Source organism: Netta rufina, assembly GCF_964035555.1.
Source record: "Netta rufina genome assembly, chromosome: 7".
NCBI classification, from domain to species: Eukaryota; Metazoa; Chordata; class Aves; order Anseriformes; family Anatidae; genus Netta; species Netta rufina.
This window is the reverse complement of record NC_140130.1, coordinates 1,207,693-1,329,588: the sequence shown is the minus strand read 5'-3', so window position 1 is coordinate 1,329,588 and position 121,896 is coordinate 1,207,693. Positions and strand designations below refer to the sequence as shown.

Here is a 121,896-nt window from a genome sequence, read left to right as displayed (position 1 = left end):
GGGGCGGGGCGGGGCGGGCGGTACCTGAGGGCGCCGCGCTGAGGCGCTGAGGGGCGGGGGGGGCGGCTCGGGCCCGGCGCGGTGCGGTGCGGTGCGGTGCGGCGGGGCGGTGAGTGCGGCCCGGCCGGGGCCGGGGGAGGGTGCGGGGAGCCCCGAGCGAGGCAGGGCAGGGCAGGCAGGGGGCTGAGGGCGTGAGGCTGGGGGCTGGGGAGCGCTCCCCCCGCAGCTCCGGGCCATGAGGCGGCGGCGGCCCGGCCCCGCGGGCACGGGGGCAGGAGGTAAGGGGCGGCGGCCGCGGGGGGCTGCTGCGGCCGGGAGCCGCTGGGAATTGCGTTTTTGGGGGTAAAATGCTTTGTCACGGCCGGCAGCTGCGTGTGGGGATGCGGAGCCCCGGGGCTGGGCTGCACTCGCGGGCTGAGGAGGCCAGCGCCAAGCGCTGCCCCTGGAGCTGCGTGAGCATCCCGCTCCTGGAGACAGGGCGCCTCTAAAGCAGAGCTGCGATCCAGGGCTGAGAGCAGAGCTGCGATCCAGGGCTGAGAGCAGAGCTGCGATCCAGGGCTGAGAGCAGAGCTGCGATCCAGGGCTGAGAGCAGAGCTGCGATCCAGGGCTGAGAGCAGAGCTGCGATCCAGGGCTGAGAGCAGAGCTGCAATCCGTGCCTGCAGCTGGCACCTCGCTGCTTGGGCACCAAGAGGTGCCGAGTGCGGTCTGCTCATCGCAAGGCTGCAGGAATGCTGCACGGTTAGACCTCTACCTTGCGCCTTATTGCTCGTGGCACCTCGTGTTTCTGCGTTTAGGCAATTAATAATGCATACGAATGTGTGGGAATATGAATAGTGATGATCTCCGTGCGCATAATGTGCTCGTTTAGCATAGTGTTGTACTAATGGGTAATCCCATTTAATGGAACTGCTGGTGTAAAAGCTTGCGAGAGTAAAACCTATTACTTTTGGACCTGATCATCCCTTAAGATGGATTGGTCACTTGCAATAAACCCGTTACGTAGAAGAGTTGGCACAGGCTCTCTATCTGGAGAGCCGTCAGGCCTTCCGTCCTCAAATGAGCGTCGCTTGCCTGAAGTTGTTGGCAGGATGCAGCTCTGTGAAAATGGAGACAGGGCAAAAGGTACCAGTTATGGCAGCGATCGTGGTATTGTCTTTTTGCCACTGTTTGGAAACGTAAGCAGCAGTGCCCTCTTCCTAGTTAGAAGCTTTCAAGCCCGGTTAAATTCCTTGCCAATAGGGATGCTAAGAAGATCAAAATACTAATGGTGCTTGTGATAATTAGGTTTAAAATCCTGTATTGTGTTTCAGTTGAAGCAATAAAAAACCTTATGTAAATCTCTGTATACCTGAACACATGGATGTTTGAGTAAAGTCAAGACAGTGTTATAATAACTATTCCAAAGATGCTTAGCTAGGCAGCGTGGGTCTTTGTATTTCTTCCTATCTCTGGGACACAGACTGAAACTCACTTCTAAACTTCAGTCAAATTAGATGCATTTTTGAAGGCGTTCTGAGAATATTGTATCCTCCTTAATCCAAAGTTACTCCGTTTCCAGAGCTGCAGAGATCTGGGCTTCGCTTGCTAGGTATCCTCTATCCTAGAGGGAAGGATTCAGCTGGAACGGTTCTGTGGATTGTCTCCTCTAGTAAGTGAAGCAAGAAAGTCTCCTTGAGTTGGGGGATGCTTATCTCTGGTCACATGGGGAATTGGTGTCACGAGTTGTCAGTGAAATGCCTTTCCCACTGGAAAGATTGCTGGGATTTTCGTGAGCACTTAGCCCGTGATGACTCGAGGTAGTGTTCTGTGGAGTGCGTTGTAATGGCTCTGATTGAAGCAGAAGTATGGCTAATGTTGGCAAGGTTCAGCCTGCACAAAATGTCCTAGTCTCTTAGCCAGAGGAAAATAGCTGATAAAGGTTTACTTTTATGTGGTGGATGAGCAAGTTTTCGGTCTCGAATAACCCTTAAATTGCAAATGACTTCTGAAATGCATAAGAACTCCTGTGTTTTTAGCCTAGGTGGCTTGTGACACACACAGCACAAGTTCAGTGTCATGGGAGGATGTCCTGAACACCCTGTGTTCTCTTGACTCAAATACTGTGTATGCTTTGAGCTGGAGACTCAGGCTCTACATCGATGCAGAGATTCTCCCTAGAGTCTGAATCAGTGTGATACACAGTTTATTTTTGTGAATCATATTAAAGATAGAAAATCAGGTCTAAGTAAATCCTCATCTTCTATCATATTATTACATAGGCATGTGAATCTGTATCTTTGATGATTTGGAGGAAGCTATGACTTTCAACTGACCTGCATCCCAGCAAGGCAAGCTTGCATAGGTTTAAGCTTTGCAAGGCCTGAGCTACCGCTGTTAGTAGCAGGAGGCCTGAGGAAAGCAGCAGAAGCTTGCATCCTGCACAGCTTGTCCATCAGACATATAAAAAGCAAACCCAAACCAAACGACGACAAAACAGAATGCCCCAATCTGTGTAAATCTGTTCGTTGTGGAAGTGCTCTGAAATGGTGATGTATAAAAATAGTGCTTTACCATGAATAAATTTGAGATACTGAGTAAACAAAACAAATTGTACGCATCACCTTCCTTTAATTTTAAACAATGCATGAGCACAGATGACCACGGCTGCATAATTTATTAAGATAATGTGGGAGAAACAGGTACTGTGGGGAAACTGTCACGAGTCATTAATGTTCTACAGGTCAGTTTCTTTCAATTTCTTAGAGAAACTGTTTCACTTGCAAATTATTATATAATCAGTATCTGTGGCTCCAGCATTTTAAAAGGCTGGCCTTGATGGGTACATACAAATCTAACTGTTAATCAGAAAGTCAGTCAGAAGATACAAAATACTCAAGGAAGTTTTGTCAGTCTGTAGTTATAAATATGTTTATTTGTTATGCTGTGGCGGACTTGCCAAGTTACTTGGTACTACAATATTCTTCCAGAGTTTGGTGTTCTGATAGGAAATTGATCTGTAGGAATCGAATCACAGACAGAAGCTGTAAGTGTCCAGCACTAACGAAATGGAATTCCATAGCAAGAGAGTGGTACACTGAAGCTGTGGTTCAAAAATAAGCAAGCTTCAGCTGAAAGCTATTATATGCTTTTATGTGGCTGCAGTGGTTTTGGTTAAGGCTGGATGTTGAAGAAAAGTCGAATTTAACTTCAGAGAATACAAGCAACCTAGTATCTTCTTGAAAGCACAGATATGGAACAGATTGATCCATGTAACTGGTTTGTTTGGTAGTTAGGAAGGCAGAAATCAGTAGCCAGTTCTTGTAAGGTGGGGCATTTACAAGTAGTGTTCCACAGGAGCGTGTGCGAGGACTCCTGTATCCCAAATGACCTGGCAAACGAGGTGAATGATGAGCTGACATGAGCAGTGTTCTTCAAAGTGTTGAAAAGATTATGTGGTATAAAGACCTGCAGCAAAACCTTATTGCTTCTGCTGGTTGTTTGCATATAAAGTGGCATGTAAAACCAATCATAAACATTGAGATACGTCTGTGGGAGAGAAGAACAATCCTAGCTTTGTGCATAAACAAATAGGGTATGGGTTGGGTTTGTCACTCTGGGATGAGATTTGTGGGATTAAAATACATAGCTAAAAAAATAAACTAATTGGTCCGTGTCAGTTAGGAAAAAAACCAAAACACTCAAGTATCATTATGTGTCGTTATGCCATTCCATAAATTCGTTTGTGTCCATGCTTGGAGGTGGGAACTGTAGGCATTCATGGTTCCTGTTCCAAAATCTGTGTGCTAATTAATATATGTAAGAGAGGGTGTTTTGAACCCAGAAGAGTAAAAAGATGGTTTGAGGAGGTATGATGTCCTCCTAGGACTTGCAACCTTGGAAAAAAGTGATGATCCAAAACCCGAGAAATATGATTTGTTTAATACTTCAAGCTTATGCAGGGTTTGCTTTGTTTCATGGGAGAAGTTTAAGATTTGCTCTGTCACTCCATTTTCAAGTCTCTCTTTAATCCAGCAGTAGCCGATTTAAGAATATATTTTTCTTTGTCTGTAGCTGAGGTTTGACATTCTTTTCTTACTATCATGGTCTTCTGACAAGAAATGAGCCGAGTTAAAATAGCACCGGCAGCATATAGAAAGGGAATTCCTACAGTTTTCTTCCCTCTACCTACCTATCATCTTGTCTGGTCTCGGTCAGTTGTTACCTGTGAACCTCTGAGGCTTATCTCAGTAGCAGTGTCTAGGAATTGTGTGCTGTCTCCTTGAGTTATCTGTACATGTCCTCCAGCTTAACCTGGAACTAAACTGCTTACCTATTCACCAGGAAGAATGGGTGTGTGTGAGCTGGGGGGAGGAAAAATCTGACACGTGGCTGGTAAGCACAGCCAAGCTGCGGATAGAAACTGATGGGAAATCTTGATTTTAAGATACCTACGTGGATAAAGTGCTCAAATGTGGTTTGTGCAGGTAGCACTGCTTCCATCATTAGTTGTTGCACAGTCAGTAAAACAATGTATTAAACAATATCTGTTCGTGCAATCGGAAGGGGTTTTAGCTCAAGGCAATTTGGTGTCCCTGTTTGGAGACCTTGCCTCAGATGAATAAATGAACTGGAGGGGAAGGATGGACAAGGTGAGAGGACAAGAAGGGCTGTTTCCATTTGTAATCAGTTACATTCCATGCTTCATTTGGCTTCCAGCCCGCCTGGTCTTATCAGCAAGAAAATCCTGCTCCAGGTAGCATCACTAAATAGTGAACAGAAAACAGTAGCCAGCAGCTGGCTCTTCGGGCTGTTACTGAAGCAGTGGTGAAGTAAATCTCTCGGGGTAGAGCTACAGACCAGAGTGGGTGTGTTTGAATCCTTGGGTGGCAGTGGGTAGGTTTGAGGGAAACGGCACGCTCATCTTCACGAGTGTTCAACTGCGCAATGGGGAATGGTTCTTCTGTAAATGCATGTGTTTTGGACTTAAACCTTTGGTTTTAAGGTATCAGATTCCAGTGTGTTCATGGTGTATCTGTGAGTGAAGCATTTGCTAGACAACAGCGACTAAATCGCACTTGTTTGCAGAATGGCATCGCTCTGCCTCTTGAGTTCTGACATAGAAGCGATTTGTCTCAAGAATAAATTCAGGAAGATTGAAGTGACCAACATGAAACGTTGCTGGGGGAGTAACACCATCTGTGAGCAGAGCAGAACACAGCCTGTTCCTGGTATCGGTTGCTTTGATGCTGACATGATCGCCACAGTCTTCGAGAGGAGGGGCCGAGACCTGCTGTTTCACTTCTACTCTTGTGTTCTGGCCTGTAGTCCCTGGGATTATTCAGTCAATCTTAGCTATAGAATAAAACTTAATTAGCCTTCATGACATAGATGGTGATATCAGCTTTAAAACTTCTCTGAAAGGCTTTTGCCGACATCTAATGAGGAAGATAAATGTGTCACTCCTTCCCCTCCCTCCCCCGATTATTTACTTTCCAGGATAGAAGTCTTGCCAAACAGCGACCTGTGATGAGACTGCACAGAAGAGTAACTTAGATACAGATGTGCCTCATAGCTACGGTACCTGGGGGGTGTGCTTGCAGAGCAGGACAGCTCGGTTCTTCCCCTCTGTGTAGCAACAGGGCTGTGTCTGTAGGTCGCAGGGCACTGGAGCTGTGTGGCAGGCAGATGGGGTATGTCTCTCCCCAATTTGGATTTCCCCTTTTCTTTTTACCGTCCTTGTGAATTTGGTAACAATCTAAACTGAATAACGTCATCAAAGAATTGAAGCAAATAAAGACTCTTTGTATCTCCTCACCAAGGATTTTGAAAACAATACGTATTTCGCAAGCTAAGTGTTTAAGCCACCCTGCTGAAGCTGGTCGGTGTGACTCACTTTCTAAGGCTGAATCTGTTGTGCCCTGGGAGGCTGTTCTTTGTTGTGTAACAAATGAAGCAGTCTACCTAATCTAACTGTTTGTAGCATGTGTGTTTCCACTGGAGCCAGGTGTATCAGTCACGATTATGTCAATTGCTTCTGATTTATTACAGTGCATCTCATCCTCCTCTTGTAATGCTTTGAAACGTGTTCTTGCAGTCAGCACGCTTACTGTAGCATGCTTATCAGCTCTGCCTTGTTCTCTGGGTTTCTAGAGAAAGCTGTGCTGGTTTGGATCTGCTGTTTTGAGGAGCTGGTTATGCAGGAAGCACGTGGTGTTTCCAGCTGCAGGTACAGAGTTGACACTGCTAGTTCAAACTGAACAGGACGTGGCTCTGCTACGTTCTGGTGAAGGATCAGAGGAATGCAGGAAAGTGAATTTAAGGAAAGCCTTATGTCCATCGGTGTCTCAGTCACCTTCAGTTCTTACTAAAGGAGTTTTCCAGAGATTTGCCAGAAGCCTGATCACACCTATGTTTCACCTCAGCTGTGGCCAGAAGAGTCAGCCTCTTGGAGAAGGGTGGAATTGGTGGCTCCGTGAAGATGCCTCAGAGAGCTGGCAGCTTCAGAGGCACGGTGTGTGCCTCTGCAACACTTCACTCGCTGCCAGCTGACCCCTGCCCCTGAGAACAGGCTGCCAGCCAGGAATGCAGGAAATAGCAAATACCATTGGATTTCACTTCTCGTTTATGAATGAACTGTAATGTTTGTACTATTTAAGAGGAATGTGACGGGAATTTAAGCAAAATGCAAGAATTTCAGGTTTATTCTTTCTGCAGGCTCTGAAATTTTCTTTTCGTTGGTGTAAAATATCGACAGCTCTTTGCAGTATCATCTTCCTTCTGTCCTTTCTTTGTCCTGAAGCTGCTCCCTTGTTGCAGCTGGCTCAGCCTCTAGGTGTTGACTGCCACGTGCCTCAACAGTCTGTTGTAAGAACAGTGAAAATCAGTGCAGGTTTACTTCTATGAGAAACCTTAGCAGAGGTTTCGCTTTTCATGGAAATTCATATGATTTTCAATAAAATTTTAAAGTATTTATGATAACTCTAATTCTGTTTGTTGTTCTTGTTTTCTTTTTTTCCTATTTTTCAGGTTCCTTTCTATGCCCTTGTGTAGTGCTGTGACTGAGTTTTCACTAGAGGAGATAGTTCAGGTTTCCGCGGGAGGAATGTTTTCACCCTCCTATCCATGTTGTTTACATGCATACAAAAGTGCTTTTGCTTTCCAGTGAAAAACCTTTTCGTAAGGTTCGTAGGAAATTTTGGCTTTGAAAAAGTATAGTCTCCATTTGACCGTTGTGTAAAGCTCAGGAGGGCAAACTATTACAGAGCAGAAATGCCTAGCAGATAGCAAGTAGCTCCCCCCTTCCCTTGAGGTGCCTGATACTCAATGTAAGTAGCATTAATGGTGGAGTGAACTGTGAGTGTGGCCCTAAGGGACATGAATTAAGTTTTTGACTCTGAAAGTATTCTAGTAGCTTTCCTCTACAAAAATAGAGCTGCATTTTCCTGTTACTTCATCTTCAGTAAGCACTTATGTCCTCCAGCCATACAAAACATTAAGAATCCATATTCTGGTGAGTAACAACAATGCTTATTTTTAAACTGCAAGGAAAGCCACATCTTTCTGTTGTGTTGACCGAATATGTTGCTCAGGCATACGAGAATCCCGGTCTCTTTGTGATGTCTGTATTCTTTCCTCTTTCCATCTCCATTCATTATCATCCTCTGCTTTTGTTCCCTGACCTAGTGTGTGCTGATGGTATCGTAGTTCAGCACGAGAGCAGCTTGGGTGGCTGCTGTGCGTGGTGTCGGATACAACAAACTTCACATGTGAGTAGAACATCTCCACGCCTACAGGTGAGGGAGGATGAACAGAAAAGGACTTTCCTCTAGGCTCTTGAGTCTGGGAAAGGAATCCTACAGCTTCGAACACAGAAGTTAAATAAAACAGCATTATTAAGTGCCTTGTGATTTCATGCCGTACTTTGACCATTGTACTCTCAAAGGATGAGCTGTCAGGGATGCTGGGGTGAGTCACTGTGCAGCTTGCGCATAATAAAGAGGTGCACTGAGGAATTCGTAGGTGCCTTCATGAAGCATCAGTAATAGATTCAAGAACAGAGGTGTTTCAGAGACACTGAGGACAGGGGAAGGAAGGCAAGCTTGGAGGGTGTCACTGCAAAGCAGGTAAATCTTACCGGACCTTGAATTTTATAGAAGTTTATTTTGTCTATGCTGGAGCCAGTCTGCAGGGTAAATAATACAAAAGAACAAGCGACACCCATAAATACTCAGTTCAATCTTTCAACCATCAAAACTTTTAATTGTGTTCTAATTCATGCAATTGCACAGTTTCCTCAGGATGTCTCTCTTTTGATTCCTCATTCAGATCAGGACTTGTCCTGCTCAGAGCTTGTTTGCTGAGCAGATCTTTTGGTAGTTTCTTTCATTCTGTTAGGCTCTCAAGGTCCCCTCGCAGCTGCAGACTGACTGGTAGCCCCGCTACCCATCCTGTGGTGTTCCAAAGCTAAAGAAGCTTTTTGCTTTATCTGCTCCAGAAGCCTCCCTGATTTATTTATTTTTTTCCCAGACATCATTCAACACCTCTACACTGGCAGAAGTAATGGATATGTAGCGCACTTGTATTTTTTGTTTTTTAAAAGTAAAACAGTTCTGAAGTTACTTTCTTTTAACCCAGAAACTAGATCATTGCTAAGCATGTTGAAAAGATCCTCCTTCTTTGTGTGCCCTGAATATAAAAGTGCGTATGTAAAAGTTGCCAAGTGTTTTAAAACCCAGGGGTGTCCAGAGGTTGCTTTTGTAAGCCATGCACAGTGGGCATGGCTGAAACATACTTACGCTAAACTCACAAAGGCCAGGTGATATATCTTTGTCCAGCAAATTGCAAGTAAAATACAATCTTTTTTCACATTGATCATTGTGTATTTGTGTGTGTGTGTAAGGCATCATGGAGTGAAAACCACTGGGATGTTAGGAGCAGTTGTCCTGAAGGCTTTTTGCAGCCTCTTGAATACCTGGTCTTGTGTCTGTGTTTGCAGCAGGGCAAACATCCTGCTGTAAGCGTGGTGCAGGAAGCAGGATGTAGCGGTGGCTGAAGGGGGTGGATTCTGCCTGCCTGCAGACATCCATTCACTGCCTGCCAGTCTCCTTTCGGTTCTGAAGGCTGTGCATCACTTGTTTTTCATGCTTCTTGGATGTTCCTTACCAGTTCTTTTCTATGCCCTAGTGCAATGCTGTGGCTGAGTAGGTTTTGAGCTAGAGGAGATGGTTTAGGTTTCCATGGGAGGAATGTTTTTGCCTTCCTATCCATGTTGTGTGCATGGATAGAAATGTGCTTTCGTTTTCTAGGGAAAAGAATGAAGGTCCCTGGAAACTACCTTGTCAAGTTTGTGTTGCTAAAAATGCGTGTAAAATGGGTAAACTGCTGCTTCAGATCACCTGCCACCGAGCCAAACAAGTAGAATTAGACAGTCTCTTACTACTTGGTCTTTCTGGGGAAGGCAAATAATAAGACTATGAGGTTTGGCTTGGCAAGTGTGGTTACTGAACTTGGTCTTAAGTAACATCCAAGGTATGATAGCAGAAATGTGCGTAACGGGGCTGAGCTCTGTGCTCGTTGCTCTGTCAGTCTGACACCACACCAAATACCGAACCGCCTTGACGGATTAATAATGGGTGCTTGCTGCTAAATGGATGCTGGTGGACCTGATATTTCTGGATGGATAAGCAAACTCGTGTCCTGTGGCAGCTGCCAGCTTCCTGTACACCTTCAGGAAGGCACTGTTCCTGTTTCCCAGAAGTAATGAGGAGGTGGTGACTACCTTGGGTTTTCAGCACAGCTGTGAAACTTCTGTTTCTGGACAAACTTTCGTGAACTTCTGTTTGTCTCTAGCGTCAAGAAGATATCCTTCGTGTGGGGAACAAATTTGCTCAAAGAAAAGCATCTAAAGATTGCTGCTTGGTAATTCTCATTATTGAAGTCTGCTTAAAATTGAGAAGATGAACGAAGGATGCATTACAAAACTGTTGGCATAGCAATAGTTCTGCAGAGCTGCTCATCTGTCACCTGTCTACTGGGTGTGTTCCATCTGGCAGCTGTTTGCTCCACGCTGCCGTGAGAGTAAGAGGGGGTTTGGTCCCTCAAATAGCAACTTGTTTGGAGCTTCAGGCTGCTGTTAGCTCTCTGACCTGGGCCATAGGGATAGTGATATTTTAAGGGTGCCCAAACGTGAAATGTGTGAACTTTCAGCTGTCTCGTGCTATAAGAATCCTTCCACAACATGTAGGGCAGTTTCAGGTGCAAAACTACGCTGAGATGATGATACAGGAAACTGCTTTCCTGATGGTGTTGAAACAGACTGTGAATGGTGTGTTTGCTACTTGGAACTAGTGTTGGAAGACTTGTCTGCGTGTGCATAAGCCTATATGGAAAGTACAAGGGAGAGTGAAAATGAATATCCTTCTTATCACCAGCATCTCAAATGTCCTTGAAGGGATGTAGCACCTTTTCTGTTCAGGTTGCACTTCAGAGGGTTTCTAAGTCTTAATTCCTTTTCCTTGGATTATTATGTGTAAAGTCGAGGCCCTTTAGTTTAATTCCCATTTAGACTTGTGTGCACTTGATAACGCATTTCCTGGGGCAGAATGTGTAAAGCTTGTTCTCCCAAATGTCTGTTTAAAAAAATCCATGGATTGCTCAGGTTTAAAAGTACTTTGAATTTTTTATAATACAGAAAAATACAATTCAAATTATACTGAACCTGAGTTTTGTGGAATGCATAACTTGCAGGTACTGTGTTTCTTGGTAATGAAATTTCACTGTTAAAACGTCATTTTTAATAGAAAGTGTTTGCTGAAATTCAGGAAGTTTGAGAGAACTTCATGAGAAAGTTTCTGGATTTGGGGGGAAAGTATTATCTGCCAAACATGGTAGTGTGAAGTTTTTTGACAGCATTTGTACTTCAACCAAATGAATGCAACTTAGAATTGAAGATGCGACACAGTAGCTACAGCTCATAAAACATAGTCAAGTTTTTGTTGTAAGCAGTTTTTTAATTTAATTATCTGAAGCGTTTTAAGCAATCAGTGCAGTTTTCTTGAAGATAACATTTTGTCTTTCCCTAATTAAGGATAAATGAGCAAGCACCCTTCCTAGAGGACTGAATGGTCGTCCTTTCGAGTTTAATTTGCAGTGCTTGTTGGAGGATTAAAGTAATCTCATTAAATGGCCTCATTTAATTTTGCGGTCACCTAAGAGATGGTAGACAGATATGAAAAGGGATTTATCCATAAAGCATGAAAGCTAAATTAGCAGCTTTCTAATTTAACTTTTTTCTTAGTTTTGAAGACTTCACAAGAGTTGAGCATTTTTTGCTAGCTTTGGGATATCTTTGGCTCTATAGTATGGTGCTTGCCATGACTGAATTCATCATAGTGTTCAAGCCATTTTTATGCATTGAGTATATAAAAAAAATAAATTAATACAACGTACCTAAATATATTTGACATAAGGTAATGTCGAATGTCAACCTCAAAGACATTATAAATGAAAAAATCTCTTATGCAGGTACACTGTGGGCAAGTTTCTTTTTTATAGGTACAGACACACAAATATGTTGCTTTACATTTTCTTAGCAGAAAGCATTGGTCGTAGTCTTTTTTGAGATGATTAGGCACCTAAACTCACATATAGGCACTTACGTAAGGTCAAAGCAAACTGCGGAGTGCTCAGCATTTCTGTGCAGCTGGCAGGTAGGGGTCTGAACTGGGGGTTTAGGCGCTTCACTGCAGCAGTCTCCAGTCGGAGATGCAGCAGGGACAGTGGGCTCCCGACTGAATTTAGGAATCTCTTTGTGGTTTAGAGACAGTAGAGGTGCCAAGTTACTCAGCTCTGTGGGGACTGAGATCTTTTTTCAGCTCAGAAACAGTTTATGCTTGAAAATATTAATTCCAAAATTACAATTCTAATTTTTTTGATCTGATTGTAAATCATCATGTAGTTCGTGTGAAATTGTTTTAAATCTAGCTGGGATGATTTCTGCAGAGATCTAAGTGGAAGAGAACGTGTACGTTATGTCCCTGTCTTTGCTGTAGTATAAGGGGATATTAATGCATTCCAGCCAATAAAAATACTTGCAACTGCACAGCAGAAACTCTATAAAGAAGCATGGGCTGCTACTTGTTTGCCAGCTGTATTGCAAAGTCAGCAAGCTGAGTAGTGCGATGTTTGTAAGCTCATTGCATCTTTTCCAAAAAAAAAAAAAAAAAAAAGCATATGATAATCATTGTGACTTTAGGTAATTATTGCTAAATTTGATAGATTTTTCTTCTCTTTTTTGTTTAAAGCTTTATTTTAAGTATAGCTAACCAACAAACTTTGCATAGTGCATGCCTCTTCTCTGTTTTAAGTTTGCATAAGGAAGTATTTCAAGCACTTCTCAGCTGTAGCAAGCTAGGAACATCTGCATCATTAGTTACTAAGGCGCAGTTAATGAGTGGTGATGTACTTGTGAGTGGCTCTCCATATGTTTTCCTTGACTATATAGAAAACAATTTTATGTCGATTAATGGATGTCTAAGGTACAAACTGGTGAGTCTCATACCATCTACTACGGTTCCGTAGTATGGCAGCCTTTTATCATGTGCGACAGTCTGTATTGAGCACATCCAGCAATACATGCTGTTCTTACTAGCTGATCATCTTGTTATGACTCTAACTTACGTTCCTCAGTATAAAAATAAGAAACCACTGCTGAGAATGAAATGCGTACAGCTCTGGGGGCTACGTCTCCAACGTGCAAGCATTCACTTACACTCAGTATTTTGGAACTGTGGATTTGTGTTTCTAAATGGAATTGTGCTCTACCAGTTGCAGAATGTGGATCCTGATATTTTCACTACATTAGGAGCCCCTAAAAAGCCGTCTTTCTGAGTGATTCTCTTCTTAATGTAGACCTATTTTCAGAAGTACAGCTCTGGGGCATCCTATTCATTTACGAAATCCTAAGGGTGCTTCAGTTTGCATGAGTTTTATGCCACTTTGATTTTATCTTAAATGTTTCTTAGTGAGGTCTTGCAGCTTGGGGAGTGACTCACTTTGGGTAGTGTTTGCTTTGGTTACACAGGGTGTTTCCTGTACCTCGAATGAGGATAATGATACTTGCTGTATCTTACCTCTCATCATCCTGCTTCTCGTGGTCCATGATTGCCATGGTTTAAAAGCTTTCAGGGTGCTTTTCAGTCCTGCTAGCTGTGTGTAGTAGGTCTGCGATGAAGGAAATACAGATATTAGTATCAGGGAATAACATACGAACTAGTGAATTTAATTGTCTTGGCACCATTGCAAGACCAGTGTGTGAAACTGACTGATGAATAAAATCTAGCATAACAAAGGTATCCTTTCACATCTGTATTGGTAAAAAGAGAAACCTCATCTTGCAAATAAAGGAATTAGTGTTGGAGTAAACCTTTTCTTTATATACAGTGTTGAATATACAACTTAGGAACTTGAAAGCCCTTATTATCTGAATTATTAGTCTTTGCTAATAGCATTTAGATAAATTCTTTGTAGTGTATTGCCAGAAAAACAACAGATGAAGTGCTGTGCAAAAGGATGATGCAGACATCTGTAAAAAAAAATAAAAATAAAATAATAGGATGAATATGTGGATAAGTGTGGAAGAAACAAGGAGATGGGGATTCTTAAGGCAGGAATTGAGGCAGAGATACGCCTGTAAAGCAGATGTGGCTTTATAAAATAAAAGCATGACACCAAAATGACATAAGTTCAGATGGAACAGATCTTTAGTGAAGGTGACAGTGTAATGTTCCCAACTGGGGGTGGGGAATGAAAATTCACAGATGTAAGGAAATGAATAAGTACTGTAATTATCTTTTTAACTCAGAATCTGGGTCTAGGGCTGTGTTCACATACTACAGCACAAAAGTAAAGCTTTTAAATTCACCTTTGCTAAGAGTTTTATTAACTTGAATGCTGTAGGCAGCTGCTGCCATGTTCTTCAGATCTTGTACACAAATAAAAAGATAACCAAAATTGACCATAGTTTCCATGGAAAGAGGAAGAATGGCCAGGATTTTTCATCCTGAATGGGGATATCCTTTAGATGTGGAAAAACAAGATGCTGAGGTGAAGGTCAATGATGAGTGATTATTTTGTATCTCATAACATGTAAATTGGGGACACCAAATTAAATGATCAGCTATTGAGTTTTAAACAAATCAAAGCAAACAGTTGTACCACAAAGTATGGAGTTCTGGAGCTCTAAGACTATTTGAAAAATAGAATAGGTGATTCAAAGAATTAGTGAAGAAAAGCCTGTACTGAAGCACAGTTAAACAGGAGGCTATGAACTCAGCTCCTTGCTTGGGAAGTTCTGAGATGAGTGGAGTCTGGGAGGATGTAGTGGGCAAGTATCCCTGTTGGAATGAGGAGAAGATGCTTGCTGTGGGCATCTGCTAGGATGCATCTCTTGCCTTCGCAGTATGACCAGCTGACAAAAATAGTGAATTTTTGGATTCTGAATTCTATTGATGCTTATTATAAGTAGCTCTCTTCAGTAATAGGTTTCTTTCAGAAGTTGGTTATCATACTCATATGGTCTGTGCATTTGCTACTTTTACACTTGCTGGATTTCCTATACACTGTGCTGGTTCTGCTAGCAGAAACCTGATCCGCTAGTGTTAAAAACAAAACACCCCTGAATGTCTCAGTTTCCTCAAATCTTGTGCATGAAGATGCACAAGAAATTGCTTGAGAAATGCCCAAGGCAGTGAATAATTTGGAAACTTATTTTCAGTTGTTTTTCAAAAATGTTTCTTCTACTGCTATTTTGTATTTGTTCATACTTAAGGGTTATGTGTCGTGGTGTCTGTCACAATCTCCTTTCATGCAGGGGCTGTGGCAGGTCAGTGTGAACGTTTTGGCAAGGAAAAGTAATTTTGGAAAAAAAAAAAAGCTTTTGGTCAGGTTTTATATTAAAGATGTGCAAGTCCTATGCTGCTGACAGCAGACTTGTGCTATGTTCCTTTTTAAATATGAAGTCTTAAGTATATAGTTGAATAATTGTAGTACAATTGAAAAATTCAGTTTGCTGCTCAAAATAGGTAAAGGAAAAATATGCACCCTTTTTAAAGCTTATTTTAATGCTGTAAAGAAGGCAAAAAGTGCAGTTTATCTAGACAATGAAAATGTTGGGGGTGGAGAGTGACACTTGAATAATATTACTGCCAAATTGCTGCTGTTGATTAATATTTCTCAGGAGTTCACAGAATGCGTGAGTTACTTTATATAATTGTGGTATAGTCATCTACACAGATGCAAATGTGCATTAAAGAATATTGTTTAATGTGTGGTTATTTAAGGTCTAATATGTTCTTTCTTTTCCTTAGATTCAAGCACTCTTTAAGGACTAATGTACCCTGTAGCTCATGGAAGAAAAAAATCAAACCAGGACATCCTTGGTTTCCAGGCTACCGAAATATGGAACGAAAACTTTAGGAAGCGTCTTGCAACCTATGCCAAATGGCTCGGCTGTTAATTTAGCAGGCAATAACGGTGGCAAAAATTTCAGCAAGCACAATGGCACTGTGCGTATGTCTTCCTTTTCTTTCAACTGGAGAAAATCAAATAAACATCAACTTCATGATCAAAATGGGAGAGACATTGATTCCAAACATAATTGTAATGAAAAACTAATCGATTCTGAGAAGTATTCTTCATCTCAAGGAGCACTGAGTAACGATGTGCTCAGGGCGGGTTTGAACAACACTGCTTCAGTTGCATCAAAAACAGTAAAGCAAAACAATATGTTTGTATCTTCTACAGAGGAATTAAATCCAAAGTCTTTGCCTGGACTTTCTAGTTCAGCAAAATTCGCCAAAGGTACCCTGTCAGGAAGGACCTCATATTCTGGACTCAATGCTCCAAAATCACACTTAAATGGATTTTATGGAAATAGGCCAATGGTAGGTTTGCAAAGACCTAGAGCTAATTCCAGTGCCACAAGGACAAGTTCAGGAGAAAGCCTTGCACAATCTACAGACAATAACAAGCCTTTTTCCTGTGAAAAAATGGTAAGATCACAAAGTTTTTCACATTCCATTCAGAATTCCTTCCTCCCCACTGCATCTTTAACCAGGTCACATTCCTTTAATAAAGCTGTGGATCTTACAAGGCCTTATAGTCAAAATCTATCTGTTAGGACATCTCAGAGGTCATCTCTGCTGTCAAGAAATGCACGACAGTTGGATGTACCCAACGGAAATGAACCTATGAAGTACGGATTTACCAGGCCGTACTCCGGTATATCAGCTCCTGCTTCAAAGAAGCCCCCACTGTCAAATGGGTCTGGGCCCGCACCTTCTTTTGGATACAGATTAAGTCGACCTTCTTTGCTGAAGCCTACTAGGCAGCGATTTGCTGGAAATATCATTGTGGATGATGGCAAAACTACAACTCCTGACATGTGTATAGTGGAGAACTCTGAACTTGCAACAAATATTAATCGAGCAATTGACAAAAACAGCATTCTAGAGTGTGATGCTCGAAGAGCAGAATCTGTCGATGGCCATGAAAGCATGGGAAAACATGGGTCAAATGTCATGTGTATGAGTGATGACGGAGATGAAATATCTATATCTTCTTTGTCATCCTCGGAGAAAAATGACTTGAGTGAAGACTTCAGTGATGACTTCATAGATATAGAGGATCCAAATAGAACTATGCAACTACAGCAAAAGGAGAGCCGTGTTCAAGAGTTAGAGCATGGGAGCATAACGTCGATGGAGCCGTTCACTTCTCTCAAGGAAGGTGGAGGATCTTGCTGTAATGCTGATGACTGGCTCGATATAAATATGTCGGGTAAATACTTTGCATTCTGTGTGATATTTTACCTACTCTGTCAAGATTCTGTAATTGCAGTTAAGTTACGTTTAACCATTCTGATTTTTTTCAGAGTGGAACTATGCTGGCCAATTTATTTTCTCACAGTGCTTTTTTTTTTTTTTTGCATGATAGTAAACATTTTCAAGCATGTTTTTTTTTGTAAGAGCTCTTATTTCATTGGAATAAGAAATAGTGGTATCTCCTTTAGCCAAACTTGTTATAGGATTGTAGAATTCCTCTTAGCCTTACTTGGCATTCATTTCTTTTGGACTAGTGATCTCTGCATATCCTCCTCTGTAGGCAGAGAACATCTGTAACCGCTTAAAGTAGCAGCAATAAATGTAGGGTGTCCTCTTTAATTACTTAATTTTATAAATTGTCATGTTACTGTTTTTTTTCCAAAAGCATGTTGTATTAATTCTTTAAAAAAAAATATCAGTGGAAGAGATGGAAGATGCTTTAAAAGCGAAGCTGCATTTTCAAGTCTGATGTATTTTTTTTCTTAGTATATATTTACTTTGAGAGATGTTGATTGGATCCAAAGGTGGAAACGTATTTTATTAAAAAGATACAGAATTCTAAAATGCGTCTTTCTTGACAGATGAATTGCTGTGTTGTATAAAGCTAGGAAAGATGTAGTTTAAAAGGATACTTAATTGTAATGGCCAGTCCAGCCTGAGCTTTTTACCTCCTAGGATGAGTGTTCTTACTATTGTAGAATGCTTTCAGATATTTCTGTTAGAACACAGTTTATTATTGAGACTTCAATGTTTTTACACACCTTAATTTGTATTTTTTTTTTTAAATATTGTGTTGTTTTTTAGAATCTTGACTGTTTCTGTTTTCTTTAAGCAGTGGATGACAACAGTGAAAGTACAAAGAATACTGCTGAGAGTGTGATTTCTCCAGAGATAAATTACAGAGCTGGGTCCTCTTTTGAGCTTTCTCCATCTGATAGCTCTGATGGCACATACATGTGGGATGAAGAAGGGCTGGAACCTATTGGAAGTGTCCATCCATGTGGAAGTTACGAGTCTTCAGAAATGAACAGCATAGTATGTATTTATATGCATCATCTGAATCTCTGTATTTCTTTTTCATTTTATTGCTGATGTATATTTTAAAAATAATTAATGTATTTTTTTCACTTGATAACTGTTTCTTCTTTCCTCTGTAGTTGACAGCTTTCTGAAACTTCTTGTTAAGGAGTTCCTCTTTCTGGACAGATGGCCTTGAATTAGGCTGCTTACATGCATTTTTTCCCCATTCTAAAGCTGGGACAGCACAGCTTCTTCCTTATGCAATCTCATGATGGCATTCAACAATAAAGAAATTACTTCAGCAAATAAGTAAAATATCTCCTACCAATCTTTAAACCTAGGAGTAACAACAAGAAAACAGTTGGTCCTTATCTGACTTCTATTGATTTGTTTCTATTCTATATCTGCACAGGACCTTTTTCAAAATGAATTTATTTTCATTTGTCTGTTTGTTCAAGCATAGCATCTTTAAAGTAGGTAGCTGACTAGCTCATCAGATGAACTGGACTCTTTATGTCTGGAAAACAGAAAGCAAGATAAGTAATAGCCATATTCTTACCACTAAACACAACTGATTTGCATCAAACATTCTGTCTGGAGCAGATGGAGAGTAGTTGCAGTGCTCTAACCCTTCAGCTGAGGTCAGTTAGCCAGCCTCTGGGTTCTGGTAGGCTTGATGTAAGTTGTCTGTCTGTCCTTCATTCTTTTCCACAGAAACACTGTTCTAACTTATTTGGGTTGCTTAATTAAAAGACGGCTCAGATTATATTAACACGATATTATTCATTCAGAACTTCCAAGAAAAATTAGGTATAATCAATCAGTGTCTCCAGCTTCTTAAATTTGAGAAGTGCTAAGTATTATGTCATCAGTGCCATTATCAGTAGTGTAGATGCTGTTTTCTGCCTTTGAAAGGGCCTTGTGGCTCTAAGTCAGATTTTAATTTTTAGTTTTGTTAGGGTTGTCTAGCCCAACAGCAGAACAGCATAGATGTTTTTCTGAAACTGGGGCATAGCTACATAATTATATTGTTATATGTAACTACATAAGAGGAATTCCTGATATATTTTCAGCTGCCTGTGGTGCTGTTCATTTTCTGTCTTAAATTACAATCTTGGGATGTGGTGCTTAAAAGTAAGCTTAGAAATAGTTATTAACTTCTCTTGGTAATTATGGCCAGCTTGGAAAAGCATTTTGAGATTTCTTTTTCCAGTACGGACTTTGTAGTTATATTGATGTTTACAGGAAAAAATTTAACATAGGGCACTGCAAAAATAAACACCCTTCTCCCTGTCACATGCATGCATATACCAGGAAAAGTTCTTAAACTTTCTCCTTGATAAACCTGAAATTGATATTTCTGATATATACAGTGCAGTTGATCAAAACAAAAGGCACTGCTTTCATGGGCTTTTGGGCTATGTACCTTGTATTTGATGTGCATATCCTCCATGCGTTAATTTACGCATTTATATGAATTGAAGGTGTTGATTTCAGAACATTGATGTTCTGATTGATAGAAGCTGTTGTAAGCATAAAAGAGCAGAGGTTTGTTAGAAGCTTATGATATTTTTGTTCAATGTTTTGGTTAATTTCTTTATTGAAAGTAAATAGCTGTTAGAGAGGTCTTAAAAGTGGAAGAATAAACTTATTTGGTTTAGAAGTAGTGGAGAAAGAAGGGGGGGTGTAAGACTTAATGCTGAAACTTAAAAAAATAAAATAAAAAAATCGTGCTTTCCACTCATTTTGATTTTTATTCCATTATTTCTTTTCCAGAGTTATAGTGCAGTAAGCACTATATTTTCATCTGAATTTTCATCCTAAGTAAGGGAAACATCAATAATACATCTTGTGTTCATACTTGTTTTTTAAGAGAGACTGCACTCTGAAATGTTTGTTGAATTGCATTTTAGTGGGAGTCCTGTTTTTTTTGTTTTTTTTTTTTTTTTTCCTGTGCTTGTTACTGTTGGCAGAAAGGATGAGATTTAGAGTGTTTTTTTTTTTTTTTTTTTTTTTGTTTAGCCTACAAATTAAACACTCATCACTTTTAGTCTTAAGATGTAGCAGAATTTCTCATAGAGTTCTTAGTTCTGAAGAATCGTGATGTTGGGTGGGTTAGTATAAGCTTTTGTTCTCTGTTGTTGCTGCTTCTGTCTGAAGGCACTGAGTATAAAGGCAGCTTAAAAAAACCCTGAAGGTCGTGAGAATAATTATTGTGATTAGGCAGCATATGTTGATGTTTTGATTGCTAGGAGGTGTATGATCAAATTGTGCTTTTTCTGTCCTCTAGTATTGTGAAGGTGAAAGCAGTAAATCTTTGTCAAAATCCAACTGATAAGAGTCTTTTAAGCTAATATCAGCCTGACTGCCCCTGGGAAGTATTGCTTCTGGGGAAGTCTGAAGCAGATAGGTGGTTCTGGAGTTTCCCTGGCTTTAGGCTGGTGTGAGTAGGAGCAGTGTGAGCCTTTGTGATGCTTGGGATTCCAGCAGTACATCTGAATTACTCATAATAAGATGGTAAATATTGGCAGTGTTTAGTCATCTGTTTGCCATCTATAGCATCAACAAATGTATAGATGGCAGTGTAGACCTTGTTGGGTAGTCAAATGAGAAGTGGTTTGGCCTATTTGCCTAGGGTGGTGTTAATTAGGTCTGTGGAATGATAATGAGAGTGGTAAGACTTCATTTCATATACAGTAGTCTACTTGACTACATGAACCTTGCTGAATTTTTTGCTTTCATTTATTTTTGTCTGGAAATAATATACATATAAACAGAACGGATGAAAACATGGGTCCTACCTGGAGTCTCATCGCCCCTTTCCTTAACAGAAAACAAAGTACTATTTTGCTGTAGCAAGGCTTGTTTGAGTTGTTCTGTGCTATCCATTGTATTAACTAGACACGTGAGAAACATAATCTTTAGTATGTGTTTGTTTGAGTAAAGCTTTGTTGTTTGTTTGTTTGTTTGTTTTTTGAAGTTTAAAGCTCTTATTTACATTGAGAATAGGATAGATAATCCAAGCAAGGGTCCCTGTATTATTATGAGGTATTACTACTTTTAAAAGACGCTACAATATTCTACCATACAGGGGTCTGCAAGAAGTAAAAATTCAAGATAAAATTTTTCGATTAGCATTTTTAATGCCTCTAGAGAGTAAGTTGTTTCTTTTTTTCCTCTTTCAAAGAAATTTCATTTGCACTAATAGGTTTAGAAAACTTGTGTTTTCTTTATTATCAGGTTGTACGAAGACCCTCTCTTAGACAGAGATCCAATCCTCTGGCCTTTTGTTATAAGAGGCTTTAGTAACTGTGTATGTCTCTGCTATCTGAATTTTTACTGAACTAAAGCTGGTATTTGGGGTATACACCAAGTGAGCATCAATTTAGTGACAAGGATATAGGATTATGGAACAATAATTGAAATCCGTCTTGAAGAGACAGATGGGTTTTAGCTGCTTTGCTTAGAATTTAATTGCTCTTGGGATGAAATCTAGATCTTAGTGGAATGAATCTGCTTTGTCATTTATCAGTGTGGCTAGAGTTTCAGCCACAGAGTCTGAAATGGTTACATTTTTCTCAGCTTCCTAGCATATTTTTGAAATCTCATGATACTTTTTTTTCCCCTCTGATTGCAGCTTGGGAAAGGGAGATTCTGAACTAGTTTCTGAGACTGGCATGGCTTATTGTTCTAGAGGCACAGATACTCACTGAAATATGCTGTTCAAATGTATGTACTTCTTAACTACAGAAAAGATGAGCTTGCTAAAATAACATTGTGTAATGTTCAGTCTGTGGTGCTTGCTATTTTCTTACAGTAGTTTTAGTTACTTAAAAGTAATTGAGTTTTTAAAATCATTTCCTTCTCTCAATGACTAAACTTTAAATGACAGTCTGATGTACCAGATGAGTACTTTGGTATATAGGAATTGAGACTTGTAGTATGCATACTTCCAACACGTTCACTATTAAAGAGCCAAGTGTTCGAAGTATTGTCTTCTACCCGTTTCTGCTTTTAGTTGTACATCCTTTCTAATGGGATAGTGCCAAATCCATAGTTGCTGTTCTGGACTTTGGATTTTGGATTACTTTGCTACAGCTGTAAGCTTACTTGTGCTTGTATTTTTATTAAGGTGGTGTACTAGTATGGAATAAAAAGGCTATTCAGATAGACGAGAGTTCTTTAAGTAGTATTTGGATGGCTTCAATGAGGTTTGAACCCCATAAACTTTACCATGTGTGAGAAGGTGTTTTTTTTCCTCAGTGTGTGGTGTTTGTTTTATTTTTTTTATTTGGATATATGTCATACTAATATAGAGTTACTGAATTATTCTAAACACTACAAATTTTTAATGCTTATTCCAAATAGGTGAATAATGAGTCTCCATACCGTGCTAGCAGCACTGTGTAAGATCCATTGGAAGAATTTTCAAGACAGAGACCTTCTGAACTAATAGTAATGTTTACAGACTTAAATGCAATTTAAATAGTATGCTGAGAGTGAGAAGTGGTTACATCGTGATATTTTTCATCAGAAGCAGTTGTTGAAATAATGAAGCATTCAGTACAGAGTATTCAGAAATTCTTGTGCTTCATTTTCACTTTTTAACAGGAGATAATGGGAACTAAATATCTATATTTTCTTCATATATAGACACTTGTTTTTTGAGATGCTTTAGAAAGAAGATCTTTTGAAATGAGGTCTTGAGGGGCAAACTAGTTATAAGAAGCACACGAGAAGATTCCATCTAATGAACTAATTTAAACTTGGTTCCTTTTTCTGCTTTTCATGCTGCAAGTGAAGTGTCTAAGATTTTAAGAAGCTGAAGGTAAATTTAAAAAAAACTTTGAAATTAACTGCTTCAACATAAAAACTGTGTTCATAGGAAAGAATATATGCATATTTTTTTTTATTGAAACAAAGACTCTTAAATGTGTTTAGATTTTCATGGTATCTTCATGTAAGCCATTACTGAAATCTGTAGATTTATAAAATCTGAAGCTTTTATCTCCCATTCCTGTATTTGCTTTTCTGTGTGCAAATTGGTGTTAAAATGCTCCATCTCTGTTATCAGAGATGTTCCAGTTAGGAAATACTTACACACCACTCAGCTCTTCCCCTACTCCCCCATGTAAGAGACAGGATCAACCAAAAAATTTTGTCCACTGATACACTGAGCATCCTTGCAGGTAGTATATAAAATAGCTAGCTTTGTGACCTGGAAGTAGAGGAACTCCAGCCACTGATCTGCAACACTTCGTGACCTTAAATAAGTCTTCATCTTATTTTTCTTTCTTTGGAATGATGGATGAATTAAAAATGAATAATTTTAATTAACGTTATCATCAGTGTATATTACATTATCAATGTATTTGTACTTCCTGCTCAGGTTCAGGTGGATCAAGAGGAAGGGTTTCTTATGATTTATTCCCAGTGTTTCACAGCTTTGATTTGAGCTGTGGGGGAATGTGCTGGTGTGGCCTCTTCCTGGACCCCATCCTGTCTCTTTGCTTTACTATAGTAGTATCGTTTGGGTTTTGAAGGACACAGTCCTTTTTGTCACCAAAAGATGTTGCCTAACGTGGCTGTGAGCTCCCAGTCATTTTGGTCTTTGCTGCTGCTGCCAATTTATCTGGTCACTGTCGTGGTACAACTGGACCACGGAGGAGGAAATCAAGCAACTTTGCTCTGTAGCAATTCAAATAAAAATTAGGCTTCATCGCATCAGTGTAATGAGACTGCAAGTATAATGCCAGCATACTGGTACTATAGGTAGTGCTGGATACTTGGCAATGTGCTGTACTTCTTTCTACTGTTTCCCTCTGGGCCCAGCACACTGGAGGCAGTTCTTGTGGAGAGAATTGTAGTGTGTGTAGCATCACTAATGTGGAATGGCAGTTTGGAGTTTTATATCTTCTGCTTCTGCTCAGGGAATTTTCGATTGTTGCATTTAGCACCAAAGAAATCCTGTCTTGCAAGGCAGATTAGGTAATCCATTGGTCTTTCATACTGCTTTACCCGAAAGCATGACTGTTGGGTTTCTAGGTCAAGATATTTTTTATTTTTTTTTTTTTGACAGAGACATCGGAGTAGCCTGGGAAGTCTTTTATGAGATTTTAGCTTTTACTAATGTATTTTAGGTAATGACAAACACCGTGTCTGAATTTTACTTCTGATAGAAAAATGTTTCTTGGAATTACCTTACCTTGATAAGCTGGTATTTCTGCTTAGAGCGTCGTTATGAAAGAGCTTCAGCAGTTTTACTTAAATGCATAGTGGTTCAGACCTCCTGCTCAGAAACACAGAGAATCAGGGACTGGGATATCATACAAATGTCAGCCTGGGAAGGCATTTTTCACTGGCATGTGTTTGTGTGCCACAAATGTGAAGCTGGTGTTGCTGTTAACCTTACCACCTTAAGCAGAGGTTGCATGTATATCTGAGCTCTTCTGGAACTGAGGATTCTCTTGAATTGTCATGTTCTAACTTTATAACTTTAATTAGATTGATATAATTGATATTTGGAGAAGACTTAAGCGTACAGCTTTCTGATCTCAGAAGATTCAGAAAGGCTAGAGAAGTGTTCCCTTCTTTGCATTTAGTTTCAATTTGAGAAGATAGCGCTTCTGGACATAGTAAATCAGGGTGAGAGCATCCTTCATCAATGTGTCCCCAGTTAAGCTTTTAGTAAACTGTGCAAGTGCGATGTAAAATTGCTGGTAATACAGATTTAAGAGTACCTGCTTGTTTCAGTGCGTTTTGCTAGCAGTGATCCTTGCCCACTTGTTCAGGCGTGTTTGCTGACAGTCAGTTTTCTGCTTGTGGCGTAGATAAATGTCATGGAGGTAGGGACTGACTTCAGAGGCGCTGCCTTCTGAGAGAAAATAGCTGCTGTCTGCCCTCCCACCACCACTCCAGTCTTCAGCTTCAGAGCTTAATTGTTACAGCAACGGGAGGTAGTGAGAAACTGCACTGCTTACTGAGATGGCATTTCTGTCTGTGTCTTGGGTGATGTGCATGTCCCTGCTGTCAAATGTTATTAAGAGGTTATATGACTGTGTTACAGTGCACAAATCTCTTGTGGTGTTGCTTTGAGAGGTATGACATTTTGTGAACAAGCTTTTATGGCAAATTACCTTTTTTTTCCTTTGGGATAAAAAGGTATATATGGCTTTGAGAGCTGTATGATGCAGAATTGACACAGTAAATCTTCTCATCCTGTTTTGGTTGGTGAAATCAAGGAAGGCAACTTCTCTCGTGCTCCTGTCTTTCATTTGTGGTGGCCATTAATGACAGCTTTGATTTTGTATGGTGGGGAGAGAGAGCAGCAGATGTGTTGAGTGCAATATAATAATAAATACTGGTAGAAATTAGTACTACTTTTAATTCATAAGCTTAAAGTGAGGTTTCCAGTATGAGTTTGCAGCTGCATATGCAGTGTAGTATTTTTAGTTAGTTTATAGCAATTCCTTGTTGATGTTTTTCTTTGTTCTACCAACTGGCATCAGTTTTCTATAAGGGAACTTCAGAAGTACTCTAGTGTGCTTCAGTTAATTGTATTGCTGTCTTTTTTTCAAGTATCACACATTGTTTTCATTGCTCCTAGGAAATCTTGAAACAGGTAGGCATGTGCTCAAAGAACAGTACAGTCTTAATTTTGGTGTACCTCTGGTGTTTTTTGTCAGTGCAAACAAGAAAATCACTTAAGAGTATACCAAATGAATTGAGAGGAATCTAACTGGGTTTCTGAACACTGACAGATAACTTGATAGAAAACACATGGATTGGCACACAGTTTCCTTTTCTTTTTTTTTTTTTTTTTTTTTTTTTAACCTGAAGCTGTGTCCCAGTAAGTTATAAGAACACTGGTGTTGAATCTTCTTGTGACTGACTTTCAGTTACAAACCATCAAACTTTGAGGAAGGGCTGTATCTTCTACGTATTAGGGTCAATTATGTTTGTAGTATGTGCAAATCTGGTCTCTCTGGATGAAATGTGCACACCCATTTCCAGTCTTACTGTCTCCACAGTTCTAAAGACATGATGCACAGTTCATTTAAAGACTGGTCAAAATAGGTTTAATAAAAATATTTGATGTTTTTGTTCTTTTTTTTTTTTTTTAAATTAGAAACAACTCTATTCAGTAACCTGTATAAGAACACACAAATGCTGTGTAAAAAGTCATATTCAGTTCACATGGAAATTCTAGCTAGGGCATAACTAAAACTCAGTATACAGAAGAAACTTAATTGATCTCCTGGTAGCTACCTTGCCCATGGTATTCTTCTAAATTCAGATTGTTTCGATTTCATTATCGACTGGGAGTTGTTTGAGGCCTGAAGTTATTTTTATATAGCTCTTTTATTATAACTGAATTGCCAAATTAAACTGGATTGTTCTTGGTATTTCATGTTACGTGTTTTTCAAGTTCACCGCTGATGCTTGTGCCTAAGAAAAGGCAGTAAAACCAATTTCAAAAGCATTTGGAGAGCTGAAGCATATTGGTGTGTCTCTACTGATCCCTAGAAAAGAGCAGTAGACCGACCCATCATACAGGATGTCTGGTAACCTGGAAGTCCTGAGGTAACAAACTACTTAAATTGTAGTTCCTCCTGATCCTCAAGGCCTTCTGCTCACCATACTCATGTTGGCTGTACCTCGCAGCTCTAATACAAGTGTAAGTCAGTGGAGAGAACATCATCATTCATAGTGGCTTTTGCCCTTTAAGAGTTTAAGTAAAAAATACATATTGCATCATGATGTAAAACGGTCCATTATTTGTACATTAACTGCAAGTAACTTCAGAAGTAATGCTGAACTTCTGCTATTGGCAGACTTTTCTGGAAGCAGAAGCAATGAGTAGAAAGGATCAGATATTGCCTATGTTCATTACACTTAATGTTGATGTCTTTCTGTTACTGTGCTCTAAAGTGAATCAAACCAAAACTGGAATTACAAAACATTCTTAACCGTTGTTGGAATTCCGCAGAAAGAAGGTCAGACTGTTTTTCCCTCCTGGTGTGTTTTTGTAGATTCATTACTGGGGGCTAGATGGCAGTAAAGGAACGCTTTTTGTGGCTGTGGGATTTCACTTGTGCTGCATGCTTGGTTAGTGCTATTGCTTATGAATTGGTAAAATCTCAACAGAACAGTTAATATTTCACAGAATCACAGAATTTTCTAGGTTGGAAGAGACCTCAAGGTCATCGAGTCCAACCTCCAACCTAACGCTAACAGTCCCCACTAAACCATCAGGTTTTCTTTTTCTTTCCCTTTGTGCTCTTGAACTTTTTCTTTTTTTTTTTTTATATGTTCTAGCATATAATTAAAATAATTAAGCAGCAAGCCTAGCTACTCTTTGAGAAATAGTGGATAGTAACTTAACCTAATAATTATTTCCTATCTGCGTTCTGTAAACCTAGATAGAACATACAATGCCCTTATAAAAATGTTTTCAAAGAGGAATATATCATTATTTAAGACTAATATCCAATAGTTAAAATGTCTTGGGTATTCAGAACAAAGGTCCTGTTGCATTTGTTGTCTTGGCAACACTCCCTAATGGAGCATGAACAAAATGATAAAACACTTGTTTGGATGTTGGGCTTAATTATCCCTAATATGACTTGCAGCATACAACATTTAAAATAGCTCCTTTCCTACCCTGTTCTTGGTATCTTGCAGAACTCTAGCCTTTCTCTCTGGCGTACCGGAAGGATTACTGATATATTTTTTTTAAAAATGTGTATATATATTTGTATACGGTCTTGCATATAATGAGTAAGTAATTTTAGAAAAACTGAGGTATTATATGTAAAAGAAAATCTACTCTAAATTTTTCTTTGAGGAAAAGAATACTTTTCACTTTCTTTAGTGATGCTTGCTGTCACCAAGAATTCAAATTGGAGGAATGATTGCAAAGGCTTCAGTTCACCTTCTCTGTTAAGGTTTTTGGAGCTAAAACTAAATTTTGCTATTTGCAAAATAGCAAAATATAGTTCTGTTTTGATGCTGCAAATGTGAAGACTCCCATTTCTGGATGAATTAAACGAATAACTGACTTGAAACAATTACTTACTTCTTAGAGCCTTATACATTAGACTGGAAATTTAGTTTCCTGTCCCAGAATCCTTCTACATTATCTGTTGTTTCAAGAGTGTTTTTTGAGAACTTTGATTACTGTTTCCTCCTGTGTGATATGAAGCAAAATCAATATTACTGAATTTGTAGTAATGTATCCATTGCTACAGAATCAGACTCATGTTAAAACCCATATTGCGCAGCACCTGTATTGTTCGCTGTTCTGCTAACACAGACACCGATGTTTCTGTTTAAATAGTCTCTCTTTGGTAGTAGACAAAGAATGGAGTTGACGTCTGACCAGGATATCTGACTTCTCTTTCTTTTGTGGAATGTGACAAGCGCACCTGTCTGCTTTAAATGATTTAGGGACTTTGGCAAGCTGCTTTTTTGAAGTTTACAGGGAAGTACATTGTAATGCTAACAGGTGTTAGTTGTTTAGCATTTTTTGTAAGACTTGGTTGGTGTCCTGCATGTGAAACTTTTAAAGATATTTTCCTTATACTGTTCTGTCTTTTAAGTAATTAGTAACTCCAGTATTTTGAGGGTTATGGTAGAAATTTGTTCAGAGGACTTTTAATTTACGCAGTTTGTATGTCTTCATAGGCTGTAATATCTTGAGAATCTAGTCTTGTGAAATTAAAAAAAAAAAAAAAAAAAAAAAAAGTTCAGTGGGAAGGGACCTCTGAAGGTCAGAGACCAACTGCCTGACCACTTCGGGGCTCACCCAAAGTTACAGCCTCTTGAATGCTGATAGGCATGGGGCACCAACCACCTCTCTGGGCAGCCTGTTCTGGTGTTTGTCTAACCCCTCGTAAGTTTTTCCTGATGTTCACTCTGAGCCTTCCCTGGCAGCACTTTGAACCATTCCTGTGTGTCCTGTCACTGGATACCAGGGAGAAAAGAGGAGCGCCTCCCTCTCCACTTCCCATCCTTGGGGAGTTGCAGAGAGCAACAAGGTCACCTTTCAGCCTCCTTTTCTCCAGGCTAGTCAACCTGAGTGCCCATCCTCTCCTCACAGGAGATGCCCTCCAGCCCTTTTACCAGCTTTGCCCTCCTCTGGATGCTTTTAAGGACCTTAATGTCCTTTTTAAATTGTGGAGCCCAGAACCGCGTGCAGTATTCCAGGTGAGGCTGCACCCAGGCTAAATAGAGCAGGAGAATCGCCTCTTTTGACCAGCTGCTATCCACCTTTATAATGCATTATTCTTCTCAATGATACAAACCAAGTAGGATTATTCCCTTAATGGAACTCTTAGTACTTGCTAAAACATGTAATAATCTATAGGGTTGTAGCTGGTGTAGTTGGGAGAATTTCTACATCCTGTTCAAGGCAGAACTTGATGCTAGCAGCTGTTGAGCACTCTCAGCAACGTTACTGCCTTGTAGTTAAATTCCTTACACAGCAGTGAGAATAACCGAAGCCTGTAAATGGAGGTTTATATGTGCAAACTTGCTGATGAAACCTGAAGCGTATCTTGTAACTATTTCAAGATGACATTAATAGCAGTTCATCTCCTGTTATCTTTCCTACCTAGATAACAGTCGGAAATGCTCAAAGGGAACTCACATGGGGTCCAGATACTGCGAAGACTTCATAGTCAGATTTTGTTTTCTAGCGTGGAGTTGCCTCAGTGCGGTTCAGGAATGTATAATTAGGGAAACATAATGAAATGTGCTGTTGACAGAGAAGTATGTTTGGCATCTCAAATGCTGACCTTTTCTGACATCATTAGGCTTCTGAAGCTCTGGTACAGGGATAGCAAAGTGGCTTATCTGGGTTTATTAGTTAACACTCTGACATACTATTTTTTTTTTTATTGTACTTTAAAATGCATTTGCATGGTAATGGCAATGTTTTCAACTTTCTTAAGCATTTGTGGCCACTGCTCAACTAATTTGTCATGTTCATTAAGGTTCCCACAGTAGGGAAAAATGGTGCTTCTTCGTACTAATTTTGAAGATCAAAGCATGGCATAGAAGCAATTTATCAACTAACAAACTGAATTTGCCTCTCCAACACCTACATTTTACGAAATTGCTTAAAAAATACACGTTGCTTAAAAACATTTGAGTTCCTGGAAAAATGTAAATTAATGGATATAAAAATAAGAGAACATCTGCAGTCTGTTCCCCTGAACGGTAAATCTGCATTTTGTTTAAATTACTTGCAATTTCTGAAAGCTTTTCTCTAGTAATTTATTATTCAGTCTAGTAATTTATTATTCAGTGTCCTGATATTCTGTGCTTTTCTTCTCTTCTTTCCCTGTATTTTCTTCTCGTCTTTTCCTGTAAGTACTTAGAATGACATATGTAAGCAGTATTATTCAGGTAGGACTTCTAGAATATAACAAAACGAGGTGGTTTTGTCTCAAGTATTCAACTGTCCCTTGATATTGCTCATATTTTATGAAGTGAATGTTAACTTTTTGTTTCATATCCTCTCTCCAATGTCAAGAAACGCATTTCCCTGCAGAAATGGAGAATGTTTATTGTTCTGTCAAGAAAAAAATCTTAAAATATCCTTAGCTTTTTCCACTATTTGTAATAAAATAGAGGAGTACATTGTGAACACTATAGGAATACTGAAGAAGAACAGTTGGGTCAGCAGGTTAGCGATGCTTGTCAATGTTATTTGTTTCTGACATCTCTGACAGAGCAAATCTAACATGATTAGCTGGCGAAGGGATAGCTTTCCAATTGAATACAGTTTTTGCAGTGTATTGATAGTCTGTGTACTAGTATGCAGTTAAGTGTTTACTGATATCTGCAACACCCAGTGAGAAGTAATTAGCAAAACACTACCTTAATAGTTTTCAGTATTGGTCCTGTGAATCATCGTTAGACGTAGCTGCTAAAGCTAAGAAAAATCTGCAGTTCTGTGCTTGGAAAAGAAGCAGATGTGAAACGTCTGAATCTAATCCTAGGCCTTAAAGCTATGACTTCTATTTGTGGGATTTCAGAAAATACAGATCAAGAGCTTTAGAGCTGTGTAACCATTAACAATTTCCTTAGACCTGCTTTGTATTATGATCACTTGGTACTAATAAGTTTATCTATCTTTGAACAATCAAGTGAGAGAGGCTGTGTTCTCTAATCAAGTGCCGCATTTTGTCTGACATAGCTTTCCAGCAGCATGTTGCTAGCAGCATCTGGCTACTCCAACAGAATATTCTGCAGCCTTGACCTCTTGAGGTTTTTTTGTACTGTTGGTGTTCTTAAAGGAAGAGAGGTTAGTTAATCTCTGTCTCTTTCACTATCAGTTGACTTTGCTCTCACTGCAGTTGTTTTCCTCTAATATACCTGACTAATTTTTTGAATGGAGTATTGGTACTAATGTTACTGCATTTTTGTGTTATTATCTTTCTTACAAACAAAACATCGTGTTGTGTAACTTTAGAAACAGCTTTATATAAGCACATTTTTAAAGACAAAAGGCAGCAGCACTTGGTACTGATAATTACATATTTTAAATTTTGTTGGCCGAAAAAGCTGCTGGGAGCTGTAAGTTCTTGTCAGAACCTTGGGACTATTCCAATCTCTGGCTGACAAAACATGTTAAGGGATATAGGTGTTCTCCTCCTTCTGTTCCACACTAAAACATGCTTAAAAGCCAGAAGCATGATTAGGTACTATTTCTCAGCTCGTTAAACAGTTAAGTTTCTTGTTTTTTTCTGAAGTGCTAGGTGCCTTTGGTAACATTAAGAATGGAGAGGCCTCTAGGCCTCTATATTCCTTCGTTTTAGAGGGGCAGTATTTGTCCTGAGTCTGGCTTTGGCTATTATTTATGCTGAAATATAGCAACAAAGTAAATCTGAATCTGAAGATATAGGTCCCTAACCCACCCCTTTCATTTCCATGGCATGATGATCTTTTGATCAGTGTGACGTGAGAGCTGAAACAAGGTGATTTAACATCTTCTCGCAAACTTGTCTTTGAATCCTAAGTAAAATAATTTAGTTTTACAATGGAGGCAGAATATTAATAAATAAGAAAATCTTGGGAGCATTCCATAGGTACAAAGCAGAAAACTGTTTAAATCCATCCGTTACTGTACCAGATCAGTAGGAAGGTTGTTAGTTTGTGTAGACAGTCTCAGATAAGGCTGATCTTGTCTCAAAAGAGAGGAAGCTGCTGACAACATCAGATATGTATACAGAAGAGATGTAACAAAGCTTTGCAATCAACTCTTTATGGCACTGGAATAAATGAGGTATCATGAAAACAGCTCCATCTGCCATTTTCTTTCTTGTAGGATATCTTGAATAATCTTGATTCATGTGATCTTGAAGATGATGATCTCATGCTTGATGTGGACCTGCCTGAGGACCCACCTCATGACAAAGGTTAGTAAAGTAGCCAAGCAATCTTACTGTGAAACCACGTTATGGGTTTAAGATATTTCTGGATTTCGTTGTTCTAACTTCTGCCTTAATAAGATGCACGCTTTCAATTGGTTTTTATTTAGGCAACTTTCTTTTCTGAAATGTAGAAATTAATACAACTCCTACACTTGAATTCTAATGTTAGAAATTTACTGCCTTTTTATTAAAAAGGAAAAGCAAAACCAACCCAAACTAAACAAACGTTGTTGCAGACTGTTTCTTTAAACTGTGTGTACAATAAGCTTTGAAATTGAAGGTTAGTACTTTGGTTTCATTTTCAGATATAGCTGAAGTATGTTGCTGGAGTGATATTTTCAGCTTTGACAGCATAATTCTTCTTGAGATGGTTGTCATTTTGTGGAAGGAAGAATTATTTCCTAATATATTTTATACGCTTTAGGGTAACAGCAGCCTTAAGTCTTAAGATGCAGTATTTTGAGGAGTCTATTATGCGCTCGTTGTCTGTGAGAATGCTGTCAACCTTTTCATGGGGAAGACAGATGCCACTAACATAATAAAAAATTCATAATAGAAATTTAGACCAGGATTAACTGGGTCAGGCAAATTAATGCCACGCTTCTTCAAATTCTAGCCTCCTTTGAGGCATTTGGTTTTGGTCATTCCAACTTAATAACAATTGTCACGGGCTGTGAGAATTGTGTCAATACCTTCAGATGAACAGAAATGTTGGATGTGGACCACAGTCATGTCCTACCCTGTCCAAACAGGCACTGAAAGAAAAAAGCTTTGCCTGTTTTGTGTACTGTTCAACTATGTGATGAAGTAAGGGGTAATTCAGTTGCTTTGACAGTATGTTTGAGTTCTTTGGATGAAGATTCATACAGGTATGATAGCTATGAAGCCAAATTAACAATAAAATAAATAGTCTGCCACCTACAAAAGCAGTGGCATATATGAAGTGCAATACTTAACCTTTTAAATCTCAGTAATTTTTCCAAAGTACTTGTGTGAAAGGTGCTTATTGATGACTATTACTGCTGTGCTGCTAGTCAACTTTTCAACTCAGACATTTAAGTTTCTTTTTAATTTCCTGGACTGAATAACAAACCAAGCATATGTGATAACTCACAGTGCTTGTGGTCACGCACTAAGCATTCTTTCAATAATGGTAATTGGTATCCTGTTGGAAAAACTAAGAAACAATTGTAAGGGATAGATCAATTTTTTTTAGGTGTTTTTTTTTTTTTTTTTTTTAAGAGCCACGTAGCGTATCTGCATCAGTAATTTCATTTCAAACTAATTTAAAAAATGTTCAAAATGCGTGCATTTTAAAGGAGAATGTTTGCCTCACAAAAAAAAGTTAGCTTGCTATTTAATCTGGCTATGGGTGAAATACTGTGTTTACTTCAGTGCTTTCTGAATTGCATCAGTATAATCTGTACTCATATTGCTACAGCAAGTATCTGTAGTGTTCACATAGCTGGAGTGTGTCTTGTGACTGCAGCAATCTGTGATGTTTAAGCTGGTGGTTCAGGTGGAGAAACTATTGCTGTTCGGGATCGATTTCAGATAATTACTTCTGTTCTAGGCATTTTTTTCCATAGGTTTCCATATAAAATTAATGTGGAATGAATTGGGTATCTCTGCTATAATCACCTCACTGATAAAAATCCAGTGATTTCAAAATAAGCTCTAAAAAGAGGAAATCAGACGTCATCTCGTGCTTCCCCTTAAGCAAACATGACTAACCACCAGTGAAGTTTGTTCTTTGCTAGTATCCGTATGGTTTTCATTCCGTGTCTCAATTTATTTTCCAAAGCTGTGTATCATAACTACCAACAAACTTACTGAGGGCTTATTTCGAGCTGACCCGTTTGAGCTTTCATGCAGTGTGAGCTGTGGAAATATGCCTCTAAAGGAAAACAAATCTTTTGTTATTTTAGCTGTACAAGTTATTTTCTTACATCAACATTCGGTTATTGAACTAGTTGATTACAACTGGAATCGGAGATAAGAGTATTATAATACCTAGCAGCACTTTTTGCCAACCTTATTTCCGCACTTGTGTGCAGCTTCACTGATGTCAGCCTTTTAAGACTTTCCCAGATCCGCGGAAACTCTCCTTGTTTCGTTTTGGAGTGGAGGATGCCGCTTGGACACTATTTATAGCAGCAGTTCTAGTTCAACAAGTATGCAGTGAGTGAGGATGGCAGTCTTAAATCACAGGGTAAAACTGGGCTGCCTTCCCACCAACACGCAGGCTGGGAGCTCGGCAGGAAGGAAGGCCTGTTTATGAGCGTCTCATGCGCAGCTATGTCTGAGTAGGCAGCCGAGCAAAACAATGTCCTCTTGTATAGGTTTATTCTTCTAGCAAAGGGCTGACAATGTGAGGAAAAGCCGGTTGGGTAAGTGAAGGGGACGGTGCGATGGCAGAATAGCAGTTTAGGACTTTTTCACCGTGCCTGACTGCACGGGCAGCAGTTGTTTTGGCTTTGTTTCTAGTGGTTTATAAGCTGTTGCCAAATATAGCACTTGTTTGCTTCAGAAGTTTGTGGAATTTGCTTTGCTTTACAGAAGTTAGTGTTTTAAAGAGATTTTGTTTGCTTGTTTTATGTTTTTTTGTCCAGGTAAATAAAGATTAAAATTCTTTGAAGTTTGATCACAAGACAGATGACTAGAGTGAGAGAGATATGTAATTTAAGTACTGAAACTAGTCTTTTTTTGTAATGAAGTTCTGGCATTTTTCTAAAATACAATCTTTGTGTTTGTTTTGTTCTAACTTTTTAAAATCCTGAAGATACTAAGAAAGAAAAGAACATGTTTCTTTTATTCTGTTTTCTTTCCCTATAGCCTTGTCTCTTCCAAGTGATTTTCTTCTTAGACCTGAAATATTGTTAAGGCTGAGCTCTGTAGTTTCTGCTTCAGGTTACTTTTATTCTTGTAAGAAGTTTTATATGCTAGTAAAAACCTGAGTTCATTGCAGCAGTCTGGATACTTCTAAAAATGCTGTCTTTTTTTTTTTTTTTTTTTTGGCTGTTTTAGAAAAAAAAAACAGAACTGATTTTGTATTGCATTATCAGCACATAGTAAATATTGTTCCCAAGACCATGTAATACAATTTTTTTTATTTTTTTTACTTTACCCTCTGTAGAGGAATGTGAAAATATGAGCCGTTATGATAGACAAGACAGAAATGCTAGACAACATCCGGAAGGATTCTGGAAAAGAGCACCACAACAACGATGGAATGCACAGGATCACTATCATCTCGGCCATACTGAGCACTATATTCATGGCAAAAATGATTTGAACAGGTAAAGACTTTAGCTGCCTTTACCCCCATTAAAATACTATGATGGGAACTCCCTTTCATATCAAAGGTGTCAAGTGATAATAAGACATTTGCAGAGTAGTTGTATGTTATTGAATAGCATTGTCTGAGTGGGAGCATCCCTTAGATTTGTAATGATTTCTTTGTAAAACTATTTTGTCGTGGGTTTTTAATTAAAATACAAGTGTTTTGCCTTGAGCTGGAACGTACTTGGAAATGTTCTGATTTACTAGTTGTCTTTATAGGATACTGTAAATGGCTTGCTTATGTTACTGTATGTATTCCATGGGGAAATAATAATGTCTTATTACTTGCACGTTTTAAATTTGCAGGTTTTTTCCTTACCAATTTGTTTTTAAAATACATGTGATCTTGTACCTTGTACAGGCTATAGCTTGCATGGCTGAGTTTAGAAACCATGATGAGCAAACTGATTTTAGGGTACTGTAGATGTTGGTCTGTGGATTTGTGCAAGTGGGAAGGAAAGTGAAATAGCATTGGCATTTTCTGATTTATTTTCCTCTGTATACCACAGTATGTAACTATAGGCTATGTTATATAATAATTTATTTTACTAAATGCTTCCTAGCTCTAATTTGTCATCCCTGTGTGTGAGTATGCATGTAGATACATATATGTATATATTTTTTAATCAGGGGATCAAACTCCCTAGAGTCTCCTGTTGGTCACTTTGAAAGCTATGGGGCACCCAATTGTTACCAGGCTCCTAGACAGCTGGTGGGCTTACCGGAGAATACTGTGATGCTCGACGAAGTGACGCTTCGGCACATGGTCCAAGACTGTACAGCTGTGAAAACTCAGTTATTGAAATTGGAAAGATTACTACACCAGGTAAGCTGTTTAAATGGAACAAAAGCCAAAGAGTATGGTGGGGAGTTGTCTCAGTTGGTTTGTCATCTGGCCTTATTAAACTGTTTTCATTTTCTTCATACATTGATTTAGTATTTAAGAGTGCACTTTTTGCTCTGTAAAACAGTAATTTTTTGCCTTTTCAGCACTTTACTGAATGCAAAAACATTACGTATTAGTATTCTGTTCCTCCGTGGTAATAATGGTAAATTAAATCAGTGGATGTGAAGACAGGCTTTTATTTAATCAAGTCCTAGAAGGCTAGGAGTAATGAATAAATAAAAATCTATCACATTGAACAAGCTTGCATTCAGCAAGTCAATGGCTATAGCTTCTTCCTTTTAAAACAAACAAACAAAAATAATAATAAAAAAAACCTTTCCCCTCCTTTTCATCATTTATCGGTGTTTCAGCAAGAAGCTTAGCACATCCTGCTAGGTCATCTCTATTGGAAGTACTAGAACTTAACCTTTCCAGTGTGTTGTCATAAGTTTTTAAGGAGCCTTTTCAATTTAACCTCAAAAATCGGCAAATTGTTGGGAGTTCATAAGCTGCTGGATCATTCTGCAAAAGTATAAGATTTCAGCTGCAAAAATCCCTTAGTCTTTAAATACATGGAAATCTATAGGACTTCCTCTTTGGATGCATTTACAGATCAGCATGTAAAAGTGTGCATGATGTTTTCTTTAATATTAGGATTATGGTGGTTGTTTCCTAACAGCATAATGTAATAGAAACAACTTTGTGCCTTAGAAGTAAGACACTAAGACAAAGCACGACAAAACAAAAGCATATCAGTCTTGGGGCTAATTGAAGGATATGACTCTGCCTTTTAGAAATGTGAATATTTGCTTCCTATGGTAACAGAACACTGGAGATGTTTTTCCACTGACAAAATCAGAAATACTATTGTACAAAGTGTCACAGAGGGAGGATGTGTTCTTAAAGCCTAAGTGGGAGCAGTAGGCTGCATACGCTGTGCCTCCCCAACAGCCTCGAGCGAGTGATTAGTACCTGAGATAACAGGGAACTTCTTGGCCAGAGCTCTTAATGCATTTAACACAAGGGCAATTAAATAACTAGACAAATGATCTGTATACTTGTAGCTCATTGTGTAAAGGTGTGCAAGTTATAGCCAAAGAGCACGTGGCCTTGCAGAATGTTGCATTTTAAATCTTGTCCTAGTTTATAATAGTCAGAGTTCTCTGAAAAGTGTTAAAAGATGAGCCTTGCATCAAGCCTTGTTTTTTTTTTTTTTTTAAAAAAAAAAAAAAAATTACAAAAGAGACAAGTAGCTACTCCTAAGGTGTATGTTCTTTAAAATTATTTGCTTCTCTAGTTAAAAACTTGGTTTGTTTTGTAATAATGTCAATGAATAAAAATATTTCATTTTTTTGCTTCATTAAGAAAAACAAATATAACTTTGAAAACATTACATGAACTTTAGCAGTCTCAACACTGAACTAGGACTTGATCTCAGTCAGGCTTATATAACAGGCTGCTTCTTAAAATATGTGAAAAGGCAAGATGCAGAGTGAGAGCTCCTTTCAAACACTAGCTTTAGTAAAGGAAGCAGAAGTTATTTCTTTGCTTCACCTATATTTACACAATTGAAATATGTATTTAATGTATATTAATGTATTAATGAAATATATACATTTAAATATATATAAATGTTACCTTTTTTGAGTTATTTCAGCAATAGTTCTCATTTGGGTGAGAGTAGAAGCATAGCCAGGTTTCAGGTGTGAGGAGTAGTTGTTTTTTTGTGTGTTTTTTTTGTTTGTTTTTTTTTTAAGGCAAGATGTAAATAGACTCAGACGTTTATCTAACCAACTGTGGCATGCCTTGCTACAGCAGGCAGCACATAATGAATGTATACCTAGCAGTCTCCTGGGGAGACTGGAGGTGCTGTACTGGATTCACTGCTGCGGCTGTAGCTGACATAACCGTATCGAAAGTATTGTCAAGTAACAGCTGCAGCAGCATGGGATTTGTGTTGAATTTGGAGTTCTACCTAGAAAAATAACTACTTATTAGAGTAGTCTGGCCTTGTCTGAACTCTGTGAGCAGGATAACAATGCCAGCAGTACACATGCTGTCTACTTGCTTCTCGCATACTGCCATCATTGTGTCTTAAATCAAACAGTGAAATAGAGAATAAGGGTCTATCTCATGCAGGAGTTTGGAAATTTTCACCATGGTAAGCGTAAACTTCTGATTCTCCAGTAATGTTATACCAGCTTGTATGGAGAATACACCCTCTTTTTGCACTACATGTGATTGTAATTATTTATGGAGAGATGCTGAGATACTGGTGCATGTTCTCACTTAAAATTTAACTGAAACACTTTTTTGTTGTAAGCAGTCTTTAATTAATGTGTAAATGTTAATGCCTATTAAATATTGATTAAGAGTTCATCTGCATGCTTAATAGTAAATGTTTTATTTTGATCTTAAAGATTACTTCCTTCCTCATCTTCCTCCTCAATTTCTTAAATTTGTTGCTCTAGTTTGAGCGAAACTCATGTGTTAGAGCTTCCTTACTTAAATAAGGATTGTATTATTTAAGAAGCACTGGAGCCTTTGATCTAAGGAAGGACTGGCCTTGCTCTGTAGTAATTCCTCTCAAGAATGGCATCAAAGATTGCTACTCAACTTGTCTTATCTCAAATAAGCACTTATGTTTTAAGGAGGACTAAAACATGAAGCAGGCTACAGAACTGTAAGATCTGTGAAGCCCTTTTCTGGAGTAGGCAAGGCTTATAAAAATGCTTCTTTCCAAATTAATTTCCTTTCTATTCAGGAAAGCTGTTTTTCAAGCACAGATCTTCATTGTAGCATCAGATATGACTATCTGAAGCATATGAAGATGCATGAATGGAAAGATAAAATCTGTAGTGCAAAACTGTTAAATGTGTCTATTTTTGCTGAGGGATAAGTTTCATATGTCACGTGAGTTCCTTTGAAATGTGTTGCTCTTTTCTCTTACATCTGCACTTACTTGTATGTTTTTCTTAACTCTGAAGTAGTTCATCTCATTGATTTAACTTTTTGACAATTGCATGTATGTCAGCAACTGATTGGACTGTTCCTGAAAATGCACGTAAAAGATGTTTTTTCTTGGAAGCACTTTTTTTTTTTTTTTTTTTTTTTTTTTTTTTTTAGGAATCTTGTGACCTCTGAACATCACTTGTGTGATGGCTTCGTGATTATTCTGAAATGTTAACATCTTAACCATTATCTGAATTTAGGAATTTTTACTTTTTATAAAAGCAATAATTGTCTAGTTAAAAGATAGTCATGAGGTTAAAAAAAAAAAAAAAAATATATATATATATATATATATATATATGTATATATATATAAATATTTCTCTGTTAAAATGGTTTATAGGAACTTAGTTAATATGACATACCAGATCTTCCAAAGAATCTTAAAAAGATGTTTAGATGGAGTTTGGAATTTTAAGATGATCATTAATGGATTTTGTGTCACCTTGAGAAAGAAACAAGTAGTTCATTAATATTTTGCTATACTTTGGCTGTTCTCCGAAATAAATTCCTAGCTGGAACATGCTACTGTCATGGAAACGTGGGGATTACTTCCCTGTTACTATTCAGCAGGGGAACTGCAGAATTTACTGGAGCCTGTCATTCTTTGCCTTCTGTGTGTATTTTGAGACTGTAAGCTTTTCTAAGAGACATGAAAAAAAGTATGGGGCACTGGTAATATCTGCTCGTTACTGCTCTAGGCTTGTGCGTATAGGGAACTGGTGATGATTACCATTTATATACCCTGCAGCCTCTTATTGCTAATATACATGGAACATAAGCAGTTATGTGTAGTCACTAGAAATGACAACAGAAAAAATGTAGGAGTGTTTTGAGACCTTTGTTACATTTGCAGAAACCTTGCGCTCAAATCTGTTTCAGGATGCATAGTCTGTATCACGTAGCAGACTTTCCGTTTGCCAAGTGAATTTTAAAGGATCCATCCAAATGCTTATCTGCTAACTCTTCTCTGAAGTCATTGCTTTCTATGGTACAGGAAAATAGATTACAAACGGCATTGGTAGAATAAGACCTTCATCTAACTTCAAACATTTTGTCAATATAGTACTCTGTAGGGAAAAAAAAGTGCTGGTTGGAATTCGCAGGATTTAGAACACAGCCCAAAATGTAGCATTGCTAATTTTATTTTTATTACTCTTTTCTGGGGGCACGATGGAAGCATGGGCGGAAGAGTAATAGTCAGAGCTTTCAGCTTCATCACAGCAGGGACTGAATTGAAAACAAAGAAAATAAATGCAGGGAGCTGAGATTGAGAAACTAATGCAAGGCATACTCCAAAGCCTCAAGTAATTTTAAATACGTTTAATCATGCTATATTATGATAAAGTGTAGTGCGAAGGTGATCAATAAGCTGAATAATAGTAGATGGTTAGGCAGACTGGTTTAAATGAAACCAAGTCTAGCCTGGGTTCAGCCTGTTGAAGGAATAAACTGAAATTTGGTGAGGGGCCACTCAGAGAGAAATGAAATAGAATATATTAGGAGTCTGTGAGAATTGGTGGCCAACCAGAGAGTGAAGATGATGGGGCAGATTTTGTATGTTGTTGTAAGAAATACTTGTGTTTCCTGAACTGCCAATGGAAGAAGGAACTGCTTTGCTTTCATGGTTAAAATGAGGTTGCACCAAGTAAGATGTGCCCCTAGGTTGACAAGGTCTGAACAAACTTCAGAAAGCTGTGGCTAAGGCCAGTTCACCAGTTTAATAAAAGTACCGTACTAGATGATTAGGAGTCTGTCTTGAAGTAGGCACGGGTGCAGTTTTGGGAATTACAGGCTGCTGCCCTTCAGGCAGATATGAAGCTTGTTGAAGCGGTTTAAATGCAGCGTGCTCTAACTCAGGGCGCTGACGGGTGGGAATTCACAAGCCCTGTTGGGTAAAGTGATTCCTTGTAACCTGTTCGAATTTTGTCAGTAGATGAAGGAAAATTAATTGTTTGCTTACACTTGAAGACAATTTTACGACCAGTTTCCTTTCCTAAACACAACTTCTATTTCTGGATGTGTCTCGCACCATCTCCTGCATGCCCTGAATCACCTGTAGCTCCGGCCAAAACACAACTTGCAGGCTTGTGCGGGGCTTCACCAGTGCTAGGAAGACACTGGGTGGATTTGTGGAAGAGGAGCCAATTGGCTATTCCTGTGTGCTGCATTGGCCAAGAGCTGCCTTTCTCACCCACTTCCTACTCTGTTAAATAACTGGTGGTAAGCTGTGGGGTTTGGAGTAAGGGTTCATGCTGCTGCTGACTTGTGCAGTCGGAATGCCCTTTAGGGGAAGGGCAGGTATAGTGCTTCGGAGGCTTGTTTGGTGGCCTTTTTTTTTTTAGGATAGATTTTTTTTAGTCCTGATGCAACTGAAACTGCTTGAAAGAAACAAAACCAAAGTAGTATTCAAGGTAGCAAATAAAGAAATGGTATATCTTAGGCTTAAACTGTTGGTTGTTAGCTGTTGGGCTGTCATTATAACAGTGTTTGACAGTGGAAATGGAAACTGTGACGTTCATGGTAATATTTCAATACGACTACAGTCAAACACACAGGAAAATGTTAAGTAGTAAGTCGGTGAATAGCACCCTCTACTTGCTGAACACTTGGTGTGTTTTCTGCTTGCACCTTTGCAAAAATGCTCAACTGGCAAATGAGGCTCTTCAAGTGAGCAATTTGTAGTGTAGAGAACTTGGAATCATCCCTACTCCTTGTAGGAATTAAAGGCTAGAACTTGATTAAAGCTTTAAAAAATGTTCATTACTTTTCAGCTTCTTCATGAGTTTTAGCTGTTGGAACACTCAGTTCTCAAGATGAAATTATTACATCATTGGTAGCATGTTAGCTTAAAATCCTGCATGTTAAAACATAGCTTGTGTTGTTAAGATCCACAAGACAATTGCTGAAAATGCGTTTGATTGGATTTATTTTTAATAGAAGAATCTAAAATATGTTAGTATACTGAAAACAACTATTCTCTTTAAACGTGGAGCTCATTTTCCTGTAATGCAATATGGAAGACTTCTTCTGAGAGGATCTCCTTTGCCCTCTCACCTCTGCTCTTTCAGAAGTTCCATGTTTTCTGCACTTTGCATGTGCATTTAACTAAAAACAAACCTGCAAGTAACATCATGCAGAGAAATACAAAAATATTGTTAAAGAGGCTGTAACATTTATTCGTACTTGTTTTCGAAAAGTTAGCGGTCAAGGTTTTTTCAGAACAACCTTTTAGTCTGAATATTCTTAATGCTTGAAGGAAATTTGTGTGTTTATTCCACCACTTTTACGCGTTTAGTTTAAGTAGTTATTAATGAATTAAGGATTTTTTAAAAATCTTGCTGTTGAATTTTATAAACCACTTAAAATATATCTTGAAGCATGCGATGACCCCCAGTTTATGACATAGGGACCAAACAAAAATGGCCACAAGCTGCAGTGTGTGCTGTTGACCCAAGTCCAGCAGAAAGTGTCCAGTAAACATGATTGAACTAAAAATCAGTATAGAAAGGTAGTGATTCAAATGCATTGCTGATACAGCATCAAGAAAAGGAGGCTAAACTGATGGGTCACTGCAACGTTATGTGGTAGATACTTAAAAGAGAGCACACCTGATTGAGCAGTGCATGCAAATACATGCATAAATTTATATCAGGTTCAAAAATGAATCTCTAACTAAAGACCTGTTCCTACATAGCTATTTAAATGTGAATATTACAGCATTATTTCTCTGTCAATTTACACACTAAAGGCTATTTTCACACCTGAAGTGACAGTAATGTTTAAAACCAACTGTAACAGGAAAGCCAAAATGTATGTTTTTTGTTGGTGTGTTGCAATGTTTAAAATTTAGGAAATAGTTACAAACATTACCATTTTGTCCTTCTAATGCTGCAGCTTTACAAAAGCAGTCGTGTGCTGAAGAAATAAAAATGCTTTATTTTTGCTTATATTTTCAAACAACTTATTTTTTAATGCCTTTGGTAAGCATTTGTTCTTGATATGTTGCTGGATTTGCAAGCATCTTTTATATTTGCACAAATGAGACCAGTCCAACTGTTTTAAATGTATGTTTATGGTATAATTATGTATTGTGTTGTTGGAGGGGGGAAAAAACAAAAAACAACACGAGCCAGTAGCTTTCTATATTGGTAATTGCAACGTGGTGATAAGCTTTTTAAAAAGTTCGTCATCATAATTTTACCTAGGGGTTAAAATTATATGCTCTCTCCAAGTTTTCTAAAGTTGATGTCTTAATGGGTTATTTCTAGGCTACCAAAAATAACGTGCATATAACCAGTTGCGTTGTTTTGCAAATTCTGCTTTGTTCTAATTTCTTTTTTTCTTTGTATATGGATAGCCTTGTTCATGCTGTTTTTCTCCCCCATCTCATTTTAGCAATGCAATTATGAAAAAAACAGCAAAACCAAAGATTTGTACCTTAGTACTAGCATATGTTCACAAAAGGGTACTTAAATTTCCATTGATGGTGTTAGATCTGTGTTGTGTTTTTTTTTTTTGTTTTTTTTTTTTTGTTTTTTTTTCAGTTGTACTGTGTTAATTGTATATAATAAGATAATTAAAACAATGGTAAGGAAATTAGTGCAGATGAACATAGCTTTTTCGTTGGTTATCAGGTACAGCACAGGGCTTGAGTATTCTAATTTAATTGCCAGGAAATTATTGTCTTGCTTTCTTTGCAATAAGGTCATAGCCTACTGCTGTGAATGTCTTATTTCTCCAGTTTTGTGCATTTTATTTGTATAGCAGAGGTACCAGTTGGAAGTAGTAAGTTTGTCTTGGTTTGTATTTTTCCCTCCACATGATTCCTGTCACAGATGTAACTGTGACAGTCTGATGCACCTTTCCTTCTGAGTGCTTGGATTTGAGTAGTTATAATAAATACATGAGTAGTTAAAACAAAACAAAGTTGATGAAAACTGTTGGTTGCTGCTCCTTTCCTTTAGCATTTTAGAAATGTTTGGGTTTAAATGGTTCTTATCTTGGTTCTTATCTCTAATGCATAGTGGGGCAGAATAATTCAAAATATTTCCAAACACTTAGAACTATAGACTGCAAATTGCTGCTTCATCAGCCTGTCATGGGCTGGCAATCTGCCTGGGATGGACAAACAGCTACTTGTCAATTGACCTAAACCATGTGTTGGACAGTGTAAGCTGAGATACCTGTTATGGACTCAAAAGCCTTCAGCAACAAAGCTGGACAGTCTTGCTCAGAACAACCCGCGCCCCCCCCCCAAAAAAAAAAAAAAAAAAAAAAAAAAAAAAAAAAAGGACCGGGATGGTTTAAAACATAGATTTAAGTAATGGAAATTAAGCTAACTGTCTCTAGTATGATGGAAGCATTTTGGAACTGTATGCTTGTTCTTAGTATTTTGGTCTTTAAGTTTGTGATGGTTTTGCATGCAAATAATTAAATAATCAAATTTGATTTTTTGCATGCAGAAAATCGAATAATTTTGGCGGCAAACAATCAGTGCCTCTAGAAAAAAGTAAAGATTAAATGGTTAAAAATCACAAAATTAATTTTTTACTTTTTACATCCAGTCAATCTCTTCAATGTTTAATTAAAAATTTATAAGAATTTTGTTAAGGAATCAAAAAAAAATCAGATATATTCCTCGTGTATATAAAGGACATAAATAGGGCTATCTTTTTTTCCCCTCAGGTGATTTTTAGCATTTGAGCTGCACTTTTACCCTTGTGATTTTTTGGGACTTGCTGGCTCAGGCTTGTGGTTTTAGACAGATTTTGAGATGTGTTGATCTCATATTATATGTTTCAATATGTTCTACAAGTGCAATCCTAGGCAGTAAGGTCTTTGAGTAAAGACTTTTTGTCATGGCAGTGTAGGTGTTTAAGGACATACCTAAGCAGTTATCCTGTAGTGTCATTGCTGGTTCTTTCTGTTTCTCCTTGCTCTGATTAATTTCAGGATTTATGGCTGTCATTATAGGGGTGAAGAACACCCTTCCACGGTTCCAGTTCTCGTAATTGATATTCAGTTCTTATGGCTGTAAAATAATTTAGTCTTAAACTGTACACTGGAAATTCTTAACTAGAGAAGCAATATTTATAAGTTGAAGTATACTTTCAAATAAAATATTCAGTACTCATTTTAGAATGGGTACTGAAGGAAATGAAGCTTTTAAAATTATATAGTATTACTATTCCTTCCCGATTTAAACAAACAAACAAAAAACATAATGGCCAATATTTGCACAAAATCAATACGTTTTGACATAGCTACCTGGACAGCTTCATGAGGAGAGAGAAGCTGTTTGTGGCCCTTGTTTGGGCAGTGTACACGTGCTGCAAGGCACACATTCAAATCAGATGAAAACAACAGCAAGAAAGGAAAACTCACAGTGAGATGAGTCAGACGCTGTTGCAGGTTCTGCAGGGTTGATGTGTCTGTCTACATGTATATCCTTGAAAGAAAGTTGGGAAGAGTATGTTTTGTTTTTTTTTCCCCCCAATGAGTAATTTGATGATTTCTTCTTACTCTCTTAGAATGATGAGAATGTGTCACTCCAGGACATCACACTCTCAATTCCATCCAGTCCAGAACCACAAGAACCTGAGACAACTTACAGTAAGGTAAATGACACTGATTTACTCTCCAGAATAGATACAAACTTGCTTGTAAAAGGAAAATTAATTTTTATCACTGAAGTAATGTTTTTTGCATCTATTCAAATCTATTCTGTCAAATCAAATGTTGTTCAAATGAAAGGATTTATTTGACCTTCTGAAATACTGACTAATACCAGTACAGTTTAAATAATAACTTCTGATACTTGTAGTAGTTATGGCAGACTAAACTATAGAGTAACATCTTTCAAGATTTTTCTCAATTTGATAACTGTTAGAATTTGAAAAGACAATTTTTGCTGATGACAATTTTTGCTTTGAAGTATAATCATACCATAAGTTTTGTTACATGCTTTATTTCATGAGACTTTATGTTGACTTCTGGTCTGGTTTAAAATATCATTCCTCTAAAGCAAGTTTTTCCTGAAATACTGCAGGTAAAGCAAATGTAAGAACTTAAAAATTAACAGAATTAACCCTGCAAAATCGAAGTTGACTTACTGTTTTAGATTGGGTATTAAAGAGAGAAGCAATCACAATGGTTATTCCAGAAAGGAGCATCTTTTGTGGTCAGAGGACTGTGCTTTCTACAGTGTTGAAGTTTTGTGGAATTACTGGAGGCTATTACTGTAAAGTCAATAGAGAAAGATCACTAATCCTACGCTACAGTAGGAGAATAATACTTGTTGAGGAGTTGAAGTTGAAAATATATTTTGAAAGGGAAGAACACTTACAGTCCGATTTCTGTTTGAAAGTCACTTGTCCAAATCAGTGTTTAAGAGGTTTGCCAAAACCATAGATCTATGTACATGATCCTTTAACAATCCTGACTTCAACATTATTAACATTTCATATAGGACTTATTTTCTCTTGAATTGTTTGTCTGATACATTAGTTGAGCTTGTACTTCAACAGCCGTCTCCCTCACAGTCTTAGTTTTAAATTCTAAAGCAAAATATGTTGGTTTTTAACTTCACAGCAAAAAACAAAAGCTAGGTTTAGCTGACACTTTGAATTGTCATTTCCTTAATTGAAGTTAGCATATGGTTTAGAAAAACTGCATAAGAAATCCATCTGGATGCTGTCCTAAAGCAGTAACTAATAACATCTAGTCAAAATAAAAGAGAAGATGAATGATACTGAATGAAAGAACACCCCTCAATGTATGGCCTTGCTACAATGGCATAGCTGTGAAGTACGTTCAGATTACCATGTGATGAGAGAAAAAAATAAATCAAACTTGCATATATATATCTTATATATATATATATATGTATATATATATATTTTAAGATTTCTGAACTTTGCATGGTTTAAAGTTGTCAGTTTCTAGTAGGATGAATTCAAATCAATTCTGCTGTTTGCATTCTGGGGGCCCCAGAGCTGAATGCAGGACTCCAGGTGGGGTCTCATAAGAGTAGGGTAGAGGGACAGAGAATCATGTCCATCGACCTGCTGGCCACGCTGTTCTTGATACAGCCCAGGATGCAGTTGACTTTCTTGCCTGCAAGCACACGTGGCCAGCTCACATTTGGGCTTTCATTCACCAATATCCCGAAGTCTTCCTCAGCAGGGCTGCTTTCTATCTACTCATCACACAGGCTGTTACTGATGTTTGAGATTGCCCTGACCAAGCGCAGGACCTTATGCTTAGCATTGTTGAACTTCATGAGGTTTACACGAGCCAACCTCTCGAGCCTGTCAAAGTTCCTCTGGATGGCATCCTTTCCATTCAAAGCGTCAACACCACCACAGAGCCTGGTGTCGCTGGCAAACATGCTGAGGGTGCTCTCAATCCAACTGACCATGTTGACAACAAAGATGTTAGAAATATTTGGACTGGTATTATTTAATGTTGCTCACAGAAATACTACTAGAGGCAGTATTTAATGGTTACATTTTTTTGACACTCCATGACACGAGTTTCATGACTGACAGATGAATCCGTATTGAAATTGCAGCAGATTTACTTACACATTGTGAATGTAGGGAGTTGGTTAAACTCTCTTTAAAAGAGACTTCTAGTCAAGTTTCTTTGTTCTTAGTTGTATTCATCAGCCCACTTCACCAGGTGAAAAAAAATAAGGAAAGCATGTGCTAGTATTACTGCTAGGACACAACGAACACCTGAAGGAACATGTCCTGTAGAGGCGTAGAGTTAGGTTCTGCAGCCCATATGGAAAACTTCATATTGCCCAATGTTCTGTTGCAGACAGAAGATTTGGTGAATGAGATCAGGAAGCTTAAAGATGAACTGAAGAAAAAGGATGAAACAATCAACCGATTAGAGCATCAACTTGTAAGTATAATGTTAAATCCTTAACAAAATCCCAAGTACGTACTGCAGAGTGCAGGTTTAATAAGTAATTCTTACAAAGAATTTAAGAGAGCTAAACTTCTGACTTCAAGTATTTTTGTGGGGATCTTTAATTCAGTAGGGCCAGTCATGATTTTTTGTTTAATGTTAAGTTGACCAAAGAAAAGTTACGTCTCTGAAACTAGGGGACGCTTATCATAAATCGTGTCCAGATAAACACAGATACCCTGAGGCAAAATTGTTTTATGCCTCTTCACTTTTTGTTCCTGTTCAAAGTAAGCTTTGGGTTTTGCCATGTATGTTTCTGCATTTGGTTCCGCCAAACTAGTCTGGTATGACAATTCTTGCAAAATAGTCCTATGTTCTCAAGCCATTTTCCGAAGCTATTTTAGATAAATTGCTTTTTGTATTTACTTGAAACTCATTGATTGATCTTATCTCAACCAAAAGCACAAAGTAGCATGGAGGGAAGGGTATGATGTCACCTAAATGTATTTTGGGCTTTAGAAGAACATTTCTAATAGATTTCTGTGATGGGAATAATTTTTTCTTTGTGATTTCCTGTGCAGTCCATACCATATTCCATGGCTAATGAGACTATTTATAACTGCTTTCATAACCCTTTTTAAATTAATGGTAGTGAAACTTAATTCACACTATGGGATGTGTTACTGGATATGAAATCTCATTTTATAATAAGTTCTATAACAGTCCCCATGCACCTTCCTTTTGTTAAATGGTAGTAACATTTATGTTTCAATTTCTTCTTGATATATACTGAGTAAAGCTTTTGAACATACTGTTACCTACCTGTTCATCTTGATTAATTGCATATATTTGCAATTACTGCATTTTTTTGCATATGCATATGTATGATGGACATCTTTCAAGTACTCTTCGGAGAGGGAGACAGTCCTGGAGAATTAATTGTTAGATAAGCAATTAACACTAGACCAATACTCTATTTGTATCAATACAAAATAAACATGGTATTGACTTCTGGGCCTCAGTGGTGCTTTACAAGAATCTTACCTAGTCGTTTTCTAACAAATTCTCCTTTCTCTTCGGGGGTTAAGGCCACTAGATGTAACTGCCAGAGAGACAACCAAAAACCTTCAGGGGCAACGTCTGTGTGTGCTGATAAATTTACGCAAACCTCCTGGAGAAGGAGTTCTGTGAGTAAAACTTGCCATTCCTTCTTGGTTATTACTTTGTGATTCACTCCCCAGTTTTATTCTTAATTTTATTATACAAGTTGGCTGGCCTTATTTAAGAGATTATACTCTTAAATGAGTGATTTATTCATACATCCTTACTCCTGTGCCTACCGTACACATTCTTTTGCTGACCTTTTCTTATTTATAAGTTTAATACCAACTTCTATTTTAAAATGTATAATAAAATTTTAGAATTCTGTGCTTAATCATATTTTGCACTACTTATGTTACAGGCAGCCCAAGCTGTATATCTAAGCATACATTAAGACATTTTCCTATCTGATTTTCAAGTCATAGGTATTCATATCTGTTTTTTGTTGTTGAAGTTTCATTGCTGCTGTGCACATGTTTGTAGAAAATTGTGTGTTCTAACTCTCAGTCCCTAAATATAAAAGACAACAGCAACAACAGCAAAGTTAATATTTTTTTCAATAATTCACTTGAAGAGTTTAGCTTATTCAAAAACTTATTGGGTGAAAATCACTCTGACAAAGGACGTGTTCATTCCCATATGTTGTTGCATGGATCATATTTGCTTGTTATACAGCATTGTTAAATTCTTCAAGGATCAGTAATAGAATACTAAAGATGATGTGAGGGGAGGCAACACTTCTAAAAAATAATGAAATGTCTTTGAACAAGGCTTTTATCAGTCACCAGCAAATAGTCTTCAGATCATAATCTTGTAGCTACTGCTTCTAGAGAGAGAATCCGAAGAGACTTCTTTGAAAGATGAAAAATGGATTAGAATTCTTGTTTCCTTTTACCCTGCCCCTAGTTATTTGATGTCAGATCGTAGTAAAGATGAATTGCCCCTGCCGGCCCTCTGAAACTATTCTTTTAAGTATATAGTGCTAGGATAGAAGTATGATTAGCAGTTGATAGCGAACACTTTTTTTCCTGTTGAGACCTAGCTTTTCAACATTTTCTCTAGAAAGCACCCGAAGTAAAGAGAACATAATCTTAACTGTCTCTTAGTTTGCTCTGGCACTTCTGTTCCAGTAAGTAAATGTAATGTCCTTGATGTTTGTTCCATTCTGTTATCCTATGTCTTTGGAGCTCTTGTACTATTTCTTTTTCCCAGATTTTAATTTAATCTGTGACATTCATATAACATTTTTCTACACTGATACTGTGCCTGAGTTAGTGGTTACTGTTGGTGGTCCTTTTTTCCAATCTCATTTTCAGTGTAAATTCAGAGACAGATTAGTAACAGTTAATTTTTAACTGCTGACTGCAGAAGCTTCAGTTTGAGCAACCTGTATTACTAATTTGTAAGACAAAGATATTGGAGGAGATGGAGAAAGGGAGGAAACTAAGACCTTAAATCTCAGGTAAAGGATTCATTTAACCCCATTATCTCTTTCTTCAGGATGAAGTACGCTACTTTGAACTTATTCAGTACTTCTGCTTGAGAATACACTATTGTCATACGGAAATTTATTCAGGTTAAGGGAGAATACCTTTTTAAATAAAAAAAAAAAAAGGATTTACAGCTTTGTTCCTGGTTGGGTGTGTCTTTATATACGTATATGTATACACATAATAAACCTCTAAGTATTTTTATCTTTATATGTTAAATTTCTCAAGACCATTGATAGTGGAACTGGAAAATGCGAAGTATTGACAAATGTTCAAAACAAACAGCTTTTCAGGTACCGTTATTTGTAAATATTAGCTCAAAACATTTTTGGGCAGAATGCTTATAGAATGACTCCATGAAAGTTAAATAAGAAGACATTAAAAACAAACAAAACCCCAAACAAACAAATGGACAGTAGCTTAAGGCAGGACTTCTTAAAGGGCAGCAGTTTTGCTGCTGTAGCCAAGATCCAGTTCTAATAATCAGACCTCAGTTTTCTGGTTTAAGAGTTCCTCTGCTGTATGCTTTATTGCATGGTTTAATATAAGTAGAATAAATATAGATAAAGCCTTGACATTAAGTCATTGTCAATCTGGAACCCAATAACAAAATGTCACTTGCAGTGGAAAGCAGAAGTAAGCTACATTTTCTTGAGGTATCTACTTTATTCTAACAGTTCACAAATTCTAGTAGAACTGTTAACTGTATGTTAATTTGTGAAGCATAAATAAGTCCTTGAACATACTAAGTAACTTTTTCAAGAAGTGCTTCCAGAAATGTGCTTAAACTTTGTTAATGTAGTGGTATATAACAAATAGTTGCTGGAATAAGCCAGAAAATAGTGAGAGTGGAAATCAGCTGTTAGAAGATCTCAGAAATTTAAGACCATGTTAATTGCAATAATTTATTGCAACATTACAATCTACTTAAAATAGCTGATATTCATGATTGCTTATGGTTTTCCTAGTGAATAGACACGTAAGTATCATTAAATGTATTCTTTCAAAAATTTTATATTATCGGTTTGTTTCTTTATTACCAGATACAGTTCTACAAAATGGCCAATGTTGATGTGAAAATAAATTTGGGGTTATTCTTAATAGAGACTGCAAATTTTTTGAAATTACTTCTATGGGGTGCAAGGGTTATATTTAAAGGTAAATATGTACATAAATATGAACTGTGTAACTTTAGGTTAATTGTTCAAACCTGTTTTGAAATGTTTTGAAAACTGGGCATATTAAAATTTAATAGCTACTTATTGCCCAGTCACACTCCAGTTGTTACATAGTACATCCCGTGTCCTGCAAGTAAGCTAAAAATGACAATTTAGAGGCAACCATTCTTTTTGGTTAGCCATCCACAGAATAAAGTCTTGTGCAGGTATTGAGTGCCAGGGTAGAGCATGACATGTCTAGACAGATTTTATATACATCTCTTATAGTGAATTCACTTCTAGTCAGTCTATTCCTTCTGTTTAACTATCATGAGAATAATAAAAATAAAAACTTGATGGAAATCTTGAATACAAAGTTACCTGAGGAATTTAATGTTGATGGAGAAAGCTTACAGGGAGAAAAATATGAGCATCTGTTACCACAATTGTCTTGCATGTTTTGCAGCATTGTTTGTGTAATACAAAATAGTGAAAGATACTGAGATTTTAAAGGTACTAACAGGGGTTAGATGTCTTCAATTTCTATTGTCAAGTTATTTGATGTCGTGAACTAGAAAGGTTGTTTGCAGATGCTGAGAAGTAAAGTACATTAAGCTAACTATAAACCCCTGAATTTGGATGAACATGCCTGTAAAAAAATTCTGGCCCTGAGGTCCAGTTCCTTAGCAGAACATGATTCAAGTGCTCTCCTGTGCCTTGAAACAGTGAATAGGAACAGTAAGAGCTGACTTTCTCCACTGTCTCAGAATAGCAAGTAGTGATGAGATTTATTTTGCTTCTTAAAGGTTATATGTAATTGCACTCTTGTCTCTGGTAAAACAATAGAAAAACTCAGTGTGCACAGGAGCATGCATATTCTTGTTCTTTGCTACACCTCTTTTCTACTTCTGTGCTGAGATACTCTTTACCTTCCATTAGTGTATTGTTCCAGCTGCTTGTTCCAAGGCCTTGCACATCAGTTGTTGTGGTCAACCTTCATAATGCTTTGGTTGTCTTTGTATTGTTGTCTTCGAGTATTTTCTTCCCTGAGCTATAAATCTTCAGTATGCTTTGACTCTGCAACTTCAAATTTCCAGGTATTGAAGCCTAGTTGCTATGTAAGTGTTTATCTTCACATCTGACGTAGGTTTCTCCCATTGTCCAGCACTTCTCTGCTGTGCTGTTCACTTGCTGGTCTGTTTTAACATACTAACAAAAATACCACTAATGCATGTACTTTCTTGGCAACAAAGTACCATGACTGGACTAGATATTCTTCTTGTGCATCTGCTTCTTGCTTTGTTCCAGTGATGCTGCATGACACGTAGGCATGTGCAGAGCACAAGTCCTTTAAATCTTACACAGCGGTTCTTGTTTGTTCAGTCTACAACCAGCACATAAAAGTCGGTGTTCTGTACTTCCAAAAATACCATTGCATGTCAGAGCTGCTCATTTATAATCTTCCTGGGTGGTAGGCTAGCAAAAGGAAGCAGCTGCAAAAACATTTTGTTTTCATTGATACTTGGAGTATGTCATTGTAAATTTGTTCATGAGGTAGTGCTCTGAGTTTGTGTGGGGCAGCTGGCAAGGCTAGGTGAGACAGCAAAGATAGACGTGGATAAAAGTGGCCTTTTCCTGCATTTGTTCCTGTAACAGGAAAGACATTTTAAAGCAAAGCAGTAGTGGTTTTGGATATCGGTGTATCCTTGGAAAAATAGCTGCAATGTTTGGCTGTTGGTCTAAGATTACTGTGCAGCAGTACCTTAGTACTATTTCTCTTGTCCTGCTCTGGCAAAAGCAGTTGCTTTTATTCATGTGATTGCTTATTCTAAGGTTGAGGTCTTTTCCTAGCAATGGAAAACTCTGGCCTTAATATCTTTGTAGTAGCAGTTTTCTAAAAACGAATCCTCCTGGCCCCCACCAGGTTTTGCAGTGCAGTGAAGGTCAAAACTTCAGGGTCAAATGTTTTAGCTGCAATTGTACAGTTCCTCAGGTTCTGTGAAAAACATTCATCACTTTATTCTGGTTTGTAGGCTGCTTGATGATCTCAATTGCTCTCGTTTTTCCACGGTTTTCCTGAGTATTTTGCCTGGTACTAAATTCTGAATCACTTTCCTGTTGAAATGTTTTTGTTGTTTCACAATTTCGGTATCTGGGAAATGAGAGGAATGGGACTTCGGTTTAGGGCCCAGATGCACATAACAGCTGAGGGGAGGAACTGTGGGGACTGCTGGCTAACAGTAAAGTGCAGGTGTAAAGACCTGCATCACACTAAGGTTCAGGACCCAGAAGAATATTATTGGTTTTTGCACTTTTGCATAATCCATTTTTTTAAATAAACACTTAGATAAGTTGTGTTCTCATCTTTCAATCCTACCATTGTTTGCTTATTATATTTAGAGGTTCTTTAATAGTCAAGCAAAAAAAAAAGATTGTTTTTCACATTTCTTCCCCATATTCATTAGGAAACTACTATTTTCTGTGTGTTTTAAACATATGCCATAATCTAGGAGACACGCTTATTTGTGTGTATGTGTTTTTTTCCTGTTCTTTGGATTTCTTGGGAGCATCAGCATATGTCTGCCTAATGGGGGAGTGAATGTGAGTCATTCTAGAAAGAAGAGCTTTGTAGATTTCGTTGCTGAAGTTCTGTAAAATACTATTATAAGTAATCTTTTCTTAAGCCAGCCTTACTGTCAGATACCTCTCTTAATGTAATATACTTGAGGATCAGTACAGTCTTTATCATTAAAAAAAAATCAACTTAAAATACCCACACTAATAAATTCCCAACACTGTATTTCTTGTTCCTTATTTGGTTCCACTGATGTTGATTTTTAATTACTTTATTTAATGTACAATTAGGCAATGCTATTGTGATTTCTACAAAGGAGAAATTTAGCTTTTATTTGAGATTACATTGCTCCATGCAGGCCAATCTCTGAAGACTGCTGTCGGAGGAATAGCTGGTTCTGCTTCTCAGCTTATAGAATGTTCTCTGGCATCAATGCGAAGGGAACTGAACCATGCCTGGCGAGCGGTTTAGTTTAGCAGGCAAAACACTGAAAGAAGTTATTTGCCTTTTCTTCATTTCCTTCTCCAGTCAATAAGTAATGATTAAATACCATGAAGAATTATGGAGAAGACTGTATTTGGGGCTGTGCTTTGAAGTGCTAATATGAATGCTTAAAAAGTACTGGAATGTATCAAGACATCTAAATACATCTAAATACTTTTATAATAATATCATAACTTTTGTAGATCAGCTGGCTTGTACTTGTCTTAATCTCTTCCTTTAAAGGAAGGAAGAGGATATAGAATTTTCACTACTCCTCTTTATTTAATGCCTTAATGTCAAAGAAATCTAACAGGAAAAATACCAAACACCACTAATGACAAAAAAAAACACCACCACACATTGCCACGTTGAAGAGGCCTTTAGAAGATGAGACCTGTACCTGATGATACTGGGCTTTCTGCAGTCTGGAGATTGTGTTTTGTTTAGATGTTTAGAGAATGGAAAGTTTTTTGTTGTTGTTCTTCCACCCTGACAGGATAAAATGTGAGCAAACCTACTACAGCTGGCCTGAAAAATGTAGTTGTCTTTTGTACAGTGATCATTTCATCTTGTTTCTAGGAATATTTCTGTTTTAAAGACAATATATTACATTGTTTTGTAATACCGCTTGACTGAAACTAGTTATGTTCTTTCATGCAGCAGTCTAAAAATTGTGTGAACGTTGATGACTACTGATGGAGGACTGTAAGAACATGTTAAATAATCAGCATCTCCATCTAGAGATAATTGGATAAAAAAAAATTCTTGCAATTTCTTTCAAGTAATTGTTCTGTCTCAGCTTCTGAAGAATCAAGTAGTCTTCTCAACTTTTTCCTTTATTTCCTGTTCTAGTTTGTGTTCTAGCTAACAAAGTCCAAGAATTGATTTAAATGGGATGCATTAAGTTATGTTTTAACAGGAATGAAACTTGGAGTAATGATGGGTAGAATCTAATTAGATGAAGACAAGTGGTAGCTTAAACTTCTGCTGGGATAAAGAAAGGAAAAATATTTTTGTAGAAATAATTTGATGCTTAATAATCTTTTAAAAGAAGCATGGAAATAAAATATTGCTGAATTATTTGTCCAGCCTTGGACAAAGGGCAATCTGATGTGCAACTGATAGGCCAGCAGAGAAACAAGAGGAGTGGGGCAGATGGTGTTCCTGTCACTTCTGATTGAGATGCTTGTTCAGATGTATTATACCTGCTGTGTAAGGGAATGCCACAAATGCTTGCTCTTGCTGTTTGGTGGTTACTGGTAGGCAGGAGGCAGTGGCAGTCCTTATTCTCAGCACCAGTATTCCAGAGTGTGCTGAAACAGATGTTTTCAATTGGTAAGTAAAGGGATAGTAAAGACTTAAACCTGTCTTACAGAAATAAGAAACCAAGATTGTCTAACTTAAAAGGGTAATTCCAGCTTGGGTAGGTTTCCTTTAAAGGGAAAAATCATAAACTACATAAAGCGACTTTTCCTTGGGTCACTTCAGTTTCCTGAAACATCTGACAGCCAAGCCTTGCGTGTCATTGACTTACATAGTCACAGTTCTCTGATCCTGTAGAAGAAAGCTCAAGCTCTTAAAACGAAACACAAGGAAAACATTTAAATGCCACCTCTCCTCTTTCACATTAAATAATACTATCAAAATGCACCAGGCTTTGCTAGGAAATGTTTTTTGAGATAGAATCTTTTTGTTGTAAACTGAAGCTGGTTGTTTTCCTAGTGGCTTGGTATTGTTCACCAATGTACTAATCAGGGAGACATTTTAAAAACATTTCTGAAAGCTATGAAAATAACAATTGTAGCAGCCATTTTAACACGAAAAGTTCAGCTCCTATATTTCTCCATTAAAATAACAGAAATGTTACATACCTATTGAATTCAAATGGATGTGTATAAGACTTCTGGCTAGTTTAGGGTATTGTAATGTGGACTTTAAGGCTGCCTTAAAGTGGCAAAACTGTGAATATAATGATGCCTTTCTGGGGGAAAACAGAAAAGGTTGGTGTGGCTTTTTGGTGTCTTGTTTTTCCCTGTTCTCTTTTTTTATTATACTTCTCCCCCTCTCTCTTTCTGCACAGGGTGGGTATTCTGCTCCCTCCTTCTCTCCCTGGCAGGGCTCATTCCAGGGCATCCCTCGGACTGTTCCACCGCACCGCAGACAGAGTGAGTCTGTACCTCTCACTCATCTCCCTCACTGTGTTCCAGTAGAAGCTTTCCCTTTGCACGCACTGTTCATCTCGTAGTATCCTCCTTTTCAGGCAGATTTACAGGCATACACAACAGTCTGTGGCTAACCAAATTGCTTCCTTCACCCAGCATATAAGCAGCTACAACTTAGAGCTTTATAACAGATATTAAACGCTGATTTACTTCAGCATTTCCTCAGGCAAAACCAAATAGGCCCCCGTTTCCCGTCTCGTCTTAACATAATTCTTGCTTGCTGCATTTTTCCCTTTTTCATGGCCGTAATATACTCTCCTATTTGTGTGTTCTGTTTGCTCATGAGTCTGCATGTATGCATATGTGGATGTATTTACATAAATGTGTTGTGGAAGTACATAAAAATATTGGTGAGAAAAGTAATTGTCATTGCCTCTCACAAGAAGTTTTCTTAACTTACAGAAGAGCTTTCCTGAAACTAGTGTTTTTTTCCTCATGATGTTCATTGTAAAAAGACTTCTAATACACTGAAGTGGCTGTTGCAAAACCTGCATGATTTGCTAACATTGCTTTTGTGCTAGCTATAAGACGGGCTGTTTTGAGATGCTTTTGTTCTCTTGGCTTGGATCTGCAAAACAAGACAATTGCTGATTTTAAAAATGTGTGCTTACATAATCATAGAGAACTGGTAAGTCTTATTTTGTGCTTGGGTATTGCATTGTAAACGGTTAATTGTTCAGAGAAATATAACTGGTTAATAAAGCTGAAGTTATATTTTAAAAACTTACTGTAATTTGAAAATTACAGTGTTTGCTTAGCAATGTCTAAGAGTGTATTTGGACAGGAAATGCAGTAAAATTATGGAAACACTAAGATTTCCAGGCCCAGCAGAGATCTGAAGAATAAGCTGCACCTTGGAAAACTAAGCTTACATCTATTTCGTTATTTGAAATAACACTAAGATTATTTCAAATGCAAGAAAAAAAATCTTGTAAAATATCTCAAATTGTATTTCAAATACTCTCTTGACGTTTCTGTGACAGTATTCATTCAATCAACTCACCAGGAATGCACTCCGTGTCTCATAGGCTTTTCTCTATGCCATAGAGGGATTTGCTTTGTTTCTGTGTGTGCATATGTGTAAGTGTAATGAATGTAGAAGCCCGAAAGAATGTAGAACCCCAAAAGCTGATCATCGTGTGGTCTGTTTCTGGCTAGAGGGCAAGCCGTAGCACAGCATAGCTAGGTTGCTGTGCTGTCAGCAGAGAAATACTTTGTAAAGAGAGGTATTAGATCTGAGGAACATATAAATACCATGTTTTGGGAGCTTACCAATCATAGTCAGAATGGGATGGTGCTGTCCAAGCTGCCAGATGTGTGCATCTGTTGCCACGTTATTCACACCGACTGTTTTACAAAGAAGAAAACTTTGCTCATCTCTTCCCTGTTCTGAGCCCTGACTTTGTTCTTCCAGCAGCAGCAGCCTCTTTTTCAGGAACTCCATAGCGAACTTCCATTACTAAAGCTGGTTGGATTTTTTAGTATACATCTTATGTATTAAATTGTATGAATTGATAGTAATGGAAATAAAGTAGGTAAAAATTGATATGATTAACCTAACTGGTTATCAACCTAAACTCTAATTGCTGCTCAGGAAAATGTTTTTTTTAATAATTGTTTCTAGCATTTTTCTTTGTCAAAGTATTTATCTTTTTGATCAAGGCTGAGAAAAAAATAAATTAAGAGGTAGGTTGGAAATTCATCTGACACTCACAAGGTCAGTGACTTTTTTTTTTCTTTTAGAGCAGGGTCCCATGAAGTAGCATACTACTAGAATTATCATTAGCATCCTTCTGTCCCCACACTACATCTTCCCTAGGTTTTGTGGTTTTAAGTCTCCTGTCTTTTGAGTTGGCAGGGAATGCCAAAGGAGGGGTTTTGAGGCAAGTGGTGAGCTGGGTGTCACCACTAAGAACAGGAAAAGCTTACAGTCAAACTGATGTTGTTTTGCGATAATATAGAGAAGGTGTTGGGACCACAAAGGAATCTCAGTTTTGTTTGGCCATTTTTTTTTTTGTCTGGAGATGCTGGAATTCAGGCACTTCTGTAAATTCTGCCCAAAGTCTGCATGAACCGGAGCACCAGACGTTCTGTCTCAACACCAGGGAGCATTTCCTTACTGCACAGGTGATGGAGCGCTGCCACGGGCTGCCCAGACAGGTGGTAGACTCCTCTTTAGGGATCTTCAAAAGCCACCTGGATGTGGTGCTGGGCACCCTGCTCTGGGAGGCCCTGAGCAGGGGGTTTGGCCCACATGGCCTCCGGAGGTCCCTGCCAACCCCAACCATTCTGGGAGACACTGAAATTCAGGATTCCAAACCTAAAATAGCATCTGCACTTGTGAATGATGTAGGTTTCTTTGCTGTCTTGTTGATAGGTGATGGATACATAAAACACTTGCAAACACAGTAGATTGAGGGTATAAATCTCTAAATTGTTCCTATTTAGTTTACAGCAGCCATAAAAGTATAGCATATACAGGACAGGTACTATCTCCCTGCTATGTAATATTATAATACTGTCATGTATACAGTTTAGTTAGCACCAGTTACAGGGTCACCATCCCTACTGCTTAAGTTGTCCTAAGAGCCTGCCATAACACCTTGTTACTGTGCTTTGGAATTGGATACTGTGTTTTGTAATTTCAATGAGAGCTATTTTTGTAGTACTTTAACTTCCTGTTGTTTCAACAGCCTGAGAAACAATTCAGCATTTTATATTTCATAACCATTTCCCAATAATACAATTTCATTCTTAAAAAAAAAAAAAGAAAGAAATCAATGTACGGTTTTTATTCATATAATTCGTGTTGAACTCGGCTCTTATGCTGTGTTCCTGTTTTTTCTTGGTAGTAGGATATATATCTTGATGACATAGCAAGCTTTCCTCAATGCCACTTGAAACTTTTGTGTTTGTATTCTGGAGCTTTACTGATGCAGCTCTAGAAATGCAGCATGTAGAATACACATTTTCAATGAACTGCCTATAAACTATTAAAATTAAAATATTATACCAGTTTCAGTAGACACCTAACCTCAAGTTCTTCTCCATGCAAAAACAGATGAAAACTGTTTTGTTGCTCACCTCAAGAATTGCAGTTCACATCTGTTTACTATGTACTTTGTGGGGAGATTTAGAGCTTCTGTATTAAAGCATTACAAATAAAGGTAATTTAATTCTAGCAGGTGATATGTAGGTTTTTATCACCAACAAGAAAGCTGCTGTATGCATGTTGACTATAAATCAGGTGCGTGCTTTACTTTTTCTCGCATTTTTTTAAAGCGGGGTATATTGCTTTACATTATCATGTGCTTCTGTGATTAATCTAAGACTTTATTGACCAATTCAAGTTCTTGGTATGGGGTGCGAAGTGTTCATGTTAGGAGGACAAATTTGCCTCAGAAAACTGCCTTGGAAGTTTTATGACCCTCATGTGAAGTGACAAAGTATTAAAAATGTCCTGGAATGATTATATTATTGTCCTTTATACATAACGTGTTTGTGCTGTGGGAGATTAGTGTGCAGCTTGGACTACAGTGGAAATGTTTCTTGTACCTAATTGGTTGTGTTTGCAGACAAAACTCAATTTTATTTGTGGTCATAATTTTGTTTGTTGCACATATATCAGAGTTTATGGATGAAATACCTGCCTTGATATTGCTATATATAATTTCCAGTCATTTTTCTTTAAGACAATATTTTTCTTATAGGAAGTTGTTTTTATATCCAGACTACACAGAAAAAAGTCCATGCTATGTCATATTACTAATTATTGTACTACCCTGTACAAGGGGGAATGATGGTTTGGAGAAGGAAAAAAAATAACACAATACAATCAAGCCCAATAAGAAAATACTGGGCTTGTTTTGTATTGTAGTTTGAGGTAATACAACATGCTGTAGAATACTGTTTCATGATTTTGAAATACAGGTGTGGTACAGCTAGATGGAAGAGAATGGGGGAAAAAAAAATCCACAATGAAAGTATTGACAAATGCTACAGATTTAAGGTGCAAAATCTTGGATTTTGCCATGGCAGTGAGATAAGGATGTCAGATTGATCAGAAACTGAAACACACACGGGGCAAGAAGGTTTGTCTTCTTCCTTGCTCCTTACCCCTTTCCAAAAAGAAGAAACTGATAGTTTGGAGTCTTCTCAGGCTCATGAGTGAGTTGCAAGCAAGATGGGTAAAGGCAGCAAGGTCAAAATATGTAATAGAGTTTATCTTATGACGTTGCTGTTCATTAGATACCTAACAATGTGTATATACGTGGATGCAGACATTTCTGTTGTATACATTTTTAATCATACACAAATTCTATTTACTATTCTTAATGGTATTTGAAGTGCAAGAGATGAAATATGTTAAAGACTTCAAGTTTGAAGAACAAAGGTGTTCTGTGCAAGTCTTGCTATAAATATTGTTCGTACTGCATTACTACTACTGCAACACTACTGCTATTTTTGTTTCTTGAAGATGGATTAAAAACAAGTGGGGGATGTGCTAATTGCAATTTAAATGATGAAAAGTTGCAGTTCTGTCATGGCAATTGCTCAGTGTTTTGTCTTGGTCCTCTGACATCATTGTCCTTGTCTTTTTCTTGTCTCTGCTTTCCCATTATGCCATTGGCAAGGAGTTGAGAAGTTAGTCCATTACTTCTGTGATAAAGCGTGGTACAGTACAACTTCAGATTTTTTCCCATCTCCTCCTCATGCATTTTCACTTTTTTTGCCCTGTGCATGATGCATGTCTATTGGAGATGTGCATGCAGTTCTGATTTCCCATTGCTTCGCTTCCTTCGTTCCTCAAAATACCACAGGGAGAAAATGTCTATATTTCATTCTGCAGAGTTATTGCATGGGGAATTGAGATGGGTATCCAGATTAGAGATAAAGAATAACCAAAGCAAAACTGAAGGGAATTTTATAGTAAGGATACTGCAAAGACTATTACTGTTATGGCCACACAGATACAACTACTTTCAGTATAAAATATTTGTATCTTTATTGGCTTTTTGTTGGAAAACTATCTCAGTGGTTCAGTACTGAATATTAATGGTAAACCTCTTTGCAGATGTGTTGTCACTTTTCTCTGGATGATGAGAGAAACAAAAGAATCTTAGCCTAATGCGATAGGAACTGTAATTTAGTCTTTTTGATGCATCAGTATATCCAAGTCTTTAAAACTCTTGCCATTACAGAAAAGACTGTTCCCTCATCTTACAAAAAAGAAATGCGTGCACGAAGCATTTTGTTTAATGTACTTTCGTTTTGGGGAGAATTAATTTTCCTCAGTTGCGTGGTACTAGAAATGTTTTAGAGTTCAGTTTCAGATTTCAGGAGTACCACAAAGGCATGCAGGTGTTTTTTGTCTCCCCGAACAGTTTACTTCTATTTTTGTCCAATAAACACTCCTAGAATGACAGTCTACACCAAGTCATAGTCTGTACCTCCCTGAAATATCCAAACAGTATTTAGAGCAAGGCAGATGACAAACTTGTTTAAGACTTCCATGAAATAAAATCTCCTTAGAAGGTGGAATGCTTCTTCCTATTCCCCCCTTCTTCTCATGGTGGATTTCACCAAGTGCTTATCCTTCTGCTGGTGCTTTCATTACTACCTAGTCATAATTTAAGCCTCCCTGATAAAAAGAAAATGTATGTATAAGGCAAAGATGTAAGCTGCGGATGAAGATAATGCAATCTTCAGTGTTGAATACCGTGTAAACATTTACTTGCATATTTTGGAAGTGTTTCTGCTTTCACTGTAATCTTGAGTGGTAATGTGTAGCAAACCGGATGGACTTAGACTAAATAGAAACTCAGTGTGAGGAAACAGTACAGTATTTAAAGCAACTTAGAGAAAGATGATACCATAGCTAATAGTGCCCTCCTCATAATTCTGTGCATGTAGCTGTTTTCTACTTTTGAATTGCTAACTTCATGAAAATTACACTGCTTAGACCCTTTTAGGTTATGAAAGATAATGAGGAAGGTACATAATTGGCTATTTTTCTGTGTAAAGCATTAAATGCAAAATTGTCAAAATGGAAAAGCTCAAATATCTCTTATCAAAAATATCATTGAAATATCATTATAGAAACCTTGTTTCTTTGGTGTATTGCATTTTTCTGTTAACTTCTTGTAGAAGTTTAATTTTTTCTATAACTTAAATTTTTTATTTCGCTGATTAGTATAACCGGCATTATTTGATATAAAGCTAAGATTTATAGAATCAGATAAAATAATTATCTGTATTTTTTTTAAGACTGGTGTTTAGAAACCCTTTCTAGGCGAGGGGGAAAAGTTTTTTGACAATTATTTTTATGTATTTGGATTTGACACAATACTGCTTGCTATAAATTTACTAATTTTTGCCTTCATTCAGATTAGAAAATCTGAATTACTTAAGTATTTATACAGTAATCAGGTATGTATTGCTTTGGTTTCTGCTCTCATTTTTAGCAGTTCTGTTATTGCAAGCATGGTCTCAAAACAATGAATCATTATGGCTAACATTTGTCTTTCAACTCCTAAGGTGGAAGGATAATGATTTCTGTAAACCATTACAGGAATACTGAAATTAGGAAAATGTCAGGAGGATTCTTTTTTTAAGCTGTAACTCTTAAAAAATAGAACTGCTTCTTGTGTTTATTGCTTCCCTTCTGTAGGATTGTTTGCGTAAGAAGGATAGTTCTGCATTTGACAGCACTCACAGAAATAAGGTAGTTTTGGCTAAGTAAGGAAAAACACATTACTTCTGGAGTAATGTTTTGATATTCATCTGACACTTAAAAAAAAAAAAATAATAAAATAAAATCTTCTTTACTTCTTTCGAAAACAATTTGTATTCAGACTGCTCAACATGTTTGCACTTACTTGTCTATTGCTTGCTGTTATCACCAGTCCAACTTAGATGTTGCCTTTCCTTACAGGCAGAACTGGTTATACTAAGTAGGAAACGCTCCAGTAAATCTGAATTAGATCAAGAAACCTTGGTATTTCTCTCATTACTATTAAACTTTTCTCTTGATGATGTACTTCTGAGGATTTGGTTTTCTGCAGTAATCCTGCTGGGTGAAAGATGAAAATCTAAAGAATATTGAGATACTCTCTCTTCCTAGAATCGACTTTGGCACGCACAATAATCACATTCTCTCTGCTAATTCTAGTAGCTAAAAAGACTACAGTTGGCTTTCCCATTTACAAGTTGAGGATAATTCAAGAGGATGACTGAGGTGACATAATCCCTAAAGATAAACATTATTGCTCTGTCATAGAACTGTATTTCACTCGTAAACAAATGTTATAAATCTGTCTACTGTGTCCGTACTATCACTTAGTAAGAATTCAGGTAGTTTCAGAAAACTTTAGGGATAGGAATAGCTTGTTGTAGTTGAGTGTCTTCCCTTTATAAGGAAAATAAGAAAATAATTCAAACCTGAAACTTGCTAAAAATTATAGTTTAAAGTTTACTAGGTTTGGGGGTTCGCCATGCATTGATTTATTTTTTTTTTTTAAATAATTCTTCCAAGATCTGTGTACAAGTTTAAGGTCCAAGATGTGTTTGTGTACACATTTAGTTTTTTTTTTTTAGAGGGAAGAGCAAAAAAAAAAATAAATGTAGAAATGACCCAGAAAGAGGTATTGGCATTTCTCGTCTGATTCTAGAATGCCTCTTCTGGCAAAATGTAAAGGCTTCATCAAGTTATCTTTATCTCCTTGGTTATTAGGGTGGCAGTATGCGATCTGTAGCTTCAAATGTATTTTGTACTGTTCTGTTGAAGATGGTTTCTTTATCAGTCCATTTGAGTTTATTTCAGTATCAAATGGTTGCCTAAATCTGTTCAGTGACCTAAATTACAGCATATCTGTATCCAATTTTCTGACCTTGGTTAGGTGAAGAAAACGCACCACAAATTCATGTGGTCCATTGAACTCCTTTCATGCCTGTATAGTGTGTAGCACTGATGAAAGTTTTGGGACAGCTAATTTGAGTGTGCAGTGAATAGAAATTAAAAGATGGATACAGTCTGATAGCTGTTGCAGTTGTTTAAGAACTTAAGTCAGAATTTGATCAGTATTTGTCATTCTTAGGGTGTACTGCAGACTAGGGCAAAGCCATCAACCAAGCCTTCTTCATGTTCTTACTTTAAGCTAATACATTTTTTTTCTGGTCTTTATGTTGCTGTGTATTTCAGTGATGGTTTAACTTTGCACCTAAGTTACAAATCATGTTTGTACATGTCCCATGAACCATCCTGTTTTATCAAGTCAAAGTTTTGATTTTAAAAAAGATATACAGCTGTTACCAAGCATCCAATCAGCATACTTTGGGTTCAGAATGTTATCTGGAGTTTCCTGTGCCTAATGTGTTATTGCATTCTTCTCTCTTGAACAGCCTCAAGTACTACAGCCTTCCAGCAGCCTTCCCAGTTCCACAGACCTCGCCCAGGGAAAACTAGTAAAAATGCCACATATCGAGGCCCACAGTGAATATTCTAAATATGGTGTGCATGAAAATGGCAATCATGAGAATCAAAATGCTGCAAGTGTGTCTCTTACAAATAGCCTGAATGATGTAAACACTTCAATGAACATACAATTAAACATAAAAGATGAGAGTACATCGTATTTAGAAAATATGAAAAATAAAAACACTGAAGACCCTGGAGAGGTGGCTAGTAATAAGGAAGGGACGTTATCATCTCGTTCTTGTTTTCAGACCTCTGCACGAGGTGATGCTAGAGAGGTGCAGACTGAGTTAGCTGTGAAAGGTCAACCCTCATTCACATACCAGGCTTCTCGGCCAAAGACTTTAAGAATTACAAAGCCCCCAAATGCTTTAGTGCCTCCTACAGCGGCTGTACTCGCACGATCTGCAAATCATTCCGCTGCTTCCAAGGAACCTGAGCTTCTACCATCAAGTAGTTCGACTCAGCTACAGCCAACATCTGGTCCAGATGATCTAAAGGGTAAACAGAGTCAGAAGGTGTCCAAACTTCGCCCACCAACTATGTCCTTTGTTAAATCTAAGCAAACGAGCAGCCAGAAATCCACACCGGTGTCTCAAGAGCCTCAAAACACCTGTCTGAAGACGAACATCCCAAAGCCACCAGTACAGAGAAAGGAAAATGTGCAAACACAGAATACCGTTGTGCATTCTGGGGACAGTTTGCTCTCTAATCGGTATTCCCGCCTCCCTAAACCAAAGACACATTGAGAACATACCTACATCTCATTGAATGGTATCTCATGTTAAATTACTTCCTATATATCAACTGCCATCGAGGTTGCTTTATCTACAGCCTACAAATCCGGAGTGAACAGCAAAAAGAGCATCTTCCTTTTGTGTTCGCGTATGCTATTGTTATGTTCTGAAGATCATGTTATGAGCAGTGCAGCAGTTCCTGAGTGTTAAATTGTATTGTAATTCTGTATTAATGATTGTATTGCACAGTGATCTTAATCATGTACTGAAGTCCAGTGACCATGAATACCGGAGTGCTGCACTGTGTATCCAGGAAGGCAGAAATCATTTCTTACCTCTGTTAACTTGATTAATTAGCTAATGAAATTACTATTTGGTTTAACTTCTTGGTTCTGAGTACTCGTTAGGCTGGAGTGGTAGAAAATTAGACTTATTAGTGGATGTTTTATTGGCCATAATTCTGACTCTGTATTCCAGAGGCCTATGCAAAAATCCTTGTATTTATCATTATCTCAAGACTGACATATTTAATGTTATTTAATCTGACAGGTTGGGTGGTTTGTGTTGTTTTGTTTTGCTGTAATATGAAGTTGCTCTGTTCTTTATTTATCTCATTTTCACTCTTCACAGACAGTAAGCAGATTTCACAGGGTGAAACGGATCTTCTCTCTTAAACATCATCATTTGTTAAGATACTGTGGTATGTTTGTATTGTGTTCAATAGACACATTACTGGCTAGATTCTTGAAATGCAGTGCTAGGGATACTTGTGCAAAACCTTATACAGGCTCTTATGAATTGGTGAATAAGGGGTCCATAACACCTATGTTGAGGTTGCACAACATGCATTTTAATTAATATATTTTAACTTTTATTGTACTACTTCTATTTATTGATTTCTGTTTAATATTGAAAGACTCTGAAGTACCTGACTTGAAATGTTTGCACAAACTTTGCCATATGGGTAAGGATTTGAAACTATTTTACGTAATAAAACTTGTATTAAAAAAAACTGCTATTTTTAAATAATGATGATAATGAATTAACCCCACTTACTTGCTTTGAGCAATCCTATTGTGTCCTAATCCAGAGCTGGTACTCTAAGAGTTTTTCAGAGATGTGTATTTTGTTTTTGGAGTTTTTTGTAAATTTTTTTTTTGTAATTTCTGAAGAAATGCATGGTAACTGGGAAGGAGCACTTTGGGGAAATAAAATAACAACAACAAAACGTTCTTCTGCTCTCGAGGAGAAGTTTTTTTTTTTTTTTTCTGAAAGTGGTCTGGAAATATGTGCCCGTTGTGGTGCAACTATGGGACCGTAACACATGAGCTGTGAGCTGAATATATGCATATCCATTGAGGAGTTCTGAGAATTTAACATTATGTCCCATCTCCTGTTCTTCACTTCTTTCCCATCGCTGAATCTTAGATGTTACTGCTATTTTTTCTACTCTTGAATTGATTTTTAAAGTGAGCAGCTGAAGGCTGTTGAAATTATTTCACTCCAAATCTGTTCCCATATGTCATATAATGACAAAAAAATGAAATATAGTAATAGTTTGTTCTAGTCTTTGCCTACAGGACACTGACATATTACAGTATTTTCTTTGAAACAATAAAGCATAATGGGTATAGACATTTCATGAGTATTTTCCATAATCAGTTTCTCTAATATAAGCCCTTTGACTAGGCATATCCTGATGGATACCTTAGTCAAATGGGTGAAGGATAAAATCATATGACTTGAATTTCTCAGTACTTAATGTCCAAGAAAGGTTTAGGATTTGTCATGCTGTCAATTCTTTTAACTGACAATGAAGTAGAAAAATGAGAAGCTCAGGGGGAAAGGGTAGGGTAGGGTTTCTATTTCAGAACTGCTGATAAGAATCTGAACTAAGAGACCTGCGGGAGGGAATTTCTGTTAATTGAGGGGCTGGGGTGAAGAGAACGTAACCAGGAAGTAACAAGAAGAACCTTGGCTGTTGTGTTTACTTTGACTTTATATTAACTGTAAGTCAAGATTGCTGTTACAAATATTCTCCAGAAAACTTACCTTTTCTTGCAAAGTATTGAAATAGATGGCCTTCAACGTAAACATGTGCTTTTGATAAGAAAATAATTTATTATTTTTTTTAATATTCCCCAAAATTAGCTCCTGGCAGCTAACTGTGTATTTCAAGAGTTCAAAAACTGCAGAGGGAATGATCAGATTCCTGATTTGTTTTCCGGTCCGTATAGACTTCCATGGAAGGTTGTTTTCTTTCAGGTTTACTTCCCTTGAAGAGAATTTATTTTATTTTTGGTTGTAAATGGTTTTGTTTAAAAAGATTATTTTCACTTAACGCTATTGACAGATGTTTCATCGTAAGTTCTGTTGCTTCTTACTCTGAAACTGTCACCAGTCTGTTTTAGTAGTGTTAAAATTTTTAGGTTTACAATTAAAAGTATAGATATCCATCAATCTGCACCTTTACTGAAAATTAAGGAATGAAGCGAAGAGATGATCAGTGTTTTCATAAAACAGAAGATGGTTCGTATTTTTTTCAGAAGAACAAAAATATTGTTTTCCCTGTTAAAGGAGCATAGCTAGATTATATTATTTGATGCAAATATATTGCATTTCCCTGTTTTGTTCTGACAGATTAGTAAGATGGAGCTGGAGAAATCATTATTTGATCACGGATAAGACGGATACTAGTCTGAATTGTTCGTATTCAGCTGCTGATCTCTCATATCGTTAAAGACAACTGCGTAATTTGGCTCTTCTGAGTTATCCAGGGAAGGCTCTGTTGCATGTATAGTAAGTCCAGAGTACGAGCAAAGCCTGTCAGCAGATGGGCAAATGGGAAGAGTAGCAGTGAAGTTTGAAGCCTTGCTTCAGTGAAGGATGGGTTGGGAGGAAATGGGTAAGAGGGTGTTGTGTTGAGCTTGTCAAATGGGATTAAGGAAGTATTTTCAGGTAATTTATCTACTTTATGAAAATTGCAGATGTATTATCAGTATGTGTGCAGATTATCCTCAATGCATAAATCGAAGGATTTGGTATCTTTCAATTTTTGTTTTTAGATATCTAAAACTGGTTTATTGCAATTTTTGATGTCTTATTCTTTTGTGCAATATTCACAGAAGTATTAAACTACTGTTCAGTATGTGTGTACAGAGGCAATTACATGTTTTAACAAGTGAATAAACACAAGAAAAAAACAGAAATGCACTTTAAATGAGCTTTATTGCTTGGAGTTGTGCCTAAAATAATCTAGATGCCTCCTGCTGCGTGGCTTTTGTTTGAAACTGATTTCCCTGCTAGTGTTGCTGTTTCCAAGGTATCTTCACATCACCTTCACATCATTGCTATGCACTCTAGCATGTTTAAAAACACTCATGGAGTGTACTGAATTTTTGTTGTGCAATGACGTTAATTTTACTGTGGAATTTCACTCTGCTGCAGCCAGATGATTACCTTCCCTGAAGCCTGCGCTTCATGTTGCCAGTCAAGGCCAACAGCAAAACTTTCCTAGGAGTAGCGTAGCCCTTAAACAATAATGGTCTCAGCATATATTTTTGTTTGAAAAAGTGCAATACTGACTGTTACACTTTCTGAAAATAATCACAAAGGCCCTGAAAATCCAAAACTGCAATGAATTTTTCACATAGTTCTGGAAAAAAAAGCGGTCTCCTTAGTCTCTGCTATGAGATTAGAAGTTAGACATAGCAACTAGACTGCATCATAGGTCAGGAAAATTTATTTTGTCCTTGACCTAAAATTTTGTCCTTGATCTAAATGCTCATTTGCTGTAACAATGCTAGAAAACTGCATACCGTCTCTGTGATTTGGTTTGTTTGCATGTCACCACCATATGCACATTGTGAGCTGTCATACTCGGGTAGCTTGCATGTCAGGGGGGAGGGGGGAGAAGTGTTTCTGTTTTTGCACAGCACATAATCCTCTTAATATGGACATTTTCTTGCCATTCAAATGGAATTCTGTTCTTGAATTGGGCTTCCATAGCTATTCCTTATCTTGTTATAGTGGCTTTTTTCTGAGCAGAGTGGATTTAATACGGTTCTGGTGGTAGGCCTCAGTATAGTCATCTTCCAACTATGCTATCGAGGAAATTCAGTCACTGTTGTGGTAAAGCTGCTCACTGCCTATTTAACTGTAAAAGCACCACAATAAAACCAACATAATGCCAGTGTCAGTGAAATCTTAAATTCAGTACTAGCTAACAAGAGGTACCCTTACTATATCTGCTTTGTTGATTTTGTTTTGTTTTTTTTTTAAACCCAGACCAGAGTAAATACTGTATATTGGAATTTGCTTGTAAAGTTGATTTAAAACCTGTATGTAAAAATTCTTTCCTCAATGTTGCTCTAGTGAATAAAAATAAAAGTCATAATTCTAATCGGTAGCTATTTCTCCTGACTGTTCACTTTATGTATTTTTTTTTTAAATCTATCATTGACTGCAGAATTATAGCACTGTAGAGAGGGGTTGAGGGAGGGGGGAGGAGAGATTGTTCTTAAGCTTACAGTTTTATGTTTTCTCATAGAATTTTATTTTATTTTTATTTTTTTTTCCAGCAGAGTTACAGGCTTTTTTTTTCTTCTGACTTTAAGTATGAGAGCATTCAAAAACAAAAAGACTTAGAAAAGCTAAACATCTTAATCTATTGTTTCCAGCTGAACAAGGACTGATGTGGTTAGTTTTTACAGGTATGTTATTTCAATTCTAATGCACAGTTGAGGAAAATAGATGGTTATTTCGTAGTTTTCTTGTGTTGACTAGTTAAAATTATTATCACAGATTAATTTGAGCAAGTTGTTTGATGTAGGAGTCGAAATCAACACAGTGCATACATATGAACATCGGGTTCCTGGTCGTATATCAGTATTTTGCCCACAGTCTGAATGGTTTATTATCCTTGCAAGAAAAGGACATTGGTTTCACTAATTCAATCTAAGATGTTTCAGCAGATGGAAATCGAAGTTTGAAATTTCAGTCAAAATTTGGGGATCGGTAAAGGGAGAATCGTGAAGTTAGAAGAAAACTTTTTAAAAGTGCTGCAGACAGATGCTTGTAATCCTTAACCGAAGGTTTCATTTTGAGCTTCTAGATCTTTGAAGACTTCTAGAGGTCTTGGGGGTGGGGGGAACTCCTCGATAGAGCTTCCAAGTTCAAACATGTTTTATGTACCTTCCTCATCTGAGAGCTAAAAAGCCAGCTACATCTTTGTGGATCCTCCTGCTTTGGGTTTCTGCTGGATAAGTACGCTCTTCATTGGTGACAAGACTATTATAGTGGTGTCCAATGCTACCAGTGATCATCAGATGATAAACAGCTGATGCAATGGCTAAGTAGTATTCCTAAAAAGCAGTAATTCACAGGTCCCTCCCATTTTTTCTTGCCTGCCCTCTCCCATCCAGAGACACAGGCCTTGCAGCAGTGCTGTTAGCGGACTGAGAGCAATGTTCTGCTCACACTGGGACACATCTTTACTGTCATTGAGCATAATACTGTATGTGAGAAGAGAGTATTTGGTGATGAGAAATTTCCAAAGGCCCCTTCCTTTTGCAACCCAGAGTGATCATTCTTGGCACCATTCCTGGTGCAGGAATGGTTTATTTTCATGAACACACTTGAATACAGCTGAACCATGAGACAAATTAATACCGAAGCATGTGTAATATCAGATTCATATGGTTGCTGTTTTCCTAGGTTATGAATATCAGCTGCTCTTTCAAATGAGAATTGACGTTTTGCAGAGGACATTGAACATAAATATCAGAGCTCTGAAAGTATGAAGCTAAAGGCAGAAGTAATTGCCTTATATTACAGACCAGAAACTGGTTTAGGAACAATTTTGAAGTTGTTTATTCCAAACCAGAGAAAAATCTGAAAACTTAAAAGCTCTTTAAGTAAAATCCTTCCCTCTATCCCTGCCTCTAGAAATCATTTCAAGTTATTGAAAGCATTTTAAATTCATGACAGATACTGTTTTGTTGTTATTTTTAAAGCTTTCTGCAACACAAACCTCAGAAATACCATGAGCTTTCAGGCGTTTAAACAGCTGTGGAGCTAGGACACTTTGATAGTTACTTTACTTGCACTTTTTTTTATTTTATTATTTTCTGGAAATGTAGCAATTTCAGAGAAAAGTTTAGACTTTTGTGGAACCTCACATTCTGGTGGAATGTGCTTCTCTTAATACCTCTCCAGTCAAAAGAATTGTTCAAATTTTACTCTGAAGAGACCTGATTCATTACTTTAGATGTTACAGTTAAAAAGAGAGGGATCCTTGAAAATCAGCCTGTGTAAATTTGTCATTTCATTCTGATTGTCAGTATAAAATACACTGTGCACAAACAGTGCTAAATTTTTTAGGTGGTGGTAAATAATTTAGATATATCAAAACAGTATGCATATAATACCTATGAGCATTTGAAAACTTGGGTAAATTAATCTGATAGATTTCAATGCATAATAGAATTAAAGTCCACCAATTCCTACAGTTCTTTATTCCATTTTAATTGCTCCTCAGTTTGACAAACTATACTAATTGTCATATGCTATCTGTAATCACAGTACCTTACTTTCTGTATGTATAAAATGAGAATAATACCAGTAATTGGTGAAGTTGAGAACTACATGATTCGTTCATGACAAAACGCTGACAACATGACAAGGGAGGAAACAAATCCTCCTGTACTTTCTTGAACATTATATACATCTCCCTGCATTTACCTGCTAGGTAAATGAGTATGTCTTCAGAAGCCTGAGCTGTACAAAAAGGTTTTATTTCCTCTTTTCAAAAAGGAGGAAAAAAGTAATTCAGTGTAGGGTAAATATCATAGACCTCACCAGAGCTATGTAATTAATACCAGATCCAGCAAGTTTCAGTCTTATTAGGTTCCAGACCAGTTATTTGCAGGAATCTTGTAAAAGTGTAAACGAGACAGAATAGTTTCTGTATGCAAGTTCTGTGCACCACATAAGGCAAACTGTGAGGCCCTAGGAGGAAGTTATCCTGGGCGTGTATATCCCAAACGCTAGACTAACAGTATCATGGGGCAGCAGGAACCTGTGTCCCTGGCTTCATGGAAGCTTCATGAATGATTCTAGAGCTGTACATTATGCTTTCCCCAAAAGTTGCAAGTTTGTGTGTATGTGTGGTTTGTTTGTTTGTTTTTCATTCACTTTTGGCAAAGCAGTTTGTGTTGTTCAGGCTCCTTCCTACAGGTAAGTTAAAATTCAGTGCTGGTTTATGATCCTTCTAGAGTTCTGCTCCGTAACTTCTCTGGGCTGCTACAGAGGTACTTTTTTTTGTGCTACAGCAGTAACCTGGAAGTCCCCAGTCACAGGTGAGAGAGCCCTTTCTGTGAGATGCAGCAAGTGGTAGTAGCAAAGCAGTTACTGCTACAAGATGCACAGCAGAAGGTTGTCAAGCTGAGTTGATCCTGCCAGGATCTGAACTTATGTTTGTAGAAAGTCTGATGTTCAAACCATATGCTTATAAGCTGTTGCAGACTTGGTATTACTGTGCAAGGAAGCTTAATGATACACAAACTCTTTGCTAATAATACTCTTGAGCATTTTATGCTGGCATTCAACCTACTTCAAAAGAGTTAAGATCTGTGTGTGCACTATAACTGCTGTTGGAAGCTTTGTGTGTGGTGTTTCTGGGACATGCAGGGTACTGAAAACAATACTGTATATTTGTATTTCTGTGCAAAGTGCATATTTTCTTAAGAATATACTTCCAGTAGCACTTCTTAAAGTTACTTCAAGGACATTAATTTTCTCCAAAGATAACGGATTATCTTTGACAGTTCTTCTGCCACGTAATGTCTGATTTTATACCTTTCTCTTAAGGGAGGAAAAGGGAGGCTATTTTCACATTGCAGTACTGTCTTTTGCACTGCTGACGGACAGAATACTGCATCATGTGTGTAAAGTATGTTTTCCAGTCTTACCTGGGATGCAACTAGTTCGAGTACAAACTAATCAAGAAACTAAGCTGAGAGGCATGAGAGAAGTATTGTAGTGGTCACAGGATGAACGCTATGCAGGGGCTCTTCAACAGTTACCACAAGCAACAGCAAATGTCACTACACAGAGCTAACTGCTTTAAACTGAGTCCCAGATGCACAGACCTCAGCAAACACATCCTAGGGTCTTCAGGGTAAACTAGAAGTCCTAATAGTATGCACTTTCTTCATGAAGCACTTCGAGATCTACTGATGAAGAAAAAGGACAAGAATTAAATATTTTTTTAAATCATAAATGCATAGGGAACAGGTGGATGACAACCAGGAAAATGAAATGCTTGCTGGGAAATCTCATGGAAAAATACTTCCAGTTGCCTCCTTTTCTGGTCAGCTCAAAGAAGAACTCGTATTTTCATCTGCTGCCATAGCCAAAACTTCAGTTCTTGCCCTTCCTCCACCGTGTGTTAATGCAGCTAGCAGGCTGCCTTTTGCTCCTGCAAACAGCAGAGGGCACTGCAATGCAAGCAGCTGAAAGCGCACATTTATAAATATGTTACTTAGAGTATGTCAAAGCACCTTCCCAGGCATAGGTGGGGCTATGCCTTTGACTAACATACAGATAGTCTGTCCTCTCACTCCGTCCTATTTGCTTTAATGGACAAGCCCCAGACTAAGCAATAGTGATTCATTTTATTCCAGTGAGCAGAAGCAACATCGCTCAGTCGAATGAAGCAATCATCTGTTTGGAGGTGGAGGGATTACAGCAGACATCGATAACCTTAACTGAGGCATCTGCGTCGTCTGAACTGGAATAACAGAGTTGGTTTTCCCTGCTTGGTCTCTGTGACAGGCTGGCCTTGTTTCAGCCAGCTGTATTTATCATTCAGCTCACTGACTGCTAAGGCTGGAAATTCACAAGGGATATGGGAGATAAAGACTGAACGTGCTAATGTGTTTGCAACTCCAAGCCTTTGCAGAACTCTTTAACTGCTCTTTCAGTGCACAGACTCCTCTGAAGAGAAAATTGTGCCCGGGAAGAGTTGTCCTCTTCATTATACTTCAACAATTTGCTGTGCTGGTGATGACTTTTGGAAAATTACTTAGGGAAAATGTTGTGTGTGTTTTTTTTTTTTTTTTTTCCTAATTGCACATAAATGTTAACTACTGAATATAATGTAGATTAAATAATCAGAAATGACTATTGCTGTTGCGTCCTTGGTTTTCAATGCTCTTTAAATGAGCCTGATTTCTTGAGCATAAATTTGTTAAATCTTTTTAAAAATAAAACCAACCAAACAAAACAAAACACAACAACAACAACACGCTCCTAAAATTTCTTACTTGTTCCACAGTGGATAGGATTTCCTCATTGGACCTTCAGCAATGGAAGCACCTGTCACGTGCTTATACTAGCATAATTAATTTTCCATCTCTCAGTTTTCTGTTGTTTTATTACCACTTGCACTGTGATACACAGATTATAGTGGGCAGCCTTGTTTCAGTAAGCTCTTCATCCTGCAAAGGAGATGTTTATATCTGAACATGTTTGACATGCTGTTTTAATTTTCTTAACACTACAGATTTTAGTGTGAAATTTGAGAGGTGTGATCATACTGCTTCACCTAAAGATTACATTTCTACAGCTAGTGAAAGTATGAATTAAGGTTAGATGAATTTGTGAGTTGTATTACTGCCCTGAATCAGGATAGATAAAAAATAAGCACTTTTTTTTTTCCAGGGAATTAAATTAAGCATAGGGCTTTATTTTGACCTGTTTGTTTCAGGAAAAACTTGAACTTAACTATTTTTTTCTAGTAGTTCTGTCCCAGTACACAAGGAAAAAATTCTTAATGGCCCCTAAAATGCAACTGTCTGAAAATTTGGCTTGAAGGTTCAAAGGGATTAGCCTGTCATCACATTCTCATCCAAATTGTAATTTTTAGTGCTTATTCAGAAAACGTTTCCTGGCTACTTGTCTCTGAAAAGCTACTTTTTTCTTTTTCTTTTTTCTTTTTTTTTTTTTTTTGTTGTTGTCTGAAGGTAAATAACACACACACACAAGCAACACATGTTAATTTTAACAGTAAGCAATCAAAACTCTGTCTTGGGTGCAACCTATGTAGAAACACGGCATGATATTCAGCAAACATGTTTTCTATTGTTCAATCTGTGTGATGTTCTCAGGACGGTAGTGCTTTGCACCACTACTGAAGAATAATTGATTTTTCCAGACTGAATCCAGCAGAGGGAGTTTGGGGGTCTTTTTTAAAGTAATGATGGCCTGTTCTCCTATGTTCCAAATGTGCTCTGAATTAATGTTGGTATTCCTCATTCCCCTTAAGCATGAAGAACAAGAAGCGTTGCCAACTTGTGCTATTACAAAAAGTCTGCAAGTAGTTGTTACAGCCAGGAAGTCAGGTACATTATATAGAAGCTGCATAAGAAAGCTGTAACACCAAATTTTGTAAAAGTCTGTTGAAGGAAAGACTGGACATGCGATCAGCATGTCTTCTGTGCAGCAGAATACAGCGCCGACTTAACTGTAGTAACTGCATGACCAGAAGCAGCAAACTGTTAGTAGGGTTGCTATGCTTGCTCCATCTGTGTAGCAGTGCATGTTAGCTTACATTAATATATATATATGTATATATATATGCGTACAAAGCTCAGCGTGATGTTGATTTAGGCACTTGTTCACCACACTATGTTCCTAGGCACATATGTGCCTCCTGTAAATAAATGTTTCTCTCTCTCTCCTTTCCACTCTTGCAAAATGAGTTACAGACAAGGCAGGCATGCAGCAACAACTGTTCCTTCTGAAGAATGCATCTGAATGCAGAATGTACCTGCTCAAGCTGGAATATGGCTGTATGTATGTGTGTATGTTTTCTAACAACAACAGAAAAGGGTGTTGAGTAGGGGAGGAACTTTGTTTTTTTTTTTAGTCTTTCCAGTAGTATCACACTCGAAACGATGCTGATGCAGGCTTTGGAATAAAAGATGCAGTTCTATCTACAGAAGTATTTTGACCCCACTTTCAGATCATTGTTGCTTCTCTTTTGTCATCTCCAGATCGACTGCAGACTTGATCTGCCTTAAGTTGGGAGAATGGTGCTGTTTGACAAACAGCTGATATTCTGCAGCTCTGTGGATGTTTTGTCCCTTGTCTTTTTTCTTCCTAAGATGTTTTCATGTGTGTATACAGATTCTCACTTGCCATGCATCTCTACAGTCCCTCTAGCTGTTTGCATATGTGGATTCCTTTTATTTGTAATCATATATATAAATATTATCACAGTAACTTAAAAAATGCTGAAACGTTTCCCTTCCTCTTTTTTTTTTTTTTCTCCTTGTAATAAGAAAAGGCTATCTGAAGACAATTTCCTTACCCCAACTTGAACTCCACATTGTCTTACCCATTTTTCCTGTCAGTCCTAGATTACATTTGGTCTTGGCACTTATTTATTTGATTATTGATAACTACTACTTTGTTCTTCTCTTCCATACTGACCCATGGGCATTACTGAGTTTTTCATCACGTAACTACAGTTGACAGAAAGAAGTGTTTCAACAGCAGAGTGTAGACTGACAATGAATTAACCTCCTACTACTGGAACTAAGAAATCGCATTTCAGTCCTGAGCCTGCTCCTCAGAGACATTTCCTGGCTGTCTAAAGCCATATTGTCAACTTCTGTTCCATCACAGGTATGGGAGTAATTAATTCTCCTCAGCTTTGGGATGTTTTTTGTAGAAACAGAACAAACACCATCTGAATTCATTTTAAGTCAGTTATTTACTTTTAACTCTTTAAAGCTGCAGCTGTAATACGGATTCAGCCTCCCTTTTTTCCTTCTGGTTTCCTCCATTAAAACATGCGTGATCTCTCATCACACCCTTGCTGCATACAGGCTAGCTGCAGCAGGGAACTAGAGTGAAGAAATGCACAGCCCTAAATCTAACAGCAGCTGGACTGCATTTCAAGTTCATTCTCCGTATTTGAAAGCTAAGTTGCGTTTCTACTGTGAGGGAAGGTGTGTAGAGATTTCTGACAACTCGTCTAGGAGGTGTTGAGTGTCCTGCACACCTTACTTGTGTGTTCACCCATTGCCAGATGAGGCTAGGAGCATGCTAGGGCTTTGGTGTTCCTTAGTTGCAATATATGCCAGTCACAATTGTTCAGATGAGCCTTGGGATGACAAGTGTGACTAACAGTACTGGGACCAGTAATTACTGTAAGCTATAAGGGTCTCTCTTAGTTTTGTTTCTGTAAAAATTTTTTGCTGTCTGTGGGCTGATGCCTTGCGGAGCCCGTGGCTTTGCCAGAGGCAATTCTGAATCGTCTGTGATCCCTAGGAGCATATTAGGCACTTTTAGCCCAGCAAAGGAGCCACTCATCAGAGCAAGGTCAGGGAAGCACAATACTGCCACAAACTTCCACATCTGTGGAGATTTCAGGAAGGTGAATTGTCGGTGGTAGGCTTTATTGCAGACCTGTATGCGAGATAACAGCTAGTAAATAGCGGAGGGTTTTGTTCCCCCAAGTGCACTAAAGGCTGCCCAGATGTGAGGTAAACCCAACTGTGACTGGTTTCAGGCTACAGCCCATTACCACTGGAGTTCTCTCACTCTGAAAACCCTTGAACCCTGCTTGCTGTAGCCACAAAAGCTGTGTCGTGGCCCCCCTGCAGCCACCCCGCTGGCCCTGGCCACCACCTCCACAGGGGGCGAGGGCCGCGCTCTGCAGCCCCACAGGGCCATTGGTGAGGGGCGGCGGCCGCCATTTTGAGTGTGCGTCAGTGGCCCTTTGGGCTGGGCGGCTGGTGAGGGTGAGGCAGAAATCCCGTGTGCCATCAAGGGGAGAATAAAATAAGGAAAGGTCTGTGAATAAGCGGCTGAAATTTGGCCTGCTGATTGCACTGGGGTGTTGGGGAGTGTGGTGGTGGGCTGATGTCGGTGAAGCGCTGAGCGCTTTGCAGGGTTTTAAACGTGAAATGTGCAGCTGGAGCACCTGGTGTTGCACAGGGCTGGGGAAACGAGATTATTGGAGAAGATTAGCGGTGTGTGTTACTGTATGTGGGTGTGATTCATGCAGGGTTTGAAAGGTACAAAAGGTTTCTTGGCACTTTTAAATGGCTGTTACTTTCTTCCTGTAAATAATGTGAGAAAAGGGGAAAAAAAGTTACTCAGTTCTGAAGAAAATATTTTTCTTGTTCTGGTGCTTCATATGCTCATTTTCTGTAGAGTTTCTAACAGCATTGATCAGTTAGAACACATTTGTATTTATTTCACCACAAGCTGAACAGGATCCTACAGCCTCTAAAGGAGTCTGGTAAGGAACACGGTCCTTCCTCTCAGCCCGCGTCTGAAACAGTTTACAGACATGAGCACCCTGATCAAAAGATGTTTCTTATCCCCACCTGGGCTCCAACATGCTGTTTGATCCAAGCAGACTGCTGGCTGTTGGGCTGACTGGGAGGTTTTGCTGGTGTATCTCCGGGAACAGATCTAAGGACAAAATTCTGACCCGGCATCAGCTGTAATTTGGTGTATGTAATTCCACAAACAGGTAATCTGTAACACAGGTGTGTAGCATAGCTGGTGTTGTATGTCCTGAGGCAGAATGGTTCCTGTGTCACGTAAGTATGCAGCTGACTTACACTTAGTATTTGCAACTAAATGCTTTTTCATCATGTTATTTACTCATGTAGTGGCCTTGTTTTTTCCTCTTCCTTTTCACAGGTTGTGCCACAGAAAACAATTTTGTTGTTGTTGTTGTTGTTGTTGTTGTTGTTTTTTTTTTCCCTCTCAGTTACTGTAAACTGATGCTCACTACTGTCTGATAGTTTATTACGAAGCTGTGCCTGTTCAACTTATAGATGAAATTATTTTGAGGTAGTTTCATGAGCCATGGTACCAAATGCTTTGCCAAAACCCGAAAAGGTCTTATTTTTGACAATGATTTTTATACAGGTGAACATCAAAAATCAATGTATCTGCTGTAAAGGCTCTCTTGCTAATCTCTTGGTGGTTCTACTTCAGGCTGAATAAGAGTTGCCCACTGAGATTCCGGCTTCAGCTGGTGCTCCTTTGGGGTCTTAAAGGTGTGAGGCTCCTGAGCTAATGCTCATTATTATTAATTAAGGAGCAGCTCTGCTCTTGGCAACCCGAGGCACAGCTTCATGAATCAAATGCTAACTGTGCTGAGATGATCAACGAGGAGGGGGTTCTGTTGCTTTGTAAAACTATAACCAGGGGTTTATAGTGTAGTGAATTTTGGGTTAATTTATTTGTAAGTTAATTGCTATAAGATCAGCTTTAAAGAGTCCAGGAAGATCCATTTTCTCTTGATAACTTTTGCCTTATGATTGTCCTTTGTTTTCCAATTGAGTGACTGGAAGAAAGGTGCATGGTTTTTAATTGGTTTTTAATTCTGCTCAACTCTGGGGGGTGTTGACTGAACACATCTCCAATTTATTTATTGATCTCTGTTCACAGCTCCAAATTATTCTCTTGCCAGCCTTTATTGCTGGTTCTTCTCCTCTCATATGTAGGAGGTGAACATTTCATTTTCAAATGAAAGAATTAATGGAAAACAAAGTGAATAAAATACCAGCTGAGGGTTTTGAGCTGCTGCTCAGCTGAGTTCCCTGCTCTTCCCGCCCCCCCCCCCCCCCGAAAAAAAACATACTTGGGAATGAACACAGCTGGTATAAAGAATGTAAGGACCAGTCATTTCTTCTGGAGCAGAGAACCGAAAGATTGGACTGTAAATTCAGTCTAAGTGTTTGCTGAACTTACACTCCCAGGAGGTCTTAATATCCTTCCTAATAGACAGTAGTGGCTTCTTTATGTGGTGTTTATTGTGTTGCAGTTTGAGACCCATACAGTTGCTACCTGGAGCTCGTTCTGAATGTTTGAAGAGCAGTGTTTTCTCAACAGGAATCCACTTGGGCTGGATGCACTGTCCAGAGAGGGCCGAGTAGTGTTGGCTTGCTTTTCAATCTCTTATTACCTGGATTTTGTCTGGGGGTTGTTACTACTTGTTCGTCTTGCAGAATGAAGGCTGTACAGGAGGGCTGTAGAGGAGAACAGGAAGAGATTTACACCATTTCTGGCTTCCAGAGGCATTGCTGTCTTTGATGAGCCTCTTCAGAACTGTTTAGTGGTTTTGCCTACCTAAGAAGATTGCAAAGATTTTCCTTGCTACCAACAGCACCCTAGTTGTGTGGGTGACCAGCTGGGCCTCCCCCTTGCTTGAATGGGAAGAGGAAAAGACAGTCGGGCTCCCTCCTCTCCCCAGTCCTACCAGTAACTGCATCCTTGGATCTGGAGGGTGCTGCGGTACTGGAGAGTGGTTGTGTCAGTGACAGGATCTTGCTAGAGCGATTGGCTCCCACTGCACTGGGCCAAGCTGGGTCAATGGGGCTGAGCTTGGTAATTACATCTTGGAGGAGCAGCTAAGTTGTTTCACCCCTTGTGTGTGCGTAGTAATTAAAAGACCTTGTAATTAATGGAAACCTGGGAGGGAAATCAGCTGGAACCTGTCGATTTCAGCTGCATTTTGATGGTGAAGACTCATGCAATGAAGAAGCTAGAGTGTAATTTTATAGCTTCTGTAGGTCAAAGCTTTACATGAGGCTTTGCAGGTGTATAAGACATATTCTCCCCATGTAACCAGGGAGAGAAAAAGGAACCCATTAAGTATGCTGAACAGTTCTAGATCTTCCAATTTACCTGTAAATAGTTGAGGTTGCCACTTTAGTAATACAAGATGCATTGAATTTGTAAAGGGGGTGGAATCCCTGGTTTAAGTGTGTTTGTATAAATACATAGATATACATGTATGTATATACATACCTGGATTTCCTTGGTAATGAGAAAAGCCTACTATAATAATTAAACCCAATAACTTCTTCCCCTTATTGTTAAGACTGCAATGCAGAGCACTCAGAACTAGCAAACTGCTGTGGTTAATTGCCTGTGTATTCTCTTAGGTGATCTCATGTTTTGTTTTTTTTTTTTTCCTTCTCATGGAGGAAAATACTGAAAGGCTAGTTGTGTGGAGCTCGTTGCCACAGTCTCATCTTGGAACGTATTCAAGGAGCTTCGGAATCAAGTATGGTGAGGAGAACAACATTGTTCCCAGAGGAGGGTTCATTTTAGGTGACAGGAGACACGGTTGTAGGATCAGTGCTAGTTATTTTCCAGCAGTCTAGCCAAAACTGATAGTGGTATTGTGCTATCCCTCGTCTTCTACCAATAGTGTCAAGTGTACCCGCTCTGAGACAGACATCTGAAGCAGAGCCAAAGTTCATTTCTTTTGCTGTTAGGTTATAGTAAACAAATTGGAAGGAGTGCAGGGAATGGAAACAAAATTGAGCAGGACTTGAAGGATGGAGCCATAGCAGAGAATCCAGGCCAGGATCCCACAAGTACTTCTGGGAAGGTAATGCGTAACTGCGAAGAACACAGAGGTCAAAGAGACCTATGGGAACAGGAGCCTGGTGGGCAAGTGTGTGTGTGTGTGTGTGTGTGTGTGTGCCCTCACAGGTGTATGTGACAAAGCTAAGGGTGAACTCATACAAATACTTACAAGGTTCTGCAATCAAAGAAAAAGTGTTTCTTTTTTTTGTTTGGTTGTTTGAAGTGACATAATGATGAAGAAAAACTAGCTGGAACATCAGGCAAGATATTGATTTGTCTGTGAACTGGAATCATGCAGAGAGTGAAATTCTATTAGGAATACTTAACTGCCAGGTGACCAAGTGGTTTTGGTAGACCTATGCTAGCTATCATTAGAAAAGTTATGCCAAAAACGTCATTTGGCTTATTTTGGTATGTATCAACTTCAACATGAGGCTTTCATCTGCAATTGTCTGGGCTGTGAATGGCAGAGTCAAATTAGGGAACCTGAAGTACTTACGTGCAGTTTAGTGGCTCTGTGCCTCATCCAGAAGCCTGTCTGACCAAAACTTGTTGAAGGTTATGGTCTGCAGTACTTTCTGGGCAGGAAAAAATGCTGAGGTATTTGGGAAATTATGCTAAGTTGTAAGAGAAATTCATAAAACGCCATTATCAGAGATTGGCAATTTCCTTGTTGGAATCGCTGCTGTGCCCGTGAGACTGGCTGTGGTGGGTTGACATCTCCTGCAGGTTCTGTAAGTGTGAAGGCTGCTCTTGGGCAGAGGGGTCACATCATCAGTTGGGTTGCAAGAGATAAAGTGAATGGTAGAATCCTGCTTGTTGATGTGCCTAGGTATTACAAAGAAAGCTCAGATTACATTTTGGGATCTCAAATGCTTGTTCCTAATGCAAAGCTTTTGTCTCCAGAGCTCCTCTCTGCAGCGAAGCAGAACTGAAAGGCTGCCTACCTGCAGTCCTTCTTTCTATCACAGAAAGGTGTGAAACAGACTCCCTCTGTTTTCTCTTCATCCCCCATTGCTATGTTACCCAACAGCCATCCTGAATGCTGTGCAGTGGGGTGGGAGCTTAGACCTTGTCCACCATTTTACCAGAATTCAGTATTTTTGCTCCTTTTCTTCCTGTCTTGTGACAGAGACAAACAAATTCCCGGGTCTGTAGGACCTGTAGCTTATTAGTTCAAATCGCTGCTGTTGTTGGGAATGATTACATGCCTTGGGAGCAGGCTGTTGAAGAGGTTTGAGATTGCCTGAACCTCCTCGCAGGAGTGGGCACAGTGTGGTTTCTGTCATAATCTTTCCAGGAACCTGCTTCCATAACAATGAACCTAAATTGGTGGATTTCACATCCGTCAGTGCAAATTTGTATAGTTTGTTCCCTGCATCCAGAAGTCTGCATCAATCAAGAGAATTAATCTGCAATAGGTTAAGAAAACAATTGAAGTGTACTGAGCAGAGACAAATGAGGCTCCAAGGCAACAAGAGAAAGTGAGTAGACTTGTCTATATTTGAGATAACAACCTTGTTAAAATAGGATGTCTCCTCTAGCACTTAGGAAGTGTTATATTGGAAGGCTTTTCTCCCTGTCCTTCACAGACCCTATAGAGCGAGAACCCAGATGGGTCTTAGCCAAGACATGAGTTTCAGGACTTCCATTTGCAGCCAGAGATGTTTGCAGGATATATCCTGCTTCGGCAGCTGCCCGGGCAGTTTCACAGAGAGATCAGGTGTGAAAATGCATGATGCAGTGGGCAAAAAGCTGGAAAAATAAATCAACCTGGTTTTGAAGATCAGACTACTCTGCAGCTTTGGAAGGTTTGGTACCTTTTCTCACATCTGGGAGGCTTAGCAGGGTTAGAGAAGAATGGGCCCCATGGAATGAAGTGTGAAAGGGAGCTGCCAAATTTTTTCTTGTATTCCTCCCAGCCCCTTTCATGCTGTAACCGCTCCGCCATTCCTCCGTCCCCTCCGTCCCTCCCCATTTGCTCAATTGCTGAATTGTGAGGGGGCACTGGAACTTTTCATAGGTAGCTTTCAAAGGCTTTTTAAGGATTTTAACTGCTCACTTCCTGCTGTTCTTAATGGAGCCAGGCAAGTAAGTCCTGAACTTGAAAAGCTCAAGGGAAGCTAAATTCCAGGTTTGTGGTGTTCCAGGAGCATCCCTCTGCACAGTAGGAGCAACAGTGACTGTGTTTAGTACATGAGCTGTCTACTGAACCTTTCCATAAGTGCCTCTGGTACTGATGTATTTGCACAGACATCATTCTCTGTGACCCTGAAAGCAGCACATGTTTTGGGTTGGCATTGGTGCAATTGCTGTGGGAAGATACGACCTGGATAATCGCGTGTCATACAGACACGGACTAAGCAACTATTGTTTGGGCAATTCTTGATCTCAACTTCTGAAAACTGAAAGAGAATATTTATTTCCTTTCAGCTTGGTTTTCTGACTAAAAGGAGTCTCAGCCAAAACCAAAGTTAACTGGAGAGAGAGACCTCAACTACTGGATGAATGACAGAGAGACTTTCCTGGTGTAAGCAGGTAGGGAAGCTTCCTAGAGGAAGAATCTTACAGGTTTGACCCATACCTCTGTAGAACTGGAACAATAATCACCTCTTTTGGCTGGCTGGCTGTGCTGTGTTTAATGCCCCCAAAAGCCAGATGCACTGCGAGCTCATATTGAGCCTGCTGTCAACCAGCAGAATCGAGTAACTTGATTGCAGTAGCACTTGAGTAGGTCCACAAGGACTTTGTGTGGAAGGATCGAGTAAGAGGTTGATTCACTGAAGACTTTATATCTTCAAATATTTTAATTTGGTAAGTATTTTTAAAATAGCATTTTAATCCAGAATTTTATGGTAGTTTTCTATGGAATATCTTTTGAGTTGTTGAAAAAAAAAATAGTTTATTTCAGCTACTGCTTTTAGCTGCCTGAGACTTCTGTTACGTTGTGATGTATGCCTTGTTTTGCGACCCTTATTAGACTGTTAGACTATATTGAAAGAGCTGATAGATGTCCTTTTCAGAGTCTGGTCTCAACATCTTAATTGCAATATAATTAAATTACATCTGTACGTGATGTACTTATCAACATGAGGTGATCCAGGCAGTCTGAGAAGTGCTACTAAATGTAGGATTTTCCCTGTGCTGGACAGCATGAATCACTTCATATTTGTGTGTGATTCATCGGTGGTCAGTTCTGTTTTGACAGTTCAGGTCTTGCAGCTGATGCTGTAGGACCTTCTCATCACTGAAAGCTATAGGCTGGTTTCCTTTGGGATTTTGAATACTTGGGTGCTTCCAGTGGTGTCTGCCTTTGATGTCATTATTGCTGTCAGTCCTGGGGTGAAAAACAAGCGCGAGATTCTTCTTCTGTCTTACTTGATGGTATGGTTTTGTGTATACAGTTCGCTCTGCTCGTGGACATCATGGAACGTCACAGAATGAAGGTGTTGGATCCTCTCAAAGATGGAAGCAGTTAGAGGTGGAGGAGGATGCTGGAGCACTTTAGGTGCTAGCAGATATCAGGTTAGCAGTATTTCTGGACCGTAACTCAGATTTTTTCAGATATGTTACCAGTGGAGTGCATTGTATGTTCATTGCCAAGCCTAAGTTATAAGAAGGACTTATAAGAAGAAGGGTAAGGAAGGAGTTGGTAGGGTTTTGTTGTTGTTGTTGTTTTTATCAATTGTGCACATTTCTTAGAAGAAATGTTGCAGCTTCTATGTTTCTCATAACTTAGTTTTCAATACAAACAAGATAGTTTTAATAACGTGTCAAAGTAGTGTTCCTGAACAGTCCAGGTTAACAGTCTCTCAGATCTAAACAGGAAATTTTCTTTTTAATACTCATCTGATCACCGCTCAGCAGCAAGCTACTGATAATGCACTTCCATTCACAGGAAGTTGTTTCCCAGTCTCCTGGGAGGGAGTTGAGGGACATAGAGCTGAGCATCCAATCAAGCAGGAGGGCAGGTCTTTACAACTCGGCTGCTATCACTGCATCACCCTGTGGGACAATTGGGCATAATTTAGTTACCTTTTCCTTATGAAGTGCTGAAGTGGCTTTAGATGCATGGATCTACTTTCTCTTTTCCAGAGGTTATTTTGCTAGTCCTCAACCTGTGCTCTTCATTTCACTGAGTTCTGGAATCTAAACCAAGCACCTTATGCCCTGGATCCAGGCTTGCTGATTAGCTTTAGAAGGTGAAAAAGCCTCCAGCTGAGGGAAAGTCTTAACAACACTTTGGACCATTCCCTGGAGTTGAAAGCTAGCTGGGGAGTGACTGCCTCAGAGGAGCAGTGCTGAAATGCACCAAACTTGTCACCTTTAGATTACTGTCATAATAAGAGAGAAGTCACCCAGCCTGGGTCAGGAATGATTCAGGAATGATGCTACGTTGTTATATGAGGCCTGGGTCTGTCTGCTGCTTTGACCTATGGCCGGAGCCAATGCTTTAATGGCCAGTTATTTGCAGTTTAGTTCTGTTTTTCTGATCCGTGCAGATGCTGCCTAATGCACAGTTTCTCTCCCTCTTTAGTATTTATGCAGCTGTGATGAACAGTGTCCTTAGTGCCAAGTTAATGAATCGATGTTAATGAGTGCTCATTGTCCACAGATGCCCACGCTTGTACAGCAGGTGGAGAGAAGTCACTTAACATCGTGGCGGCCACAGGGGGCACCAGGGAGTTCTGCTTGGCTACAGCTTTCTGCTAAACACTTCCAAAGTACTATTTCCTTGCCTTGAACTGACACACCAGCATTCCTTTGTTTCTTTCTTGAAACAGCTTTTGCCTCATGTATGCTGTTAAATTAATGAGCATCTAACTCACACCCAGCAACAGCCACTGGTTTGCTCGAGGTTCCCTTTGGCTGTGGAGCTGCTCCTTGCCCCAGGGTGACCTTGTTTCTAACCACGTCTGATAATCTTGGTGGGGAACTGCTACAAGGGAGTTCCAAGTTGGCTGGGGTGCGTGCGTGAGTTTAACATTACTGTTTGTGTGTTTGGAAATGGGACTGCATGGCAGGTATTGCCAAGGAAGGTGAGAAGTCTGCACCCACAGCTGTTTCTAAAGGATTAGAGAAAGTACCCCAACTTGACATGGGCATGTGGGAATGAGAGTTTAGCTGTAGTGACACGACAATTTTAAACTAAAAGAGGGTGGATTTAGATAAGTTATAAGGAAGAAATTCTTTACTCAGAGGGTGTGAGGCACTGGCATAAGTTGCCCAGGGGAGCTGTGGATGCCCCATCCCTGGAGGTGTTTTTCGGTCCTAACGTCTTTCCTGAGCTGGGCTTGAAGTATGAACAGTCATGATCCAGCCTCACTGCCTTACAAGGAGAGAACCCTTCACTGGACCAAATGAGTAGTTTTAAAATAAATAATAATAAGAAAGTTGTGAAGCTTTTGCTCTCCTTACTGAGCTGCATTAGCAGTTATCTGAATGCTTCTGCAGTTTTTGCCTCATCTTCTGTGATCTTTTCAAACCAGCTTAGAGGAGACTTCACAGAGGCAGTTAAGAAGTGCCTTGTAAATGGAAGTGTGTAGTCAAGGCTGCCTCAGTCTGTTCACTTTTCATTCCCTTTGCTTTTGGGGGAAGAGAATGGAGCTAAGCAGCAGCAGTGATGGAAGTGAGCGCTTCTAAATGAAAAGCAGTTACAGTGAAGACCAGTGTTTAAAGGTAGAAGGACAGTGGGACTTTACCTCTTAAATCCCACAGGTTTTTTAGGTCTTTCAGAGTTTATTGATTGCCAAGAAGCAGCCTCCAAGCTGAGTGGATTTTTTCCTCTTTCATTTTCGGGCTGTTATTTATTATTGCTGTAACAAAGACTGTGAGAACAGCTGATGCACACATCATGAAATTAGAGTGAAGCCAGAAGGGGTCTGTATTACTCTGTTCTTCTACACATTAACGTATCACAGAGACTGTTTAAAGCTGGGCATATCCATGTCTGTTTTCTCATTTAATGTTTAGTGAGGTTACTAATTATGAAGTCACAGTGGTTTTTCAGTGTCAGGTAGGTAATGTATTATTGGTGCTCTTCAGCTAGCGGTTAGAGCAGTTCTCTGATGAGCTGTCATGAGGACAGCACAGACCTAGGGCTTGACTATGTGCACTATGGAAGAGATGCACCAGAGGCAAGACTGGTGCAGTGGCACTTATACCCTGAAGATGGAAGTGGCAATGTGGTTGCTTCTGGTCTGTCTTACTGTAAACTCTACTCAGAACCAGTGTTGTTTTGTTGCTCTTTATAAGAAGCTGAGGCTGTGCTATCTCAATACTGGAGTGCCTTATGAAAATCTTTTCATATGAAAAGGGTGTGGGATATACTCAGTAAAGAGTGAGCACAGCCGCTGAGACAGATCCCACTGTGTTGGGTCATTATTTCTGGGAGACAAATTGTAGTTTCTGCCCATAGTTCCCATCAAACTGCTTGGGGGTTGGAGCTGGAGAGCCTGGAGGGGCTGCATTTCTTCAGTCCTGGGAAGGCGATGAGGAGGTTGTGTTACTATCTAATGACAGGGAGAGTGCAGAAAGGACAGAGGCAGCCTCCTCCTGGAGGTGATCAGTGGCAGGATGAAGTGCATCAGAAATGAATTGCAACGATGGGAATTCTCATTAGGCATTAAGAAAAAAAAAAAGATCATAAGGGCGTTGAAACATTGGAACAAGTTTGCCCGAGAGCACACTCAGCTGAGTAACTTTCCAGGATTTGGCACTGAGTGGGAGGTTGTGCCGGAGGAGCTCTAGATTCCTCCCAAACTGATTTTTTCTATTTTTTTAGTGTGTTTTACAAACCAACTCCACGTTGATGGTTGGTGCCTTTTTGCCTTTTGGAGAACCGGAGCCAGCATGAAAAGTCCAGTTGAGGAAAATCTGGTATCTTTACCAAAGCCTGCTTGTGCCTTATGAACAGTCCTGAGGAAACAGCTATTGCAGAGCAGGAGACAAGCTGCGTGAGCTGGCCCCAACTGCTCATCGTGTAAGTATTTTAGTGGCAATGCAGTGATTGGTGATATAAATCAAAGAACTCCTTGAAACACAGGAAATAAGTCACACAAGACTTTTAGCCCATACCAGTGAGAGACAACCCCCCCCCAGAGTTAAACACATCCACATAGTTAAACACAGCTCTGTAGCAGCCCCCACAGCATTAAATACAACACTGTGCTGCATGTATCTTAATTGTGTTTCACACTGTAAGTTCAGAAGGAGGGTGGTTTCTCTGACATTTGCAGATATGCAGTAAAATATGTCAAGACCGTTACGGAAACCATACAAAAGGAAATTGCAGCATGGAAAAAAAGTCTCTCTCTCATCCTTTCTGAATATACTGAAATGAACTTTGAGTTAGTTGGGCTGCTTATAACAGGCAATGCAGGGCGACATGGGTTAGTTAACCTCTCTTTTTCCATAGTGATCCTTGAGTCAGGGTACAGGTTTGTTGTCTTTGGGTTCCTGTTTACAAATTAGTTTCATATGGCTATTTCCTTTGCTTCTGCAGACAAGGTAACACTGACATGGTCCATCTGAACAGTTCCTCAGTAGCAGATGATAGCTGTGCTCATGGGGATAGAGGGAGCTGGGCTGGGTCTGAGTCAGAAAGCAGCAAGAGGAGTTAAGGTGATGTTGCCAAATCTGACAGAAAAATGTGGAAACAAAACAAGCAGGAAAACAAAATAAAACAGCAAAACTGCTGACGCCAAACCACAGCCTGAATCATGGAAAACAAAGGGCTGTGTTAGTTGTGGACATCTTGTCTGCTGGGATTTCATTTTGGACATGTGGGTATGGGTGGTATGATGGATTTTTGAGGCAGAAACCATAACTTTAATGCTGTTTCTATTGCTAATTCCCAATTTAAATCACCCAGCACTAAGCGCTGCCAGCTGCAGACGACTGTTCACTTGCAGTCTGTTAACAAAATGATATAATGTCCCAGACCTGAAATAAAATATCCGTTGGAGCTTGTCAGCTTGGGTTAAACAGCTAAGGCTGGATACTTCTGAAGGCTCCCTGCAGTTGTGCAGCAGCTGGGACAGGACCCAAGGTCCTCAGCTTCTAAATTAGCTGTGTTGCAAGGGAGGTGGAGGAATTGCCCTGTCACTGTATGCCTGGCAGGGTCTGCTTGGCACTGCCTGCCTCTCATTGCTCTGAGGACTGACAGCAGGGTCAAAGCAGCCAAAAGGAGAGTTCCCAGGCTGGTTGTTCTTGTTTGCAAGAAAGCACAGGCTAGCCATAATAAGTCTTTTCTTAAATGCTGCCCCTCTGATGTTTTCAAGATGTTTATTTACTTATTTTGGCTTACAATGCATAAGAAGCAGTATTGTCTTCCAGAGAGAGAGGGCTGCTAGATGAGACTACTCTGTATTTACCACTTGCTTTAGATTTGTCCTTTGTTTACTGGCAGTGCTGGGATATATTACTTGGATATAATTTGGTGCTTTGAAAGTAGGATGAGATGAATCCAGTCTGGTAGGAGATGTTTTAAAGACTTGTGTTCTGCTACTCTACTATAACTTTCATTATTAATGGTATTCCCTTCCATGTGGTGTATCTCTGAAATACAGGCAATACTAGTGGCATCTGTGTTGTGTTGGGGTGCTCTGAGCAGACCCTGGCTGTTAAGACCCCGAAAACACCCTTACTTCTGATTTGAACTAAAGTTAATATTAAGTGGAGTTGATGAGAATCTTTCACTCTTCCGTATTTTAGTTTTTCATGGCGAAAATGGGACGGGCGACTCACCTCACTGTAGTAGCATTTACTTCACGTGTTCCCTAAGCATTTTTTGTCCAAATACGTGGTGATATATTTGTATTTTAGACTTTATCAAACTATATTTTTTTATCAAATTTTTCAGCCCTCAGTCACACACTCATGCTGCTCAGTATTGTTATTTTTTCATCCCTTTTTATAATGACACCTAATGTTGTCTGACAACAGCATTTATCTTCAAGCATCCTACTTTTGTTCCATCATTGTACCAATAGGTTCAACCCATGTTTATGTTCCTTCTGCTAATATTAATGACAGGTTTCAGTTTGTGGAACTGCTGTGGGTGCTGGAAGAAATGAGTGTGAAAAATGGCAAAATTGATGGTCCTGGCTACATGTGCTGAGATGAGCTCAAATTGCTTCTGTAGCTCTCAGGCTCAGGACTGAATAGAAAAGAAAAGAAGGAAAAAGGCTTGTGCATGTGTGTAGGAAGGTGTGAGTGTGGGCAGGGATCTGAAGACACCTGGAGATAGCAAACATATCTGCAGACTGAACATGGTCAGACTTTGTTTCTAGATATACCTAGTTTGGCCTTTGCCTCGGGGAGTTATGGAACAGAGGATTTTTGTTACTTGAGAGGATTTATTTTTATGTTAATTTTATCACTTACCATAAGAATAACATAGCTAGAGACAGAATATGTGATACAGCCTACCTGTGAATGAATAACTAACTAGCAGAGGTCTGTGGGTTGTGCTCCTGCAAAGCTCGTTTGAAATTAATATCAGGATAGGAGCAAATTCACAACGGTTTTGGCACTACAGCTGTCTCTATCCTTGTCAGCAGAATTCCCTTGTCTTGCTTTAGCCATTCCTCTGTTGTGTCTCTGCAAACATGCCTCTACAGGGGACAAGAGAAATCTTGTGTTTACATGAAAGATTTTGTTTTACATTTGCACTGGCCTTTCTGTATGGAATTCTTCCCTCCCTCTGCTCTGGGAGGAAAGAATTCCGTTCTCCTTTTCCTTATAGTTGTCTCCTCTGAAAAGCATTTTGCAACGCTATATAGAAGAATGCTACATAAATTTAAATGCTATTGTATTGTCTCAGTCTATTGTTTGTCTTGCATCTCAAGCCAGGTTATATTTTCGCTAGGAACAAGGCAATTACATGAGAATCTAGTGCTGACTGTTCAGTGATATTTTTTATTACAGGCAAAATAATAGGCTCAACCTTCTGCCAAATGCCCTTTTCTTTCTTTACCACACCCTTCTTACCTTCTTCTGTTTGAATAAGATTAGTGAAGTATAGAGAATGTTTAATTAAGTTTAATTGCATGACAGCTTAAAAGTGGGAAGGTAATTACTCATTTAATTATTGTGCTGCTTCGTGCTTAAAGTGTGTATATAATTGCTCTTTTTATAAGGACACTCAACTTTGCAAGCTTGCATGAATTTATAACAGCCTCATACCTTTTGCTATTGTTTAAAGTAAAACTAAGCAAGTGCCATCTATAAAACAAGAGAAGTGCATTCTGTCAGCTCAGCCATTCTCTCCCTTCTCTGCTCAGTTTTGATGGTGTCATCCTCCCTTCATCACGTTGCTGTACTGGGAAGGACTTTAACATTAATCATGTTTAACCACGTAACCCACTATCTCTCATATATTTTTTGTTAACTGTTGTAGAACACATTGAGAACTTGGGATTGCAGACATGCGAGTGTAAATTATTATTTCCTTCAATGTCTGCGTTAATTATTTCTTTGGTGGCAACCTGATAGATCACTGAATTTGATTGCTTGAAACAGTCAAAGGTTAAGTGACTCTCAGTTAGTAGTGCTGGTAGAAGAAGAGGAGTTTTCCAGGGCACATAAGGGCTCTCAGAGGTTTCTAAACAAGTGCCATTCTTTGCAATAGTCTGTTTCTCTTCTCCCTTTACTAGTACTAGCAGTAAGGCTGAGTTCTAACAATCTAGTAACTCCCAGGGCAGCTAACTGAAAGATGTTTTTCCTATAAGTGTCACCAGAGTGGAGAGAAGAAGAGCAGTGGAGGAGAACCAGCTAGCCAAACACAGTGACATTTGCAATTGCAAGGGGATTCAAAGTCTGAGGTAGTTGCAGGCTCTATACATTTTTTTGTTTAAATAGCAAACATTATAAGAAAATCCATTGCACGAAGTCCCTCTGTAGTCATCAGGCAAGCAAATGAATTTCTCCAACTCTATCCAGGTTACTAGCAAGTCAATTTCCGTATTGATGAGCTGAGCTCTCTTACCTTTCCCAAGTGAGAAGGGAGTAGGTGTGCATGTGGGGGGGATTCATTTTGGCAAGTTAGTACTTTTTTTGCTGACCCTGATGTGACACACCTACGTAAAGTCAAGGCCAGTTGTGTGTGACCTCTCTGCCAGAAAGGTAAAGGACTCAAGCTGCCTATGTCCAGAAGACTGCATGTCTGCACTTGGGCTTCCCTGCAGTCTGCGGTTATCCTGGAGCCTGTGTGTCTCCAGGCACTTTTCCTCCTTGTTTGGGTAAGGAGCTCCTGAGTAACTGAGGCCTGTTTTCCTGGGGTTGCCCAGATCCCTGTGTGGGATTTCTCTGCTGTACAGGGGAGATGGTTCCTTGTCACTGTGAGCTGCTTTCAGCCTTCCCTGGCTCTTGGTATCTGTATCCATGTTTCCTTCCCATGTCCCCTCAGCCTCAGGTGTACTCCCACAACTTCTTGACCTTTTCAGCATTCCTCCCGTGTTTCAGGCCTTTCTTTCTAAGCCACTCCTTGAAGGAGGTGATTTGGCTGTTCAGTAACTCCGTAGGAACTGCTGCCATTCAGACCATATACTTCCCTTTGTGGGTTCTGTGGCTGTTAAGGAAACTTTTTTTTCAGTATGATGAGGTTTAGTGACATGACACTAAGCATATTTATGGCCAGTGCACTGGAATATGACAACTTCAGTTTAAATGTGAGACTTTTTTTTTTTTTTTTTCCTAGCCTTTTTAATACCATCAATGGGTAAAAACACATGCTGCTTCCACAGAGAAAACAAGAGAGAGCTGAACTTCGTGTTTTGATAGTTCAGCCTTTCTTGGTTACTTGAAAGACCCGTGGCTACCTGTGAGAAGTAATTCTTACAAATGAGTTCCCTAGGGAGGGTGGAAAGGTGGGGTATGGGGGGTGATGAACTTAGGAAGTTTCTTTGCATGGTCTGGAAAATATGCTAAGAAACTGGTTTTAAAAATGGGATGGAGGAAGAGGGATCCGAACTCAACAGGACTCTTGCTTCTGCAGAGAAGGGGAATGGCTGCATTGCCAGCCTCTGATGAGCTCCTGGGAGAAGGGTCCTTGGGAACGCAGCTCCATTTAAGCACTGACTCCTGACACCAGGATGGCATAGCCAGGTCTGTGCTCTCTGCAAGTCAGCATCTCCCAGCTTATGGTGGGGTTCCACAGAGCTCTGTAGGGAAAGCTGCTCTGTGTAATGAAGCAAGTATCCTGTCTTCTTTATGGCAGTAGTCTGAGCCAGCAGAGCCTGAATGTAAAGGCCTAGTGAAGCATAATGCTTACTGCCGAATACTGCTGTTTAATCAGTATTACACTTAAAAAAAACTACAAGGAGGAATAGACAGGAGCAGGCCAGAGACACTCAGCTGTGGCAAAAGAAATTTTAGACTTTGTTTTTAATCACCTGCAAGAAGGCATGGCCACAGGGTGAGCAGATCCGGGAACAAGAGACGTTGTGCTTAAGTGATGTTAAGGTAATAATATATATCAGGCAGAATTGACTGAAATGAGCAAAAATATGTCTGCTGACATTAATAACGAATTAACCTTATATGACGACTGCTTTGAGAATAATGGCCTCCTTATTTGATGAGCGCCAGACGAGTTTGATTGTCTTTTACAATCTGCCAACTAAGTTTCCTCTGCTGATTTAGTTGTTGATGTGGAAAAGCAGATGATGAAGTGCTGTTTTCATTAGCTGTGTGTCTTGGGGATTCATAGTCTCTGGAAAGTTCTGCTGGCCATCCAGAGGCTGTAGTTTTGTGCCTGGTACGGGCTGATGCAGCATCACTGCAAAAACAAAGGTCAAGAGCAGTAGCTGGGAACGTGCTTGAATGTTTTGCTAAATAAAGGCCTGACTTCTCAGCTTACTAGTTCGAACAAAGGGATTTATTTATTTTTTTTTTTACAGAGGAAAATAATTACAAATTTTCTTAGTTGGTGTTCTGCAGATTATAATGAAGTCAGAATGTCACTGAAGTCAATAAGGATGTTATGCTCCTGAGATGCTTTTTGATCAGAAGTTCTGTTGGTAATTGTTTTTGCATAAAACGTGCTAATCTTTTTTTTTTTTTTTTTTTTTTTTTTTTCTCCTTATTCACTCTTCTTGCATTCAGCATGAATAAATGCTCTTTCGCTTACCTGTCTAAGTAGCAACAGGGCAGCATTGCCCTTTGGGAGGTACCACACTGGCACAGTAGTTGAACTGGGAGTTCCCCTGCCAGTATGCAGCAGAGTTGAGAGGCTGTGTTTGGCAGAGGTAGCAGGCTTGTGGCTGTTTGCTTCCAAGGCCTGCAGCATTCTTCCTTAACTTCTGCACCCAGCAAAGACAACATGGGAATGAGACTGGAGAAAAGATGTTTTGAAACGAGTTCTTTTTAGGTTATTTTTCCAGGTTATTTTACCATAACCTGGAAATGTTTCTGCTGAATGTCTCTTCTGCATTGATTTTGGGGAGAGATGTTGTACTATGTCAAAATTAGGGAAACCATGCGTCTCTGCAGCAGTAGCTCCATTAGCCTGGAAGTGCAATGAAACTGTACTGCATCACTGTAAAAACGGCTGTGCTAACATCATCCTCAGTAGTTTGAAATCTGATTGTGGCATGCTGAAATGCTCTAGTGATCTAGTTGCTACAGACCTTGAACATGCAGTCACACCATGTCATAGCTACTTCAGGCATACTCACTCCTAGTCACAGCATGAGGTGTAGAGGTGTTGCAGAAGTTATGACTCTGCTGGGGACAAGAAGGACAAGAAGTGAGAATGGGAGGTTTGTGGAAATTCAGCCAGGACTTAGTTTCCTTTACAAAAGTTAATGTACTGAGAACGTTTTTGAAAACAAGTGCTAAGCAAACTGTGGGATTTCTCAAAAAAAAAACAAAAAACAAAAAAAAAAAAAAAAAAAAAAACAAACAAACAAAAAAACTTGTTTATTTGTCTTGGTGCCTTGAGCTTTCCAGTGCTTCCAAAGCCTTTATTGCACACTGTGTTAGTGTAAGTCTCTCCCAAGTAAGTGGTTGTGATGAAGCACAGTAAGGGGTATCACCACCACCAGACAGGGTGTGCCTTGAGCTCAGGTGGTGATGCTTTCCTTCCCTGGCAGAGGAGTAGCATGTTCCAGCGTGCCCCCCGTCAGTCTGTCATGCTTCTGTTGAAAGAAAGCCTCTCTTCTCAGAGAAGTAGAAGATTCTGCATACTGACTTTTTCAGGTCAGTCTGTTAGGCATACTTTTTTCCTTCAAAAGTATGAAGGAAAACTTTGATTCTTAATTTGGAGTCTGTCTACTGCACACAATTCCCCACTGTAATTTAAATTCTGTTTCTGGACAAGGACGTTAGCACAGTGCTTGAGGGTGTCCCTCTCAGCTGATGGTGACTGCCAGTGTCCAGCTGCACCTTTCTTCTGGTCTGTAATGCTCCCTCTTCCTCCAGTCTTAAGCCTTTCCTGGCTGGGGGTTATTCGACAGATGAAATAACGAAACATTTTATAAAGGTGATAAAGACGTTTAGATATAGAGCTTAGGGATATGGTTTAGTGGGGACTGTTAGCGTTAGGTCAGAGGTTGGACTCGATGATCTTGAGGTCTCTTCCAACCTAGAAATTCTGTGATTCTGTGATTATACTTTTTTTTTGGACATTTCAATACATTTAAAGCTATGAGCCAGGCCTAAATTCATATTTTTATTTTGTCTGGAAAGCTGAAAGTCCATAACAGCCCCAGGTGTCCCTTTTATATGGGGGCTCTGAAAGTGTTTCCAAAGGAAGGCTGGTATCATCTCTGGTGCACGGCGTGAGACAGCAGGGGAATAGGGCTTGTGCCTTGTGACAGTAGGCAAAAGGAGCAGAAATAAGGATAAGAGTTGTCTTTCTGACACCATATTTAGTATATGTTGCTTACTGGATGTGGGTGGAGATGTCTCAGAATGTGTGGTAGATATTTGAATGGACCAGAAAAATAATGTATTTTTTTATACTGGAAATAATGTAGGGATTTAAAAATAGAAAAAGAAAATCCAAAGCTTCCTTGAGGCAGAATCCTAAGAGATTTTATTTTCAGTATGAAATAGATTTACAGCGAGCTGCAGTCCCAGTTTAGATTAGCGACAACATCTTTTTTGTCACAAAGAGGTCAAGATTGTTTTCCAGTATTTTTTTAGTCAATGTTGTAAACAGTTTGAGTTTTGCGTAGTGGTTTTTTGTTTGTTTGTTTGTTTGTTTTTGTGGGGTGGGGGGATGAGGGGCAAACAGCATATTTCAGTGGAATACTCAATGGTGAAGAACTGTGTGAGATGTCTACTGAGGGTGCTACGAAGATGTGCAACTGTACAGCATGTTTCTACCTCCTCTCTCTTGCTGGAAGTTGTAATCGGTTTCAGCCATGTGGCTGTTAGCTCTCTCCAGCAGTGCTCCAGTTCCCTCTGAGGGATGTCAGAGATGCTTTTTACTCTCATAATGACTGATAATGTGCTGCAGGACTGGGAAGGAAGATCCCATTTAGCTTTGTTAGGAGCATGATGGGCCCTATTTTGGCTTGTGTGAGCTCTAAGGAGCTTGCATTGGGGAACACTCGTTCACAGCGGAGTACAGCAGTGCAATGCAGTGATGGGGATGTTTCTGACAGGATTATGAGAACATCTAATGCCACCAATAATGCCAATCTTTTGTGACAAACTGGTAGGAAAACAACCTGTCTATGCAGTCTGACAGCCAGACATCACCCATGGCTGATCGCTCTTCCTCTTTTTGCAGGATACTGTGAGAGACAGATGGACAAAATAAGAAATAAGTTGTGACAAAGCAGGTATCACTCTTCTTAGGATCCAGAAGTCTTTAGGATCCGGTCTGTTCTGAAGGTCTTTTTTTTCTGGTGCTTTAATTTTCCTGTGCCAGCCCCAGTGCCCTAAAACCTGTATCCATAGCTTCAAAACATCTAGAAAGAGTCACTTCTGCCAGGCAAAATAGAACCATTTACCATATGTAGCGCTATCACAGGGAAAGTGTATTGATTAATTCATGTGCAGGGATTATTAACTGATTAAGTCTCCATATATTACTTAGGAAGTTTAACATTTAGAAAAGTGAAGACAGTTGTAGAGCTTGGATTATCTGTATTTCTTCCTAAAACATTTAGTGCTGATACTAACAAACATTTCGCATATACCTATCTGGAAAAAGGAAGTGAACTTGCTTGGGAGAGGGGGTTATCAGTGTTTCAACTCATACTGAAAAATATTATTATTATTTATTTAATGTTATTTTTAAAGCAATGTGAGAAAAGGATGGATATTTCTTTTTGGAGTCAGAACTGGAATGAAGAACCATCCCATGACCTCATGTGCTGCTGCTCTATTTAGTGCCATGACCTATACCTTAGAACAAAAGAGTGTGGGGGTGTGTGAGGGAAACAGCATAACACGGCTTGTGAAGTCATGGTTCAGGTTATGAAATGTGCTTTTCCAGGCTGTTGCAATGGATTAATCAAAAAACAAGTGAGGTCTGGCCTCAAGTATATATGAGCTCAACTGCAGTGTGTATAAATAATTGGGATCCTATTGGCTAGTTATGCCTAGAGGATAAACATTGTTCTGGTGTGGTCGTTGGCATATGCAATTTAATTAAGCGTAGGTTTATTAAACTGAGGTGGTGCTAAAATTGCCTTTATCTAGAAGCAAAGTAGCTCTGGATCTCCTGAAGTGACTTGCGTGCTACTAGGTCCACATGTTTTGATCTCAACAGCTTTGTGAGCCCTTTACTTTGACTTTAATGACAGCTAAACCGTTCTGCCAGGTGAATTCTCACTGGTTTTGCAGTTGCAGTGCACACTGCCAGGAGCATGTCTGTGACTGCCCTGGCCTCCCAGGGTTGTCGTTGGTCAGAGTAAGCCGGTATCTCCGCCACTGGTGGGTTCCAGGAAGAAAATACTGTGAAGTGGAAAGGAGGCCTAGGTGGGAGCACTCCCTGTGGGGGACTGGCCAAGAAGAGGCTGACAGAAGCTGCTGTGCAGCATGAGCAATAGAAGAGCAAAGGTGATTTGTGGAGAGAAAGATGAGGGAAAGCAAGATTTTCAAAGGGCAAGTACTTGCAAAGATTAAATGTTACAGAGCGCGATCTGCAGCTGGTAAACAGGAAAATGCCAGGGTGATATTTCTGATGTGAACATATCTGCAGATTAGCAGTAATTAAAGCTGGGCTTAGTCTGCTTGGGGCTTTTTTTCCCTCCGTGTCCACATGCTTACTCATTAGTGTTAATCTAGTATATTAATGTCATTTTAAAATGTTTATTTTTTTCTCCTGTAAGTTCTCCTAGTGAGATTGTGGATGAAGCCGTGTTATCCCCGTTGCTCCAGTGTGTGTGTGTTCCTCTGCATGTTACGGTACTTTACGGTACTTCTTTTTAACTGTCTTTCATTTATAATCACACACTTATGTTCAATGGTGTTTAAACTTATCCACATGAACCACTCCAATGTCACTATCATCAGTTAGTGATGTTTATACAAGTTGTGTATAGGTTAGGTATCTGTTGATCAAATTCTCTTTTCTGTAGACTTGATTTGGAGCAGGTTTTTTTTCTTTTCTTGTTTTGTCCCTTCTGCTTCCCACATTTTTCTTTTTCTTCCAAGAATATTTGCTTTGAAAAAGAACATGTTGGTGTCTAGAAGATGCTGTTTTTTGCAAGATGGTTTGCACTTGGGAATACAGAATGCATGTAGTTGCATGTGGTTTTTTATTTTATATATATATATATATATATATATATTTATTTATTTATTTATTATTATTTTTTTTAATAGGGTTTTGACCTGCAGGATTTCATTGGGTAGCATAAGGGTCAATCTGTCTCCTAGACCTGGCCCCTCATGTGGTTACAACTGAGTCTGTCTGTCTGTCCCCAGCCCTGCTGCCTCTCCGCCCCAAGGATGAGGAAATAAGACTCAGCCAGCCTGGACACAACTTGTTGGTGTATCCACACCAAGCAATCAGCAGGTGGTTGCATTAGTGTAGTATTGCTTATGCATGCATTCTAACACCATCAATCAGTTTTCCAAGGTATGTTCTATAATAATAAAACACAAAATATGGTTTTCATATAACAAGAGGTCAAGCAAAGAACAAGAAGAAAGAAATAGAGAAAGAAGATGAGAAAAGAGAAATATGGATGAAGGAAAAAATTGTCCTGGTAGTAGTATGGCTTTGCTCAGAATAGTGAACCCTTTTGGAATGGCTTCCTGAAGTGACAGCCATTCATTCAGCAGAGGCATAGGATTTCTGAGTCACAGCTGCAATTCATGAGAGCAGAGAGAAGACCAAACTCTATAAAACACATCTGATGTTTTCATTGTGCAAATGGCTTTGAGGAATGTTTTATGATGACACCCTTGGTGACTGGTGCTTTGCCTGCTCATGCATTAGTAGCAGTGAGTCTGGTGGAGATTCCCTGTATCAACCATTTTCCATTTTGCTTTTAGAGAAATTTGGATTTAGGATTTTTATTTGCTTAGTCAAAGTTTTTATATAGTTTAGAAAGAGAACTCCACTGAATTATCTTTCATGACAAACCTTACATGTAAATGTGTTCTTACAAGACTGTTAGATTCCATTTATTTCCAATTCCTGCTAGTACAAAACTGGCATTTGCAATGAGCCAGTTACGTTCTGGCTGTTAAATAAGTCCTGCTCATAAGCAAGGTCATTCCACCAAAGTGCTCATACTTTTCAGAGCAGCTCTTTGGCCACTTTGCTTTCTTCCATGTGACTGTGACACGTAAAGAGAAGGAAGGTGGCATCTGAAGCCACGACAGTGCAAAGCTGAAGTGTCAGTGACCAGATTCCCTTCGGGAGATGTAGTGGTGTATTCTCAAAACCTTGTCTCTCTCATGAAGCTGTTATGAGGGATGTAGGTTGACAACATACCCAATCTAGTTACCTGCTTCTTCCTGCCTTCCCTACCCCTTTTCCCAGGTGATATCCTGTTCCCTACATGTGCTTTGGTACTCAGTTCTAAGAGCTAAACTGGCAGAAAACTAATCTCACAGAAACCACCTTCCCTGAGAAGAACATCAATATGCTCTATCAGACTCATTAGGCTATAATTATCTGGTGGTGGGGAGGAACATCAGTGGATTGACTTTATGCAGCATTGAATCAAGAAGTAAGAAAAGTAAGAAGTACAAATCATTGCATGTGACTGCAAAATAAGGCCCGTGACAAATAAAACGGCTGTGATTCTTTTTCACTGAGTATATAATACCTCTGGGCTCCTTCCTTTTCTCACTGCCTGGTAAAGGTAAAGGGATGTTTCAACAATTTCTAATATAAAAGGTTAGGACTTAAATGCTATAAATATTTGACTGCAAGACAAGGCAGTGTAAAGTATAAGGTATAGCTGTAATTGTTTTGTGGGCAAGAGATAAATACAATCACAGAAATCAACAAATCAAAAAGTCTGGTAGTACCAGATGAAAAACAAAACATTATTTTATCATAGCTAATAAAACAAAACTTCTGCTATCTTTAAAGAAGAAGAAATAAACATAGAATGGCAAGTTTCAGGATTTCTGAGTCATAGCTTTCCAAACAGTATTTCCAAACAGGCAATTCAAGACCTCAGTGGTTGTCCTTCTGGTGAGTGTTAAATCACTAAACCCTTATCAGTGTAGAGTAGAATAACTTTTCTTTTAGCAGATTTATCCTGCCATTTCATTTGAATTTAGCAAAATCCATTAGCACAGTGTCACTTTCCTGAGAGTTACAGTAGCTGCTGTATATTCTGTCTCTCTCTCATGTCAGGGTTGGAGAGACTTTGCTCTGGGGCAGTGCTGTGTAATCTTAATCTCATCGTTTTGTAGTAGACCATAGCCAGTCACTTGCACTGTTGGCAAGGGACCTGGGTAACCACTTCATGCTCTGCATCTGATGATGCTGTCTGCAAAGTTGCCTTTATTCTTTGGGGCTTATCTAAGAGAGCTCATGATACAGCTACTGTGCTCTGCCTTTGGTTGTCTGTTGACTTGTTTAGTGTGAATGTTACAGCGGTTTTCAGTTTTGGGGGAAATTAATACTTCAGGTGCTTTTCCGTATTCTCTCAGTCAGCATCTTGGATGAAACTGCAAGCTCAGAAAATATACAGCCATGCGTGATCTGACAAAGGACAGGGTATTAGGTTTTATGTAACCGTATCTTTGTTCCTTGGTAGTTTGGGGCCATCCTGGTCAATGTTATCTGTAATGATTCCTGTTCTTCCTGTAAGTCAACACGGATGGGCCTTGTTCTTTCCTTGCAAACTAGTAGTTCTAGGAAGAGTAACATCAGACAAGGGAACTGCATTGTTTTGCTTTGTCTGTTGGGCCAGGGGAGGAACACTTGGCTGAACTTTTCCTTAGGCTGAATTGTGGTAACTGTTGGGACGTGGATTTAGAACTTTAAACCCATCTCAGAACAAGGGCTATGAACCTGTTAATCCCTCCAGAAATAGAGCGAATTTCTCATTTTTGACCTGTTTATGCTGCTCTCTATGTCCCTGTAGTCCCTCTGGGTATCTAGGAGTTGCATTCTCTAACATATTGGCTGTGCTTAGAAGCAGTATCTCACCAGCTTAGGGAATAAAAGTCAAAACCTTCAGCCTCAGAAGTGTGATCATTGATTGTGCTTTCAGTCCCTCCTGCCTGAGTAAAGTCCAAAGATCTCCTTATGTATTGCTGCTTCCAAAATTGCTCCGACATGCTGGATGTTATATTGCTGTTAATTCCCTCAGTGCAATTGAAAATGCGGCAAGCTTCCAGTTCTTAAATTTGGGTAGGACGTGAGATGACACCGTGATTTTGTTATTGTTGATTTTTTTTTTTTTGTTCTCTCTCTCTCTTTTTTTTTTTTTCTCCTGTGGAATCCTTCTCTATGTGGGGAAATGAAAAATGTATTTTAAATCTAAATAGCAACTGGAAACAGTTGTCTTAAGGTGTTCTTGCCTTTGAGACTAACTGTTTTTGTCGCACATGTGGTTAAATTCTGACATCAGATATAAAAAGTTGCCTGAAGATTGCAAGATTACAAGAGAAGAAAAATTCATTAATTTCCTTGAATGGCGAAATGACATCAGATGATTTTCACAGTATCCCTGACAGGAAATGGAGTAGACTCGCTGGTTTTCAGCTATTCAGGGGAACCAAAGTGCCTTGGCCAATAACTCTGCACCCAGGCTTCAGGTTAGGCCAGGGTCTGCAGGTAGCTCTAAATATCCCTGCGCAGTTTTAGAGAGGCAAATGCAATTTGTTTGGCATATTCTGTTTTCACTTTACACAGTTTTGCTCTCTCTTGTGGAGGAGATTTATTAGCTCAAGGGAAATTAGCTCAGTCTGAATTATTTATGTAGTCTTGAGTTCTGTTCCAAGTGACTTCCAGAAACCTAATGACTCTTCCTGTTACATCTTTCACGTGCACTCTGCCCCTCATGTGGAATTGCAGTGATTTGCTGTAATTCAGAGCCCCGGGTTTGTTGGGAGGGGTCTGATGCTGTGGGGAGTTCCAGTAGGGATTCCCAGAAATCTGGAATCAGTTTGCACATCCCTGGTAGACTCCGTGATGTGACAGTGATATATTACGTTGTTTTGCCTGGCCCTCATTGCTGTAATGAGGTTAACATTTTTGTTGTTGTTGTTTTTGTCTTGTATGCTTAGATTACTGTAAAGTTTGAAACATGAAAAGAAGCACTGGAGTAAGTTGGCAAGGGCGGAGCCCCAGCAGTAGCAATTTCACACCTGTGAATGGCTACTAGTCCTATGGCTTGAAGCAGGTAAAGCTGACCAGGTGCAAATGACAGCCACTTTGCTCCCTTGCATATTGTCTGGCTTGAGTAGCTGCCGAGTGTTAACCTCCCTGATCAAGTGAACCATTGCTGCTCAGGGGTGTGGTGCTTGACTGGCAATACTTCTAGGTAGTTTCACATTGTTCAGCACTAATAGGCTCTGCTTTTAACGGGGCCCTTTAGACCTGATGAGAACTGGCTCAAAGAATTAACTAAATAGGGCATCTGAGTAGAAGCTACAGTAAGGGGAGTGAAAGTTAAAGAATAAAATATTTCATAAAATGCAGTGTCACGGTGCAACCAGTTGCCTGCTTGTAATGATGTAGACTGCTTTGGCAGCCTTAGCAGCTCTGTGTTTTCTTTCTTTTTTTTTTTTTTTTTTTCCTTTCTCCATAGTTTCTGTTTTAGTTGCTGCCTGGTTTACCTTTGCCCTCTTCCAGCTTAACAGTCTCTTGGGGGGAGTTTATAACAATCAGCTCGGTGAACAGGAGGAATAGGAGAGCTGCTGAGCTGTGTCACTGGAAGAACTTCGACAGCCTGGAAATTGACATCATTACACTTGCAGTAACTGCTCAGATAGACACAGGATTACATGCAATAGGGAAACAAGTACGTACACAAGAATAAGGTTGTTCAAGGAATATCAGCATAGAACAGAGATGACACTTACTGAAACAGACTCACTATAAAAGCTTTATTTTTTCCAGGTAGCACATTAACAAGGCCAGCTTTGGGGGACAAAGAGAAAGAGGGAAAGAGGAGGTGTCGGGGAACAGTACAGGCATTTTCCAACACAAACAGAAGATTCCCTCCTAAAATAAGCAAAGCAACCTCTGGCCTGAAGATTCCTTGGAAATATATGATCCTCTAGTAGCTTAGCTATAAGGGAGTGACTGGAAGGAGCCCCACAGCAAACACCATGGCAGCTAGCAGTGAGTGGATCAATTGCAAAACATAGTTTTTATTAATTCTCACTGTAAAATGAAGTCAAAATGAAAGCAATGCATTTAATGCGTATACATCTGAGCCACAGCTTGGGGTAAGAGGCTCTCTTATCACCTGTGGAGCAGAAGTGAAAAGATCTATCGGTGTTGTATTCTGAAGACATTTAGCCGAACACTTGCTGCGAGACTGCACAGATGGTTTCACAGTGTACTGGTGTTACAGCTGCAAGTTCAGCCTGTGCTTTCAGACATACATTGACAAGGCTGTCAGTGTTGGATGAGCACCAATCCAGTCAGAGGGAATGATGGTGAAAAGCTCAGGAGGTCCAGCTGATCAGACACACGGGCATCCGGAAGATACATTAGAGTCCTACTGCGTACAGAACTGTTGAAAACAGTACGTCTTCCGATAGGGTTTGGACAGATTGTTTTGGCTTTCATTAAAAACCTGATCATCTGACACTTTTTTTTTTTTTCTGGGTTCACATTCCTCATTGTACGGATGCAGTTTAAATGTTTAAATATGTGACAACCTCTGCTTTCTTACATTGCAAAATCAAAACCAGAAGGACCTGAAGACATATTGGTACTTCTGATTTAATGTTGCATGAAGTGCATATGCTTGCTTCCTCTGGTTTCTAACAGATTTTGCTAATATAACAGTTTGAGGAAGGTATATCTAGAAATTACTACGCAACAGCCTCCATAAGGCTGGCTATTCTTCTTAAAATAAAATTTGAGATTAAAATAGTATCTGCTTTCCAGCAATTTGCTAGAGATTTGAGGCTGGAAGAGAAGGCTGCAAGGGTCTGACCAGACCACCTCACACTCAGACACCAAAGGCGTTCTCCTAGTAATCTCTGCATGAAACCATAATTTCTGCTTTGACTAGAACAATTATTTGAAAAGGACAGTTTCGGGGTATTCTGGTATTAATATAATTTATGAACAGTGTTCCCTAGAGTAAAACACTTAAATACACAGCATCAGTATATTACTCTAGTTTCTCTGAATATTTATTTAGAAATGACTGTTGGAAAGAGAGGAAAAAATAACATACAAAATATTATACAAAATAAGCATAAGACCTAATGTAGTCATGTTAAAGGTGAACTGCTTTAAGCACATATGTAGGTTTAATGAAGTTGATAGATTTATTTGTATTTCTGTACCACATTCTCTAAAGTCCAGCTGAGTGGGGGATAGGGTGGTTGAATTGTAAACAGCTTCTTCATGTGGGGAGGACACACGAAAAGGGAATAATCTGAACTACCATCTGAAGTGGAGTAGCTAGTTCAAATTAGATGTGTTGTGAAGTCTTGCACACATAATTAACTGGTCTTTAATTCAGTTTGTCTTTATTAATTTGTAAATCCATGCTAGAGACAGACATTTTTATTAATGACTGAAGTTCAGACATGTTTGTTTAGCAAATGGTTGTCTTGTGCTGCTGCCAAAGGCTACCGCTTCTACCCTGCTACAGAAAAGGTAAGTGCCTTGCAAAGGTATCAGTCCAGCAGCCCAAACTAACCTGAGGTGATCCGACTAACCTGCTAGGGTATGCTGAAACCTCAGCCTAAACTCCAAACTGCTCAGATCAGACCGTTATCAATGGCTCACTTGGTCTGCAGCGCCTATTTGCAAAGGCTCTTGTGACAGCTTATACAAATCTTTCAGTTTGTGCAGTTAAAAAGATGAGTAATGCACTTGAAACACTGAGGAATCTTTCAGAGGTGGGAAAAAAAATGAGAAAGCAAAGATATAAAGGATTTCAGCACTTCAGGTTTCTGCTATTTTTGGGAAAGAAGAACATTCAGTTTTTTAAAGAGTTCCTTATCTGGCTGTTATTGTCCTCTGGAGAGGAAAACAAAAACAAAAAACAATGCTTATCTTGTCTGGGACTGTAATTTTCTGAATTTTGATGTGCAGGCATGACTTTTTTGAGTTATGCGTGTTTGAGTTAAAAACAAGCCATAAAGCAATGGAGGCACAAAGAATCTGTTCTGTGCTTTGTCTGCTGTATCATGAAGCAGGTACTTCACTTTTTGTGTAATCTTTAACTCAAGTTGTATTGCTGGGGGGTGCATTGCATTATCTTTAAGCAGTTAAATAATTTAAAACTAATGGCAAAGCAAATAAAATTAAACAATTGTGGCATGGGAGCGGGACTGGGTAAGAGAATAACTTCTCTAACAGTTCTTTGAACAGCTGTTCATTGAAGACTTGTGAGCAAGTACTAGCAAACTGAAGATCCTTAGTCATTTCATAAACATAGAGGTAATTTCTAGATATGGTTATGAGAAATATGCACTTGCGGATAAATAGGTAATTTTGACTGTGCTCATTAAAACATCAACCTTGGAATAATAAATTTCTCCAACCTCAGTCCATTGTGACAATTGTTGGCAGATATTTTGCAAATATTGCTAGCTGATAGGGTACATTGTATTTATGTGAGATATTTACAAGTACTGTTATTGTTGGCTTGTTTCTATGGTAATAGAGGGACAAACATCACTGCTACAAAGAAGCTAACTGGATCCTTTAAATATTATGATATTCCCTGTCTCTATCTATTAGTTAAGATCAAAGGCTTGTCATGACTACTAAATGCATAATACACAAGTGGAGTTTAGTTTTAGCTATTGTAGAAAGAAAATATTATTATTATTATTATTTTCTTGCATCTCATTTGGAAGACTCTAAAAACTGTCTGTTCTTTCCCCTTAGTTGCTCACAGTATTTCCTCTTTCCCACTCTTTAGTTATGGTCTCCTGAGCAAACCGTTACTTATTGGCTGTTGACCTTGTGACCATGAGAAGCATTGACAAGGCTCCAAAGGAATTCCCTCTGCAGAAATGAGTTCAAAAGTAGAAAAGGTAATTAGTTAATTGAATTAGATATACTTCTGCTCTAGACTTTCAGTGGGCTATATGTTTGTTAATATTTGTTTCTGAGGACCAACTTGTAGAAAGTTAATAATAAATCTGTGAAACAGAATGAACACTGACAAGTCAGGATCAGCTGATACTAAGAAATAAGTGAACTACTAATTGTGGTATGTAACCTCTCGCTTAAGTTTCTGGCAACCAAAGGAAGTGGAATGCTGCTAGTGGGACATCAATTTATGTCTGTTTGCAGGAATATAAGGAAAAGTACAAATTAGTAGCCTCAGTTCTGCAGTGGACTGATAAACAGAATCAAGTGGAAGGATGGAGTTATTGACCACATGGGGAAAATGGACATGTTGGCAAAGCATCTGCATCATTTTTTCAGAAGGGAAGTTAGGCTTCACAAATTTATCGAAGTTTTTTTGCAGTACTCAAAAAGCAAGTGGATAGTGGCAGTCCCAGTGATACAGACTACTTTAATATTGGTAGTATTTGGCACTTATGCTTCAACAAATGAAGGTGCTGAAGGAATTACTGTAAGTTGCATTACCTTGCTTTTGCATGGATAAATAATTAGTTAAATGATAGAAAGAACTTAGAAATGAATGATCAGTTTTCAAAGTGTAGAGAAATATTGATGGTGTTAGAGGAGTCTGCATTTGAGTCACCACTGCTCAACGTACAATCTTGAAAGTGGAGTGAATAGACAGGTGACAGTTTACCAACAGTGCTGAGAATCTCACTATATTAATGATAAAGGCCAACTGCGCAGAACTGCAGAGAAATCTTATGTGCTGAAGTCATTGGGTGAAAGAAATGGCAGACGAAGCCATGGAGGTGAATGTAAAGTCATGCACATAAGACCTTGTATGTCCATATAAAATTATGGCTTCTCAGCTGTCTGTTTTCAGTTAGGAAAGAGATCTTAGCATCTTGATGGATGGCATGAAGAAAATACTAGATCACTTCTCAGTGTTAGCCAAAAAGCTAATTATATGCTAGGAATATGAGGGAACAAACAGCAAACTGAAACCACGCCTGTTCCTGGTTCCCTTTCCACATAGAAAAAGGCTTCTGGGTATAGCTGGAAGAGATAACAGAGCAGTGCATTAAGGACCTCCTTAACTTCTGCACAATCAATGGTACAGAGAAACATTCTTCCATTTGGAAAAGAGATGGCTCAGAGAGAACATAATGGAGAGGCAGAAATAAGGAACAGTTTGTACACTGAATTTCTCCTCCAGTACAAGAATTAGGGGATATCACGGCATCAGCAGGTGGTCAGTTCAGCACAGATAAATTAGCAGTAGTTGATCACATGACTACAAAATGTTCTGAATGCTTTTCTGAGCTCATGCCAACTTACATGTATATCTGGATGCATAAGCAAAAGCAAGAAAGTGCCCTGATTCCTATTTAGTCCCTCCTCCTTGAAAAAAAATCCCAATTTACCTTAGAAGATGAAAGAAGCAAAATCTCTGACTGATTTAAGGAGAACAGATTATGCAATTTCTTACACCATTTCCTTTTCGGAGTGTTGCCAAATGGATAACTATGTGAACAATGGAAAAAGCTGACTCCAATGATTTTTCTACTTTAAAAAATACACTTCTGAAAGCTCGTAACCGTTCCTGCTTTGCTGGCTATGTTGGAAAATGCTATCTTTAATGGAGCATAGATTAGTGTTTCATAAATTCAAGTTCAAAATTAAAAACTGAGAAGGTAATTTCTCCTGTCTAACCCACAGGGGAATGTTGTTTTGTTCAGCATGCTGGAGCAGTCTTTTTCTGAAAGCATAGCTAATCTATACAGTAAGCTGTATTATTTCCTATTCAGTTTGCTAGCTGTTTTGTTAGATTGTTCATCCTCTGGCATGCAAGGAAAAAAATTAAAGTTTAATTGTACAAGGAAGATAATTTTCACACAATTGCTTCTCTCAGGAGATGAAACGCGATCTGTTCTTACTGATATTCATTTCTTCAAGCCTGTTTTTCTCTTGTATGGAGAGCCTTGTGTGTGTGTGTGTTGGATCTGAATCTACCAGTGACTTCAGCAGTAACAACCAGCTTGATGATTGTCCTCGTGTATGAGCAGAGCGTATCTGACCATCACTGCCATCTGATCCTCTTTGGACCAAGGAGCAATTTCTTATTGCATACAATCATCCAGCAGGGCCCTTTTGCCAACCCGGCAGAATGGTTGTTCTCCATCCTCAGCCAAGCAGGTCATCTGAGGTAAAGCTGGGAGAAATACCCAGAGAGGCAGTGGTAAAAGAGGCCTGATTCCTATTAAGTTTGTTGTATTGCTGAAGGTTCTCTCTCCTAGGCTCACAGCTCTGTGCTATTTGCAGTTCTAGGGGACACAACTGTATTCTGTATCTCCTCAGTGTGTATTTTGTGATTTGGCTGGAGGAAGCACTGCAAATGAGCTAAACAGCTGTTTTCTCCAGCATTTCTATGTTTGGGGAACAAGAGAATAAACCAAAGAAAAACTGGGAATAATTATGTATTACTGTTATTACCATTGCTTTCCAGACTGTGCAATCATTTATCCTGTCACGACCTGTCTGTCTTCTCTGAACTGCTCAGTGGGACTTGAGTTTCCTTAGAATTAATCCCATGTTTAAGGGGTTTCCTTGTTTATGTGAACGCACAGGAATGCCTACCAAGCTACCCAGCAATGAACGGTTTTATAGAAAGTGCTGTGGAAAGGCTTATCTCAGAAAAATACTCTTTAATTTATCCTCTATTTTCTCTGCTTTTCTGGCCTTTTATGTGTCATCTTTTATATGTTTTTTGACTTGTAGAATCTACTGAGAAATGGCATTTCAAATGTCTGTATATGTACTTATAAGGCCTTGCTTTCTTACAAAAATTCTAGCTATATTTTACCAAAGAATTAGTAAAATGGAAGATAGGGGGAGAGAGAGAGAGGGGGGATTTAATTTCAAAGTTTCATTGCTAAAGTTTACTGTATGTTAAATTTAGGGAGTTTGTTGCAGCCTAAGTAGGCTGAAATGGATACTTTTCTTTCTGGTTGTTTTTTCAATTGTGTGCACATCGTTGATTCCAATGACTGCAAGGGTAATTATTTCTTTGTTTGCCAGGAACATTAAAATTGCTGTGGTTTCTAAAGAAAATGTGCTTAGGCTTCTTGAAAGCAAGTGCACAATAGGCTATCATAGCTACCTTTTCTACTGGGATTATTTCAAGTAATAGTAGTACACAGTAATTAACCCTTTGTGCTTGAAGATGCACATCATAGTCTCAATCAATGAGTGCTTAAAGAATAAAGGGGCAGGGGATGAGCAGTTTCAAGATTCATTTTTGAAAAGTGTCTAGTTGAACTGCCAGGATCTTCAACAATAGCCATCTTTCAATAGCATATTGGATTTCTCAGACCATTATCTCATGTATTAAGTCAATAAAACGCTTGGTTTTACTTCCTTTGAAAAATGTGTGGGTGAAGTTAGAAAAGTGCAAACCATGTCTGCTGTTGGAGACAACTCTCGTAAGGGGCAGGTGCTGTGTAGACTTCTACCTTGCAGCCTTGCCTGAAACCTGGCCAAATCACAGGCCTACACATTATGTGCTAACATCCCCTCTTCTTAATTTGCCATGCAGGCCATTTCCCATTTCTTATCCCCTGAGTGGAGGTAGCCTCTTGTTAAAATATCTTTTTTTTCCTTTTATTGAACGAATGATCTTGCCCAAAGGTTGTTTTCATTCCCTGGCTCTCTGCAATATAACCTGTTTTCCTGCTGTTGTATTCAGTGCCACTTTGGAATTTCCACAGAGGGATTTTAAAATGCAGAAGGAGCAGAGCAATGGATCTCTTAGAGAATAAAAGACAAGTTTGTCTTTATGTAAATATCCTGTAAAGAACTAGAATTGGGAAATTAATTTAATTTCATGTTTATATGACTGTTTACGATACTTCAAACCCACCAATTAATCCTAAACTCATCTGCTACATTAATGCAACAAAGTGGGGCACTTTGTCTTTTTCAGGGGCTGATACTACAAAGCCCACAATGAAAAAACCCTTAGGTAATGTTCCCAGTTGACTGGCCCTGAGCCCCTGTGATTAGAACCATCATAAGGGACAGAAGTTAATCAGTTAATCCAGCTAAAGGTATTTGGTGGTGGATATGAGGGAAGTAATTTGTTACTGTGTGTTCCTCAGGAGGAATGATCCTATATAGGGCATTGGTTGCAGTTTGGAGTTTGTGCCCAGAAAGATGAAGACCAGAGCCGTGCAAAAGAGAGGAGCACTCCAAAAGCTCCAGGTCCTGCTTATTTCTGTAACTGTTCTGCACTGGAGATTAGTGCTTAGCAATCACTGGGATCCTCTGTATCCTCAGCGTTGGGGGCACATACATCACGGAGGCAGGAAGAGCAGTCACGTGCTGATGTGCGTATGCAGGTCCTGGAGCTGTGAATCACATCTCTGCAAAGAAGGGGAGAAAAAAATCTTGCTGAGATAAAAATTTATGGCAGTAAGAATTCTGAAAAAGGGGATCAAAAGAAATCATCTTGATAAAGCAGGCCTGATATCTTCTTCCTCACCGTTTTCTACCTCTACATAAACAAACAAGTATGAGAGATGGGTGTGGGGAGACTGGTTTATTACATGGCATAAATATTCGTCACCCCTCAGAGATTTTGTAGGCAGAAGCCTTGTCATTGCTAATGTGTGGTTGCTTTGCAAGTGGTCTGGCAGTATGCTTGAATTAAAGCCAGAATAAATTTGAAATTAAGATTTGAATGTGTACATTATGGAAGGCCCCCCAAAGGCTCATATTTCAGTGGTAAAATATTCAAATGGGGTCATTTCTCTGTAGCAGGTTTCTTTCTGGGGGACAGCAGATCAAAAGCAATGTCTCAGTGTACCGTACAGGTAGTGTTATTTGTGTGCAAGCTGCGCAAGAGCTATATCCCTCTCAGCTTTGGCTCTGTAACATCGTGTATGTTTTACCTGACAGACAGTACTTTGCATAGGTATTTACCTTCATTTATACATTCTGGCTCATTTGCATTTTCTCATAATTTAGTGGTGATAAAGAACCAAAAACCTTTGGAATATTTTTACAAACTCTAAATTGCACATTTCCGTCTTCATTTCTCTTTCCCTCCTTTCCTTTGGTGTATTCATCTTTTCCTCCTTTAGATTTTTCTAGTTTATCTGTTAGATTTCTAATTTATTGTCTAATTTGTATTTCTAGTTCTCCTACTAGTTTTTTTTTGGTAGTTTCCTATGTTACGAATTTACACTTCTATAATTGTCTTTCCATGTAGACCTCTCACCTTCTGAAAACAGACTTAAAGCCATTTCTGTGTAATAAGGAGCGTTTCACTATACAGTGATATTCACTGAGTGCTCTCAAACGTGTGGTGTAGCTTTTTGCCTCTGAGGAGGAACCACACGATACTTGTAAACGTTGGTGGGTTGTTTTCATCCTTCTCTATTCTTTCTGTTTAAGCAACTCTTGTCAGAGGCTTGGATCTTACTGGAGAACAATGTTAGAAGAAAGACACCTCAAACAGAGCAGCTAAACATTGCTATTTCTACAGAAGTAATATCCTGAGAATTATTGTTGTACAACAGTAAGAACGAAACAAGCTTCAGTATTATGGCCCAGGTCTGCAAGGGCGATGTTGTGGGTGTCATGTATGTTGTGAAGTCCTAGGACAAAGGAGAGATTAAGCTGCTCTTTCATTCTGTCTGGGACTGATACTTGCCAGTGGGGGAACTAGAATAATCTGTCATTAAGCTTTAAAGAGTTGAGCTGATCTTAGTTGTAGCCATGAGAATCTAAAGATTAAAAGAAAAAAAAAATAAAAATAAAAAGGAGCAGCATAGAGAGATGGTGTCTTTTATTAACCAAATTGGCAGAGTGGTAGTGGCTGTGTTAGCTGTATCTCAGGCTGTTGTTTGATTATTTTCACAGGATTTTAGAGTATGTTGTACAGTGTTTGGGTGTGTTTTTGGGCCTTATGATGATATTTACTTGAGTTCTGCCAGTAGGGTAAGTAACAGACAGGGATTCTTTGCTTTTCTGAACTTCTCCTACAACACTGCATAGTGTCCTTGAACTTCCTCGTGATAGTGAAAGGGCTGCAGGTGCTGAGTGCCATGGGAATTATGGTGTTCCATGGTGAGGAATAAATGCCGCTTTTCAGTTTGGCCTTTTTTCTTATTTTTATGGTATGCAATCTTCAAACCAAATTTAGATGACATTTTCTGTAAAAGTAGCTATGGTGGGTGAAGGGTAAAACTATGGCAAATCTGTAGGGAAAGGTATGTGTATATATATCTGTATATGTATATTTTTAAGACTGTCTGATCATGGGTCTATAAATCTCTCCTGGAATATCTTCCAATATTTGGAAAAATTATCTGACTTACAGAAACGCTGACAAAGTAGTAGTTTGAAATCTGTACTTATCTCTATGATCATTCTTCAAGATTGTATACTACTGGTATGCTTTTATCTCTCCTTCTTACTCATCATCTTTGCGTTCATTGCCCTGTAGAGCTGAGGGAAGTAGGGTGAGTCGTCTTTTAACAGCCTTGCCCCCTCTCTACCCTTCCAAGACATTTCATTTGGGTATATGAAACCCATTTATACAGATAGCCTGACAAGTACAGTTTGTTTCCACAGTACAAAAAGAGGTGAAAGGTCTTGTTATTGTAGGGCAATAGTGGATAGTGATGAAACAGAGCTTTTATGCAAGTGAAGTGATGTTGGCAAGCCTGTGGGAGGACACAGCCAGTGAGTACTTTGGTGACAAAACAAAATTCCTGTTGCATTTGAAATTACCTGCATTTGAATTTTAATGCTGGCAAATCAGTTCAGAGTTCAAAAGACAGATGACCTTTAGGGTCTTCTGGTTATGACAGAAACAGTTATGTTTTCATTGTGGCACTATGGCTGCAGAGTAGTCCTTTTCACCATTTGACTCTGATTTAAGGTGAGGTGAGTGAGGGTGGAGAATATCCGGTCACTGCACTCTTCAGAGTCATTGAGAGAATGCTGTTTGTACAAGCTTGAAAGCATAACGACGGAGGAGCTTCCCCACCTACCCCCAGATCTCTTAGTGGTTGCCTTTGGATAGTTTCCCTTGCCACTTTGAAGGAGGTAAAGTCAGAACACTGTGTAAAAGCAGTGATAAAAGTCGCGTAGCCAAGTCCCAGTGACTGTTGGCAGCAGCATTCTTTAAGGACCTAGCTCGAATACATATCCCTGTGGTGGAAGTAAGTCTTCTGTATCACATTTTTTTCCTATATCTGTTTTTCACAGCTTTGAGGTAATTTATCCTTGCCATGCTGTTATTTTGCCCTCTTTCTTTCTATAAGCTTTGATTCAGCATGGGGCACTTTGTTTTGATTATTTCTGTTGTGCCTGTCTTTGTGTACTAACTAATCTCTTCCCATTTCTGACGGTTAATGAAGAAAAGTCACCAAACTTCACAGCCCAACCACTTTGGTTATGCAAGAACAATCATATGCAGCCCTGTAAACCCTTCTAATATTTGTGTCTGTCTTGCAGGGTTATATTGCAGGATAAAAAGCTGTACAGAGCAACAACACTAGACAAACTTTGACTTTAAAAGAAGAAAAAAGAGCTTTGAGTTCCATATTCGGACTGAATTTTGGGGCATGAAAGCAATTCATCAGTTTCTTATAAAGCACAGCATGAAATGAGCTTATATCATAATGATGCAGTGCTTTGATCCCTCGAATTAGCACTGCCATGTAGAACAGCCTTGCAGACAATGAGCGGGGAATAAGCATAACCAACAAAAACAGGCAAGCCACTAATGGCTGGATTTCATCTTTGGTTTGGCGAATAAGGCACCAGTTAATGTCAATGGGAACACTTCTTATATGCAAAAACAGATTGCATGCCTAATTAGAGACTGAAGGCTATAATAAGCTACCAAAGTGAGAATGTTCACTAGAAAAGGCAGACTAAACCCACGTGGTTTGTTCAGGGCAAGATAAACAAATTTAACACAGATTAAAAAACAAATAATAATAATAATAACAACAACAATAACAACCCTGTGCCTCAATTGGATAGGAATTGACCCTAAATAACTTCTGAACTTTGCAGAAGTTCAGCTTCTCCTTCATCATATAGTTAGCTGCCTGCCCGTGATGGAATGGAAGTGATGAAACAGGCTAACCCCCTTGAGAGAAGGAAATGGTTGTACTCATGTTTGAGAGCTGGAAATCAAAGGGCTTTTCTGACAAGTGAGATTCAATAACGTATCTGAAGGTATTGAAGGACTAGATGGATGCCCCAATAATGTCATCTTAATCCTTCTCATCATCAGAAACCTATTTTGTTATTGTGATCCACATCTCTTGGTAGGTGGGTCATTGAATTTAAATACTTTTGTTTTTATGGGTGGCTTTCTCCTCCATGAAGCAACCACCTAGCCATCTTAGGGAGAAAATACAGGTAGCTAGAAATAAGTTTCTTGAAGTGATCTGCTCTGTGCCTGAGGTATGGAAGTAACTCACTGTGTAGGATGAATAGATGAGTTCACTTTGCAGACAGTATGAAACTACTTACAGGCCAGCAGAAAGGCTAACGTTGTATTTCCCCTCCTCACGAATTTATCTCTTTGGGAAGTTTTTCACCAGTTCCTACACATAACTTTTTAGAAACATGGAATTTTCTATGCAAAATGCTCTAACTGTATTATAATTAAATAATAAGATATCACCTTGAAACCAACAGTTGCAGAAAAAAGCAACCCAGGTTTATGTTTGGAGTTGACAGTGTAGCTGATTGCTTAATTTCCAAGAGTCCGTGTGATATTACAGTACTTGTGTACTGCTGTTCTTTCAATTACAGAAAAAATTCTCTAATTTAGACACAGAGTTTGAATCTTTTCCAAAGGCCTTTAAATTACTTTGGTACACTGATGGAAATTATTGAACATTTTAAAGGCTTTTTCCAAAACTATGGGGATCTTTCGGGAGTGTAGTGTTTTTTCTCGTCATGCTGTATTGCCTTTTAATTGAAAAAGACTCTGGAAATGGAAGATGTAGCAAAGGAAGTTGTAGGTAGCAAAGGAGACATAATTTGTGCTATTTCCCTTGATTCTAGAAGGATTTTCAGTCTTTGGTTTTTGGCTAATTGAAACACTCTGGAACTGTGAGGAAGAAGATCGGGACAAAACCTATTGCAGCAGCCTGAAAGCCTGAGAATGTAACACTGTTCTTTCCTTATTTGCTACGTGTTCTGGCTTCCTGTATTTATACTGCCTCATAATGTGGAGTTTTGTGCTTATAAATGCATTCTAATACATACAGCTTCTTATTCTTTTTGCAGGTACTTGCGTGTGTGTGTATTTCTTGTTTCACCTGCGTGCAGGCGTTTTATAACAGGAAAGGATTTTTAAGCTTAAGTCCTGATCATTATGAAGCACCAAGGGAATGTGACATAAAGTACTAATGTAATAGGTGGAGTTCCTGTCCTGATCCAGGCAAAGCCAGGGTTGTGTCAAGTAAAGTAGGCTTTTTCTCTTGAGATTTGGCAGTGTGTTTTCTTTGGTATCTGAAATTGCTTGTTTGGAGTCAGCACCAGTCTCAGCTAGTTGACGTCTCTCGATGTCATCTGGAATGTGCTGATTCATATTGGTGGTAAGCCAGTGAAAAGAGAATCTTTCAGCTTTCCTTCTCCATAGCACCTTTCCAAGCAGTTTGCTGTCTGTCCTTCCATGTGACTGAGCGGCATTCCCAGTTCCTGACGTCTTGGAGCCTTTCCCTCTCAGGACTTTGCTATTGCCCCTCTTTCAGGGGTCAATAGCAGCCTTTCATAGCCAGGCTGCTAGGATGGGACTCACCCTTGTGCTTTTTTTGCACTTCGTGGTCTGGGCATTGAATGAAAAGCACCCCTTGGTGGTTTCAGGTGACAATTTGGATTTTAAGTGGAGCAGCCAGGGCTGGTGCTGATGTTTCCCACACAGCAATAGCTCTGGGAGTCAGACTATATCCCCGCGCAGGTACGGATAGCAATAAGAGGTACTGGCCTAAACCACTGCAACGTTTCCCCAGAGCTCATCTTCTAGAGGATTTTCTTTTTTTTTTTTTTCTGTAAAACATTGTTCTATGTGGATTATTTTGCTGATTATATGAGTGGCAGGATAGTGAGTTGCTTAGTCTTCTTGTGTTGCTGGAATTTAAGTTTTATTAGGTGGTACCAAGGAATTCTACCTGCGAAGCGTATAATTCTCAATAGTGTTTGCAATATGGAGAGATTTTTAATGATTGAGTATTTCTCTGCTTAAGAAGATGCTGGAAAAACATCTTGCTGAGAGACAGCAGTATCAGTGGCTGTTTGTAAGCCTATAAAAGTGTTTTGTGGATTTTTTTCCCTCTTTGTTTTGCCAACTTAAATTTTAAGGGATGAAGTCTTTTGTTCTCACTTTTTATATTAGGGAATTAAACCAACCCTTAAGGTTGCCACACAAAGGGAAGGAAAAAAGCGTGAGTTGTAACAGTTAAAAGCTGTTGCCAGAGGAATGGCTTCTAGAAGCATAGCTTTATTTTGTTACCTCAGTGGATATCATAGTGTTTTGTTTTGCCTTTATCATCTCTGTGATGCTTGGAATAATAACAATAATGATACTTCTCTCTTATGCAATGCTTTTGCGTATCAGTCTCCGAGAAGGTTCTGAGGAAAGAGTATTATTACCCTGTTTCAAAAGGGGGAAACAGGTGAATTGAGTTGCTGAGGATTATCCAGTGTAACAGCTGGCAGAGAAATTTCTCTCAATGTTATTTTTCCTCAGAAAAATCTGATCCACCGAGTCTGAAACCTTTCATGGAAATTCGTTAGTGCCGTTAGTAGAAATTACACAGCTCCAAAACTACCTGAAAATAGCAGACGCTGTAGCACAAGAGCAGCTAGAAGCCTGGCGGCAAGGGCGCACAGTGTGGAACAGAAAGACACAGGTTCCACTTCCAGTGCTGAAGGAATCTGAACCTGTCTGTCTCTGAGTAATATTCCTGTCCTGAGGCATTGTATGGTGCCAGGCACACCTGCCCGTCAGACATTGTCACTTTGCTCAGACACGTAGCTTGATGACCAGTGGGACTAGTGAGGCCTGCTTCTCCTAAAATTGTTTTTCCAGTCAATCACTGGTATGGACTGGATTTTCTGGTATTTATTGAGGAGTGAGCTGATTTGATAGCTTGCATATTTTTAGTATGTAGGGAACGAAAATTTCCTTGTTGTCGAAGATTTTACAGTTAAGACTCTCCCCTCTGTAGCTGCCTTTTTCATCCAACTTCTTGGAAGTGCATAAATTTCAAATTTGCTAATGGATAAAAAATTCCCTTTGAGGAAAGGGAGGAATGGAGAACCCAAGGATAGGTGGATGCATACTGTAAGGTCATGTGTGATTATTTCCTCAGGTACCTCAGGTGGAGTCATCAAACAGTTTGGGTTTTACTGTGATCCATATAGGAAACTTCAGATACAACAAACAACCGGGTGTCCCTTTTTTCAGTCCAAAATATCCTCCAGCTGATGATTTTGGAGATGGGGTCATGATTACATGGAGAGAGGGTGGTGGCTTCTTGCCAAAGAAAAGCTGTACATAAAAATCCAGACCAAAACCCTCTGGTTGAGTCATATTTCAAATTCATTCAGACTTGAAAACACAAAGTGCAGAATTGCTGTGAAGTTTCTGTTATATTTCATGTATATAAGCATCAAGACAAGAAAATCTGTTTTGCTCAAAGGAGGCTTGAGTATATGTCAAGCTTTGGAGTAGATAGCTGGAGGCCGCTTGACTCAGCAGAGAACAAGATAAATAAAAAAAAAAAGGCAACATTTTTAATAATTCAGATTGAAACAATGATGAAGGGCTTTATTTCTATGCAAGTCCTTTGAAGAAGTGTTGGCAGTCTCACATAAGAGAGAGCTGGGAGGCTGTTGAACAGCTCAGTCAGGGAGGCAGCCTTTGTGTACCTTTTTATGCTGAGCTGGAGTCAGACATGCAAAAGAAAAGGAAAGGAGCAAACCTGGCTGTGAAGAGAAAGGAGCCAGAATCCTGAATGCCTTGTGAGCTGTGTGACGGCAGTGGGTAGGGCAGATGTTTTCCTCCAGCCTTGCCATTGGAAGGGCAGCAGGAGGAATAAATGGGTTGTGAACATATGGCCCGTAAGGACATGGTTTGTATGGAGGCAGTGTCCTAGGGGTTGATGTGAAGTTTGGTTTAGAGAGTGCTGGAGTGATTTTTGAAGACATGGTTTAGCTCTCAGTAAAAAAGGGAGAGCAGATTGAATGTTAGGATCTTATAAGATCAGTTTTATTTGTCACTGGAGTGGGATGGGGAGTAGTGAGGTGGAAGACAGGAGGAAAGAAGCTTGGCAGTAGACAGGAAGGGGGAGGAATTAGAGGAGGCATTAGATAAATGTCAGGTTGGGAGCCTGATGCATGTTGTGTTCTTGCAGCAATGCCTGGTGCTTTCTGAGCATCTTGGTTCCCACAAGGGCTCTGCCGTACCAGTTACTGCCTTCTCATACTCCAGTTGATGAGAAGAATTGCTGCACGTGGTCTGCCACGAGGGAAAGCTGCTTCTGTCCTCAACCATTTTAGCAGCAGGCTCCCATCACAGGAAAGTGCTGCTAAGGCCTCTGCCTTTTAAGAGATCCATCCTATTACCTTAGGCAGTAATAAACTGTCCAAGATTCACAACCAGTATAACAGCCTCCCTGGCTGTGACTGTGAACCTCATTATACCTTTTTTTACCGTACTGAAAGTCCACCTCTTCTTAGTCTTTGCCTTGTATTTCTAAATCCGTTCCTGTCAAGGGAGAGTATTATACAAATTTTGAAAAAAAATAATAATAATTGTGCAGCTGCATTAATCAAAGGAATACTGTGCTGAAGGAAATGTCAGGCCTAATAGCTTGTCAGTGATCAGTGGCAGAAAAGCTGCTTTCAGCTAGTTTGTATGGTTTCTTCGCCACTAATTAAGAGACTCAGTACCTTTTAAAGTGTGATAAAAGGCGGGGGAGAGTGGCAAAAAGCCCGGAGATGTGCTGTAACGGGAGTGGAAAATCAGGTCTGCCACATGTGAGGAGCTGTAGCTGTAAGCAGCCTTGCCTTT

The 121,896-nt window shown here is 39.0% G+C and overlaps 1 protein-coding gene across 3 annotated transcripts; it reads left to right on the top strand.

Moving 5' to 3' along the window:
- Positions 1–223: 223 nt before the first annotated feature.
- On the top strand, positions 224–68,552 carry CCSER2 (coiled-coil serine rich protein 2). Of its 3 annotated transcripts, XM_084290073.1 has the most exons (11): positions 224–278; positions 15,347–16,817; positions 17,697–17,896; positions 32,217–32,307; positions 35,459–35,621; positions 36,295–36,490; positions 46,095–46,181; positions 48,388–48,474; positions 49,569–49,667; positions 57,367–57,451; positions 65,909–66,146. In XM_084290073.1, the coding sequence occupies exons 2-11, from the start codon at positions 15,386–15,388 to the stop codon at positions 66,001–66,003; spliced, it is 2,535 nt and encodes an 844-aa protein (XP_084146199.1). In that variant the 5' UTR covers positions 224–278; positions 15,347–15,385; the 3' UTR covers positions 66,004–66,146. The 3 variants fall into 3 exon arrangements, with proteins under 3 accessions (XP_084146199.1, XP_084146197.1, XP_084146198.1); XM_084290071.1 differs by lacking the exon at positions 57,367–57,451 and having other exon boundaries at positions 65,909–68,552; XM_084290072.1 differs by lacking the exon at positions 57,367–57,451 and having other exon boundaries at positions 17,694–17,896; positions 65,909–68,552.
- The last annotated feature ends 53,344 nt before the right edge of the window (positions 68,553–121,896 follow it).

What these genes read in the sequence shown, in the direction of transcription:
- CCSER2 (XM_084290072.1), top strand. Translation starts at nt 15,386, where the DNA reads ATGGAAGAAAAAAATCAAACCAGGACATCCTTGGTTTCCAGGCTACCG. An exon ending in CTTCAGAAATGAACAGCATA is followed by an intron (nt 17,897 to 32,216) that starts GTATGTATTTAT and finishes TCTTTCTTGTAG; the next exon opens with GATATCTTGAATAATCTTGA. An exon ending in GGACCCACCTCATGACAAAG is followed by an intron (nt 32,308 to 35,458) that starts GTTAGTAAAGTA and finishes TACCCTCTGTAG; the next exon opens with AGGAATGTGAAAATATGAGC.